The sequence below is a fragment of the Sorex araneus genome, chromosome 3, assembly GCF_027595985.1.
Source record: "Sorex araneus isolate mSorAra2 chromosome 3, mSorAra2.pri, whole genome shotgun sequence".
Classification (NCBI taxonomy): domain Eukaryota; kingdom Metazoa; phylum Chordata; class Mammalia; order Eulipotyphla; family Soricidae; genus Sorex; species Sorex araneus.
This window is the reverse complement of record NC_073304.1, coordinates 185,539,634-185,661,808: the sequence shown is the minus strand read 5'-3', so window position 1 is coordinate 185,661,808 and position 122,175 is coordinate 185,539,634. Positions and strand designations below refer to the sequence as shown.

Genomic DNA, 122,175 nt, shown 5'->3' with positions numbered 1-122,175 from the left:
ACCTTCCAAGGGACAGATGTCTTGCGTGTGGCACCCGCCCAAACTACCCCCTCTAAAGATAAAATTGAAGTTAGAGCAGATTCTGTTTTTAGTTGGCCATTTCATTTTTAATTAGTATCTGTTTTCTGTAGCCTCTGCAAGTTGGGTTTTAACTTTTGGGGGGGTGTGTGGCCACACTCAGCAATGCTCAGGGATTAGTCCTGACTCTGCACTCAGGAATGACCCCTGGCAGTGCTCAGGGAAATACATGGGGCCAGCAATTGAGCCACAGCCTCCTACATGTAAGGCAAGTGTACAGCCTGTTGGGCTTTCTGACCTTTCATGTCATTTTGACCAATGGCTTAGTTCTGAATTCCTGGGAAGTCTTTGTTTTCTTCCTCCCCTCATGCCTCCTTCCTAGCTTGTGACAAATAGTGATCAGACACTTCCACCAAAAGTGGTATTACCTTTTATGTAGGACCCTGCTTATAAGGGGGAGATTGAAAGGGAGGAACAAGAATTTTTTTAGAAATTTATTTTTAAGCTGATTTAACTATGTCATTCCATAAGTACACTGAACTTCTCCCAAGGGGTGGAAACCCATCCCGGACTGCAAACAAGAACAATGTGCTAGGGTCCTAAAGGGATATGGTTAAAGATGACTGATTGCTCTGTGTACTCTTGCTATAACCATTTTTTCTCGCTTCTGTAACTGCTTGCTCTGCTGTGCTTGATAGCTTTCTGGGCACCAGGATGTGGAACCTAATGGGTAAAAGTTTTGCTATGGAAGTGCTCAGGACATCAAGATGAGATTTTTCTTAATAAAAGGCCAGTGTTGGGGCCAGAGTGATAGCACAGCGAATAGGGTGTTTGCCTTGTGCACAGCTGGCCTGGGTTCGATTCCCAGCATCCCATATGGTCCCCTGTGACCCCCTCAAAAAAAAGCAAAAAACAAACAAAAAAAAAGGCCCGTGTTTCTACTGTGAAGCTGCTGCTCCTACTTAGCAGGACGGCCTGCCAGCTGGTGTCAATAAAGATAATTTGGTGTCTTTCAAATTCTATTTTTTGAGCTCTGATTTTTTTTTAACTGAATCACTGTGGGATAGACACTTAACAAAGCTGTTCAGGATTAGGTTTCAGTCATACAGTGTTCCAACACACATCTCTCCTCCAGTGTACATTTCCCAGCACCAATGTCCCCAGTTTCCCTCCCATCCCCTCCAGCCCCCACCCCAGCCTCTGATTCGCTATTCTATCTGGTATATCCCTTTACCTACTTTCTTTTTTTTTTTTTTTTGCTTTTTGGGTCATACCCAGTGATGCACAGGGGTTACTCCTGGCTCTGCACTCAGGAATTACTCCTGGCAGTGCTCAGGGGACCATATGGGATGCTGGGAATCGAACCTGTAAGGCCACGTGTAAGGAAACACCCTATCCGCTGTGCTATTGTTCCAGCCCCCCTTTACCTATTTTTAACACTCAGATCTTGTCCAGCTTGATCATTTCCAGCTATTACTGTCATACTGTCCTTTCTCTACCCACCCTCTGCCTCACACACACTTCTGGTTGATTCCAACTATTTGGTCTTTTGATTGCAACCCCACGACAGTGCTTCCTTACTTTCAGTTGTAATACCCAGGGCTGCAACTTCAGTTGAAGTGCAACATGCAAGGCAAGTGCCTTAACACTAAGCATATTATCTCTGCAGCCCTCAGGCACTTACCTTTTTTTTTTTCCCCTGAGCACCACTCAGGGGATCATAGGATATGCTAGAATCAAACCCAGGTTGGCCACGTGCAAGGAAAACGCCCTATCCGCTGTACTATCACTCCAGACCCAGCACATACCTTTTATAGGGGACCCTGGTTTAATCCCCAGCACCACACTTTAACATAGAGTCAGAAATGAACCTCAAGAGCTTTTGTGTGTGGCCCAAAACAGCTCTCCCAAACAAAAAACCCCCAAACAGGTAAATTCCATTTTGAAATCTGCATCCTAAGGTGGGAGGAAGGGAGGAATAATCCTTTGTTTTGTTTTGTTTTGGGTCACACCACGAGCACTTAAGGGTTGATCCTGGCAGAGTTTCAGGGACCATGCAGTGGCCAGGATGGAGCTCAGGCCTCCTCTATGCAAAACATATGCCTATATGCATGCATAGTTCCTTGAGCTGTCCTTCAGCCTGTAGAAGTTCTCTCTTCTAGTTCATGGGGTTCCCTCTTCTCTTTCTCCTCTCTCTCATACTTGCTAAATAAAACTATTTTACTTCAAAACAGACAAAATGTGAATTTCTTGTTTTATCTCTCCACCACTACCCCAGTCTGACAGTCTTCCTTACTGGCTGAGACCTGAGCAAGGACACAGTGCACAGGCCCACTGTGTAGTGGAGGACAGTCCTAGTGACTTAAATTTATGAGGACTGCAGGTTGTCACTGCAAGAGAGAACCTAACCTGGTAACTGTCAAGAAAGGATATATCTGAAAATACGAGCAAAGGCTATGTAAGAGTCTACAAAGATTGAAAAGAGAGACCAAGGGGCCAGAGAGATAGTACAGTGGGAAGGGCATTGGCCTTGCACTGTACTATATGATCTAGCTCTTTTTTTTTTCAGTCCCTCCAACCTTATTTTTTTGGACCATTTATCTTCTTTTCTAAATTAAGATAACCTTATAGTTAAGGGACTTAATCCTCTCTCTTCAGCCCAAGATATATATATATATAATTTATATATATAACTTTTTATATATTTATATATATAACTTTATATATATATATATATATATATAACTTTTTTCCCCCTTTATGATGATGTGTCCATAATCATTCCTGGGCTGGGTCCCTTGGGGCGGGAGTCTAGGAATATGTTCACTCGTGTGAGGCTCAGCCTGAGCATGTGAAAAGTGGCCTGGAGCATTGTGGCGGTTGGGTAGTAGAGGTCAGCTGCTGGGGCTGGGTTCCTTGGGGTGGGGAGGCTCTCACCCACCCCGCTCTGGGATGGGTGTGGAGTCGGTGGTATGGTTATGGGGGCCTCATTTTATGCTCCCTTATGGGAGAAGCAGCCGTGAATTCTGAAGGGTGGCTGATGAGGAGATTATCTGTCCTGGCAGGAGGTGGCTTATGGGTGTGACCCTGGGTCGCTGGAGATTGGGGGAAGCAGGCAGAGGATCTCTGCTCCCAGGTCCCGTTGAGCCCAGAGTCCAAGATTACCTGGGTTCTGTGGGACTTCGTTCATGTGTGAGGCTCTGCCCAAGCATGTGGAAAGTGGCCTGGAGCATGGCAGTGGTTGGGTAGTGGAGGTGAGCTGCCAGGACTGGGTCTCTTGGGGCGGGGAGGGCTCTCACCCGCCCCCCTCTGGGACACCCTTGGTGTGGGGGTAATACCTGTCAATGCTTAGGGTTACTTCTGGCTCTACACTCAGGAATTACTCCTGGCAGTACTTGGAACTCTATGGGATGCCAGGGATTGAATCCAAATTGGCCGTGTGCACGGCAAGAGCCCTACCCAATACACTATCCAGCCCCACTTGCTCCATTCTTTCATAGTGTCATGTTGTGCTTGTTGGTTTTATAATTTTAGATTGTGAACTGTTCTTTTATCTTGGAACTTTGTCTGTGGGGGAACTTTGAGGCCTTGTTTGAAGTGCATACATCTAGAGAATATCAGTATTTTCGTTAGCTGGGGACCTGGGTACACTACCACTAGGAAAGTATTTGAATTCGGTTTTCTTGAACTATTCAGACTGAGAATTTAAGAAAAAGCAATTGGCAGACTGTATTGTAGGGCTAGGTTTTGTGTGTGTGTGTGTTTGTTTTGTTTTGGAGCCACACCCAGTTATGCTCAGGGTTTTACCTTTCCTTTTTTTTTTTTCTTTTTGGTTTGAAGCCACTCTTGGAAGTACTGGGGTTACACCCAACAGTGCTGGGGATGAGATTTCAGAAAGGATATTTCTGTATGCAAAGCATGAGCGTGACCATTCTGGCCAAAAAAAAAAAAAAAAACAACAATCATTTTTTTCCCATAGCAGTAACACCAGTGGTGCGTGGGTAGAGCCAGCAAGTGCCAAGAACTGAGCAAGAGCAAGGTATAAGGTATACGCTCCACCACTTGAGTCATCTGTTGATATTTCCTTTTCTCTAAATTCTGTAAGCATTGCTTATTTTTTATATTAGTCTGGATTCTCAAAGAGCCTGTTGGATACATAATGAAAGTTACTGGGGCTAGGGAGATCATTTAAAGGGCTGGAGGACATGCTTTGCATGCAGAGACTCTGGGGTTCAATTCCCAGAACCTCATGGCTCCCCAAGCACTGCCAGGATGAATGCAGAGTCAGGAGTAAGCCCTAAGCACCAGGTGTGGCCCAAAAACTGTAGCACTATAGCACTGTAGCACTGTCGTCCTGCTGTTCATCGATTTGCTCGAGCAGGCACCCAGTAACGTCTCCATTGTGAGACTTGTTGTTACTGTTTTTGGCATATTGAATACACCATGGGTGGCTTGCCAGGCTCTGCCCTGTGGGCGGGATACTCTCGGTAGCTTGCCGGGCTCTCCGAGAGGGATGGAGGGTACAGTTGATTTACTGGCAGCATTGCACTCCTTTTCTTTAAAAAAAAAAAAAAAAGAAAAAAATTGGGGGCCACACCCAGAGATGCTCAGGGGTTATTCCTGACTTGGAATCCAGGAATCACTCCTGGTAGTGCTTGGGGGACCAGAGGGGATGCCAGGGATTGAATCTGGATCTACCTCATGCAAGTGTCTTACCTGCTGTACTAGTGCTCAGGCCCCCCAGGACAAGCATTTTAATTCTAGCTGTGTGCTCAGAGAAACTCTTATAACTGAGCATAAGGAGATGTATATGAACAAGTTCATAACAGCAGTGTTTTTTTCTTTTGCATGGGCACATTTGACAATACTCCTGCTATTGCAGAGAGATGTTTGGGGCCTGTTCTTGCATATCCTGGAGAATCATGCAGTATCAGGAATTGAACTGGAACCTCTGGCATGCAACGTATAGATGCTTACCATTTCAGTCACCTCCCTAGTCCTGAACAGAGATTTGAACTGGAATCAGCAGGATGCAAGGCAAGCACTGTATCCCCTATAATATAATATCCCTTATAATAAATTAAGTAATATAGGGGCTGGAGTGGTAGTACAGTGGGAAGTTTGCTTGCTTTGCATGCAGCCAACCCAGGTCTGATCTCTGGCATCCCATATGGTCCCCCGAGCTCCGCAGGAGTAATACCTGATGCAGAGACAGGAGTGACCCTGAGCACTGGCCAGATGTGGCTCAAAAAACAAACAACAAAAGAACTTAAGTAATACACATATATTATGTATGTATACATTATACATTACATACTTATTACTTATATATAAATAATGTTGTTATATATTGTAATAATGTATATTATACATACATAACATATGTATGTATAATGGACTTTGTTTTGGGGTCACACCTGGCGGTGCTCCAGGTTACTCCTGGCTCTGCACTCAGGGATCATTTCTAGCAGTGCTCAGGAAACTGTGTGGGTCCCTCCTGTCCAGCAGGTAGGACCCTTTGTGGGGCTGAGGAGGAGACACAGCCGAATGAACAGACGCAGAGACAGAAGGAGGAGGAGAGAAAGAGAGAGAGAGAGAGAGAGAGAGAGAGAGAGAGAGAGAGAGAGAGAGAGAGAGAGAGAGAGAGAGTGAGAGAGAGCTTTATTCACCGACAGCTACAGCATTTATACTAGCCTGCTGGGAGGCAGGCAGTGGTATGCGTGCCCGGACCCTGTACAAGCAGTAGTCAATCACAGATCGTGACACTATTCATCTATCATGTCAGGCACAGGTGTCGGCTAGTGGAATGGTAAGGTCAGTAAGGTCAGTAACAGCAACCTTGTTACAGAAATTTTAATTAGGCCCCTGTTTGAGAAGTGCCAGGCTCTACCTTACTTGAAGGTAAGAGCCAGGATTGAAATATGGCTTCCTACATCTGGCTTCCTACATCTGGCTTCCTACAGGAAACCATATGGGATGCCAGGGATCAAACTGTTGGTAAGCAGTTTTCCCCAACGGGTGCTCGGTCACATTGCACAGTGGGTCTGGGCACACGTGGGGCGAAGGATGATGAGTATGCGGAGAAAACACCCTCCAGAAGCAGCTGATGGCTGTTCACTTTATTGCCAAATACATACACTTTTTTTTTTCTCCTTGGGTCACACCTGGCGATGCACAGGGGTTACTCCTGGCTCTGCACTCAGGAATTACTCCTGGCAATGCTCGGGGGACCATATGGGATCTGGGAATCGAACCCGGGTCGGCCGCGTGCAAGGCAAACAAACGCCCTACCCTCTGTGCTATTGCTCCAGCCCCACATACACATTTTATAGAGAGTCTCAGCTTTACAGCAAGGTCCAATCACATAAAGTTTAACATTATTGGCCTATTACCTTTCCTACTCTGCTTTGCTCCGGTTCAATCCCAATCAAGGCTAGATGCTGCAGTTAGGATGACATACGTGACAGTTTCTGTGTCTTGGGTTCATGTGACTAGGAGGTCGAGTAAGGCTCAAGGCCAGACACCTGGTGCTGATACCCTGTTCTTGCCAATTTTGCCCAGATACTCCCTTCTGCAGAGCCTCCCTCAGGGCTGCTTTTCAAGGTCAGGTCTTATCTGCTCCAGTGCCTGTAGCCATGTCCTTTATCAAACTTGTGTTGGCTGGCTGCAAGGCAGATTCCCTACCCATTGAATTATAGCTCCAGTCCCTGAATAACTAATTTTTAAAAACAAGGAAATCCTGGACTGGAAAAAGAGTCCAGCGGGTAGGGTGCTTTCCTTATACAGGACCAACCTGAGTTCAACCCCTGGCACCACATATGGTCCCTTGAGCACAGAGAGGAATAATTCCTGAGTGCAGAGCCAGGAGTCAGCCCTGCATATCGCCAGATGTGTCCCTCCCTCACAAAAGAAAAAAATCCTGCCATTTTAAACAACATAGATGATAAAGTCTGAAAGCTATGCTAAGTGAAACAAGCCAAGAACAAAATGGAGGGGAAAACATGATCATACTGGTAGGTAGTCTTGAAAAATTAAACTCATAGAAACAGAGAAGAAAATTGGTTACCAGGAGCTCCAGAGAGGGGATTCTGGGAAGATGTTTATCAAAAATACTTTTAGGCTGGAGAGACTGTACAGAAAGCAAGGTTCCTTCCTTCCCTCCTTCCTTCCTTCCTTCCTTCCTTCCTTCCTTCCTTCCTTCCTTCCTTCCTTCCTTCCTTCCTTCCTTCCTTCCTTCCTTCCTTCCTTCCTTCCTCTCTCTCTTTCTTTTCTTTCTTTCTCTCTCTCTTTCCTTCCTTCTTTCTCTCTTTTTCCTTTCTTTCCTTCATTCTTCTTTCTTTCTCTCTTTCTCTCTCTCTTTCTTTTTTTTTCTTTTTGCTTTTTGGGTCATACCCGGCGATGCACAAGGGTTACTCCTGGCTTTGCACTCAGGAATTACTCCTGGCGGTGCTCAGGGGACCATATGGGATGCTGGGAATTGAACCCAGGTTGGCTGCATGCGAGGCAAACGCCCTACCCGCTGTACTATTGCTCCAGCCCCTCTTTCTTTCTTTCTCTCTTTCTCTCTTTCTTTCTTTCTTTCTTTCTTTCTTTCTTTCTTTCTTTCTTTCTTTCTTTCTTTCTTTCTTTCTTTCTTTCTTTCTTTCTTTCTTTCTTTCTTTCTTTCTTTCTTTCTTTCTTTCCTTCCTTCCTTCCTTCCTTCTTTTCTTCCTTCCTTCCTTCCTTCCTTCCTTCCTTCCTTCCTTCCTTCCTTCCTTCCTTCCTTTCTTTCTTTCTTTCTTTTTTTTTTTTTTTGCTTTTTGGGTCACACCTGGCGATGCACAGGGGTTACTCCTGGCTCTGCACTCAGGAATTACCCCTGGCGGTGCTCAGGGGACCATATGGGATGCTGGGATTCGAACCCGGGTTGGCTGCGTGCAAGGCAAACGCCCTACCCGCTGTGCTATTGCTCCAGCCCCTCTTTCTTTCTTTCTCTCTTTCTCTCTTTATCTCTTTCTTTCTTTCTTTCTTTCTTTCTTTCTTTCTTTCTTTCTTTCTTTCTTTCTTTCTTTCTTTCTTTCTTTCTTTCTTTCTTTCTTTCTTTCTTTCTTTCTTTTTCTTCCTTCCTTCCTTCCTTCCTTCCTTCCTTTCTTTCTTCCTTCCTTCCTTTCTTTCTTTCTTTCCTTCCTTCCTTCCTTCTTTCCTTCCTTCCTTCCTTCCTTCATTCTTTTCTTCCTTCCTTCCTTCCTTCCTTCCTTCCTTTCTTTCTTTCTTTCTTTCTTTCTTTCTTTCTTTCTTTCTTTCTTTCTTTCTTTCTTTCTTTCCTTCCTTCCTTCCTTCCTTCCTTCCTTCCTTCCTTCCTTCCTTCCTTCCTTCCTTCCTTCCTTCTTTTCTTCCTTCCTTTCTTTCTTTCTTTCTTTCTTTCTTTCTTTCTTTCTTTCTTTCTTCTTCTTTCTTTCTTTCTTTCTTTCTTTCTTTCTTTCTTTCTTCCTTTATTTCCTTCCTTCTTTCTTTTTTATTGGTTTTTGGGCCACACTCAGGAGTCACTCCTGAGTCAGTGCTTGGGAACCATATGCGATGCTGAGGATCAATCGAGGGTTGGCTGCCTGAAGGCAACCACCCTACCCACTGTATTATTGCTCTAGTCTTGGTAAAATGCCTTCCTTTCTTTCAACCAATCCTGGTTTGAATCCCCAACATCACATATGGTCCCCCCCAAACATCATCAGTAACACAGAGCCAGGAGTAAACCCTGAGCATAGCATAGTTTGAGAGCGACTCAAACTAATAATAATGAATTAATTAAAATTAGAGATTCTGTAAGATTTATTTTTTTCTTGCTGGTCTAGTATCTCTCCTTGAACTTTATTTCTCCTGGGACCTTTTATTTAAGAACATATTTCTGGACTAGAGAGAGATAATATAGGGAGAAGGACACTGGCCTTTCATATGGCTGACTCCAGTTCTACTCCATTATCAATTATGGTCCCCCAGACACCATCAAGAGTAACCCCCGGCTCACAGAGCAAGGAGTAGTAGTCTCTGAGCACTGCTGGATGTGACCCAAAATCCACCTCCCACATCAAAAATGGAAATAGATCTCTGAAAACATCCTTGTTGGTGCTCATTTGTTCAAAGGGTTATATACAGGGGCTGTAAGGAACTCAATAGATTGGGGCACTTGTTTTGCAGGCTGGAGACCTGGGTTTGATTCCTGGCACTGCATGGACCACTCAGCACAGAGTTTGAAGCAGCTCCTTCACAGTGAAGGGCATGTCCCCCCATCCAAAACAAGGAAGGGGATACAATAAAAGGGGGTATATGCAGAGTGACTTGTACAACAGATGATCATGGTTTTAAACTCTCACAAAAATTTTGATTTTTTTTTTTTGCTTTTTGGGTCACACCTGGCAATGCACAGGGGTTGCTCCTGGCTCTACACTCAGGAATTACCCCTGACGGTGCTCAGGGGACCATATGGGATGCTGGGAATCCAACCAGGGTTGGCCGCATACAAAGCAAACGCCCTACCTGTTGTGCAATCGCTCCAGCCCCCAAAATCTTGATCTTTAACTTTTTTTTTTACTTTTTGGGGTCACATTCAGCAATGCTCAGGGGTTATTCCTGGCTCTTCACTCCAGAATTTCTCCTGACAGTGCTCAGGGGACATATAGGATGCGGAGGATTGAACCTGGGTCAGCTTCATACAAGGAAAATGCTCTGCCCACTGGCCCCAATCTTTGTGGGTTTTTGTTTGTTTGTTTGTGTGTTTTTTTTCTTTTTTGGGTCACACCTGGTACTGCACAGGGCTTACTTCTGACTCTGCACTCAGGAATTAGGTGCTCAGGGGACCATATGGGATGCTGGGAATCAAACCTGGGTCAGCCGCGTGCAAAATAAGCACCCTACCCGCTGTGCTATTGCTCCAGCCCCTGGCCCCAATCTTTAACTTTTTAAGATTGTCTACTTGCCCTAGGCAGTTATCATTCTATGGGGATGCAGTCAGTTACATGCTCCAGGTCTGGTACAGTCTAAGATGTCAGTCTAAGGTACCAGCAACAATGTTTATCAATCAGGAGTGAGTCTAGCAACAGCACCACCTTCTGTCTTGGTTGCATGAAGTTGCCTATTTAGATAACAACCACTTTGTCCTACACAGAAGGTTTTTATTTTTCTTTCTTTCCAGGGCTGCGGTGGGGCCACACCTATGGGTGCTCAAGAGATATTCCTGCCTCTATGTTTAAGAATGACCCCAGTCATGCTCAGAGGGCCATTTGTGATGCTAGGGATTCAAACCAGGGTTGTAGCCCACGAGGCCACCACACGCAAGGCAGGTGCCTCATATTCTGTTCTATATCTCCAGTCCTGAGCAGAATTTTTTTAATTCTTGGTTTGTTTATGGGTTCCATAAACCATACTGTCCTCAGAGGCTACCACCATCACAGCATTTGAGGGATAATACGGCGCTTGGATTAAACCCACGCATCCTATATATCTGCAAGTAAAGTTAGCACTCAACTTCTTGAGGTATGTCCCCAGTTCGTAATTTTAAATTTTAAAGTTTAGTTTAGCCTAATTTACTCTTTTTTAAGTTTTATTGCCTTTAGTTTAGTTTTTGTGTTATAATTGAGAAATCGCTGCCAAATCCAATGTCTTTAAAGATTTCCTTCTAAGAATTTTATAGTTATAGAGGCTGGAGCGATAGCACAGCAGTTAGGGTTTCTACCTTGCACATGGCCGACCTGAGTTCGATTCCCAGCATCCCATATGGTCCCCCAAGTACCACCAGGAGTAATTCCTGAGTGCAGAGCCATGAGTAACCCCTGAGCACTACCGGTGTGACCCAAAAAGCAGAAAAGCAAACAAACAAATAAAAAACAATTTTATAGTTATAGCCAGAATTGTCATAAACTCTCTCCCTAACCTTACTGCACTCCTTTTTAAGGATGCCTTATCAAATCCTTTCTGTATACTCACTCCTGGTCCATGAGTATAACTTATCCATTGTGATCTATTCCACAAGTGTAACGAGTTCTTTATTTTGTGGTCATTCATCATCTGGAAGACAGGAGCAACACCCAGCTTAGCACTTAGTGCCTAGTGAGCAGATGAATGAGGGATTGATCAAGTATATGGAATAGACAGTGAGCAGAGAGATTAAATATTGGATGGTTGGGGCCAAAAAGATAATACAGTGAGTAGAGTGAATAGAGCGTTGCCTTGCACATGGCAAACCCAGGTTTGATTCCCGGCATCCCATACGGTCCCCGAGCACTGCCAGGAATAATTCCTGGAATAACCTCTAAGCATCGCTGGGTATCACCCGTGATTTTACAAACAAAAATATAAATAAATAAATAAACCACAGGGGCTGGAGCAATAGCACAGAAACTGTTTCTGTGCTCAGGGAATCACTCCTGGTGGTACTGTCCCAAGACTGTCTCATGCAAAGCGCCTTATCTGCTGTTTTTCTTTCAATGTTATTTTCATAAAGTTGTTCAAAGTCATTGATTACATTCAATATTTCAACACCAATCCCACCACCATTACCACTTCCCTCCACCATTATTTCAAATTTTCTCACCACCACTAAAGCCTGCTACACAGGCAGATGCTAAATAATTTATTTTGTATTGCTTGTTATGAATAGTATAGGATGTCTAAAACTTTAAATAATTGGGTCCTGAGGGCTGGAGCAATAGCACAGCGGGTAGGGCATTTGCCTTGCATGCGGCTGACCCGGGTTTGATTCCCAGCATCCCATATGGTCCCCTGAGCACTGCCAGGGGTGATTCCTGAGTGCAGAGCCAGGAGTAACCCCTGTGTATCACCAGGTGTGACCAAAAAAGCAAAATAAATAAATAAATAAAAATAATTGGGGTCTGGAGACATCTCTGTGGTGAGCTGTCATCTCCCAAGATTCATTTGTGGGACTGGAGCAATAGCACAGCAGGTAGGGCATTTGCCTTGCAAGCGGCCGAACTGGGTTCGAATCCCAACATCCCATAAGGTCCCCCAAGCACTACCAGGAGTAATTCCTGAGTGCATGAGTCAGGAGTAACCCCTGTGCATTGCCGGCTGTGACCCAAAAAGCAAAAAAAAAAAATAAAAAGCCAAGATTCATTTGTGAGTCTCTGGATCTTGGCCATTAATGCACTTAAATGGCACCCAGAGGCAGTTCATGAGCATGACAATCAGGACCCAGGAGGAATTACTCCTGGCTGTGCTTGGGGGACCATATGGGATGCCCAGGATTGAACCTGTCAGCCACATGCAAGGCAAACACCTTATCTACTGTACTATCACTCTGGCCCCTGAAATATTTTCTAAAACAAATATTTCATTTGACATAATGCAAAATAGGGTTTTTGTATTCAGCTACAATTTCCTCGTTGTATAATGGAAATTGCCTTACTCTTGAATGCAAGTGAAGACTCAATAAACATTTTTTATCTTTAAATAGACTTGTTTGAATGTGACTTAAAAAAAAAAAACAGATAATGGGGGGGCTCGAGCGAGAGGAACAGAGGGTAGGATGCTTACCTTGCAGGTGGCCAACCCAGATTTGATCTCTAGCGTCCCTTGAGCCCACCAGGAGTGATCCCTGAAAACAGAGTCAGGATTAAGCCTTAAGCACAGAGAAGTGTGGCTCCAAAATAAAAACAAAAATCGTAGATAATGTGAGGTGGGGAGAAAGCTCAAAAGGCTGATAGACATGATTTGCATTCAGGAGCTTTTGGGCTCAATTACTGATACCACACGGTCCCCCACCCCCAAATACTGAGCCAGGAGTGATCCCTACATGCCCCCGTCATTGGGTATGGTCCCCATCCCCAGAAAAGAAAAGAACACACAGAAGTAAACAAAGCCTTGGTATTCACCAAAAGGCCAGGGAGGGATGAAGCTGCATAAGAGTAAGAATTTGGTTTTATTTCACTGGTTGGGATTTGATCTTCATGTGTGGGGAGTTTCATCTCAATCATACACTGTGCTGTTGGTAGAGTTCCCCAAACTTGGAGGTTCACTTTCCCAGCATCCTTTGCAACTAATGAGAATCACTCGGACCAGGGAGACCATTGCCCCCTCAGTCTTTAGTCTGAGGGGTTGGGAAGCATCCATCCTGGGGCTCACAGTGGCCTCCAGTGTCCAGCCTGTGTCTGTGTCTTACAGGGCATGCAGTAGAGATGTCCTCTTGATTTGGAAGGAGCTTCGGTCCCTGTAGTTTCCTTGAAATAACCTTTCATTGAGGGGCTGAAGCAATAGTGCAGCCGGGAGGTACATCACGTGGCCGACCCGGGTTAGATCCCCAGCATCCTATATTGTCCCTTGAGCACCACCAGGAGTAATTCCTGAGTGCAAAACCAGGAGTAATCCCTAAGCATAACTGGGTGTGACCAAAAAAAGCAAAAATGATAATAAAAATAATAATCTGTTTACTGAGCCTGTTTATCTGTCTTTCCTGGTGATGCTGAAACATATGTAGGTGTTTCGATAAAGTTTCCTGCTTACAAAATACCATGAGGGGCTGGAGCAATAGTACAGCGGGTAGGGCGTTTGCCTTGCACTCGGCTGACCAGGTTCGATTCCCAGAATCCCATATGGTCCTCCTAGCACCGCCAGGAATAATTCCTGAGTGTAAAGCCAGGAGTGACCCTGTGCATTGCCAGGTGTGACCCAAAAAGCAAAAAACAACAACAAAAATACCAGGAATGGCTTTTATTACTTTCAAGTAAAAATCCTAATAGCTCAATCACAGGCATGTTTTGTTCGTTTTTTGTTTGCTTTTTGGATCACACCCACACCTGGCGATGCACAGGGGTCACTCCTGGCTCATGCACTTAGAAATTACTCCTGGTGGTGCTTGGGGGACCATATGGGATGCTGGGAATCAAACCCGGGTAAGCAAATGCTCTCTCGCTGTGCTATCGCTCCAGCCTCACAGGCATGTTTCTATGCTTCCTTTTGTATTGTTTTTGGGCCATACCTGGCAGTGCTTGGGGACTACTCCCATCTCAGTGATCAGGTGTAGGGCATGGTAGTGCCTGGGGAGCCAGACAATGCCAGGGATTGAGCCTTGGGTTCTACACACAAATTACATGCTCCACCCTGGAGCATGTAATTGCTCAGGGCCCCTCACAGACAATTCTTGGGTGATGGTCTTAAATTCAGTTCTAAGGGCCTGTGTGTCAGCTCTACCCAGGAAAACTTGTTTCTGCAGAGCCTGGACAAGGCCTTAGGTAGAGGGAACTGAGGCTGAGAATGTCCTTTCTAGAGAAAAGATCATGGATCAAGTGAAGGCATTATCTGAAATGTAGATTCTCCACATCTATAGAATCAGACATTCTGGGATGGGCCTTGCAACCAGGCTCTTAACAAACTCCCTAAGTGATTCAAGTTTACTCTGGCACTTTGAGGAGAAGCCACAGGAAAGGGACGTCGAAGGTCCAGTTCTAGTCCCTGAGTCATCACAGGGTTTGACAACACCCCCCACCCAAAAAAAAAAAAAAAACAACACTTGTAGTTAAATCTCTTCTGAGTGCATAGCTGTGCAAATTTGGTCACAGCCTCTAGTTTCTGGGCCTCATTTTTTTCTTCATAAGGAGCAATAGCACAGCAATAGGGCCTTGCATGCGGCCGACCCGCGTTCGATTCCTCCGCCCCTCTCGGAGAGCCCAGCAAGCTATCGAGAGTATCCTGCCCACAAGGCAGAGCCTGGCAAGCTACCCTTGGCATATTCCATATGCCAAAAACAGTAACAACAAGTCTCAAACAGGAGATGTTACTGGTGCCTGCTTGAGCAAATCGATGAGCAATGGGATGACAGTGACAGTGACAGATAACATTCAAGTAACACGTAACCTTTATATCCCAGACTTGTTTGGAGAATAAAGAAAGATAGAGCAGTATTTTATCTGAGATAAAACATGAATCGACATGGTCCAGGGTGATAGCTTACAGGGTGGGGGGTGTGCCCTACACCCCGTGGATGCTCCATCAACCAGCACAGCTGGACCAGGCAACCCTCATCACTGAAGCAGCACGCTCTTGGCCAAATACCCCTGCCCATGAGCCCCCAATACCGCTAGAGAGGTTCGTATATTTAAAAAATTAAAATGAATGGGACCAGAGCAATATTACAGTGGGTAGAGTATTTGCCTTGCACATGGCAGACCAGAATGTCCCCTGAGTGCAGAACCGAGGAAGACCTGAGAATTACTGGTTGTGGTCCCAAAACAAAATCACTGTATCACTGTCATCCCATTGCTCATCAATTTTCTCGAGCGGGCACCAGTAATGTCTCCATTGTGAGACTTGTTACTGTTTTTGGCATATTGAATACGCCATGGGTAGCTTGCCCTGCTCTGCCATGCGGGCAAGCTACTCTCAGTAGCTTGCCGGGCTCTCCGAGAGGGGTGGAGGAATTGAACCCGGGCCAGCTGCCTGCAAGGTGAACACCTTACCCGCTGCTCTATCACTCCAGCGCTCCAGCCCAAAACAAAATAAGAAATAAAATGATAGGACTAGGGAGCTAGCTCAGTGAGCTGTAGTTAGTGCTCTGCACACAGGAGGCTGGGTTTGATCCTCACCACCGCATGGCACTCCTAACACTGCCTTGGAGTGAAACCTTGACAAGCTGGAAGAAACCTGACCACTGACAGGTGGTGGCTCCCCCAACCAAAATAAATATATGAACTTTACTCTATTTCTTAGAGTTTGCTCTTTTTTTAATTTTTTGCTTTTTGGGTCACACCCAGCGATGCACAGGGGTTACACCTGGCTCTGCACTCAGGAATTACCCCTGGAAGTGCTCAGGGGACCATATGGGATGCCGGATGCCGGGGATCTAACCCGGGTCGGCGGCGTGCAAGGCAAACGCCCTACCTGCTGTGCTATCACTCTGGCCCTAGAGTTTGCTCTTTAAATGATTGCATGAGTGCCTTAGGTTTGTTTTTTGTTTTTGTTTTGTGTTTTCTTTGAGGGGAGTGTTGAAGGAATGCCATCCCCTAGCACCCCGTAATCTGGGACAGCAGTTCAATGCAAGGGCCCGAGGACATGCCCCATAGAGCTGGGATTCCCCAGGCCACCTGGGTGATGCTCAGGGGACCTCCAAGAGCTGCACATAGCAATTGGGGGGCTTTAGCATTTGTCCCTGTTGTAGAATGCCCTGCTTTCAAATGTGCCATGATGTGACCCCAGTTCTCACTTAGCAAGTCTCTACTGCCACACCTCATTTCTTTGCAGTTTGTTTTTCCATTTAGGACTTGTGGGTGGCTCAGCCAAGGCTTTAACAAAGGTCAGAAGCCAGCTGAGGTTGCAGTCCAGGTCCTCTTTTCCCATCCACCTCTGTTCATGGGATAATGATATTGACAAGCATAATTATTTTTAATTTGTGCATGTATTTATTTTTCTTTTTGAGTCACACCCATCAGTGCTCAGGGAGCCACTCCCATTGATGCCACTGGAGATACATATTTATAGCCACTCTGGAGGACCATATGGTGCTAGGAGTTTAACCCAGGGCTCCACATGTAGTGCATGTACTCCAACCCTTTGAGTCATACCTCTTGTGCCTGATTTGAAATTTACATGGTCATCCTCAAAGACAGTTGGGGTGACTGTCACTAAGGTACTCATATTTACTCTGACCACATTCTCATTTACTAATAGATCAGATTGGCAGCCCATCAGAGCCAAGCCAGAACTGAGTCAAGCTGTGGTTGAGGCAGATACCAAGGGTTAGGGGACCAAATTAGATGGATATGTTAGCAATCAGGCCAGACTCCATGAGGTCAAGAACCAATTCTGGGCTCTAGGCCAAAGTGCTTGGCCAAGTGTGTCTGTTGGGGCTGTGGTGAGGGGTGCACAATCCCCATTCTAGTCTGATCGCTTCTGGGCATCTTATAGCTGTCTGAGTTGAGCCTTTTGTTTGTTTGTGGGGGAGGGCAAGACCCAGCAGTGCTCAGGAATAACTCTTGGCTCTGTACTCAGGGATCACTCTGTGCTGGGCTCTGAGGACCCATATGTGATACTGGGGATCAACAATGACAACAAAAGTAGGTATGCAATGAGTGCATGATTGCATTAAAAATTACACAAAAATGGGCCAGTAGTGAAAAACAAAAAAAAAAACCCCAAACAAACCTAAGGCAGTAGGTTTGTTTTTTAATAAAGCAAACATATGCAATCATTTAAAGAGCAAACTCTAAGATATAGCATTATTTTTTATTGATTTATTTCGGTTTGGGGGCCACACCCATCAGGTAATGGGTAATTACAGCAGGCAATGCTTTCACTTGCACAAGGCCGACTCAGGTTCAATCCCTGGCATCCTACATGGTTCCTGGAGCCCTCCAGAAGTGACTTCTTTTTTTTTTCTAATTTTTAATTTTTTTTTATTTTATTGAATCACCATATGGAAAGTTACAAAGTTCTCAGGCTTATGTCTCAGTTATACAATATTCAAACACCCATCCCTTCACCAGTGCCCATATTCCATCACCAAAAACCCCAGTATACCTCCCGCCCCCTCCCCCCCACCCCCAACTGCGTAACTGATGAATTTCACTTCATTTTCTCTTTACCTTGATTATATTCCATATTTCAATACAAAACTCACTATTGTTGTTGGAGTTTCCCCCCAAGAAAGACAGCCCTACTACCAAGGAAGCCTTTGATAATTAGTTTTCCATTGCTTAGAATGAAGAGATATGTAGTCCCACTGCTCCAAGTACATAGCTCATTTTTTTCTTTTTCCTTTTCCTTTTTTTCCCCCTCATTTCCCCTTACCGCACCTCATAGTATAGTGGACGCCGTGTTTCTCCCCGAAAATGGGAAACAACCAGGAAAGAGGGATATTTCCTTTTCTCAGCAGGCGTGGGGCTATGGCTTAGTTCACAGTCTAGAGAAATGGCTGCTACTTTGATTACCTTCAATATTTCAACAAAAAAACTCACTGTTATTGTTTGGAGTTTCCCCCCAAAGTCAGACCTGCTAAAAAGGAACCGTTTCACATTGCTGACATTTAAGAGATGTTAAGTCGCGTGGCCACTGCCGCGGCCTTGTGGTTTTGGATTTCTGTATAAAGTCCAGGGAAAAATTCTGCCAGAAATTACATAGCCCAGCTCACAGTCCCAGTGCGTTGCTGTAGGAAGCCGCTCTGGATGCCAAAATGGGTTAGAAGACCTCTGGAATCAAAGTCTTTAGGAGAAGAGGGTCCGCTTCGCTCTCAGCAGCTCCAGATTTATCTGGGTCAAGGGCGTGCCAGTAATGCCCACTTCCCATGGTTGCCTATGAGCCACAAACTGTAAAAACCATATACCTCTGGGTTAGGAGTCTTAGAAAGTGGCTCTCGCCATGTGGATACTGCTGCCGCCGCCATTTTCCGTGCAGAAAAACAGGGTGGAAAGGAAAAATCCATCTCCAGGCAGCTTTGAGTTGTAGCCCAGCTCACAGTCCCAGTGCATTGCTGTAGTAAGCCGTTCTGCATGCCAAAATGGGTTGGAAGACCTCTGGAATCAAAGTCTTTAGGAGCAGAGGGTCCCCAGAAGTGACTTCTGATCAAAGAGCCATAAGTAAGCCCTGAACACTACTTATGTCCAAAGTATGGTCCAAACCCCACCCTCAATTAAATAAATAAATAAATAAATAATAAAATAGCAAATAATAAATGAGGAAGAAAGGAAATGACAATAGAATGCAGCTAATGTAGATAGAATATGAATCTAGGAACCTGTATTTTGAAACCAGCATAGTAAAAATTGATCAGGCAATCAGTGGAGCTTAAAATTTTCAGGTGAGCGGCTGGAGCAATATTACATCAGGTAGGGCATTTGCCTTGCACGCAGCCGACCCAGGTTCTATCCTGGGTATCCCATATCATCCCCCTACCACCGCCAGAAGTAACTCTTGAGTGCAGAGCCAGGAGTAACCCCTGAGCATCGCTGGGTATGACCCAAAAAGCAAAATAAATAAGTAAGTAAGTAAATAAATAAGTAGCAACTTGAAGTGGGGGAGGTTGAATTTCCCTCCCCAATCTCAACATCTCCCAAGTTTACCAGTAGCTTGGCAGCCACATCCACAAACTGTCCCCTGGCGCCGTATAATCTTATCAACGACCATGATCCAGAGACTCAGAAATAAAGCTCCTGGAAGAGAGCAACATAGGCCTCACACATGAGTAATTTTCTGTATAATTGTATTCTAAATTTTAGAATTCCTGGACCTCTCATACTCTATACCACTGGTGTACCAAACTGTGGGGGCATGGCTTGGGATTTTGGGTGGAAACATTCAAAATATGGTGGTGGGAAGGTGCAATGGTGATGGGATTGGCATTTGAATATTAAATATAATGAATTATTGTGAACAACTTTATAAAAATAAAATAAAGTTTAGAAAAAAATAAAATTTTCAGGTGAAGTTTATTTAATAATATATATATTACACTTTATATATTATATATCTATAATATATATAGAAAGACTATGTATATGTAGTCTCAAATGTCTTTCTGAAGACTACTCACTGCAAAGATAGAAATGGCAACTTTCAGGCCAGAGGGAGATGTAGGATGAAATACACTCTTTGCATGCAGGAAACCTGGACTTGATTCCCAATATCACCTGGTCTCCTGAGTACTTGTTAGAAATGACTCCCAAGCACTGGTCAGGGAGTAATCCCTGAATCCTACCAGTTGTAGTCCAAAACAAAACAAACAAACAAAAAGAAAACTTTAGAGTAGAGAAGACTGACATACACACCCTTAAGGAACAAAATTAATATCAGAAATGAAATGAATCAAGATCCATGACAGAACAATGTTTTGATGGCTTTCTTGCCAATAAAATAAGACATGTCAATTTAATCATGAGGAAAGATAGAGAACATTCTATGATATTGTGATTTACAATAAAAATATTTATTTTATCTTCATTCCCACTTCTGGAACAGAACTACTAAAATCCTTGGAATTTCCCAAGCTATTAGAGCAATGAGAACCACTTTTTTTTTCCTTTGCTTTTTGGGCCACACCCAGTGATGCTCAGGGGTTACTCCTGGTTCTGCACTCAGGAATCACTTCTGCCGTGCTTGGGGGACCGTATGGGATGTTGGGGATCGAACCCGGGTTGGACGAGTGCAAGGCAAACACCCTACCCTCTGTACTATCTTTCCGGCCCCTGAAAACCACTTTTGTTATAATATTTGGCCTTTTGGATGGTCCTTGGTTCCTAAAATAATTTCAGATATTAATAGTTTTTGGGTCTTTACAACAGAGCTTGGGAGGCCTGCAAACCCTTCCTGATGATTCTTGGCCAAATGAGTTGGAAGTTTAATGCAGGGCCTAAGGAAGCGGTGCTGCTCACGGCCCAAGAAGCCTGAGGTTACCTGGGCCATCCCAGCGGTGCTCTGTGCCTCCAGGGACACACTCAGCAGTGCTCAGGGGACCATGTGGTACCAGAAATCAAACTGGGGTCAGCCACAAGCAAGGCCTGTACCTTAACTCCTGTCTTATCTCTCCAGCCCACACATAATCTTCTGAATTGACTCCTTCAAGGTAGTAAGAGAATCTTGTGCCATGACAAGTACTAAAACAAGCTCACTTCAAGTACACCTGAGCTTATAGTACTTAGGTGACTTTTGGAAACCCCTTAAAGATAGTAACTGGTTGCCAGGGGAACCAGCCATGTGAGAAATGGGGTTGGAATTTTCAGCCCCACCCCCTGACTTCTGATTGAGTTAATCACAGTGACAAATAATTCAGTTAGTCATGCCTATGTAAGGAAATTTACATTTAAACCCAAGGCAGGTTGGGAGAGCTTGCAGACTGATGAAGACATGAAGGTACTGGGAGGTGCTCAGGAAAGACAGCGAAGCTCCAGGACTGCTCCCACAAAATATATCCTATACAATCTTTTCTTTCTTTCTTTCTTTCTTTCTTTCTTTCTTTCTTTCTTTCTTTCTTTCTTTCTTTCTTTCTTTCTTTCTTTCTTTCTTTCTTTCTTTCTTTCTTTCTTTCTTTCTTTCTTCCTTCCTTCCTTTCTTTCTTTCTCTCTCTCTCTCTCTCTCTCTCTCTTTCTTTCTTTCTTTCTTTCTTTCTTTCTTTCTTTCTTTCTTTCTTTCTTTTTTTTTTTCTTTTTGGGTCACACCTGGCACTGCACAGGGGTTACTCCTGGCTCTGCACTCAGGAATTACCTCCTGGCAGTGCTCAGGGGACCATATGGGATGCTGGGAATCGAACCCAGGTTGACTGCATGCGAGGCAAACGCCCTACCCACTGTGCTCTTGCTCCAGCCCTTCTTTCTTTCTTTCTTTCTTTCTTTCTTTCTTTCTTTCTTTCTTTCTTTCTTTCTTTCTTTCTTTCTCTCTTTCTTTCTTTCTTTCTTTCTTTCTTTCTTTCTTTCTTTCTCTCTTTCTTTCTTTCTCTCTTTCTCTCTTTCTTTCTTTCTTTCTTTCTTTCTTTCTTTCTTTCTTTCTTTCTTCTTTCTTTCTTTCTTTCTTTCTTTCTTTCTTTCTTTCTTTCTTTCTTTCTCTCTCTCTCTCTCTCTTTCTTTCTTTCTTTCTTTCTTTCTTTCTTTCTTTCTTTCTTTCTTTCTTTCTTTCTTTCTTTCTTTCTTTCTTTCTTTCTTTCTTTCTTTCTATTTAAGCACTGTGAAATTTGTTTGTGTTTTTGGGCCATGCCAGGAGATGCTTAGGGGTTACCCCTGGTTCTGCACTCAAGAATTACTTCTGGGGCTGGAGTGATAGCACAGCAGGTAGGGCGTTTGCCTTGCACTCGGCCAACCTGGGTTTGATTCCCAGCATCCCATTTGATCTTTGAGCACCATCAGGGGTAATTCCTGAGTGCAGAGCCAGGAGTGACCCCTGTGCATCGCCGGGTGTGACCCAAAAAGCAATCAATCAATCAATCAATCACTCAATCAATAAATAAGGGCTGGAGAGATAGAACATTGGGAGTAAGGGGGCTGTTTGCCTTGCACATGGCTGACCCAGGTTCAAACTCTGGCATCCCATATAGTCTCCCAAGCACAGCCAGGAGTAATTCCTGAGCTCAGAGCCAGGAGTAACCCCTGAGCATTGCCAGGCGTGACCCAAAAAGTTAAAGGAAAAAAAATACTCTTAATAATAGGGTTCCACATATACAACATTCCACCACCCCACCCTCCACCAGAGTGGCCCTCCAAAACCTACTCTTATAAATTGTTTTCTTAAGTTCTGTGAGTGGCTCTAGCAAAGAACAAACAAACTTGAGAAGGGAGTTGTGGGACGCTCTGCCAGATACAGGAAGCACAATCCTTGAATTGCAACTAAAGTGTGAGGAGGGGACAGTCTCAGAGAATAATGCTTACCTGTGGGATGTAAGGATTGGAGTGAGAGCACAGCAGGTAGGGCATTTGCCTTGCATGTGGCCAACCCATGGAGGGTTCAATTCCTCCGTCCCTCTCGGAGAGCCCAGCAAGCTACTGAGAGTATCCCACCGGCATGGCAGAGCCTGGCAAACTACCCATGACGTATTCGATATGCCAAAAACAGAGTAACGACAAGTCTCACAATGGAGACATTACTGGTGCCCGCTCTAGCAAATCGATGAACAATGGGAAGACAGTGCTACAGTGTTACAGTGCTACAGTGGAATGTAAAGGTTACTTCCAGATGAATAGAACTTGAAGTACTCTCTCCTTCCAGATAGAGAGAACTGCAGGTGAGTGGAGACACATGGTGCCACAGAACTGCTTGATGCGTGGAAAACCCACATGTCTGATGTCAGAAGTAAAATAGTACAGTAGGGTGTTGAGAAGAGAGGAGATAGACAAGAAGTAAGCTTTTCATTTTTATTTATTTACTGAGGTTTTTGGGCCACACCAGCAGTGCTCAGGATTTACTCCCGGCTCTGCACTCAGGGATCACTTCTGGCAGGCTGGGCAGTCAGCGAACAGGGCTGGAAAGGGACCCAGGACAGGGTTTTGGAGAATGCTATTATTTTATTATTATTATTATTATTATTATTTTGCTTTTTGGGTCACACCCAGTGATGCACAGGGGTTATTCCTGGCTCTGCACTCAGGCATTACCCCTGGCAGTGCTCAGGGGACCATATGGGATGCTGGGAATCGAACTCGGGTCGGCCACGTGCAAGGCGGGTGGGCCGCGTGCAAGGCCCTACCCGCTGTGCTATCACTCCAGCCCCTATTTTATTAATTGATTGAGACGAATAGAACGTAGCAATTTTGTTTTGTTTTGGCTCTTGGGTCACATCTAGCAGTGCTCAAGGACCACTAGCACCTGTCCTGAGAGATCACTTCCCCTAGCGGTACTCGGAGACCACGCAGGGCAGGGGATTGATCTGAGCCTTTCACATGCAAGGCACGTGCACAGTTCATTGAGCTCTCTCTCTCTGGCCTCTAGAACTTAAGAATTTTTACCCTTTTCCTGGGAGGAGGGCATGGGGGGGGTTCAGGGGTCACACCTGGTTGTGCTCAGAGTTTGCTCCTTGCTCTGCTCAGAGATCACTCCTGGTGGGCTCAGGGGACCATGTGAGGTGCTGGGGATCGAACCTGTTTTGTTTGTTTGTTTGTTTGTTTGTTTTGGCTTGGTTTTATTTGCTTCTTGGGTCATACCTGGAGATGCACAGGGGTCACTCCTGGCTCTGCACTCAGGAATCACCCCTGGTCAGGGGACCATATGGGATGCTGGGAATCGAACCCGGGTCGGCCGAGTGCAAGGCAAACGCCCTACCCGCTGTGCTATTGCTCCAGCCCCCTGGGCATCAAACCTGAATCGGCTAATATACTATTACTCTGGCCCTTCCCACCAGTGAAAATTCTTGAGTCATTACAGGCCTAGAAAATTTCATTCTAGGTCCTGGAGAGATAGTACAGGAATTAAAGCAAAATACATGCCTTGTATGCAGCCGACCCCAGCAAGACACTTAGAGCACCTCTTTCATGGACCCTGGGGTCCTCTCAATGAATCCTTAGCTCTATTGTATGAGAATCCCCAGGGTTCCCCCGGCTAAAAAAAATGAAAAAGGACTTATATTTTACTAATTTACTCAGAAACTTTTGCTAACACTGGAAATATGCTGACTAGCAAAACCTACACAGTCTCCAACTGTGAAATCCCTAGGTAATATTAACTGAAGCAAGCCTCTGGAAAGTAAAAACCTTGAAAAAGCAGGGGAAAGTATACTGGAAGATTTCCTTTCGGTAATTTTCCTACACATTTCCAAATCACTCCTGATTGGAGTCCAAGTCAAAATACAAGTTAATTTTAATTTTGGCCATAAGTCAAGAACAAAAAGGCATTGAATTAATTTTTCAAGCTAAAGATATAAAGGATGGAGAGATAGTGCAGGGGTAAGGCATTTGCCTTGCTGTGGCCAACCCTGAGGTTTGGCCCCTGGCACCACAGGGTTCTGTGAACATCACAAGTGGCCTAGCCTGAGCATAGATCCAGGGGGGCTCCTGAGCATCTCTGGGTGTGTCCCTAATACTCTTCCACTTGTCACTTGTCACTTGTCATCGAGTTATTCATCGATTTGCTGGAGCAGGCATCAGTAATGTCTCCTTTCGTCCCTGTTGCGTGCTAGTGTAGCCCAATGGCGTCTGCTCACTCCAGGAACATGAAGAGCCTCAAACTGTTTATTCAGGGTTTTGGTGAAGATATCTGACCATCTTGTAGGTGGGCGGCCATGCAGTCTTTTGACATCCCGTGGAATCCAGTCGGTAATAGCTCTGGTCCAGCAGTCATCTCTGAATCTCATTACGTGTCTGGCCCATCTGATTTTTGACGCCTTGGCAAATGAGACAGCATCCCTGATTCTTGATTGTCGATGGAGGTCGGAACTCTGGATTACTTCTCTCACTTGGGTGGAACGCGATACTCAAAGCATAGCTCTTTCGATTTCTCTTTGGGATACCCAAATAGTGTTTTCATCCTGTTTTCATAGGGCCCAAGTCTCTGAGGCATATGTTAGTGCAGGGAGAATGGTGGAGTCAAAAAGATGTGCCCAGAGCCAGAGGTTCTTAGTCCTCTTAACAACTTCTTTGACATTCTTGAAGGTGTTCCACGCTGCTCTCTTCCTCCTTCGAAGTTCTGGCGCCAAGTCATTTCTCATGTTGAGTTCTCGACCCAGGTACACATAGCTGCTACATTTGGAGATGTTCGTTCCGTTGATAATACTCTCCCAATAATAAAAAAATTTAAAGTTAGGGGACCCAAGAAATAACACAGAGAATAAGTCACTTGCCTTGTACATGGCTGACCTTAGTTTAATCACTGTATAAGGCCCCCAAGAGCACATACAGGAATGACCTATGAGGAAAGAGCCAGGACAAAGTCCTGAGCACTGCTTGGTATGGTCTAAAAACCAAAACATTAATTAGTTGGTGTTTTTTTGTTTTTTGTTTTTTGTTTTTTTTTGCTTTTTGGGTCACACCTGGCGATGCACAGGGGTTACTCCTGGCTCTGCGCTCAGGAATTACTCCTGGTGTTGCTCAGGGGACCATATGGGATGCTGGGAATCGAACCTGGGTTGGCCGCATGTAAGGAAAACGCTCTACCTGCTGTGCTATTGCTCCAGCCCCAGTTGTTTTTTTTTTACAGTTAAAGGTTTTGAGGATGAGCAGCATCTCCAAGAGTCTAATCCTGTTTCTTTCATTAGCAGAGGTCATCACAAGTGATAATGACTTTTTAAAAGCAGAAAAATGAGAGGCAGAGGTGAAAAATTATAATCAGGACCTTTGAGTGACCAGTTCTAGGAACTGGGCAAAGTATGAATAGCACAGAAATCACAACATACAAGAGTAAAGCAAGAGAGCAAGTCTGATGAGGTGGCTTGAGCAGGATCTGGACCTGTCGCAGAAACAATTTTAAAAGGTCTATATTTACTTTGAACTTAGAAGCTAATTGTATTAATCACTGACTGTGCCAGATTGGACCAACTACATATGTGTCAGCAATTATGTTAGAAACCTTTGTGATGGTGCTGGAGGTAGGGCACAGCAGGTAAGGCACTTATCTTGCACACAGCCAACCCAGGTTCAATCCCCTGTATCCCATATGGTCACCCATGCATGTCAGGAGTTGATTCCTGAGTGCAGAGGCAGGAGTAAACCCTGAGAATAGCCAGGTGTGGTCCCAAACAAAACAAAGACACAAGAAGACAAAAATAATCCCTGAGCAACACCAGGTGTGGCCCCCAAACCTAAAGAAATAAAAATATTGGAACACAGTGAATTGTACTTACATTATTGTGGACATGTGAACATTGGTCAAATTCAGGTCAAGCAGTGATTAGAAATATACTCTTTTTTTTTTTTAAACAGCAGTCTGGTTTATTTTATTTCATTTTATTTTTTGCGTTTTGGGTCATACCCGGCAATGCACAGGGGTTACTCCTGGCTCTGCACTCAGGAATTACTCCTGGCGGTGCTCAGGAGACCAATATGGGATGCTGGGAATTGAACCTGGGTTGGCCGTGTGCAAGGCAAACGCCCTACCTGCTGTGCTATTGCTCCAACCTCAGAAATATACTCTTTCATTTTCCTGGGTGGTACCAGATATTGAACCCACACAGGTAAACACTCAGACGCTACTACTGAGCAATCCTCTTCCTAGGCTTATACGTTCTTCTCCATGCATTCATACTTCAAGGCCAGAAACTGGTAAATCTAATTATGCCAAGTTATGCCTGGCTTCTTTCCTTACTTTGTGGTTCTAGGATTGAATCCAGGGCCTCATACATGTGAAGCACATATGTGAGCCACATTCCCACCCTTGCCTTTCATGTAAATGCATACTTCTTCAGTTTTGGAATTTTCCTAGGAGATTCTAGATGGTTTGCTTTTTTTTGTAATCTTTACCTCACGAATCACGAATCACGAAATCCCGTTGATCATCAAATTTCTCAAGCGGTCTCAGTAACCTCTCCATTCGTCCTGGCCCTGAGATTTTAGAAGCCTCTCTCTACTTGGCCTTCCCAATGATGCCGCATTGGAGGCTTTTTCAGGGTCAGGGGAATGAGATCCAGCTTGTTACTGGCTTTGGCACATGAATACACCATGGGAAGCTTTCGAGGCTCTCCCATGTGGGCAGGAAATGCTCAGTAGGTTGCTAGTTTCTCCCAGAGGGAGAAGAAGGTTATAAGATATCGCTTCGCGGCCGTGCACTTCTGGGAGCTTGCTTTTAAGTCTCTGGATATTGGCCGTTGATGGGATTACACACACCTGAGTTCCTCTGCCAGTACCTTCATGCATGAGGCTTGTCTGAATGTTGTGGAGAGGGGCCTTGAGCATGGCTTCGGCTAGGTCCCAGAGGTCTTTGGCCGCTGGGAGCTCTGCTTGGGGCGGGGAGGGAAGCTGGAGCCCATCCCCTCCGAGGGGCCCCAGGAAAGACAGCCAGGCGTGTGGGCAAGAGACTCTCTGCCTAGCTATATTTATCTCTTTACCTAGCTATATTTATTTTTATCATTAATACCATTTACTTATTCAAGCACAATTTTGCTCCTTCTTTCAATTAGTACTCATGACTAATTGGAGATTGGCTCCCTATTTGTCATCACAGCTCTACCTTTTGTTTGTTTGTTTTGGTCACACCTAGTGATGCTCAGGGGTTATTCCTGACTCTGCACTCAGGAATTACTCCTGGCGGTGCTCAGATACCATATAGGATATCAGGGATCAAACCCTGATCAGCCATGTGCAAGGCCCCAGTTCTGTTCTTCTTGCTATCTTCTATCCACTAATTTTCTTCTTTCCTTCCTTCCCTTCCCTTCTCTTTCCCTCCTTTTCTTCCTCTATCCCTCCCTCCCTCCCTTCCTTCCTTTTTGAATCAGGCCCAGTGGTATGAGAGCTTATTCCTGGTTCTGCACTCAGGGATCATTTCTGGTGGAATTTGGGAGACTTCATATGTGGTACTAGGGATTGAACCTGGGCTGGCTGCGTGGGAAGCAAGCACCCTACTCTATGGACTATCACTTTGGTCCCCATTCATTGGTTTTCTGACTTAGACTTACTGTTTCCTACAGATGATTTTGTCCTTAGTTTTGCTCCCAGATTTTGCTCCCACAATTTTTTTTGAAAAAGGAGAGAGCTGGGGCTGGAGAGATAGCACAGCGGGTAGGGCGTTTGCCTTGCACGCGGCCGACCCGGGTTCAAATCCCAGCATCCCATATGGTCCCCTGAGCACGGCCAGGGGTGATTCCTGAGTGCATAGCCAGGAGTAACCCCTGTGCATCGCCAGGTGTGACCCAAAAAGCAAAAAAAAAAAAAAAAAAAAAAAAAAAAGAAAAAGGAGAGAGCTGGAACTGGAGAGATAGCTCAACAGGCTAAGCACATGCATTGCATGGAAGAAGTTCAGTTTAATTCCTGGAAGTGCATGGTTCCCTGAACACCGCCAGGGGCAACCTGTAAGGACAGAGCAAGAGTAGTCCCTGAGCATTGCCAGATGTGGGCCACCCAAAACAATCTGGAAAATGGAAAGGGGGTGGAGAGATAAGATAGGACAGAAGTTAAGGCACTTGTTCAGCATACCAATGAGTTTGGTTTGATCCCGGCAAGGTATATGACTCTCTGAGCACTTCCAGGAATGATCCCTGAGCACAGAGCCAGGAGTAGACTCTAAGCATTGCCAGGTATGGAGATAATAGCCAAAAAATTTCAGATTATGTATACATATACATATATATAATTTTACATATATATTTTATATATATATATATATATACACACACATACATGCCTGCTCAGATTGGGACTGAGTCTGTTCCGCCCAGATCCCCCATTTTACAGTAGCTAGACGGTCACACCCACCAATGGCATCAATGGCCAACATCCAGAGACTATAAAACCAAGCTCCTGGAAGCAATATGTTATAGCCTAGTTCTCCCTCTCGGAGAACCTGGCAAGCTACTGAGAGTTTACTGCCCTCATGGGAGAGCCTGGCAAACAACCCGTGGCATATTCATATGCCAAAACCAGTAACAATGATGGATCTCATTCTCCTGACCCTGAAAGAGCCTCCAATGCGGCACCGTTGGGAAGGACGAGTAAAGAGAGGCTTCTAAAATCTCAGGGCTAGGATGAATGGAGACGTTACTGAGACCGCTCAAGAAAATCAACGATCAATGGGATGATGATGATATATATATATATGTACATATATATAAAAGAGAGAGATTACCGGAATAGAAAAAGAGGACAGTTGGAATTCTAATTAGAAAAGATCTGAAAAACTCTCTGCAATGACTTAAAATGGGAGGCTGGGTGAGGGAGGATGGATGTTCCAAGGAAGAAGTATTCAGTTAGCAGATTTCAGCACCCTAGAAAAGCAGCAAGAAGATTGGAGAGGGCGTCGCTGGGAGGCAGAAGTTTGTCCACATACTTCCCTTCATGGAACCACAGCTTGTTTCACTGTGATACTTGCAGCCCACTGCAAACATCTAGCAAAGACCATTACAAATTAGGGGCCCTGAGCTATAGCACAGTGGGTAGGGTGCCAACCTGGGTTGGATTCTCAGCACTCCCTGTGGTCTCCCAAGCCCACTAGGAGTGATCCCCCAGGTCAGAGCCAGGACTAAGCCCTGACTACCGCCAGTGTGGCCCCCAAAACAAAAATAAGAACAAAAATCATTACAACGTGGACGAACTTTTTGAGAGTCTGTTTACAAAAGTCTTCACGGCAAGAGCTTTTACCAACCTCATCTGTTGCTCCGTTAGGGGATTCCTTAAACCCATTATTAGTTGAAGGGGTGCGGAAGGAGTACTATGAGCCTTCAGGGAAGGCCACACCACCTGGAGGGGCCTGTTCTGCCCAAGTGCTGGGAGGGTTCCCCGGGCGAAGCGGGGCGGCTTGCAGGAGTCCGGGCGCCAGCAGAGGTTCGCCGCTCTCGCGCCTCGGCAGGTTCAAGTTGAAACCAACCGTCAGAGAGAAGTGGAACCCATGCCCCGTGTGAGAAGTTCTCACAGTCTTTTTCAGTGACTAGCAGCAAAGTCGCGTCCGTGGCTGCAGCGGACGAAACTCAAAGCCGCTGCGGAGCGCTGGGCCCAGGCGCGCGGGCCCGGGAGGGGGTCAGCACGGCCGAGCCTCGGTGCACGGAGCTGGAGCACCGGACCGGGCAGCAGGGTCCCGGGCTCTGGGCTCTGCTCTCCCGCACGCAGGCCTGAGGCAGGTTCTGCCCTCTCTGATTTTGCTCCCCCTGTCCAGTGCTCGCTCGGCTGGCCCCCGGCTGCACCCGATCTCGGCCGGTGTTACACACACACACACACACACACACACACGCATACGTCACACACACACACACACACACACACACACACACACACACACACACACGTCGCCCCGTTTTCACACGCCCGGGAGAAGCGAGCTGGGCGCTGGGGCGCTGCGGGTGGAAAGGCACAAACAGTGTCCGGTTTCCTGTCCGCACCCTCCCGCGCTCCTGGCCACTCCCTCGGCCCGCGCGCTCCGCCCGCCGCTCCCCCTCCCCGATCCCTCGGGTCCCGGGATGGGGGGGCGGTGAGGCAGGCACAGCCCCCCGCCCCCATGGCCGCCCGTCGGAGCCAGAGGCGGAGGGGGCGCCGGGGGGCGCCGGGCACCGCCCTGCTGGCCCCACTCGTGCTGGGCCTGGGCCTGGCTCTGGCCTGCCTGGGCCTCCTGCTGGTGGTGGTCAGCCTGGGGAGCTGGGCATCGCTGTCTGGCCAGGTGAGGCCCCTGTTTCACACCCCTCCCTGGGCACCACCCTCCCTCAGCAGCCTGGCTGGAGCGGTGTCGGCAGGAGCCGCTGATGGGGCTGGGAGGGCTGAGGGCAAGGGCCCAGGAAGATGGGTGGAGGGTGAGCTGTCAGGTGGAGGACTGGGTGACCACTGCCTCCTTCCCAGCAGGAGCCTTCCCAGGGGGAGCTGGTGGCAGAGGAATTCCAGAACTCGGCGGTGAGTGGGTGTGGGTGCTGTCAGCACAGGCTGGTGGACATGGGAGCTGTGTGTTAGCTGAGGGTGCAGGGTGTGCCCTAGGCTGTGGGGAGAGGGTGTCACGTGAAAGGAAGAGTTGCTGGGCTGTGAATGAGGGGGAGGTCCATGAAGCTGCTCTGGAACAGGTTGCTGGTCGTGTTTCCACCTTGCAAGCTGACAGTGTGGGCCTGTGCCGTGGCCGCCGGGAGGGCTGGTGTTAGTTCTGTGTGCCGGGGCAGTGGGAGTCTAGGCTCCTGGTGGAGGTGAGGATTGGGACCAAACCCCACGACCTTGCCTCCCTTCAGCCACTTATGATCAAGAGGTTCAGTCCCTCCCTGTGGCTTCTGTGTCTGTTGCTGACCGATCAATCCACTGCTAGCCTGCTGCTTTAGCCCTCCTCTAATTCTCCTAGGATCTGAGTCGCCAGCCAGAGGAAGGCCAGGATCCTGCATCTTTTCCCAAAAGACTAGTTCGGACTCGCAGAAGTGGTGAGTGTCTCTTTCTTCAAGGCCCAAGAGTAATCACTAAATCTGGTGGCCTCTGGTTGCATTCTTCCTGCTCATCACAGTAGTCCCGAGAGACAAACACCTTAATCTTCACTTAGGATGGGAGAAGACGAGGCACAGAGAGTGGAGGGATTCAGGCTCAGGCAGCTTAGTCAAAATTGGTCTTAGGACTCTGAATCTCCCTCCACCTGGGAAAACTTCCCGCTTCAGGCCTAACCCAAAATATGAAAGGATGGCTGGGAGTTAGGAGAATCCCCAGGTTCTGACGGAAACATGGGGTGGGAGTCAGAAGTTGGCCCCAGTAAGCAGAAACTTATCATGGGATGACCATTGCCATTTCCAGGCTTGTACCGGTATCTTTCAGTGTGACTAATAATGGCACTCCTTTTGCCCTCAGAATTTTCCCAGTTTGGAGGATAATTTATTGTCACATATAGAGGAAGATAAAGCCCAAAGTCTCTAAACTTGGGAATCTGTATAAGGATTCTGAGAGGGAAAGGCGGCTGAGGAAATAACTCCTGCACCCTCAGCTGCTCTGGCTGTCTGCATCTTTCTTGCCTTTTATTGTTGTGATGGGCACCACACACAGTGGTGAGGGGGCCCACAAGGCACTGGAGGTGAAAACCGGAGTGTTATACAGTCAAGGCACGAACTATGAACTATGCTACTTCAACCACATCCCTTCCCCCCAATCTGTTACTCTTTTAATTCTCAGCACCTAAAAGCCAGAAAAGACGAACTCGAAAAGCAATTGCTGCCCACTATGAAGGTGAGTGATGTGCCATGCCCGGGGGAAGGGTGGGGGAGCAGCTGGTTACTATTTGCTCATTAGTCTTTATATCTCACAGTTCACTCACGACCCGGACAGGATGATGCACAGGCAGGTGAGATGCCCCTCCCCCCACTTCTGAGCAATGACCCTATCCCTCACCCCTATACCCCAATAGCACTGGTTTCCTAGAGAAGGGGCTCCTCCAGACCTTAGCCTTTCATCTCCCTCCTTTATCAGACTGACTCTCTCTGCCTTCAACCTTGGAACCCCAGAAGCTAGTTCATGAAAGTCCTCAGGACTCGCTTTGCTTAGCGCCCAGCCCTGACTTGGCCTGCAATCCAGGCACGGACCCAGGCTGAAATCCACACCTCCTCAGAGGCCAAGCCAACTCTCCTGCAAAACTGCTAGCCCGCACTCTGCCCCTTGGGTTCTTGCTTCCTCCTGCCCTTACTATTCCCTGAGGCTTCATTGCTCTGGACATTTTTTCTCAAATTGTTTCTAGTCTTGGGGCTGGAGCCATAGTCCGGCAGGAAGGTGTTTGCCTTGCACACAGTCAACCCAGGTTCAATCCCCAGCAGGCCCCTGAGCACCACCAAGAGTGATTCCTGAGTGCAGAGCCAGGAGTAACCCGAGTATTGCCAGGTGTGCCCTGGCCACTACACCAAAAAAAAAAAAAAAAAAGTCTGTAAACTGCTTTTCTGTCTCTACCCCACCTACTTCCTCAGTATTTGTGACCTCAGCACTTCAGACCCAGACTCTAGACCAGTGTTTCTCAAAGTGGGTGATACTGCCCCCTTGGGGGTGCTGGGGGACTCTTTTCACTTAAAGAAGGTAGATTTTCAGAGGGCGCTGAATAATTTTTTTTTTCTTTGTGGATCACACCCAGCAATGCACAGGGGTCACTTCTGGCTCATGCACTCAGGAATCACCCCTGGCGGTGCTCAGGGGAACATATGGGATGCTGGGATTCGAACCCGGGTCGGCCGCGTGCAAGGCAAACGCCCTACCCTCTGTGCTATCACTCCAGCCCCTGAATAATTTTTTTTTCTTTTTTTGCGAAGGGGTCAGTAGGCCAAATAAATTTGGGAACTTATGTCACCTGCCCTCTTGTAGAAGTGCTGTGGGAATGAACACAGTGGGAATTATGTTTCTATAATAAGCTCCTCTAGAGAGTAGGAGAGATAGTACAGCTGCCTACAGGGGGTTCAACCCAGATTTGATCCCTGGCCATCCCATTTAATACCCTAAGTGCAGAGTCAGGAGTCAGCCCTGAATGCAGCTGGGTATGTTTTTTTTTTTTTTTTTTTGGGTCACACCTGGCGATGCACAGGGGTTACTCCTGGCTCATGCACTCAGGAATTACTCTCCTGGTGGTGCTCAGCGGACCATATGGGATGCTGGGAATCAAACCTGGGTCGGCTGCGTGCAAGTCAAACGCCCTCCCTGCTATGTTATCGCTCCAGCCCCAGTGCAGCTGGGTATGACCTCCCAACAAAACCAGAACTATCTGAATAAATAAATAAGCTCCCACTAGCTTTCATTTTTCTGTTGTTTCTCTGCATGACTTCCAGTGTTCTCACTGTTTTCTTTCAGCTTCTTTCCCCTGCATTCCTTGTTCATTCTTTATGTCTTTGGGGCTAATACTCTTGTTCACCTCTTCTGGGATTTGCACATACTATTTCCTTCTATGTGAAAAGAAAGGTCAGGACACAAAATGTAAGAGTGGTTTGGTCGAGGGGATTAACAATGGATTTTTGCATGTGGCTTGGGGTCAGTCAGGATTTGCCTGTGGCTTGAATATATGAGATAGAGGAAATGAAGGAATCAGAATGAATTTAGTGATTTTTAATTGGGCATCTTTGGGAATAGCGATGACATTTATTAAAGTGAGGTTGCCAGGAAAGAAATAGCTTGGAAGGTATGTAAATTGATCATTAGATATAGATTTAATAATAAAAAGTGAGTAAATAATAAACAAATGAGTCCCATAGGTGGCTAAGTCAACAGTATTCTAGCTCAAGCTACATCAGGATATATAAAGTCAAGCATCAGTGTCATTATATGAATGATGTTTAAAGTTATTATAGGATCAAAACCAGTAATGATAGGTCTCATTCCCCTGACACTGAAAGAGCCTCCAATTGTTGGGAAAGACGAGTAAGGAGAGGCTGCTAAAATCTCAGGGCTGGGAGGACTAGAGATGTTATTGGTGACCGCTCGAGTAAATTGACGAACAATGGGATGACAGTGATACAATGATAGGATCAGAAGAGACACCAGGGAAAAGAAGGGCCTAAAGAGTGAAGCCCTGGGGTCTGGAGCAATAGCACAGTGAGTAGGGTGTTTGCCTTATACGCAGCCAACCCGGGTTCGATTCCCAGCATCCCAGTTGGTCCCCTGAGCACCGCCAAGGGCAATTCCTGAGTGCAGAACCAGGAGTGACCCCTGTGCATCGCTGGGTGTGACCCAAAGAGCAAAAAAAAAAAAAACAAAAAAAACAGAGTGAAGCCCTGAGGCTGTTGGACAAGTGGGGCAAAAAAGGAGAACCCAGCAGACACTGGGAAACAGCGAGGGGAAGAGATCCCGGAAGGGTAGGGTAGTGTCCCGGGGTCTAATGAAGGAGGAGGTGGTGACTGTTTCTGTTGAGCTGAGCAGCTGAGAGGTCACATGAAATGAGAACAGGGAAATGATCACTGGATTTGGAAACAGAAGTCAACTGGTGATGGTGACAAGGAGAGTTATGGTGACATAGGATTGGAGACAGCGTAGACTGGGTTAAGAGAAAATGGGAAACAGAAGAGAATGACAGTGCATTCCGTAGTTTCCCTGTTTTGGATTATGAGTGGGGGAGGGGCACTGATAAGGATAATTTTAGTTCCCTTAATGGTCAGGTAATCTGTTTTTTCTTCTTTTCTTGTTTTTTGAGCCACACCTAATGGTGCTCAGGGCTTACTCTTGGCTCTGCACTCAAGAATCACTCCTGGTGAGGCTCATTATGGGGTGCCCAGAATTCAACCCAGGTCGACCATGTACAAAGCAAGAACCCTCCCCTCCCCTAGGTTGGTCATATGTTCTGGTCATCTCCATGTTACAGATTGGAGTAACTTGTTTGAGGTTTAATTTTAATTTTTTTTTTTTTTTTTTGCTTTTTGGGTCACACCCGGCAATGCACAGGGGTTACTCCTGGCTTTGCACTCAGGAATTACTCCTGGAGGTGCTTGGGGGACCATATGGGATGCTGGAAATCGAACCCAGGTCGGCCCCGTGCAAGGCAAACACCCTACCCGCTGTGCTATCATTCCAGCCCCTTGTGGTTTTAGACAGAACTAAACGGTGGAGTCAGGATTTGAACCAGGCAAAAAATGTGCTTATATATTGAACCCCACCAGTGAATGGGAGAACTAATGCAGATATTGGGGGAGCTTTCAAGGTCAAGTCCAAGAAGATGGGAGGGGATGGTTTCCAGAGTGGGAGAACTGGTGCAGGTATAGAAGGGGAGCTTGCAAGGTAAGGTCCAAGAAGGTGGGAGGGGATGGTTTCCAGAATGTAGAGAGGGACACATCATCCTATCATTGCAAGTGGTTCAAAAAAATGTTAAGAAGGGTTTGGTTTGTAGATTTGGTGGGGGGTTAAGAGGGAGTCATACTTAGGCTTGAACCTTGGGGACACATGGCTTGAAGATAGAAGGGATGAAATAGTTTTTCTTGCTGAGTGCAAATCAAGTTTTGTAGGAGCAAGGATTTTCAAGCAGTAATAAATGCCCACTTGAAGTTTGTGGTTATGAAACTTAGTGGTATCAGGTCCCTGGCACACCATGCCCTTTGGCCACAACTGGCCTTTGCTCAAGCTGGAAGCAAGAAATAATCTTTCTTTTTCTCTCTCCTACTCTTCATGCCTCCAGACCAGCTTCCTCTCTTCTGTTGGGACCACTAAAGGCAAAGCATATTGCACTGAGTGATCTCGCTGGCTCCTGAGTTTTTCTTTTTATGGCTAGATAGTGTCCTATTGTGTGGATTCATGGCACTTGTTTTTATCCAGTTATTAGCTGGACATTTGAGTACTAGTTTCATGTATTATTACTATCATTTTGGGGTTTTGAGTCAGATCCAGCAATGCTCAGGGGTTACAGGTGGTGTGTGTGTGTGTGTATGTGGTGCCGGGAATTCGAATAACAGTTTTGGCTGATGCAGCTTCATGCAAAGCAAGCGCCTTACCTCCCGTACCATCTCTTTGGCTCCCTCCCTGGGTACTATTTATAATTTTATTTTCCCCCTCAATTTTTTGATTTTGGGCCTCACCCGTTGGTGCTCATATCATATTCTTGGCTCTGCACTCTCACTCGATGATGCCAGGGATTGAAACCATGTCAGTTGCATACAAGGGAAGTGCCTTACCTGCTATACTATCACTTCGGCCCCTATTTTTAATTTTAATAATTTAAGTAATGTATTGATTCAAGTACTATTTGTTTACATTCTCAGGGCAGAAGGCAAACAACTCAGACTCAAAATGTACACACTCCCATGCGTCTTCAAGCCTGCTCTTGTCCTAAAATAACTGCTGACAATTTGCTCTGCTGCCATCTGGTCATGTGTGACCAATGGAAGGCGGGGGAGTGGGGGTGGGGGTTTGGGGAGCCCAGACCAGGGTGCTCACAGGACTTAATCCAGTGTAGCAGTTCAGAATCTTCACCTGAGAATCTTGGGTTCAGGTACCAGTCCCAAAATACCCCACAAAAAATAAAATGACCCACACTTGTCAAAAATGTGGCTCTGTGACATGATGGCTCAAGCCCCAACTGTTGCATATCTCTTCCCTTTACACTCAGGACTACAAAAATGGGGTTTCTCCCTAGCCTTGACCACCTATTTTCAGGGAAGGTGGGTTCCAAAGGTTTAAAAACAGTAACAACAAATCTTACAATGGAGATGTTACTGGTGCCCGCTCAGCAAATCGATGAGCAATGGGATGACAGTGATACAGTGATTTTTGGGGGTCACACCCAAGGATACTCAGGGGTTACTCCTGGCTCTGCACTCAGGAATTACTCCTAGCGGTGCTTGGGGAACCATGTGGGATACCATGGATCGAATCCAGGTCAGCCGAGTGCAAGGCAAATGCCCTATCTGCTGTGCTATCACTCCAGCCCCCCAAAGGTTTATTAACTCAAGGAAGGTTTATTAATTCCAGGAAGCATGAGGAAATGGTCTGAAAGCACCTTGTCCCCTCTCTGAAAATCCCCATTCAGGTGTGGACGGGACGGTGAGTGGCTGGGAGGAAGCCAGAATCAACAGTACCAACCCACTGCGCTATGACCGCCACAGCGGGGGATTTGTAGTCACCCGGGCCGGGCTCTACTACCTGTACTGTCAGGTAAGCCCTGCATGGCTGCATCGGTGTAGCAGGTGCTGAAAGGCTTCGACTACGGCTGAGGGCAAAGTAAACACTGGGGAGAGGGAGCTTGAGAGCTTGGGGACTGAGCAGGATAGATTGGACGCTGGGTCCCTAAGGAAATTTTAATTTGACTGGAGGGGTAGCTGGAGGCACGAGCTTTACTTTCCCTTTCTCCTGCCCATAGGTGCACTTTGACGAGGGTAAAGCTGTCTACCTGAAGCTGGACTTGCTGGTGGATAACAAGCTGGCCCTCCGCTGCCTCGAGGAGTTCTCAGCCACCGCTGCCAGTTCCCCAGGGCCCCAACTCCGGCTCTGTCAAGTGTCTGGGTTGCTGCCCTTGCGCTCAGGGTCCTCTTTGAGGATCCGCACCCTTCCCCGGGCCCATCTCAAGGCGGCCCCTTTTCTCACCTACTTTGGACTGTTCCAAGTTCACTGAGGGGCCCTGGCTGCACGCGGCTCTCCCTGGTGGACAGCTCCCCACAACAGCTCTCTGAGCTCGCTCTGGGCTCCCAGCTGGCACCTCTGCCCCACCTCAGCTGCTCCTCCCTGGCCCTACCCCCTTTCTCTGGGGCTCTCACTTGTCTCACGTGTTTCCCTGCCACATCAATATTCCCCTTCTCGGCAACTCTCCCCACCTCTGCCTCCCACCTTGTTAGCCCCCAACGCCTCATCTCTCAATACCCATTACCTCCTAATTCTTCCCCCTCTGGCCATCGCCCCCCAGGACACTGTGTTTACTGTATTGTGGGTGAAGATGGATCTGCCTCTTTGGGCACTGTGGGGCTGGATGCCTGAGAGACTGGGACTAAGCCAGGAGTTCCCAGATGTGAGGGTGAGAGAAAGACAGACTCTTCCTCAGATAATTCCCTGTGGATTTTAAAAAGATATTATTTTTATTATTGTGACAAAATGTTGCTAAGTGAATATTAAAGAGAATAAATAATAGTCTCTGTCTTTATCGGCCTGAGGGTCATGGGATGGGACTGGGTATTGTTGGGGAGTGAGGTACGGGACTGGAATTCCAGGGCTACCAACACATTTGGAACCTACATGTCTCCAACCCCCAAGTCCTGAGCAGAACTGCCAGGAAAAACAAATCAAAGGGGGCTGGAGTGATAGCACAGCGCATAGGGCATTTGCCTTGCACTCGGCCAACCCGGGTTCAATTCCCAGCATCCCATATGGTCCCCCAAGCACCGCCAGGAGTAATTCCCGAGTGCATGAGCCAGGAATAATCCCTGTGCATCACCAGATGTGACCCCAAAAGAAAAAAACAAATAAACAAACAAAAAAGCAAAGCAGTTCTCTGCCCTAAGTCCAGCCAGAGCATCTCATTTACCTAGGAGGCTGCTTCCTCCTGCGGGGAATCCCTGAACAAAGCTTCCTCTTGGCAGCTTCGAGACATTGGGCAGGTGTTGGCAGAACACCTGACTGGGATGTGGGGGGAATAGGCCCAGAAAGGGCCTGGGGGCCAGCAGGAGGGGCACTGGGACCCAGAACCAGAGGAACATTTTCCCCTGGATCCAGGGGAAGGATACTACGGGGAGTAGGGTGCTTGGGACTGTCTCGCTCTTTGTCCAGAGACTTATGTAAGAGCCTTTCTCGGGAAACAGGAAGTCCTGCTTGCCAAGTTCAGCACAGGGAGTAGTACAGGCCTTATTCCAACACGCCCGGACTGGCCTTAACCCCAGAACTCAGCTGCTTTCTTGCTTCCTTGACCCAGCCCTGATTTTCCTCTCTATCGTCCCTCTCCTGACTTTTCCACCCTCAACTACTCTTTGAAATTTTCCCTAGGTCCCTCAGATGCAGGAGCCAGAGGGCCTTCCAGCCTCACCCCTTGACTCTCAACAACTAGCCCGTCTGTCTCTCCATTCTCGAGCCTGGCACTATGCCCCACAGCCGGTCTACCTCCCCTCCCCCACCTTTGGGGCCGCCCCAGGGCTCCTGGGCTCTGGCCGCTCCTCCTGGGTGTCACTGGCCGCCCAACTCTGTCCTTCTGAGAGAGACTGACACCCAATTCAGCTGAAGCCAGAGGAGGCTGGGGTGGGAGGTCTCAAGATAACACTGTCCCCACACGTGGGGTGCCAGGAGCAGCACCCCACGGTGCCCCTGGCTTGCTTTCCTCCTCCCGCTTTACTTTTCCCTTGTGTAACGCCCTTCTTACCTTCTGCACCACTGCCTGCACCTTCACTGTTCCTGCGACCTCCTTGCCACCCCACTCCTGAGGCCGCTGCTATTGGCAGGATTTCCAGCTGATGCCAAGCTCATCTCCTTCCTTGCTAACTCCCAAGGGGTCCCCGGGAGACATGGGGGGCATGGTTCGAGAACCGGCACTCTCAGTTGCCCTCTGGTTGAGTTGGGGGGCAGTGCTGGGGGCTGTGGCTTGTGCCATGGCTGTGATGATCCAACAAACAGAGCTACAAACCCTCAGGAGAGAGGTGAGCCATCTTCAGAGGACCGAGGGCACCTCCGCGAAGGGGGAAGGGCACCCATGGTCAGGCCTTCGGGAGCAGGTGAGTGACGGAGAAGGTGTCTGGGAGACAAGAATGGGTGGCAGGGTCATCTCTGGGCCTCCTGGCTCCTGGTCTGTAAAGTTATGTGTAGGTTAGAAGAGAAGGTCCCAGGTTTGGAGGTCAAGGGAGCAGCCATTCCAGGCAAGGAAACTGTTAAAGATTAATACTTCTTGTGCCTAGCAGACCTGGAGTAGCGCCAGCACTGGGTCTCAGGCTGCTGGGGAGAGATGTGAGGCATTCCCGGGGCAGGTGGGGGGCTGGGAAGAAAGGCTGTGCAGGACCCTTGCATCTACATCTAGCGCTGACCCTCTTCCTGTGAGCAGAGCCCTGACACACTGGAAGCCCGGAAGAACGAAGAGAGAGTGCGAAGGAGGAGATCAGAGCTCACCCATAAACAGAAGAGTGAGGCCCCGATGCTGCAGGGGTGGCACTGATCGGGCAGCAAGGGCAATGTGGAGATTGCTTCCCCAGAGCCAGGGCGGGGGACGGAGGTGGGGAGACTGGCAAGAGGGCAACCGCAGCAGATGGGCACTGCTGAGATTTCTTCCGTCTCTCCTCAGAGCAGCGCTCACTTCTGCACCTTGTTCCCATTAATGTCACCTCCAAGGGTGAGCGCTACTTAACATATTTTTGGTGGGGGCAGGGGAGGGTCAGGACCTGGGCTCTTTGGGGCTGGCACCTGAAGCCAAGACTCTCAGGTTAAGATCCTGAACTGCCACACTCACCTCCAGAGGACTCTGATGTGACAGAGGTGATGTGGCAACCGGTTCTCAAGCGTGGGAGAGGACTGGAGGCCCACGGACAAGTTGTTCGAGTCTTGGAGACTGGAATTTATCTGCTGTACAGCCAGGTAACCACAAGTACCCACCGAGCCTCACCCGAGGACCTGGAGGCCTGTTCTTCCAAACCCTGTATGCCCTTCTGTTCATTCTGAACTTAGAAGACCATTCTTTTTTCCTCTGTTCCCTTACCTGTGCTCCCGAGACCTTCCCAAACTGGTATGCCATTCCCTTCCTTCAGTATCTCCTCTCTTCCCTGCCAGGTCCTGTTTCACGATGTGACTTTCACCATGGGTCAGGTGGTGTCCCGGGAGAGCCGGGGAAGGCAGGAGACTCTATTCAGATGTATCCGAAGTATGCCTTCCGACCCAGATTGGGCCTACAATACCTGCTACAGTAGCGGTGAGTGACATGGGCAGTGGAGGATGGATGTGAGCAGAGCAGGGCGTCTCTGATGCAGTAAAGTGGGTGAAGAGAGGGTGAGGTATCAGGTTGCCCTCATTGCTGTGCTGCACTGAGCATCTATTTTCTCCCTTTTCTCAGGTGTCTTCCATTTACACCAAGGGGATATTCTGAGTGTTGTAATCCCCCGTGCAAGGGCAAATCTGAGCCTCTCTCCACATGGAACCTTCCTGGGGTTTGTGAAACTGTGATTGTGCTATAAAAGAAAAAAAGAAAGAAAGAAAAAAGAAAAAGGGGAAAAAAGGTGGTTCTGCGCTTGAAGATCAGGGCGGGTACATGTTGAAAACATTCAGGAGCTAACTAGACAAAGGATTGAGAAGGGGCAGAAACAGGTTTGAAAGCTCATTACTCTTTGCTCTTCCTCCTATCCCATCCCTATCTCCCCGCACCCAGTCTGATTTCATGGACATAAAAGAGGTAGAGTATCTCACTTCTATTCCCCACCCATCCACAGATTCTTTTGTTGTTTTTCTTTTGGTGCCAGATAGAAAGGCTCTCATAAATGCTATGCTGTGTCCTACCAGTGAGTTACAACTCCAGGCCAGTTCCTGGAGGGGTGAGGAAGGAGGGATAGTACAGCGTGTAGGGTGTTTGCCTTGGCTAACCTGGGTTCGATCTCTGCACCCCATATGGTTCCCCCAGTTCTGCTAAAAATGATTCCTGAGCACAGAGCCAACAGTAATTCCTGAGCATCGCCGGTGTGACAAAAACAAACAAACTCCAAATCCCACCAATTCCTGGGGGTGAGACAGGGAGGTGAGGAGAGAATGCCAGGTATGGTTCTGCTTTGGAACTCACTGGAATGCTTCCAGAACAGCATCACCATCTAGTGGCAATTTGAGAGAATCACGCTGCTTGTGGGAGGAAGTTCATCAGCCTCCCGCTTCAACCAGGAAACAACTCTGGTTCCCTCTGCCACACCTTTTCATCTTTAGCGCACCAGAGTCATCCTTACTTCCTTCTCTTCGGCTTTTGAACTCCAGGTTACTCCCCTATCTCCAGAGGTGTATATTTATTATATGTCCCCCTGAAGGGGGTGACCGATTACGACGGTCCGTTTGCAGTCACAGGACTCTGCGGGTTCCATTTCTGGCTGCGCTCAGGTTCACTCCTGGCGAGCTCGGGGGGCCATATAGGATGCCAGCGATCGAACCCGGCTGGGCCTCCCCCCATGCAAGTGCACTACCCTTTATAATATCGCTCTGGCCCCATTGGGTCCAATGGGATGAGACTCGAAAACCCTCTGGGTTGGGAGCCTGGGAGGAATCCTACGCCTTGAATCCTCCGCTAGTCTACCTCACACGTCTGAACACTTCCCGTTTAAGCCCTGCTTTAGTGAACTAAAGGAGAACAACCAATACTTCGGGCCTACTACCCCTACTGCCTGGCCTCAGCTCCGGCCCCGTACTGGATATTCTTGCTCTCCCAGGTCTCGTCGGATGCGCCCTAAGCCCAGGGGACCCCGACCCCAGTTTGAGATCCCCTAAGAGGCGAAGAGCGCAGCAGCACAGGACACGCAGGCGCAAAGGGGCGCGTGGTGAGGCAGCGGCGCACGAGCTAGGTCGGCGGATGTGCGCAGGCGCGGTCTCGCGCGGCGCTCAGGGGCGGGACGTTGCTTGGCTTAGGACCCCCGGTGGGCGGGACTAGGCGCGCGCTGGCTGTGCGGCGCTGTTCGCCGGGTGTGACGTACTAATTGTGCGACGCCATCGCCGGTGGGCCTGGGGCTCGCGGGAGGGGAAGGAGGAGGAGGTGGTGGTAGTGGGGGAGGTGGCGGAGGTGGAGGCTGAAGCAGCGCAAAAGGCGGCCGCGGCTGGGCGGCGCGGCGCGCGGCCCAGGAGCGTTGGAATCCTGAATTGAGACGGCTGCGCCCGAGGACAGCAGGAGTGGCGGGGCCGCCACCGTCGCCGGAGAGATGAGCCGGGAAGCCTAAGGCCGGAGACGCCCGCCCTCGGGCCCGTCTGCCCGGCTTCCCTGCCCCGGGTGAGGACGCCCCCTCCCCTCCCCCAGCCCGGCCCCGGCTTCTTCCGTTCCCGGACCTCGCTCCCCCGTAACCCGGGGCCGGGAGACCTTCGAAAGGGCTTCTTAAGACTCCTGCGCGCTGAGACGGCCGAGCCTGAAGGACCATATCGGCATTCTGGTCCCCGGGGACGGAGCCTGAGTGGGGCCGAACCCCAGACAGGTTCGCGGGGAACAATTTCGCACCAGCCCTTTGATTTAGCAGCCTCATCCGGATTCGCTTTCCTTTAAAACCCGCCCCCTTTCATCAGTCTTAGCTGAACCCTAGCCATGGTATCCCCATTCCCTCGTGAGCCGACCTGAACACGTCCACCGTCCCCATTCATCCCAGGGGGGTTGGGAACTCTCTTCCCACTTTAGCCCACGGTTTCCCGGTTGAAGTTCTGTTCGTTTCCGGGCACGCCAGTATTCGCATGCTGAGCCATTTCGTTTAGCCGTTTCTGGATTAGATCTCTGATGGTATTAAAAAAGTAGCACGTGGGCCGGAGCGATATTACAGCCGGAGGGCGTTTGCCTTGCAGGCAGCTGACCCGAGTTCGATCCTTAGCATCCCATATGGTCCCCCGAGCACCGCCAAGAGTAATACCTGAGTGCAGAGCCAGGAATGATCCCTGAGCATTGCCGGGTGTGACCCCAAAAGCCAGAAAAATAAAAAATGAAAACCTTTAAAAAATAATAGGTTACAGGTCTGGTCTCATGCCCGGGGTACACAGATTCCCAGAAGCCGCTTGTCTAGCCATTCTCCGTGACCTCAGGGCAGTAGACAGGCAGGGACATCTAAAGGGGCACCAACCAACCATGTCAATCCAGAACCAGAAGTCCAAAGTTATGCGTTTATTTCCTCGCAGTTTTTCATTTGATTCCAGAGGGGATGTGCTGAGAAAGACTGTAGGATTTGGGGCTACAAGATGTTTGGATTCTGACCCTAACCTCTGTTTCACAGGCTTCTGGAAGATGAAAGAGACTATACAGGGGACTGGGTCTTGGGGGCCTGAGCCTCCTGGACCTGGCATAGCTCCAGCTTATGCAAGCCCCAGGCAGGAGCGGCTTCGTTGGCCCCCTCCCCCCAAGCCCCGACTCAAATCTGGTGGAGGGTTTGGGCCAGATCCTGGGTCAGGGACTGCAGTGCCAGCCAGACGCCTCCCTGTCCCTCGGCCCTCTTTTGATGCCTCTGCTAGTGAAGAGGAAGAGGAAGAAGAGGAGGAGGAGGATGAAGATGAGGAAGTGTCAGCTTGGAGGCTACCCCCCAGATGGGGTCATCTGGGAGCGACCCAGAGGTCTCGCCCAGCCCGCTCTACTCATCGAAAAACCTGCTCACAGCGCCGCCGCCGAGCTATGCGAGCCTTCAGGATGCTGCTCTACTCAAAAAGCACCTCGCTGACATTCCACTGGAAGCTTTGGGGGCGCCACCGGGGCCGGCGGCGGGGCTTTGCACACCCCAAGAACCATCTTTCACCCCAGGAAGGGGGTGTGACACCACAGGTGCCATCCCCCTGCTGTCGTTTTGACTCCCCCCGTGGGCCACCGCCACCCCGGCTGGGTCTGCTAGGTGCTCTCATGGCTGAGGATGGGGTGAGAGGGTCTCCACCAGTGCCCTCTGGGCCCCCCGTGGAAGAAGATGGATTAAGGTGGACTTCAAAGTCTCTGGACCCTGATTCTGGTAAGGAAGGGGGGAGGGAGGGCTAGATCCTGGAGCACCAGAGCCTCTTGCTGAGGTGAGGACTGGGCCAAAGAAATATATATATTTGTAGGGGGCAGGGGGGCAGAATTGCTGTGAATAAATTGCTTAGAATGGGGTGCATCCTCTCTAAGTAGGTGTCCTCCGCATAGATGACATCTAGTTTAGAAAAAGCAAGTCTTGTCCTCTTGAAATCTTGACAGCTCAACAGATTGGAGTGTATGTAGGAGCCCCGACTTTGAGTCCCTGAGCACAGCATGGTTTCCCAAGTATCACTGCATGTACTCCCAAACGCAAGAGAAATCTCTCATTCACTTCTTAGGATAAGGGCCTGCAAGGATCTCTACCCTGTGCATAACCCTCCAGTGGTGCTGTTTCAGAGTAGTAGGGTGGGTTCTCTGAATATAGGAGTGTATCAGCTGAAACGTTGGGACATTCTCGAGCTGTTTCAGAGAGCCCAGCTGATATCAGGTGGGGAATAGGTTTTTGTGTTTGGTTTATTTGGGAATTGGATCACATCGAGTGGTTCTCAGAGCTTACCTGGCTGTGCACAGGGGCCATATGAGGTGCCAGGGATCAAGTGCCTTACCCACGGTACCGTCTGTCCAGCCCCTAATTTATTTCTTTCAATGACTGTATTGTTTAAATTTTTTTTTTTTTTTTTTTTGCTTTTTGGGTCACACCCCGTGATGCACAGGGGTTACTCCTGGCTCTTAACTCAGGAATTACCCCTGGCAGTGCTCAGGGGACCATATGGGATGCTGGGATTTGAACCCGGGTCGGTCGCGTGCAAAGCAAACGCCCTACCCACTGTGCTATCGCTCCAGTCCCTGTATTGTTTAAATATTTATTGGTCATTGCTATATGCTGGGCATGCCAGGTGCTATGTCTTAAAATGAATTGTTTTTGCTTTCTTGTATTAGTCCCTTTATACAGTTTTACATGTGTTTATGGTTTGGGATCTCTATTCCTTTTCATTCATATTGGTAGAGGGACAGGGCATATAGTACAGTGGGTACAGTGCTTGCTTTGCATGTAGCCAGACCCCCATCTGATCCCTGGCACCACATACAGTCCTCTGAGCCCCAAACAGGATTGATCCCTGAACATAGAGCCAGGAGCAGGCCAAGTCTGCATTTTGTTAGTCCCAAAATAAAAATCAAAACTTAAAAATCCCAAGAAGTTTATATTGGTAGATTCTGTTTCAGTTCATCTTGTGGTCTTTGTCATTCGTGTGCATCATTTGATTCTTCTATTATCCTTTGATCAATTTCTCATCCCCTTTTCTCCCCCCATTTATAGGCCTCCTTTCCTGTACTCTGCCCAATGGCTTTGGGGGACCACCTGGGCCAGAAGGGGAGTGCAATCTGGCACCCCCTGATGCCAGCATTCTCATCAGCAATGTGTGTAGCATCGGGGACCATGTAGCCCAGGAGCTTTTTCAGGGCTCAGAAGTGGGCGCTGCAGAAGAGGCAGAACAGACGGGGGAGAAAGCCGGACAACACAGTCCACTCCAGGAGGAGCATGTGACCTGTGTGCAGAGTAAGGAGCCCTGGAGACTGATCTTTCAGCGCTTAGAGTCTGGAGGCCTCATCTCACTCCTCCCTCCCTCTTTCACTCAGGCATCTTGGATGAATTCCTTCAGACTTACGGCAGCCTTATTCCCCTCAGCACTGATGAAGTAGTAGAGAAATTAGAGGACATTTTCCAGCAAGAGTTTTCTACACCTTCCAGGTGAGGCATGAAAGAGATGCACTTCCGAAGAGGGCTGAAGCCTGGGGATGGGGAGAGAATGCTATTGCCTTTTCTTACATAGGGATGTACTTGGGGAGAAGGAAGAAGCTAGAGCTGAAGGGGAGGAGTCTGCAGACAAGGTGCCAAGTCCTCTGTAAACTGATGGGTTGGGTCTTTACCTGGGATCCTGAGATACTATGTTTGCCTGAGATTAGCAATTCCTCAGAAGGACATGTCAAAAAACACACTTAAAAAGGTGTCAGGTCAGACTCTTTTAGGCAGTAGAAGATGCTTCTGTGTGCCCTAGCCCCTTCATCTCTTGTATGACTCCATCCTTGGCCTACTCAGGAAGGGCCTGGTGCTGCAGTTAATCCAATCATACCAGCGGATGCCAGGCAATGCCATGGTGAGAGGCTTCCGAGTGGCCTATAAGCGGCATGTGCTGACGATGGATGACTTGGGAACCTTGTATGGACAGAATTGGCTCAATGACCAGGTGAGATGAGGAGAGAGACGGGTCCTAAGTGGGATTCAGGGAACAGGGTGTCTGGGGCCCTCTGCATGGGGGAGCCCTGTACCCATGCTGCACCCTCCATGGCAAGTTGTCTCTCATCTTTTCCCCAGGTGATGAACATGTATGGAGACCTGGTCATGGATACAGTTCCTGAAAAGGTAAGCCTCCTTCTTTCATTTTACACAGAGGGTTATGTGTGTGTGTATGTATGTACTTATGTATTTTGTGTTTGGGCCACACCTAGCAGTGCTCAGGGCTTATTCCTGGCTTCAGGGATCACTCCTGGCAGGCTGGGGGAACCATATGGGGTGCGGGGGATCAAACCCAGGTCAGCTGTGTGCAAGACTAATGCCCACTGTACTATCCCTCTGACCCTTTGAGGATCTTTCTTGCAGGAAGAAAAGGTGGATGGTAATGTGTAATGTTAGTCCTGTGTTTATGGATTATATTCCTTTACCCAGTCTTTAATGCATAACCCCCAAGATCAGGGTGGAATGCTATAAGATTAAAGAAAGTTCTTTTTCAGTCCTCATTAAATTGAAGTATGAGGTTGTTGAAATCAGTTCTTAAAAACATAGTGAATGAGGGGCTGGAGCAATAGCACAGCGGGTGGGGCGTTTGCCTTGCACGCGGCCGACCCGGGTTCGATTCCCAGCATCCCATATGGTCCCCTGAGCACCGCCAGGGGTGATTCCTGAGTGCAGAGCCAGGAGTAACCTCTGTGCATTGCCGGGTGTGACCCAAAAAGGAAAAAAAAAAAAAAAAACATAGTGAATGATGGGGCCAGAACAATAATACAGAACAATAATACAGTGGGTAGGGTGCTTGTCTTGCACACTACTGACCCAGTTTCAATCTCCAGCATCTCATATGGTCCCCCAAGCACCACCAGGAATGATTCCCGAGCGCAGAGCCAAGAATAACCCTAGAGCAGCTGGGTGTGGTCCAAAAACCAAACTCAAACTACATAACAAAATAAGAAATATAATGAAATGAAGGGTATGGGTGACATAGCAGGAAGACCTGAGATCTTTTCATTCCACCCAGCTCTTTTGTGTCATTGGTACAGGTGCATTTCTTCAACAGTTTCTTCTATGATAAACTCCGCACCAAGGGTTATGATGGGGTGAAAAGGTGGACCAAAAATGTGAGTTGTGTTTTGTGTGATACCTTCATGAAGAATTTGTTTTCTTTAAGTGCTTTCTTCAACAGTTCAGTCTTTCAACTGTCACTGTCACTGTCATCCGGTTGCTCATCGATTTGCTTGTGCGGGCACCAGTAACATCTCCATTGTAAGACTTGTTACTGTTTCTGGCATATCGATTATGCCACAGGTAGCTTGCCAGGCTCTGCTATGCAGGCGAGATACTCTCAGTAGCTTATCAGCTCTCTGAGGGGGCGGAGGAATCGAACCTGAGTTGGTGCATGCAAGGCAAACGCCCTACATGTCTTTCAAATATTTAGTAAGTGTCTCTTGTTTTGAGAAGTATTGTATAGGCACTAAGGATATAGTTTTTTAAAAAAAAGATTGATTGTGCTCACTTTTGCTTTGAACTTTAATGTTTTTCTGGGGGAACAAGGGGGACATACCTGATGGTGCTCAAGGGTTGCTCCTGGCTCTGTGCTCGCATTTGCGTGATGCCAGGGATCTAGCTAAGATGGGCCCCATGCAAGGCAATGCCTTAACCTCTGCACTCTTACTGCCCGACAGTACAATATTAAATAAAGTTGGGGTGAGAAGGGGGTGTCGGGAGGGAAACTGGAAACATTGGTGGTGGGAAATGTACACTGATGTTGGATTAAAACCAAATCATAAACAAAATTGTATAACTATCTCATGACGATTCAATTTAAAAATAAATTTCAAATAAGTTAAACTTCTTACAGAGTGAGAATAGAAAAATGAGCAAGTCAAATATTAGTTGATGGTAAGTGCTCTGAACAAGAGAGAACAGTATTGGGGGGCCAGAGTTATAGTATCGCAGGTAGGGTGTTTGCCTTGCTCACAATGCAACTGACCCTGGTTCAGTTCCCAGCATCCCATATGGCCCTTCAAGCACCTCCAGGAGTAATAATGAGAGCCAGGAGCAACCCCAGAGCATGGCAGGATGTGACCCAGAAAGGGGGAGGGGGGCAGTAATATTGTAGCATGAGAAGAAGGTACTTTAGATTGAGTGGCCTGGGAAAATCTCTTGCTGAGACTTGAATGGTGAGGAGCCAGCTATTTGCAGATCTAGGGAAATAGTGTTCTAGGCAAAAGGAACAGCATGTATTTGACACAGAAACAATGTTTGAGGGCCAGAGCGATAGCACAGCGGGTAGGGCATTTGCCTTGCACTCGGCCGACCCGGGTTCGATCCCCAGCATCCCATATGATCCCCCAAGCACCGCCAGGAGTAATTCCTGAGTGAAAAGCCAGGAGTAACCCCTGTGCATAGCTGGGTGTGACCCAAAAAGCAAAAAAAAAAAAAAAAAAAAGAAACAATGTTTGAGCAACAGAGGACCAGTGTGTGTGCATGCTTCCTTAGAGCATAGTGAGCAAAAGGGAAATGGTATAAAATTTGGTCAGATCATATAAGACAAAGGGTAGCCCTGGGAGGGGCCAGAGTGATAATCCAGAGTGATAATCCAGACTTGCCTTGCAGGAGGCCAATCTGGGTTTTGGTCCCTGGCATCCCGTATGGTTCCCTAAGCACTGCCAGGTATGCCCCCACCCACTCAAAAAAAAAAGGGTAGCCTGAGGAGAGTCGATCTCTTTGTCTGAGAAGCTGTTGATGATTTCTAAGCAAGCTGGGGAAGTGCCTCATGTTTTGTTTTGGTTTGGGGGCTGCACCTAGCGGTGCTCAAGGGTTACTCCTGGCTCTGGCCTCAAGGAGCACTCCTGGCAGTGCTCAGTGAATCATATAGGATGCTGGAATCAAACCCAGGTTGACTGTGTGTAAGACAAGAGCCCTTCCTGCTGTAGTGTTTTGTTTTGGGTCCAAACAGCGTATCCACGGGTTAGTCTTGGGATGCAGGAAATCAAACCAGGGTTGACTGCATGCAAGGCATGCCCTACCAGCTATACTATTTATTTACCCATACCACATGCTTTAAATGCCGTATTTCAGTAAGAAGCTGAGGGAGTGTAAAGAATGAAAATAGGCTAGGAGTAGCATAGAAGTTTAGATACGAAACTTTGGTCCCAAGGCTAGAGACCCCCACCTACCACCAGGAGTCAAAGCACAAGGGGTAGTCCCTAAGCAACATGGAAGTATGTCCTAAAAACCAAAAGCTGGGGAGAGAGGTGTGTGTGTGTGTGTGTGTGTGTGTGTGTGTGTGTGTGTGTGTGTGTGTCTGTCTGTCTGTCTGTCTTGGATCTTAATGGTAAAGGTGCAAATAGTAGTTTTAAGTTTTGCTGGTAAAATCATTAGGACTTTCTGTGACCAGAGCTGTTGGGTTGGGTTCTTGCCTTGCATATGACTGACTTAAATTAAATTCAATCCCTGGCACCCATGTGGTCTCATAAGCCCGTCAGGACTGATCCCTGAGTGCAACACCAAGGGTAAACCCTGAGTACTGCTAGATGTACAAGGGCAAAAAAATTAAGACTTTCTACCTATGGGAAATGAGGAAAAGATAGGAACTGAGGGTGGTGAGTTCATTTTGTCTTTAGAGGTTTTGCTTTGGTTTAGGTGCCACAACTGGTGGTGTTTGCAGGCTAATTTGGGCTTGGTGTTTTGGGAGTCTCACTCCAGGAGGTTCTTGGGGGAGATGCAGTGCTAGTGATTAAATCTGGGCCTCTTGCATGCATAGCACACACTCCAGACCTCAGGGCCATCTTGAGTGTAATTTTTTTTATTTTGTTATTAGAGAAAATAAATGGGTGGGGGAATGGATTAGAGTAGGTTTGGTGAGAGTGAAAAGCTCCCATCAGGGCAGGAGTCATAATATAGCAAGTAGGGCGTGTCCCTTGCAGGCAACCAGCCCAGGTTCAATCCCCCACACCTCATATGGTTCTCCAAGCACAGCCAGGAGTAACCCTTGAGCATCCGCAGGTGTGACCCAAGGATTAAAACAGTTCTTTTTCTTCCCTTCAATCAGTTTAGTTTCTTATCCTCAAAATCAAAGCCAAGAAATAGCTACCTTTAGTAGGGCTTTTAGCTCGAATATAAATGAATTTTTCAGGTTCTGTAGTTTACCCTTTGAAGAACCTTCCAACCTTGTTGCTTTTCCCAGTAGAGGCAGGGTCACATCTAGGGAAAAGAACTGGGCTATGCTTTGTGTTCAGATTGTGGCACCAACCCCAAGCTCCATCAGGTGTGGCTCAGAAAGAAAGGGGGGGAATAAAGATCTTAGACTACTGTAAACCTATTTACTTTGTTAATTGTTGTTTGGAGGCCACACCTGGTATTTTCAAAGGCTAATCCCAGCTCTGCTAGGTGGTGCTAGGGTGGGCGTGAGGGTAGTTTATTTTGGTTTGGGGGCCACACCTGGTAGTGTTGAAGGGCTAATTCGAGCGCTGTGCTAGGATGGGAGTGAGGGTCAATTAGTGCCTTCATTGATCCTGGGCCTCCTACATTCTCAGTCTTTCAATTTCTTTGACCCTGTATACCTGTGTTTGAAACCAACTTTGCCAGTTTTTCTTTTTTGACTTTGGTCAAACTACTTTTCCAGCCCACTGTTACCTCATAGAATTGAACAGAACTTTCCTTTTGTGATTATTACATTAAGGGACTGAGCCTTTATTTGGGGCTATGTGTTGCTCTGTTTTGTGGATGTTAACTAGTTTAATTCTCATAACAAATGGAAAGACTGGAACTTTATTTTCATCCTCTTAGGGGTGAAGGTCCTGAGGGGAATCGGGAAGTTTTTTTGTAATTTGCCCCTTGATCGAACAAGTATTTGAACTGCTGCATTTGAACCATGGCCTCTGGCTCTGGAATCCTGAGCTTGTGTTTCTAAGCACTTCTTTCATGTGAAAATATCTGGCCCATCATGGCCTTTGGAGTATTTGTTCTCCCACCTCCTCTGCTGACTGTCCTGCCCTGTTTATCCCTTCTGTGTTTTCTCGTTGCCTCCTTTCATGGTAGTAGATAAGACTCTTGTGCTTCCTTGCCTGACCTCTGGCACTGCTTCCTTAGGTGGACATCTTCAATAAGGAGCTACTGCTCATCCCCATCCACCTGGAGGTGCATTGGTCCCTCATTTCTGTTGATGTGAGGAGACGCACCATCACCTATTTTGACTCGCAGCGCACCCTAAACCGCCGTTGCCCTAAGGTTTGAGAGGGAAAGGGAAGAAAGAGAGGCAGAATGTGGGGAGGGGATCCAGTGGCAAGGTATTCTAGGCAGAAGGGTGGGTTTGGTCTCTGAGGAACAACCTGGGGTAGTGCCTGTGTCCAGTACACCTCAGGACCAGTTGGGAGACATGGGCACCACTTGCTTTTTTTTTTTTTTTTTTTCTGTGTAGCATATTGCCAAGTATCTACAGGCAGAGGCAGTGAAGAAAAATCGGCTGGATTTCCATCAGGGCTGGAAAGGTTACTTTAAAATGGTGAGTTTACAGAGGCCAGGGACGGAGCTCAGGGGTAGAGTGCATGTTTGGCATATGTGAGGCCCTGGCACTGCAATAAATAAATAAATAAATAAATAAATAAATAAATAAATATTTTTAAAATTTAAAATAGTTTAAATGAGTTAAGAGAAGGTGATGGGTGGGGAATGGGAGTGCTAGAAAGCAAAAGTTGAAGCCAGTATTGATAGGAGATTCCAAGTGAATTTTGTTTGTTTGTTATCTAGAATGTGGCCAGGCAGAATAATGACAGTGACTGTGGCGCCTTTGTCTTACAGGTAAGCAGATGTCACTTAGGTTAAAGAGTGGAGGGGGGGAGTTGGAGGGAGGCAGGTTGTTCTGCATCCCTCATCAGCTCAGTCACGCAGAGTAGGCAGTAATCTTTGTTAGAACATAGAAACCAGTTCAGTTCAGTGGTCCTGGCCTGACTTCCCCCATGCTACATCAGCACTGTTTCTCTTGTCCTTGGTTTCTGAGTTTGATAAAAGCTGCCCTTTGAACTTCCACCTAAAATATTCCAAAAAATACGCCCTTTCAACAATGAGCATTTCTTGTATAAGGGAAAAACCCTGATTTTACTCAGACTTTGTGTTGTTTTGATGTTGTTTTGGGAGGGCAAGAGAGCCATACCCAGCAGTGCTCAGGGCTTACTCCTGCCTCCACTCAAGGTTTTACTCCTGGTGGTACTCAAGAGAACCATTCGTTGGGCGGAGTGATAGCATGGGCGGGTAGGGCGTTGCCTTGCACACGCCCGACCCCAGTTCGGTTCCCAGCATCCCATGTGGTCCCCTGAGCATGGCCAGGAGTAATTCCTATGTGCAAAGTCAGGAGTAACCCCTGTGCATTGCTGGATGTGACCTAAAAAATAAAAAAAAAAGGAAATCAGGAAAACCATTTGTGGTGTGTGACTGGAGCGATAGTACAGTGGGTAGGGTACTTGCCTTGCATGTGGCCATCTTGGCATCCTATATGGTCCCCTGAGCATAGCCAGTAGTGATATCGAGTGCGGAGCCAGGAGTAAGCCCTAGTACTGCCAGGTGTGGCCCCCAAATGCAAAAAAAAAAAACCTTTATATGTGGTGCTGGGTATCAAACTGTGGGCAGCCACATATAAGGCAGCTCTTAATTTATCTTTTTTTTTTTTTTTTTTTTGGTCACACCTGGTGATGCGAAAGGGTCACCCCTGGCGGTGCTCAGGGGACCATATGGGATGCTGGGAATCAAACCCAGGTCGGCCACGTGCAAGGCAAACGCCCTACCCGCTGTGCTATCACTCCAACCGCCTTAATTTATCTCTTGCCTCATACTATTTCTGGGGAATGCAGGCTGTTGGAGGGTTGGTTCCCAACATTTATGAAAGTGCTCAAAAACATGGAACAAGGGACTAGAGCGATAGTATAGCAGATAGTGGGTGCTTACCTTGCACCCGGCTAACCCAGGTTCTATCCCTGGCACCCCATACAGTCCTCTGAGCCTGCCAGGAATGATCCCTGAGTGCCCAGCCAGGTGTAAGCCCTGCTGGGTGTGTCCCAAAAATCAAAAAAAGATGGAACAAGATAAAACTAATGAAATCTGTAGGCGAGGACCTGGCTTGGTGGGGGGTTGCTCAGTAGGTGGTTCTCATGGCCTGCTTTGTTAACATCTAGTACTGCAAGCACCTGGCCCTGTCTCAGCCATTCAGCTTCACCCAGCAGGACATGCCCAAACTTCGACGGCAGATCTACAAGGAGCTGTGTCACTGCAAACTCACTGTGTGAGCCTCAAATCCCAGGCCTCAAGCCCATTCTTTACTGGGCAGAGGACATGGGAAATCCCTCCCAGAAACTCCAGTTCCTTTCCTCTTACGCCTCTCCCTGCCCAGTTCCCTTGTTTTTTCATATTTAAATGTTTAAATTGATTTCTGTATTTTTTTGTTTCTTTGAGAGAATTGTTGATTTCTAATGTTCAGGGGTGGCAATGGAAAAGCCCCTTTCTCTCTGTGGAAGGAGAGACTGGCCTTGTAACCTGAGTGGGGCAGTCATACCCCTTCTGTGTTCAAGGGGGGGTGGGCAGGAAAATCTGCTGGGGGTGTTGGGCGGGCAAAGGGATTACTGCCTGCCAGATCTTGAAACTTTTTTTTATATATATATATGTAGATATATATATATAAATGCCACGGTCCTGCTCTGGTCAATAAAGGATCCTTTGGAGATACATAGTGGTGGTCTTCCTTAAGGGGCTTCATACTAGTGAATACACATACACACACAATCACAGGCTTTCCTCCTGCTGCTACAGTTAGCCACTATTTGGGGGGCCTTCCAGACTTTGGGGCCACCTTTCTGTCCCCTACTGCAGTGTGGACACTAAACCTTCATTACCTTCTTAAAAAATTCTTCCAGACCTGGAAGCCCAGAGAGAGAATAGGTAATCTCTAAAGGAGTGTAAGATGCTTTAAAAAAAAAAAAAAAAAAAGGAATACAAAGAGCTGACAGTTCCAGATGCACCCAGAAGTAGATTATTCCATCCTTCGACTCAGAATGAATTCTCCTAGGCCCTGGGATAGAACTGCTGGTGCAGTCATCCCTGGTACATTTGAAACATGTCGGGGTTTGGTCCTTATCCTTGCAGCAGCTGCAGAGAATAAAATAAAATGTGGATCCTGTGGAGACCTGGAACAGAGGTAAGAGCAAAGTGGCAATTCCGGGATCCCGGAAGTCCCTGAATGCTGAAACCTCGCCCCCTTTGCGTGATAGGGCCTACTAGGACACATGACTAGGGCTCCAGCGCCTCCGCACGTGTGGGGTACAGAGCCCCAAGATGGCTGCCAGGCGTCGAGGCCTGACTCTTGTATGTCACTTCCGTGCCGGCGAGAAAGGCGGGCCCTGTAGCCAATGAGGATACGGGGCGGGTCTTCGCTGTGATAGGCGTTAGTGTTGTCCAGTGGTTACGGCGTGCTGGAGTTCCTACGAGCCAACGTCACGTCTAGTTGCAGCGCGTCGGCAGGCGGGGCCGAGGCGCCCAAGCCAATGCGATGGCTGGGGCGGGGTCGGGCCCTCTATAAGTTGTCGATAGGCGGGCACTCCGCCCTAGTTTCGAAGGATCATGTCTGCGAGTCAGGATTCCCGGTAAGAAAAGCATTTGCAAGAGGTAGTAGCTACCGACTCTGCCGCTCCCATCCGCGAGCCCCGCTTGGGTGGGGGTGGGGGCAGCCGAAGCCCCCACTTCAGGCCTACAGGCGGTGACCAAAAAACCAAGACGGGAGAACCGAACTGGGAAAGGGAGCGGGTAGATCTATGACGCTAGTACCAGCGCCTGGGCAGAGGCCAAGGGGAGCCCAATCTCGGGGCCTTGCGTGGAAGTTCGTTAGTAGGCCCCGATGCGGTCTGTGAGGCCCAGGCTGAATGGCAAGATGAAGTCGCAGTCCCGCGTGGGAAGGAAAGCTTAGGGGGCCCCTAACAGGGGGCCCGGAGCCGGCAGGTCTGGTTGCCTCACTGCCGGAAGAGGGGCTCGGCGCGCGCTCGGGATTCCGGAGGATTCTGGCGCTACCATTCGCCGCGGGGGGGACAGGGTGCTTAGGTCCTTAGGTCCAGTTGAGGGAGGAGAAACCGGCCGGTTTTCTTGACGGCCAGGATACAGGCTAACCCTGAGCAGAGCCCGCCGGGCGGGCGGGTCCATTTTGCCGCACAAGCCGGGCAATTGATAAACTGCGGATGGGCTGGTCCACTTTCTGTCGGGGGTGAGCGGCCTGAGATACTGGAGGGCGACGCCATTTCGCGATGGGGTGGGCGGGATGTGGATTGTTCGATGAGGTGGGGGCGCCGCTGGGTGGTCGAGGGAGTGAGCACATGGCGGCCGGAGATTTTTTTCCCCTCCCCCAGTCCGCTTCTCTTCTAAGTGTTGTGCAATCTCCCCCTTTGCTATTGCGGCTGGGGCTCATTGTGCGCGAGGCCGCCACCGCCCGCGGCCTCCCACATCCGGGCTCTGCGAGGGGGGGAGATCGGCTAGGGGGGTGGGGGAGGGCAGTGGCGGAATGACGTGGGGGGAAGGGGATGTCCTACCCTCGGATCTGGGAGGTGAAGGGCGGGACTTCCGGCGATTTCGGGCCGCGGTGGGAGGTGCATGTGCTCTGGCTTGCAGCGGCCAGCAGGCCGGGACACGTGGGCCCAGTGGTAGGGATTGTACTCGGGCTGGCAGCACTCTGCCGGCCTTCGGATCTTCTAGGAGAGCTCGTTTGCGGTGGCTGGATTGAGTTGCTGCCGATAGCGAGCAGCGGCGTGTCCAGGTGTTTTGGTAGAGGTGGGAGTGGGGGAGATTGGCAGCCAAGGCTGGGTGCTGGAAGGATGGATTGGGCTTATATTTCTAATAGCGTGCTGATACCTTAAATCAACAGATCCAGAGACAATGGCCCCGATGGGATGGAGCCCGAAGGTGTCATCGAGGTGAGATTCGACCAATCCTATTGCCATTACTTTTTGGGAAGGGCACTATTTCCAGGTTTCTAGAATGTTAATTTATTGCTTTGAGTTAACAGAAATTTGAGCTGAGTTGCAAAGCAAACTGAAACTTATTACCCTTTCTACAAGATTCACTCCTGAGTAACTTTTCCCGTATTAATTCTGCAGCAACTTGAACTGCTAAAAATCACCTAGGCATTGGTGCTTGGCCCCTTAGAGTGACAGATAAACAGCTGACCTGGAGGGAGAATGAACTCGACTTTCGGTATATTTGCTTTGGTCTGGAATCAGCTTTATCTCTTGAAATTTCTTTGCACCCTTACAGAGTAATTGGAACGAAATTGTTGACAGCTTTGATGACATGAACCTCTCTGAATCCCTCCTCCGTGGCATCTACGCCTACGGTTTTGAGAAACCCTCTGCCATCCAGCAGCGAGCCATTCTTCCTTGTATCAAGGGTGAGGTCAATCAGCCATCAACCCTGGGGCTTATTTTTGGACTGTGCCTGTTGATAGGCATTTGGTCAGTGGTATACATCTCCTAGCCAGGGACAAAACAATTCCTTGTTTGTCCCACTTCATTTTCCCTATCTTCATGTAATTTGAGCCTTCTGGATCTGTTTTCAGTGTCATCTGTGTTGTGGCAAAATGAAAATCTTGTTAACTATAACCTGTTAGCTACCTTGAATGTACTCTGATCCCAAAATATATGCTCTTTATCATACCGAATTTCTCCCAATTTGCTTAGGTTATGATGTGATCGCTCAAGCCCAATCTGGGACTGGGAAAACGGCCACTTTTGCCATATCAATTCTGCAGCAAATTGAACTGGATTTAAAAGCCACCCAGGCCTTGGTGCTGGCACCAACTAGAGAGTTGGCGCAGCAGGTGAGTGGCTCCCAAAGGACTGATGGCACAGATTACCACATTATGAGGGGTATGCTCCAGAAAGGGCAAAATCAATTGATGACTTTAAAATCTGTAGATTTCTAGGTTAATTATTATTACAAGTTGTCTTCCCCAACAGAACACATAGTTTCCACAACCCATTTCTGACTTGTGTCAGATAGAAAGCTGGGTGGGAACCTGGCTGCTTGAACAACTTTCTCTTTTTTTTTTTTAATAGTAGATGCCTAAACCCCCTGGCAATGGGCAAAGAGACATCTCATTGGTGGTGTTGCTCTTATATCTGTCAGGGGCAAAGCAGTTGTCCTTTGTTCATCCTAGCTTGATGCCTGTGTTGGTGGCCAGAGCTGTTTCATGCTTGGGGCACATAAATTTCTAACACTGAATTATATTTTGTTTCGTTAAAGGAGAAAAGGTAAAATCAGATGTCTCTAATAGAGTATGCCTCAGTGGGTGTGCTTTTTAAATGTTTTCTGAAGGTGGTCTCTTTCTGAAAAGTGTGCGTTCTACCTACTAAAGGTCTTTGGCAAGAACAGGACAGGCTTAGGTCATCTACATGAAGCTGGTTGTTATACCAAATAAATGGTCATGCATAGCTTGGGGAAAGTTAAGTGTGTGTCTATTAAAATATTTCGGATGCTGTCACTGTGGAATTAGTATGAAGATCAGGAGTCTTAACTGCATTCCAGTCTTAAGTCTGCCACTTACAGGAAGTGTAATCTAAAAATAGCTTGGATGCTTGACCTGGATCTCTAAAATCACTAAAAGTGATTCTTAGTGATTTTTTTTTTTTAATGTAGCTGGGGCTATGACTGGAGACTTTCCTTGCATATGTGAGTTGCCCTGGGTTTGGTGGCTATCACCAAGAGAATAATGGTGGTATCAGAGTTGTAAAGTGTATATAAAAGAGTGTATAGCATAAAAAATGGACTTGATACAGTACCAGCTGATAGAAGAGCATTTCTTTTCCTCTGGATTCAGATACAAAAGGTGGTCATGGCATTAGGAGATTACATGGGTGCCTCCTGCCACGCCTGCATTGGGGGTACCAACGTGCGTGCTGAGGTGCAGAAGCTGCAGATGGAAGCGCCCCACATCATTGTGGGTACCCCAGGCCGTGTGTTTGACATGCTTAACCGGAGATACCTGTGTGAGTATCTCAATTTTCTCATCTGCATCTTCTCCCTTTTCTATACTTTACCAGTCATTCTATTTGACCACCCTATCACAATGATGCTAGTTAATCTTGCTCTGTGATGAATCCCATGCGTGTCATCTGAGCCTGAAATCCCTGAGGTCTCTGCCCGGGTAGTGTTCTACTTCCTAGGGTTAGTGTCTAACCTTGCAAGGGGTCTTCAGGCAGAGGATCAGTCTTTGTATTCTGAGAGCAGAAAACTTGGTGTTCTACCTTGTTGACTGCATTTCCTACATTTTTCTGATCACTAATTTTTTTCCCCTATAGCTCCCAAATACATCAAGATGTTTGTGCTGGATGAAGCTGATGAAATGTTGAGTCGAGGATTCAAGGATCAGATTTATGATATATTTCAAAAGCTTAATAGCAACACCCAGGTGAGGAAGCTATTTCGATGATCCCTACAGTGAATTATGGTTTATTTGTATTAATAGTGGGATGTCCATGTTCTTGGGAACCCAAAATCTGGAATTGTGGGACTCTAGCAAAAGGACCTGGCTTAAGATGCATGTGGCTGCAAATTTGATCCGTTGTGCCCACCTACACAATGATTCCCATAGTACGCATCAGAGTCAAGTGTGTACAACTCCTGTCCCACTGTTTGGGAGGATTCTGGTGGAATTTTACCCTAGGTCCATGCATTATGCATTTTGCTTTAGGTGTGATATGGGAAAGTCTATACCAGGAAATACCTCTCACCTTGATTTTTCTCTCCAGGTGGTTTTGCTGTCTGCTACAATGCCTTCTGATGTCCTTGAGGTGACCAAGAAGTTCATGAGGGACCCTATTCGAATTCTGGTCAAGAAAGAAGAGTTGACTTTGGAGGGTATTCGCCAGTTCTACATCAATGTGGAGCGAGAGGTGGGGCCTGGTGCAGGAGGCGGGCCTTGGTAGTTAAATGTTGGGTATAGCCCAACTGATTTTTCTTCCCCAACCCTACATCCAGGAGTGGAAGCTGGACACACTGTGTGACTTATATGAAACCTTGACCATCACCCAAGCAGTCATTTTCATCAACACCCGAAGGAAGGTTGATTGGCTCACCGAGAAGATGCATGCCCGAGATTTCACCGTGTCTGCCATGGTGAGTTTGCCCACTCCCTTTGATTCCCACAGAGTTGGGGATAGAACTCAGCTTAACACTGACTTAACTACCCTACCCGGCTTTAACTAAATCTGTTTCCTCTTCTAGCATGGAGATATGGACCAAAAGGAACGAGATGTAATCATGAGGGAATTCCGCTCTGGTTCCAGTAGAGTATTGATTACCACTGACCTGCTGGTGAGTGGAGGGAAAGTGGGGAGAATTTTAAGGGGGAATCCAAGGTGATTCCCTCTCCTAGGGGCTTGTTTGTGCTCCTCCTTAGGAACGTAGCAACTTGGAATAAAATCTGGCAAGCCTCAGGTCTTTGTGGGAGAGGGGATGTTTATTTCCTCTACCTGCCTTTGGCTGCCTACATGCCTATGGAAGTCTTTTGTTAGATTATCCTTTTAACATACTGGTGTCTTCTCTCTTTCACCATAGGCCAGAGGCATCGATGTACAACAGGTTTCTTTAGTCATCAACTATGACCTTCCCACTAACAGGGAAAACTATATTCACAGGTAAGTGAGATCTCATCTACTTACCTGGTAATTGGGCCCAAATAGTCCCAGGCCAAAACTTTTCCTGTTCCTGTTTGGGTGGAGAGGAGCACACAACCTTATTTAGGGCAGAAAACCAAATCTGGATCAGGTACACATAAGGCAAGCATCTTAACCTCTGTAGGATCTGGCCGTGATTTCCCCATTTTCTATTCTTGTTTTCCAGAATTGGTCGTGGTGGACGATTTGGGCGTAAGGGTGTGGCTATCAACATGGTGACAGAAGAAGACAAGAGAACTCTTCGAGATATCGAGACCTTCTACAATACCTCCATTGAGGAGATGCCTCTCAATGTTGCCGACCTCATCTGAGAGGGCTGTCCTGCTCTGAGCTCTCGCCAGGGCTCTGTCCTGGGAGGACCTGAGAAGAGCAGGAGGGGGGAGGGGAGGGAGCCAAGGGATGGACATCTTGTCTTTTTTTTTTTTTTTTGTCTTTTTTTTTTCTTCCTTTGAATAAATGTCACTTTTTGAGGCAAAAGAAGGAACCGTGAACATTTTAGAAACCCTTTTCTTTGGGGTAGGCTCTTGCCCCAGGCGCCGTCTCCTCCAAAAACACTAATACGTGTCCCTAACCTAGTCAACCTCCAACCCCCAGAGGCTCCCCACCCTAGCCAAATTCCTCTGAAACGAACAAGGGGCTATAATCTTCTATAATCGACGCAACCTCATTTGCCGGACCAAATCTGAAGGGAGAACCCCTGAGCTAGGTGGCCCAGAGGATTGTCCTCAGGTGTGGGGGGAGCAGGGGAGAGAAAATGGTAGCCATTTTTACATTGTTTTGTATAGTATTTATTGATCCAGGAAACAGACACAAAATTCTGAATAAAATGACTTGGAAACTGCCTGTTTGGGCTTTTCATTTCTTTCCTGCCCTCTCCCACCTGCCACTGGACAGATCTTTGTTCCCTCTTCAGCTACTAATGGCATGTTGCCACCTAAAATGGGTGGAGCAATAGTGCAGGGGGTGTGGTTCTTTCCTGGTACATGGTCAATCCTAGTTGGATCCCCAGTACCCCAGGTGATTTCCCAAGCTCCACCAAGAGTGAGTGCAGAGCTAAAGTATACCCTAATAGGGTCACCTTTCCCCCCTGAGAAGTTAACTGGTAAATACATGGTTGTGTAATACTGAAAGGGCTTGTTTTTGAGCACCATCATAAGTTACCTTCAAGACTCAGGAAGTGATGGGCATGGGGGGGCAAGAATGATCTGTTAGCATTTACCTAGTATTTCTCAAGATCACCTTTAATGGCCTATGGCTATGTAATCATACTCTTTTTTTTTTTTTTTGCTTTTTGGGGTCACACCTCCTGATGCACAAGGGTTACTCCTGGCTCTGCACTCAGGAATCACCCCTGGCGGTGCACAGGGCACCACACAGGATGCTGGGAATCAAACCCAGGTCAGCCACATGCAAGGCAAACACCCTACCTGCTGTGCTATCACTCCATCCCCAATTATACTCTAACTTTGGAGCAAAATTTCTAGCAAAAGTTCCCAAGGACCAACTGCGGGTGTGTGTGGGGGGGAGATAGGGAGGATACGTCTTACTGTGCTCAGGAGCTGCACAGGCTGTGAGATCACTCCTGGCTGTTCTGGGATCAAACTGGGCCTCCCTCCAACTTGCAAAGTGCTGGGCCACTGAACTATCTCAGCCTCTTGTAATAATCATTGCAAGTTTTGGGGTCACACCCTGCAGTGTTATATGCTTTCCTTCTGGGGTTATTCCTGATGGTGTGGTGCCTAAACCCTTGCTAATCCCTTTATTATTTCTTTCTTTTTTTTTTTTTTTTTGCTTTCTGGGTCACACCCGGCGATGCACAGGGGTTACTCCTGGTTCTACACTCAGGAATTACTCCTGGCAGTGCTCAGGGGACCATATGGGATGCTGGGATTAGAACCCTTTATTATTTCTGGCCCAATATTTTTTGTTTGGTTTTGGGGGTGATTCAGGCTCCTGTGATTATCCCTGGTTCTGTTCTTACGGGTGACTCCTAACAGTGCTCAGAGGCCAGATGGGTGGTGGGAATTGAATCTGGATTAGCTGAATGCAAATCAAGCACCTTAGCTGCTGTGCCATGGCCCTGATCATTATTGACTCTTAGAATTCTCACTGTGAAGCCAGTGTCAATCTTTGTTTTTATTTTGTCTGCGGGCCTCACCTGTGATGCTCAGGGATTCCTGGCTGTGCTTGAACTGGAGCGATAGCACAGCAGGTAGGGTTTGCCTTGCATGCGGCCGACCTGGGTTCGATTCTTCTGTCCCTCTCAGAGAGCCAGGCATGCTACTGAGAGTATCCCGCCCTCACGGTAGAGCCTGGCAAGCTGCCCATGGTGTATTTGATATACCAAAAACAGTAACAAGTCTCAATGGAGACGTTACTGGTGCCCGCTCGAGCAACTCGAACAACGGGATGACAGTGTTATCGTAGGGGGAACCGTTGGATGCCAGGGATAGAACCTGGTCGGCTGCATGCAAGGTAAGTGCCCTATCTGCTGTACTACTGTCCCCTGTTTTTTTGTCTTTTCTTGGGGGTTTGGGCCACACCTGGTGATGCTTGGAATTTCTGGTTATGCTTAGATGTCACTACTGACATTCATGTGTGTGGAACTGGAGCTAGAATGGGCCAAGCGCTGTCTATTTCCCTGTACTATTTCACTGGCTCCAGGGTCAATCATCTTGAATGACAAATACGGGATTACTAAGAGATTGGTGGCAAGATATGATGTGTCTGAGTCAGGTTGGGGGTTGGGATTGTCTCAATTATAGGAAGTCAAGAAGACTTTCGTTTCCTCCTTCTCCAAAAGCAGGCAGGGGGAGAGGATTGATTTATTAAGCAGTGCTTACAACTGAGGTTCAGACTGTTCTGCCATGAGGTTAACTGTGCTTTTCTTGGCTTTTCTAGGGTTACTAACAGGTAAGGAGAAAGCGGGTGGGGTGGGAGTGGAGGTGGGAGGGCGAAAGGGAGGGGAGTTCTAGGAAGGAGCCTGATTCTCCCTAAACCTAACCAGTTTTCTTTCTCTGCTGAAAAGCCCAGGAGATAGATGACTGTCCTCATAAGAAATCAGCCACTCTGCTTCCATCATTCACTATGACACCTGCGACAGAAAGTCCAGCAAGCCTTGGAACAACCAGCCACGGTACTACCAAGAGCCACACTACTACTGGGAGCCACGGTACTACCAAGAGCCACACTACTACTGGGAGCCACGGTACTACCAAGAGCCACAGTACTACTGGGAGCCACGGTACTACCAAGAGCCACAGAACTACCACCACAGGCACTACTAGCCAAGAACCCAGGACAACCACTCACCATCCTACTACCACCAGTCACAGAAATACCACAGTTCACCCAACAACAGGCAACAGCACTACCACCAACCCAGGACCTTCTACCAGTTCCCCCCACCCAGGACCCCCTCCGCCCTCTCCGAGCCCGAGCACCAAGGAGGCTGTCGGAGACTACGTGTGGACCAATGGCTCCCAGCCCTGTGCCCGGCTCCAAGCCCAGATACAAATGCGAGTTCTGTACCCAACCCAGGGTGGAGGAGAGGTAAAAAGCGAAGACCATGGGAGAAACGAGGGGAGGGAAGCGAGTCCCGCTCAGAAAGGAGGAAGAGGTAGAAGAGACAGATAAAGGGCGGGGGTGAAGGAAACAGGGAACTTGGTGTTTTTTTTTGTTTTCTTGTTTTTGCTTTTTGGGTCACACCCAGCAATGCACAAGGGTTACTCCTGGCTCATGCACTCAGGAATTACTCCTGGAAGTGCTCGGGGGACCATATGGGATGCTGGGAATCGAACCCGGGTCGGCCGCGTATAAAGCAAACGCCCTACCCACTGTGCTATCGCTCCAGCCCTGGAACAGGGAACTTGGGAGAACCCAGCTATGTTGTCTTGTGACCATCTCATGTTTAACTTCCGCAGACCTGGGGCATCTCTGTACTGAACCCCAACAAAACCAAGGCTCAGGGAAGCTGTGAGGGTGCCCACCCCCAGTTACTTCTCTCATTCCCCTATGGGAAGCTCAGCTTTCAAATCCAGCAGGTAACTTCACTTGTTTCCTTTCACTCCTTGTCTGCCCTGTCCCTATTCCATGTTCTGTTCCTGGTGGACATGAATGTCACTCTTTCCTTCTGCCCTTCTCCTCAGGAACTACCGAAGAACACGGTCTATGTGAACTATATGGCTGTGGAGTACAACGTGTCCTTCCCATATGCAGCACGTAAGTAACTTTTCTATACCCTTCCCTTTCTCAAGTCTGGCCTCTGAAGGGAGTAAACTAAGCTGCAGGGTAAGTGCATGGATTCCATGCTTCCTTATTCTACTTATTTATTGGGGAAGGGTGCACTAGGCCATACCCAGCTATGCTCAAGGATTACTCCTGACTCTTCACTCAGAAATTACTCCTGGAGGTGCTGGGGGATCATGTGGGGTGTCGGGGATTGAACCCAGGTCGGCCATATGCCAGCTGAGTGCCTTACCCACTATACTATGTCCCCGGCCCCTCCCTTCTTCTTTTAGAGTGGACATTCTCGGTCCAAAATTCATCCCTTCAAGAACTCCAAACCCCTCTGGGCCAGAGTTTCAGTTGTAGAAATGCGAGCATCACTCTTGCAAGAACTTTCCACCTTGACTTGCTTTACCTGAAGATGCAAGCTGCTCAGCTGCCCCACACAGGAGACTTTGGGCCAAGTAAGACCATTTCCCTTCCTCCTGAGACTCTCATACTGCACTGGAGGCTGCTACCCATTCCTCCACCGACAGTTTCTTCCTTCTCAAGTTGGGCAACTGTCCACCACTCTTTGAATGAACTCTGCCCCTCCTCCCCTTTTAATTATTCTGTGTAATCTTGATGAGCTCCTTACGAATTTACTTTCCTACACCCCCATACCCTTCCTCCTCACCCCACTTTTATCCCAGGTACCAAATTTGCCCTATTTGCCAGGTTTCTCTTGTCCAAGTGACCACTCCATCCTGCTGCCTCTCATCATTGGCCTGATCCTCCTTGGTCTCCTGACCCTGGTGCTTGTGACCTTCTGCATCGTCCAGAGACGCCAATCCACCTACCAGCCCCTCTGAGCACTTGCCCCAACACCTGGGGCAAGAGGGGTCCCTCACCACTCACCTGATCAGTTATCTTCCTTCTCTCCGTCTTGAAGAGCAAAGAGAAAGAGGGATGTAGAGAAAGATTTTTTATTAATTATGACAGACTGCCGCTTCCCACTGAAGAGTAGTAAAACCTATTAAAATCTTTGTCCCTGTTTTTTCATGTCCTTCCTGCTGGGAATAAAGTTTGTTTCATGTCTTTTGGTGCATTCTATGGTTAATTTCTTATTTTTTAAATTTTTTTGGTGCATGCCAGGAGTAATTCCTGAGTGCAGAGCCAGGGGTAACCCCTGTGCATCGCCATGTGTGACCCAAAAACCAAAATAAATAAATAAATAAATAAATATTTAAAAAAATAAATTTTTTTGGTGCAATACCTGGTGATGCTCAGGGTTTACTCTTGGCTTTGCATTCAGGGATCATGCTTGTGGGAACAGATGGGTTGCCAGGGATTGAACCCAGTTTGGCTGCATGCAAGACAAGCGCCCCCACCTGCTGCACTATCATTCTAGTCCCTCTATGATTTTAAGGGAGCCAGAAACTCCTGGTAAGAAGGGATGGAAAATATCAAGTTGAGTGTAAGCAAGTGTCCTCTTTGGTTCATCCCCCCCAAATAGACAGATAGCCTTGAATGGTCTCTGCTCACTAACTTCTTCTTCTAGGACCTCTGGTTGTGAGTCCCTGTCCCTACCCAGTGGTTCCTTCCCTCCCACAGACTTCATCTGTAACTAGAGGTGAAACACATAGAGCAGCAATGCGTGTGGATGTCATTTCCTTTCCAAAGGCTTTTCCAGTGGCTCCTTAGCGACAAAAATGTCCTACCCTGCCCACTGTCAGGAGCTGGCTGATCCTGGAATGCTGCTGTCATTTGCAAATTTGCGAAGTATTTCAGTGAACATGGAAGAAAAGGTTCCTGACTTCCAGAACAATCACCATGTGTGCACCTGAGCACATCATTTTCTAGCCGAGGCCATGGCTTGGCCAAACCTAATGTCCCCAGTTTCGATATATAAAGTCCTGACCTTCACTTTACCCAACCTCTGGGAGTCAGTATAGTGCCCTTCTAGTTAGAGGAGCCTAACAGACTTCAGAAAAAAGCTCCCTGGAAGGGCTGGAGTGACAGCACAGCGGGTAGGGCGTTTGCCTTGCACGCATCTGACCCGAGTTCAATTGCCAGCATTGCATATGGTCCCCTGAGCACCGCCAGGAATAGTTCCTGAGTGCAGAGCCAGGAGTAACCCCTGTGTGCCACAGGGTGTGACACAAAAAGTAAAAAAAAAAAAAAAAACCAGCTCCCAGGAGAGACCCACTTGCCTTGGCAGCAGCCCTCAGACTACCATCTGGTGAACATTTCACATGACCTTGAGCACTGGTACAGGAGTCAGCAAAGAAGGCCTAACGGTGGAGTACAGGCAGCAGGTGCCAGATAACCTCTACTCAGATGTGGAAGGCTGGGAAGTCCAATGTGCCTTTCTGAAGAAGAGCTGCAGGGCCTTTCCAAGGTCTTACCACACAATAAAGAAGAGGATGCTGGCCCCTGGATGGGAGGGAACCTGCAGATGTCCTCTGTAAGGATGCCACCCTACTTTGCAAGACTGACCAGGCCTGGTCTGGGAAAATTCCCCAAACTGGGCTCTCCTTCGAACATCTTCTTCCCTGCCCCAGGCCCTACATGCTGACAACAGTCCTCCAAGGTCTGGGCACAACAGAAGCGGAAGAAGTAGTAGTCACAGTTCATGGATGAATGCTTGGTGCACTGTCCAATTCCCACCAGCCTATTTTCCTCTGTGCTAGAATAGTTACAGCACCCCCATCCAAGTCTCTATTTTGAATGGATTCTCCGCAGGGACCCGCTATGGAATGGGGATCAACCCCTGGGCCTCGCGTCTGGATAGGTAATAATGCTTGCCTTGCATGCAGCTGACCCCGGTATGATTCCAGGGGAATTCACATATATGGTACCCTGAGCACTGCTAGAAGTGATCCTAAGCCCCACCATATATGGCTCAAAAACAAAACAAATCCAGGGTCTCATACATGAAAGTATGCCGCTGAGCCACACTGATGGCCCATTCTTCCTTCTGTTCCTCGTTCTTTCTCTGTTCTTTCTTTCCTGCGGCGCTGGGGACTGAACCCAGGGCCTTGCACATGTAGGCAAATGCTTTACTGGAAAGCTACACCGCTGGCCCCACCTGTCCATTTTGGCGATTCACACTCCTTCTAGAACCCTCAACTACAAACAATGAATAATTGTCTGGGAGAAAGCAAGATGGCGTCGAGCCGAAGGAACGCGACCAGGGAGGAAGATAAAATCTTCCTTCCGAACTGGAAGCGTAAACAAAGGCTCAAAGATAGAATTGCGCAGGCGTTAGGATCCGGCACGAGCCAGAATTCGAGCAGCCGCCAGCGCGTCCGGAATCGTGGTCCCGGGACAGACCACGGGGCAAAGACGGGGCGGGGCAAGAAGGGGAATGGGGGCGGGGCGACCTGATCGCGGGAAAAGGTCAGAGGCGAGCTCCTGGAGTGCGCATGCGCGCCGCCGCTCAATGGCGCGCTGAAGAGACTGGCGGAAGTCACTTTTGCAACATGGCGGCCGAGGCAGACGGGCCTTTCAGACAGTTGCTGGTGCCGACTCTTTTACCCGAAAGATGTTACGACCAGATTTTCGTCCAGTGGGACTTGCTTCACGGTGAGATTTATTCAGCCCCGCCCCCCCGCTGAAAATTCTGTACGAGCGGCCTCAGGCTACCTTGTAGCTGAGAGCCAGCGGACTGCCGCCACGCCGCGTTGAGCGGAAGTCACTTCCGAAGAGTGGCGGAAGCACCTGGGGCTCGAGGGAGGAAGAACGCCATATTTGAGCAAGGAGGGGAGTTCCGCGGGGGAGGGAGGCGGTGGTGAGGTTCGTGAGCTGCTGCAATGAAAGACGCCAAGACCCGAGATTTACAAAGCTAAAAATCTGTTCAAAGTCGTCCCACTTTGATTTTATAATAGCCCTACGTTCAGGAGCAAATTTGATTCTGTGTTTGAGATAAACCGGATTTTCAGCGGCACCCCAGTGGGTTCTGCCCGCCCTGTGGCTTTCCCTCCGGCCTCCACATTGCTCCTAGCGGAGTTACTGGGCGCCTGCCTGTCTGTCTTTCCCTACTAACCCGTTACGGCAACGGTAGACTCCCTGGCAAATCTTCCTACTCCTTTTCTTCCAGCCCATGGCATCTCCCTGCGCTCCTGGAACACGATTTAGCTACATTCAGGCCCCGGTGGGGAAATAACTCCCTCTCGGCCAAGCTCTTTGGGGGGGATGGGGGGGGTTGTAGCTTCAAAACTACAAAAGATATCGATGACCATTATCGAACCCCCTGACTAGGGGTCAGCGCCACAGGGATCAGGAGGGAGTGATAAGGACTAGGCCCACTCTTGGAGAGGGAGGACACGTGAGGTGAGTTGCCCAAGTGTGTCGAAGGGGAGTTAAAGATTAGAAGCCTTGGACACTGACTCAGTGAAAGGACACAGATCTGAGTAGGTCCTGGAATAGCATGTTTTTTTTTTTTTTTTTTTTTTTTTGCTTTTTGGGTCACACCTGGCGATGCACAGGGGTTACTCCTGGCTTTGCACTCAGGAATTACCCCTGGCCATGCTCAGGGGACCATATGGGATGCTGGGATTTGAACCCGGGTTGGCCGCGTGCAAGGCAAACGCCCTACCCGCTGTGCTATCGCTCCAGCCCCGGAATAGCATGTTTTGTTCAGCCAAGATGCTCCTCCACCCCTCTACACTGGACATTTTTGAGACCTGGCAAAAATCAATGGAGAGCCTTGGAAATCAGGACCAAGAGATTGGGGAGGGAGCTACTGAGGAGATTTTGAAGTTACCCCCAAGCAAACCAAGGCTGCAATGTGTAGGCCTAGCAGTCTTCCAAAGGTCACTGTGATTCCCAACCCAGGGCTGCCTCCTAGTCGCCTTGATCTGGTTCACAGAGGACCCTACTTATTCTTCTTTCCCTTCTCAGTCCCCTGCCTCAAGATTCTCCTCAGCAAAGGCCTTGGGCTTGGCATTGTGGCTGGGTCACTTCTGGGTATGTATGATTTCCTCCTTGCTGTTTTTGCTTGGGTGTTTGGGGACCACACCCCAGGAGTCCTCAGGGAACCGAAAGTAATACCGGGGATGCAGCTGGGTTACCCTCATACACAGCAAGTGCCCTTACTCCTATACAATCTCTGTGGCCCCTTTGCTGCTCTTTGGGGGTGGAGTGCTAAGATGCTACAAATTGAATGGGTACCTTAATGACCAGAGTTAACATGCTACCCATTCCACATTGTAGCTTCCAAGTCCCTCAATCCTTCCCTTTTCATCCTTTTTCCAGTAAAACTCCCTCAGGTGTTTAAAGTGCTGGGCGCCAAGAGTGGCGAAGGGCTGAGTCTTCAATCTATAATGCTGGAACTAGTAGCATTGACCGGGACCATGGCCTACAGCGTTACTAACAACTTCCCCTTCAGGTGAGGGGGACAGCCCTTTAGGTTCCCCGGCGTACATACAACTCTTGGGGATCAGAGTGAGGGAGTTAAAAGTGTAGAGTGAAGGTACGCTTTCACAGGTATGAACTGCTAGTAGCAAAATAAAGGTAAGAAACCAGGAGGCAGGTGGGGGGATAAAAAAGGTAATCAACGCAATTCTGCAGCCAGTGGATGGGTTTGGGGCTTTCTTTGCCTCCCGAACCTGCGCTTTTCTCTCCCAACCTTTGCTTTGCAGCTCTTGGGGTGAAGCCTTGTTCCTGATGCTCCAGACAGTCATCCTCGGCTTCCTGGTCCTGCACTACAGAGGACAGACTGTGAAAGGTGCTGGGGATTTTCCCAAGAGCTGCCTGTGATTCTTGGGGGCCGTGCTGGGAACTCAGCTCTGGAGACTCGGAGCACTCCCGAGGCTGATGGATTTCTTGTCTCCCCGGCCCTCAGGTGCTGCTTTCCTCTCCTGCTATGCCCTGGTCCTGCTGGTGCTGCTTTCGCCACTGACACCCCTGGCTGTCGTCACCCTGCTCCAAGCCTCCAACGTTCCAGCCGTGGTGGTGGGGAGGGTGGGTACTGGGCATTGGGAAAGGATATTGGGAGGCAGGGAAGAATTGGAACCCCAAGGTAACGAATATTGGATTAAGGGAAATGGGACGATTTCAGATGACAGGTGAAGGGGTTTGATTCCTTTCGTAGCTGCTCCAGGCAGTGACCAACTACCGCAACGGACACACGGGCCAGCTCTCAGCCATTACCGTGTTTCTGCTCTTTGGGGGCTCCCTCGCCCGAATCTTTACCTCCATTCAGGTGAGCAACACCCGCTTTCCTGTAGAGGGCACTAGAACCTTAGCTGACTTCTCGGCTGAAAACTAAGTTGTCGCCTTTGGAACCTTTCTGGCTGTGCCAGTGACCCTATACTTCTGTCTCTCTTGCACCCAGGAAACTGGAGACCCCCTTATGGCTGGAACTTTTGTGGTCTCTTCCCTTTGCAACGGTCTCATTGCTACCCAGCTCCTTTACTACTGGAATGTAAAAGTTCCCCAGAAGAAGAAAAAGCAACAGTAGGGTTGAGCAGCCGCAGAATTGGCTGTGGGAGTTCGTTCATCCACATTCAGACCAGTCTGCCATGTGACTTCTAATAATTTTTCATACTTCTGTAATCACAATTTCTTGAACCAGGATTTTTGGTGGAAACACTATTGGTGAGGCCGAATCATAGAAAAGATGGGAGATTTCCAAGTAACATTTTGGTGTTCTGTCATATGCTCATAACTTATTTAATCATTTGCCTAAGACCGTGTTAGTTGCAGTTCCACCTACTGGCAGGTACTTTGTTAATCTTCCACCTTCCCTCTGACCCTCAAAGACTGTGGGCTTTTCTGTAAGTCCTTCTGCCCAACCTGGCTGGGACTGTCTCCTGGACCCTTAGGTGGGGGGCTGGGGGTGGGGTGGAGAAGGAAACGGAGACTGACTCACAGAGCCCCGGGGTGGGGCGAGGAGGCTCCTGCTGTGGCAGGCCCAGGCAGAGAAGGGGAGCTGATTCCTGCTGGGGAGGCGAGGTGGCGGGCAATAAAGACATGGTTTATTAGTACATGGTTTAATAAGTACAAAACTGTTCAGACTACAAAAGTGTTTCCCTGGGCCTACCCACAGGCTTCCTCTGAACTTGGGTGCAACACAGGTCTACAGAAAGGCTTGAGAGCTGGGAGAGGAAGTATGTTTCTGGGTGAAAAAGGCGAGAGCCTTTCTTTCCTCCGTGGTCCATGTCCGTGAAGGTTAAAGGTGGGTTAGGGGCACGGGAGCCCCTGAGAGTGGAGAATTGTAAGGAGTGGGAGAGGTTGGGGTCAGGTAGGTACTGTAAGGGGGAAGCAGCTCCTCCGGGAGCCTGGGGTTACTCGGAGAGAAGGAGCACAGCGAAGGAGCCTCTGGCTTACAGCGAGAACTGCAAAGAAAGACGCAGAATTAGAGGGCCCTTCCTGGTCTGGTGGTGTAGCAGGGGTCTCAGCTTGTATCGGGGGGCTGGTCTGAAGTTCTGGGCAGAGGAAGCAGAATGTCTCCCACCTCACCATCCCGGCTCCCAGACCTAGGATGGCTTAAGAACAGCATGGCCAGGCTTAAGAACAGCATGGCCATGTTTGGGCACGCTCAAGAGTTTGCGTGCTACCTGCCTGTTTTCTTCCTCTGGGGCAGCAGGCCAAGAAGGGGCAGAGTTGAATTTAGCCTCTCCTTGCCCTAGGGGCTAGGAGAGGAAGCTGGGTCATCAGGGGGCCAGGGGGGGAACAGGAAATCCAGATAACCAAACGTGGTCACATCTTGGGGGCTGTGCGTAGACTGAGAAGCAATTCGGAAAACGCTTGGTCATCACAGAATACAGGGAGTGGTACTCCCAGACCTCAGTGAAGACCCCATGCTAGGGTGGCATCTAACTAGGGGTACTTCAAGCCCCTCCCAACTAGACAGAGTAGGTACCAAGCAACTCCCTAGCAAGTCCCAGATTAAATTCCCAGTATTACAGGTTTCCCCAAAATCGCAGGATGTGGCCTGGGAATACTTAGCACTATGGGGCTCAAAGACTGGAACATCCTTGGGTCCTTGCCCTTTTGAGGGGGAAGGGGGTGTTTCTGGGCAAAACCTGTTTATTTTCGGGGCTTACTTCTGGCTCTGTGCTCAGGGATCACTCCAGGCAGTACTCGGGACCATATGGGGTGCTGAGGGCTGAACCTGGATCAGCAGCGTACAAGGCAAGAGCCCTACCCGCAGTACTATCTTTGGCCCCTCAGCCCTTTTGGAACTGAAAGTCCAGTTAGCCAATCACCCGGGTGGGGCCTCCCTGATCCTCCTGAGCACGGCTTGGAGGCACCCTTCCCCCCAAAAAAGTTTCCACCCAGTCTAGTGTTACCCCCTCCCCCAGACAGGGTATTAATTCTCCCGCTCCCCAGGCACTCACCCGTAACCGCTAGGCAGGTAGGTTGTTGTATAGTTGGGGGGCTGGTACCCAAAGCCTCTGCTTCCCTGGGTTGTTGGGTAGCCAGACCCCCAGATTCGCCTGCCACCAGCCACCCCAGCACTTCCTTGGCCAAGGTGGGGCGGCCCAGTGTTTGAACTCTTGGTCTTGCGCCGAGGCCGGTACTTGTAGTCAGGGTAGTCACGGAGGTGCAGGGCCCGGAGTCGCTTTGCCTCTTCCACAAAGGGCCGCTTCTCGTCCTCCCCCAGCAGCTTCCACTGCGCACCCAGGCGCTTGGAGATCTCGGAGTTGTGCATCTTTGGGTTCTGCTGCGCCATCTGGCGGCGTTGAGCAGAGCTCCACACCATGAACGCATTCATGGGCCGCTTAACTTTTTCCAAGGGGAGCCCCCCTGAGACTACTGGACTCCCAGAATTCTCCCCATCCTGGGAGTTGGAGGAAGAGGAGGAGGAGGAGGAGGAAGAGGAGGAGGTAGGGGCCATAGGATCGCGAGGTACCAGGCTCCAGGCTTGGTCCGGCAAAGATCTGGATAGCGCCATGGAGGGAAAGGAAGTTCTAAGAGGGCAACCTACACGCCCTCCCCTCCAAGTAAAATGTTGAACCCCAAACCTGGTGTCTAAATGGAGCTTGTCTTCTTCCTCTGAAGCTGTTTGAGAGAAACCTATGTCCTTCAAAAGGATCTACTGTCCCCAGTTCAGAGTCCGTAATATCGAAGCCCTCGATCCTACCAGTCCAACACTTTGAAGCCTGCAGTGCAGAATCCTGTCTGGTACCGGCACAGGATAGTTGGGCTCTTCTTGTTTCTGCAGGATCACACAGCCCTGCTCGCCCTACCTGATTCGATGGTGGCGGTAAATCAGTCCCTGGAGTCCCACTGCTCAGCAGCCAAAGCCCGCTCACCTGGTCTCAGTGTCTGTGGCTGGCGGGTGAACCAAACCCAGAACTGCTTTTAATGACTAACTCCTCCCCACTATCTCCCAGGAGACTGCGCCTCCTTAAGGGCGCCAACATCCCCCTCCTTAGGCAAACCCAGGTGTCCCATTCTTCCCAGCCCCCAAGACCCCTCAGGGCACCACACCCCTTCCTCTCCCCTCCCCCTGCCAAGACCCAGATTTCAGGCTTCCCACCCTGATTAAATCCTGTCTCTTAAGCACTGGCAATTTACAAGTCAACTCTTTTGCACCAAGGGACTGAGCACAGGGGCATCAAAAGCCCTCAGGGTCATAGTTGTGCTACCAGGAATTTGGGAGTTCCCCCGCCCCCCCACTCAAAATCCTTTTCTTGTGCCTAATGCCCCTCAAGCCCCTGATTTGTCCCTCGGGCAACAAAGTCAAGCAGACAGAGGTAGGTCTTTTTTTTTTTTCCTGAGTCATCCCAGCAGGTGCTAGAGTGGTGATTCAACCTCTCCAGGTGAGAAAATTTGGGGCTAGAGCGACAGTACGCAGGTACAGCGGAGTTTGCATGTGGCTCTAAACCTTAAATTTAAGACAATTCCCTGAACTAGGGGACGAGCCTGGACCCAGAAAACCAGGAGTGAGCAATGAGACCTAGACCTCAGACCTGGGTCCCAGAAGCCACAGAGGGGAACTCTGCTCCCCAGCTCTACTCAGAGCCCAACCCAAGCTTCAGGCCTCAAATAATCCGGATTAAGCAGCCAGTTTTGGCTCTGCACCCAGCAGCCTGGAGCAGCCCTACCTAGCTCAGTCCCACCTAGCCACCTAGTGACTCAGGATGTAGGAGTGGCCCAGCCTATTCAAGCCATTCTGGGGCAGGGTAAAAGCCATGGTCTTCAGGAGCTGCTGGGTACTTAGGCCTGGGGAAATGGAATACAGGAGTTCCCAAAAGAGACTACTTTTGGAACACTGGCCAACCCAGATTCAATCCCAGGAACCTCATAAAGTCCCCCAAGCACTGCCACGAGTAATTCCCAAGTGCAGAGCCAGTGCAAAGCCGGTAGTATCACCGGTGTGGCCCCAAAACAAAGGAACTGGCCAGACACCAGGGCGGGTGAGTCCTAGAGAAACAGATGGACCAAGAAACCACAGGAACAGAAAGCCATTTGGATTTTTTATTCTCTTTTTTAAATACTGTACAGTGAAAAATAAATACGCCTTCTCATCCACCAGACAAGGTGATGGGTCTCCCCAGCCCTGGGGGACCTTTCACCCCCTCTTCATACATACCCCTGGTTCTACTCCAAAACCTTCCCCATGCCTCCCACCCACTTATATACCCTTACTATCCCCGTCTTCCACAGTGATGAGGCCCCAGAAATGGGGGGTACAGGATGGGAGGAGGGATAGCAGGGGAGCCCCCCTGAACTGTCAAATCTGGGTGGGTCAAGGGGCATCCCCCCACCAAGTGGAGAATGGGGGTGTTCAGAGAGATTGGGGCATTAGAGGATAAAGGCACATCCAGTCTGATGGGGAAGGAGAGAGGCTCCCTCACCCTGGGGGTAGGTTGGACAAGAGGGAGGTCGGTATGACCCTGTTACACACCCCTCCACTATCTCCAGGAGGTTGGGGGGTACCCAAGCTGCTGTGCCACCCCCCTCCCCCCTAGATAAGAGCAGCTCCAGCGCAGGTCAGTTGGGCCTGTGAGGGCCATGGTGTTGGGCAGCAAGCGATATGGAGAAGGGAGGGATGTGGGATGGAGGTTTTATGAAACCCCATTCACCAAACTACCCAACTCCAGAGGGGCAGAGAGCTCCCCATTCTCTGAGGGGCCCTTAGGAAGCTTGCTGACAGAGTCACCCTAGGAGAGAAAAAGAATAGAGGGAGAAAGTCAGTAGTAATTCCTGTAGTAACTAACATTCCCTAACCCACAGGTGCCCTCCCCTCTCCTGGCAGGATTACAAGGATCTAGAGAACAAGCAAATTTTCCTCCTCTTTTTTTGGCTTTTTGGGTCACACCCAGTGATGCACAGGGGTTACTCCTGGCTCTGCACTGATGAATTACCCCTGGCGGTACTCAGGGGACCATATGGGATGCTGGGAATCGAAACCCGGGTTGGCAAACACCCTACCCACTGTTATTACTCCAGCCCCTCCTCTTTTTTTTTTTTCTTTTTGGGTCACAGCTGGCGATGCAGAGGGGTTACTACTGGCTCTGCACTCAGGAGTCACCCCTGGCAGTGCTCAGGGGACCACAAGGGATGCTGAAATTGAACCTGGGTCAGCTGCGTGCAAGGCAAATGCCCTACCCGCTGTGCTATTGCTCCAGCCCCCCTCCTCCTCCTTTTTTTTTTTTTTTTTTTGGTTTTTGGGTCACACCCGGCGATGCACAGGGGTTACTCCTGGCTCTTCACTCAGGAATTACCCCTGGCGGTGCTCAGGGGACCATATGGGATGCTGGGATTAGAACCCTGGTGGGCTCGTGCAAGGCAAATGCCCTACCCGCTGTGCTATCGCTCCAGCCCCCTCCCCCTCCTCTTTTTTATGCAAACATTCCACTAGTCTTAAAAACAGTCCAGACTATCACAGACTTCTCTGCAATTTAATAAAACTTTTTTTTTGAGTGGGGGCATGGAGTGGGTGGGCAGCAGTACACCTGGCAGTGCTCAGGGCTTACTCCCTGGTGGGGGCTGGGGGACCATACAGGGTGTCAAGATTGAACCTGGGTCAGTCATGTGCAAGGCAAACCCCTACCAGCTATTTTATCACTGAGGCCCCTCCATAAAATCTGGGAATTTTGCATCTGTTCCAGAAGAACAAAGGCAAGGCAGTGAGGTGAAGCTCTATCTTCTTGTTGCTTACCTTCTGTCCTGAAAGAGAATCCTCTGAGGGTTTAGTGCGTTCCAGGGGAGGCCGCTGGCGGCTCTGAGACTCTGCCCGGGAGATATAGTCAGCCACTGTCACTGGGGGAGGTAGAAGAGCAAAAGTTTTAAAAACAACTCAGACAACTAGAAAGCCCTGTTTTTCACAGGGTAGGAGCCATCCTATTTTTTCGGCTGAGGAAGTATTTCGGCCCCCAGTGTTAGCTGACCTGGCTGCCGATCTCCACTGACAGAACCATCAGTCCGATTACCACGATTACGGCGACGGCGACTTCGGTTACGGCGCTGGGGTTTTGACTCATCTTCTATGGGGCAGGAAAAGAGAAGTCACCCATCTGCTCTCTCACTTTCCATTCCTGTCCAACTCTAAGTTTTGAAATCCCAGACCAACCTCTTACCCAGGCCATTCTCTGTCATGCTGGGCCCTTCCAATTCCAAGCCTCCATCCATGACAGTTCTATCTTCATCGGTGCGGCGGCGACGGGAGCGGCGTCGCCTTGCACTTGCTGGTGGGGGTTCCCCTGGCTCTGAGTCAACTGGGGGCTCTGGTTCAGAGGTGTCCAGTAGGCTGTAGGGGTTACTATCTGGATCCTTTAGCACTGGGTAAAGGAAAAGGATTAGAGAGTCAGATGAGTATCTTTCCTTTGGCAAATGGTCGTGAACCTGGAACCCCGATACTGGCACCTGAGCTGATGGATGAAGAGTTGTATCTCGAGGAGGGCCGGGAGGCCGGTGGTGGGCCCCTGCCCCGGCCCACAATAGGCCGCCTCCTGCTTTCTTCTCCCCTCGTTGGGGGATCGCGGTCACCCAGCCCAGCTCGGTTGGGTTCCTCCCTCTTCTCTGACTCAGTCTCAGAAGCTGTAGATTGGTCTGAGCTGGGACCTAAAGAACAGAGTAGTGTTCATCAAGCCAGTGCCCTCTCCTGGGCATCTATTACAGCCCCCAAACTCAAAGACCTCCTCCATTCCATCTGGCCTCCACCACTGGCTGCCTCCTTTTTCCAAGGCTGTCTCACCATAGGAAGGACCACCTGTCCTGCGGCCTCGGCCACGGCCCCCATAGCTGCCACCATATGTTCGCGTGGTGTGGAGAGAGGAGGAGGAGCTTTCATCAGTGGTATATCCAGCTCTGTCACTGCCACTGCTGCCCCGCCCACTTCCTGGAGGGCGAAAGCCAAGCCCAATCTGCCGAAGCTGTTCATCAATTTGTAGCCTCTCCAAGCGAAGCTGCTCCACTTCCTGAGTAGGTAAAAGATGAAAGATACAGTACAATCAAAGAGTATTGTTCCTTTCAAGCTTCTCCACCCAGATCATTCTTATATATTTAATACTCTGAGTATCAAAAACAAGGAAAATTCTGAATCAAGTTCACAGTGCCAAATCTCCACCAACAATTCCTGTTCCTACTGAGAACAAGTGGGCAAGACAACTCCCAACTTTTCCACCAGCAATCTTCGTCCCCTTGCTATGCCCAGCTGTCCCCTGCTTAGGTTTCTGGCTTGTATACCTGTAGGTAGGAGAGATGATATTCCAGCAGAGCCTGAGCATTGCTGATATTCTCTCGGGTGCCAACAAATATGAAGGGAACCATTCCCTAGAGAGCAGAGAAAAGGAAAGATGGGTCACAAGAGTCATATGAAAGACTTTTTACCCCTTCCCTTTGTTAGTGCAGGGAGGAGCAGCTCCGTACACTTGGTTGTGCTGCTGAGATGCTTTTCTTCCTTTGGCTGCATTACTCCCACGCTTACATGATTCATGGGCAAGCAATCACATATTTTTGTTTTTGTTTTGTGCCATGCCTGGTGAAACTTCGTTTACTCCTGGTTCTGCACTCAGGGATCATGCCTGGTAGACTCAGGGGACTATATGGGGTTCTGTGGATCAAACCTGGGTTGGCTGTGTGCAAGGCAAGCAAGCACTCTACCCACTTTACTATCATTCAGGCCCTACAATTGCATACTTTATTGGATGACAGGAATCTCAAATGGCAGTGCCTATGGGGTGTTTCCAGGAATTTAATTCATGGCCTACAAGATACTAAGCTATCCCAAGTCCCCTCAAATGAAACCACTAAAACCCATCCTCTGAGAGTAGTCCAGCCAGTGGGATCTTTCTGACTCCACTGCTAAGCGAAAACCAAAATGTATGCTCTTTCTCCTGGAACCCCAGCCCTCAAATGGCTTTCAGAACAATCCCACCTATTTCTAGAAATCACTATTAGATGAAGCTGCTCCATACCTCCTCTCTGGGGTTCCTCTTGTCATTATCACCTTCCACTCGAACCCTCACCACACCAGATTTATCCACAATCTCCTGGATCACTTTCCCGTTCTTTCCAATCACTTTGCCTGTATGAGTAAAGGAGGATTAGGACTTTTGGAAAATAAACAAGGGCAAGGGTGATGACACAGAGAGCTGGAGTGCATGATTTACTAGAGGAGCCCTAGGTTTAATCCTCAGTCTTCTGAGCACGCCATCAAAATGGCCCTAGCACTGCAGTGAGAGTAGCTACCAGCACCTCTAGGTAAACAATCTTTCCATTTCTATATATGGATTCTGGTTTTTTTTGGGGGAGATGGGAAGGCACATCCAGCAATGCTCACAGCTTACTCCTAGCTCTGTGCTCAGAGATCACTCCTGGCAGGGATTGGGGGGAACATATGGAGTGCTGGGGATCAAACCTGGGTTGGCCAATGCAAGGCCCTACACACTGCACTATTGCTCCGGGCTCTGATTCTGCTTAATTTATTCTGCTACCAGGTTTCTAGTCTTCAAAAGACAAAATATAAAATCCCTAAAAATTGGCTTTTCCATTTTTGTCAATTCAACTGCTACACTTGTAAAACTAGAATTATGCCTGAAGTGCCAAGTCCAGAATCACTTGAGAGAATTTCACATCTGCCCTCTAGATACACACACCTCACCACACACATCCTCACCCCACCTCCAACTCACCAACCAGGTTCCTGGGTACTTGAACAGAGTCCTCAGAAAATTCAAGGTAGCTTCGGGCCTGTCGGCAGGCCTCAGGAGTCTTAGGGGGAAAGGATTATGCAGCTTTTACTAAAACAGAGGCTACCGATCGCAAACAATATTTTTACTGCTATACTGTCTTTGGGAAATGTGCTGGCACCAAAGACAGGGATGGGGGATCATGGCCCCTGACTCAGGTTTCCTTTCTACCACACCCTTTCCTCTCTCTCTCTATGCCCTAAGGAACCCAGATGACATATTTTTACTGACCTCCCCATAGATGCGGAAAGTACAGGTTTCTTCACCCAACTCGATTGCAGTCACTCCAGGTACTTTTCGGGCCTGCTGGATATTGGCTCCATGAGTCCCGATTGCTAGGCCCATTAGGTCCTCTCGCACTGTGAATTCCTCCTGGAATGCTGCTGCCAATTGCTTACTTGTCTGAAAGAAAAAAAGCACTGTAGGAATTCTAGTGGCGGAATCTCAGAACACCTGCCCATGTGTCCGGTGTTTTGCATAATTTCAAAGAAAAGTGTATGAAAAAAAGCCAGAATGACCCTAAACAACACTGACCATCATGTGGAGTTGCATTAAGAGTTCAGTAACTTTCGGGGCTGGAGAGATAGCACAGCGGGTAGGGCGTTTGCCTTGCACGCGGCCGACCCGGGTTCAATTCCCAGCATCCCATATGGTCCCCCGAGCAATGCCAGGAGTAATTCCTGAGTGCAGAGCCAGGAGTAACCCCTGAGTATCACCGGGTGTGACCCAGAAAGAAAAAAAAAAAAAGAGTTCAGTAACTTTCATTCTATTTCCATTTTTCAAATACCACTGTCTTAGTGGAGAAGACACAATGTGGATACTTTGGGCCAAAGTTCCAAATCTAGTTTTGAGATGCTAAATAAACCACTATTTGCCCCTTGGTCAATTACATTTGACCTACTTCTTTCCCAAACTGCTCGAAAAGATTAGTAAGGTTGGTGGGAAAATTTCACCAAGTATTTCACAAGTATAGGAACTATTACTTGACCAAACTAATGCCAACTTCCAAAATAAAACCTGGAGGGGGCTGCAGCAATAGCACATCGGGTAGGGTGTTTTGCCTTGCATGCAGCTGACCCAGGTTCTATTCCCAGCATCCCATATAGTCCCCTGAGCACTGCCAGGGGTAATTCCTGAGTGCATGAGCCAGGAGTAACCCCTGTGATCGCCGGGTGTGACCCCCCCCCAAAAAAAAGAAGCAAAATCAAACCTGGAGTACAATAGAAAGTATGAAGCTAGGAATAGGGGATGGAGAGATAGTTTAGCAAGTAGGGCATTTGCCTTGCACACAGAAGAGAAAGGTTCCATCCCCATACATTCTGCCGCCAAGAGTGATCCCTGAGTAGAGCCAGGAGTAAGCCCTAAATACCCTCTACCACGCCCCCGAAAAAAAGGTGTCAAAAATTATTTAGGGGGCCAGCGAGATAGTATAGCTGTTAAGGCACTTGCCTAACACATGGCTGACTTAGGTTCAATCCTTGGCACCCCATATGGCCCCCTCAAATCCAGCCAAGAATGGATTTGGATCCAGAACTCAGGAGTGATCCCTGAGTACAGCCACAAATGAGCCCTAAGCATAGTCGGGTATGGCTCAAATACCCTTGTCCCCCCCCTCCAAAAAAAATTACTCATTTAGGGCCAGGGAAATATCTCATTGGGCTGAGCACATGGTTTATATGCTAGAAGCCAAAGTTTAACACCCAGCACCATATAGTTCCCTAGGATACCTGGGAATAACCTCTGGATGGGAGTAGTTTGGGTGTGGCCCCGAATAAAATCACTGATTTAAGAAAAAAGGGGGGGTTGACCAGATAATACAGTGGGTAGGGCACCTGCCTACTTTGATCCCTGGTACACTATATGGTCCCCTATATGTCCCCTGAGCCCCACCAGTAGTGATTTCTGACCACTGATACAGGAGTAATCCCTGAGCACAGTCAGGTGTGACCCAAAACAAAAAGAAAAAAGAAGAAATTCTGAGAGTGCAGCAGTAAAATGCTTGCCTTGCAACAGCCAATCCAGGATTTGCTGGTCACTGCATGTAGTTCCCTCCATACCACCAAGAGTGATCCCTGAAAGTATGCACAGCCAGCTATGGCCTCAAACTAGCCACCCCCCACAAAAAAAAAAAAAAAAAAAAAGAAAAAGGAAAAAGGAAAAGCTACAGTGATTTACAGACTTAAAATGTCTATTTCTTTTTATTTTTTTTAAAGGTTTTTTTTTTTTTTTTGCTTTTTGGGTCACACCCGGCGATGCACAGGGGTTACCCCTGGCTCTGCACTCAGGAATTACCCCTGGCCGTGCTCAGGGGACCATATGGGATGCGGGGATTTGAACCCGGGTCGGCCGCGTGCAAGGCAAACGCCCTCCCCGCTGTGCTATCTCTCCAGCCCCATCTTTTAATTTTTTTTAATGTCTATTTTTTTAATAGCTTGGAGGCACAGGAGTCTTTAGAGTGTTGTTTCTTTTTTTATCCTTTATATAAAATAAACGTTTTTTGGAAACAAAACAATTTTATTAAAAAAAATTTATTTAGAAAAAAGTGAGGGAGAGAAGAAAGGTATGTGTACAAAAGAGAATCCAAGCTTCTTGCAGAGTGAAAAAATTCTCAATGTAATTTTGAAAATTACATTTTTTTTTCTTTTTGGGTCACACCTGGGTTACTCCTGGCTCTGCACTCAGGAATCACCTCCGGCAGTGCTCAGGGGACCATATGGGATGCTGGGAATGGAACCCGGGTCGGCCGCGTGCAAGGCAAATGCCCTTCCCACTGTGCTATTGCTCCAGCCCCTAAAATTACATTTTAAATGGGGGAGGAAGAGAGAGGGAGGGACAGAGAGAGAGAGAGAAAGAGAGAGAGAGGTGCCTGCAATAGAGACAGGCTGGGGGAGGGAGTGGCAGGAAAGAAACTGCGGACAATGGTGGTGGGAAATGTACACTAGTGATGAAAGGGGTATTAGAACACTGCATGACTGAAACTCAATCAAAAACAACTTTATAACTGTGTGTCTCACAGTGATTCAATCAAAAGAAAGAGAGAGAGGCTAGGGAGATAACAGAGGAATAGGGTGCTTGCTTTGCACATGACTGGCCCAAGTTTAACACCTACTACCACATACAGTCCTGAGCCTAACCAGGAGGGATCCCTGAGCACAGTAAGAAGAAAGCCCTGAGCAAGTCTGGCCCCAAATTCAAATCAAACAAAATGTTTCAGGGCTGGGAAGATAGCTGACAGGATGGGGAGAATGCTTTGCATGCAGAAGTCCCAGGTTTGGACTAAGTCAGGTATGGCCCCAAAACAAAAAAAGTCTGTTTTGTTTTTTTGTGGGTGGGTAGGGAGAGAATCATACCCAGAAATGCTCAGGGCTTACTTCAGGGCTCTTGGCTCAGGGATCACTACTGGCAGGGCTCCCAGGACCATATGGATGCCCCAGAGACTGACCCTAGATGCAAGACAAATCAGTCCAGCCCCTAAACTCCTATTTTTCAGATCTTGAAACTAAATTTGTATACTTTACCACAAAGGTAAAGAACTCTCAGGTCCTAGAAAAGTTGAACAGGCTACGTTACAACCATGAAAAAGATCTGCTTATTGGAAAACAGGACAGGTATAGTTGTACTATATGAGGGTAATGATGATTTTTAAATTACCAGTGTCAGGCTGGAGAGATGGTGCAGTCAACAGAACTTGATGCCCCTACTGCACCACCACAGCATTGTGGGTATGACCCCAAAACCAAATAAATAAACTGTTAGTGTCAGGGCCAGACTAGTACAAATAGTTGCCTTACTTGCGACTGACCGAAGTTCAATCCCTATCACCCCATATGCTCCCCCCAGACCCTTCTGGAGTGATTCCTGAGGAGTAAGCCCTGAGCACTGCTGGAAATGGGTCCAAAACAGAACAAAAAAGATCAATTCTGGGGTGTTTGTTTGCGCACAGCCAACTCAGGTATCCCATATGGTTCCCAGAGCACAGAGTACTGCCAGGACTAATTCCTACGTGCAGAACCAGAAGTAACCCTTGAGCACCGCTGGGTAATGTCCCACAGGGGAGACACCCCCCCAGCCCCATACTTGGTCCCTCAAAAAGGTTCCTACGTGCAGAACCAGAAACAACACACACACACACACACACACACACACACACACACACACACACACACACACACACACACACACACACACACACCCCACCCCCCTTGGCTGGGTAATGTCCCACAGGGGAGACACCCCCCCACCCCCATACTTGGTCCCTCAAAAAGGTTCCTACGTGCAGAACCAGAAACCACACACACACACACACACACACACCACCCCCCTTGGCTGGGTAATGTCCCACAGGACAGACACACACACGCACACCCCCCCCCACACACACACACCCACTCCCACTTGGCTGGGTAATGTCCCACAGGATGGACACACCCCCCCACCCCCCCACTTGGCTGGGTAATGTTCCACAGGACGGACACACACACACACACACACACACACACCCCCGTACTTGGTTCTCTCAAAAAGGTAACCAACAACTATCAAGATGTCAGAACTTAAAAGACCCGTATATGGTCAAAAAAAATTTTTTTTTCCTTTTTGGGTCAGACCCCATGATGCTCAGGAGTTACTCCTGGCTCTGCACTCAGGAATTACTCCTGGCGGTGCTCGGGGATCATATAAGATGCTGGAGATCAAATCTGGCAAGGACTTGAAAGGCCCTATAGAAATACTCATTGTCACAGATGAAGCTAGAACCCAGAAACACCAGAAGATTTGCAAGAAGTCAATTATTTGACAGAACAAGTCTCAGGATTCCATATTCAATGGTATTTTCAGTATACAAATGATTCTTAAACATAATCTGCTTGGGGTTTTGGGGAGATAACCAAAGGGGGTGGAGTGTATGCCTAGCATGCTTAGGCCTGAGGTTCATCCCCAGCATTATATGGTTCCTCTGACTACCACCAGGAGCAACACTCCCTACACAGCCCAGCACTGAGCTAGAGGTAGCCCCAAAGCAACACCAGGAGTGACTCCAAAAAAATGGGTAACCAAGTAACAGGGGACACGATTGGCTATTGATAGAGGCTACTATTCATAGTAGTAGATAAGTACTACTATATAGTACTACTCAGCTCAGAAGCTGCTGCATGCTGTGCTTAGGGATCATATGGTGCCAGGGATCAAACTGGGATCAGTCACTTTCAAGACAACTCCTTACCCCTGTACCATCTCTCCAGTCTCCACAACTTGTTTTATTTTGATTTTCAGACCACACCTGTCAATGCTCAGGGCTTACTCCTGGCCCTGTACTCAGGAATTACTCCTGACAGTGCTTGGGTGACAATATGGGATGCCAGGGATTGAAAATGGGCTGGCTGCATCAAGACAAGTGCCCTACTGCTTTACTATCTCTCCAGCCCATTTTAATTTTGTTTTACTTTGTTTTTAGGCTATACCTGGTGATGTGCAGGAGTTACTCCTGGTTCTACAATCAGGAATTACTCCTGGTGGTGCTTGGGAATGTGATGCTGGAATTGAACATGGGTCCACCATGTGCAGGGCATGCGCCTACCCACTATACTATCACTCCAAGCCCTATGCACCACTTGGGAGGCCTGACCCCAAAATGAAATTTCACTTGATCAAAGTGTTCCACTGCTGAAAGATGCTTGGGAAAACTCTACTATAATCTAACAGAGCTCTTCTTTCTTCTTTTTTTTTTTTTTTTCCGCTTTTTGGGTCACACCCAGCGATGCTCAGGGGTTACTCCTGGCTTTGCACTCAGGAATTACTTCTGGCGGTGCTTGGGGGACCATATGGGATGCCGGGGATCGAACCCGGGTCGGCCGCATGCAAGGCAAACGCCCTACCCGCTGTGCTATCGCTCCAGCCCCAGAGAGCTCTTCTTTTTAAAGGAGTCGGGGGCAAAATACGCAAGCTAGGTTTAATGGCCCAGAAAGTACCTAATCTTGGTCCTGTAATACAAGAAGATGGGGTAAAAAAGAGATAAAGGCCAATACCATTCAGCAATAAGAAGTAGAGCCAAGGCCGGAGAGACTGGACATGGGTTAAGACCCTTGCTGCCTTGCATGTGGCCAACCCCGATTTGATAACCGGCAGCCCAGAACCTCCCAAACACAGCAAGGAGCAACCCCAGAACAACACTCAATGTGGCCCCAGAGCCCACCTCCCCAGCCCCAGTACTAGAGCCAATACTGCAACTAAAACTTACTTCAAGGTGCTTGGTAGCTTCTTCGTTCCGAGACATGAGTAGCAGCTTGGTACGTAAGCTTCGGAAATGCATGTCACCTAGCAGGGATGCCCGCTTCACAGGGGCTTCTGTGGTAGACTAGGGGGGAAAAAAAGCAATAAAAAAGTCATTAAAATGCACTACTTGGAAGGGCTGGAGAGAGTGTATAGTTTGCCTTGCATGTAGCCAGCTTGGGTTAAATTCCTAGCACCACATATGGTCCCCTGAGTCCCACCAGGCATGATCTGTAGCACAGCAGGCTGTGGCCCAAAAATAAAAAGACTGACTTTGAGCTGGCAAAGTCAAAAGACTATTTGCCTATAGGAGGTCCAAAACTTCACATGGTCTCGAGCACCATCAGGAGAGACTCCATAGCAGCACTCAAAGTAGCCCTCGGGGGTTATAGTGCTCAGCACTGACAAGTAAAGCCCCAGAATTCCATAAAACAATCCAAGACCGACTTTATATGCTAGGCACGCGCCAAAGACTTGCCAAATCAGAATGTCTGAGTCTCTGAAAAATGTGGAAGGTAAGAAATCAAGTTAGCAGGGTTGGAGCGATAGTACAGCAGATAGGGCAATTAGCCTTGCACACAGCTGACCTGTTTTTGATCTCTGGCATCCCATATAGCCCTCTAACACTATCAGGACTAATTCCTGAGTACAGAGACAGGAGTAACCCCTGAGCACCACCACGCAAAAGCAATCAATCAATCAATCAATCAATCATCAACTTAGGGACAGGAAAATAACTCAAAGGACTGGAATATGTGTTTGCATGTTGGAGTCCAAGGTTCAAACCTGGTACCATACTGGCACCGCCAGAGGGACCCCGCTCCCAGCCCACCCCCAGCAATACTGGGTGTAGGAAAATAAGTAAGATACAAAATGAAATAACTCTAGAAAAGACAAAACTCACTGTCAGTCTCACAAGGGACTAGCAACTATCTGCATATGGGAATGATTTTAGATAGAAAGAACAGACCAAGTATAGATAGGAACTGCATCTAAAAAAATCCAAACATGTAAGGAAGAATCCCCTGTATACAACTACTGGTTAAAACAAAATTTAGGCACAAGAGTCCAAGAACAGATAACTGGATAAACAAACTATGGTGCGTATACTCAGTAGATTACAACTCAGCTATAAGAAAAGATGAATTCATGCAATTCACTACTACTTGGATTGATCTGGAGAGTACAGTGCTGAGTAAAGTTAGGAGAGGGGACAGACACAGTATGACCTCTCTAGTCATGGAGTAGAAAGAAACAAAGTAAGGGAATAACAAATGCCCAAACGCAACAGGAACTGAGAACTGGTCTTCAGTAGGAAGCTTGCCATGGAGGTTAAGGGGGATTATGATGACATTGGAGGACAGACATTGGAACAGTGGTAGAGGGAAGTAGACTCTCCAGGGTGGGGAGTGGGGCTATACAGTGTACTATATAGCAGTAGTGCTATATACCATAGTGCCTAAAATTGTAAAAAGAAAAAAAAATTAAGCAGTTAGAGAGCTAGCATAGCGGTTAAGGTGCTTGCCTTGAACTCAGCCAACCCCAGTTCAATACCCAGTACTGTATATAGTATCCTGAGCAATGCCAGGAAGTGGCAAGGGCCAAGGGCCATACCCAATGGTGCTAAGGATCGTAGGGTATAACCCTCACATCCCCAAAACCAACTAACCAAACAAAATAAAAGAAGAAAGGCTAAGGAAAGATGGAGTCAGAAGTAACAAAAGTCCTGACAAATAAGCATATTTTAGCTTCTCCCTTTCTGCATAGGGGCTGAAAGGAGAGCTGGAGAGATCGTACAGGGGTTAAGGCACTTGCCTTGCATGTGGTGGATCTGAGTTTGAGACCTTGCATCACATACGGTTCTCAAGACACAGTCAGGAGAGCCCCCACCTCCCAAAAAAGGGGAGGAGAAAAAACACTTGTTGGAACAACTTATGTGAAATTTGACAAAATAAACTCACCAGAATGAAGAGTTCACTATTTGTGATGTTGAGAAAGATACAGTTCGCTCCCAATGCTTTCTTGAACTCTTTATGGACACTTTCGTTAGAGCAGCTGCAGAAAAATGGTAAAGTGCTCAGAGGACTGCGTATAGAATGCAGTCTATGGTTTGGGGAAAGAGAGGGACCAAGGAAAACAAGAAAAGAGAAAGAACCGCAACAGAGGAAATGGGATAAGGAAATAAAGGAACTAAGAACATACTTAACGAGGGGATCAAGAGGGACCCAGAGAGTACAGCGGGTAAGGCATGTGGCCAACCAGTATTCAATCCCTGGTTATCACCAGAAGTGATCACTGAGCACAAAGCCAGGAATCAACCCCGAGCACCCCCAGTTATAGCCTTCCCTTCTCTCCCCTCCAGAAACAGGGGCTCAGGGCCTGAACAATAGTAAAATAGTACAGCAGGTAGGTCATTTGCCTTGTACGTGGCTGACCTGGGTTCAATTCCCAGCATCCCATATGGTCCCGAGGAACCACCAGGAGTAACCCCTGAGCATTGCTGGGTGTTACGGAGGAAAAAAAAAAAATGAGGGGCTCAAGAAGTTTTCAACTGCTAGTGTATGGACCAGAACCAGCGTGCAGAAATTTCTGGCTGCTTCACAAAACAGTTATTGCTGCTTAACTTTGTTTTGTTAATTACCAGTACAATGACCAGTGCTGGCTCACAGGTATAAGAAAGGCTGAAAACCAGAGACCGGGGAGATGGCTCAGAGGGACAGAGTACACATTTTGTATGCTGAAGCTTATGTTCAATTCCCAGCACTACATGGTTCCCTGGTACCACCAGCAGCAACCCCCAACCACAAGAGTTGGGAGGAGCCCCTGTGCACTGCTAGATGTGGTCCTAAAACAAACAAAAAGGATTAAAACACACTAGAGGGGCCAATAAAACAACAGAGAAAACTAAAACTGGGACTGGGAAAAACAGGACAGAGGAGAGCTGCAAAGAGGGCCCTCTATTCCCAACATCCATAAAACTCACGCCTCTCTCAGATCCTCAGGCACAGCCATGGTAACCTTGAAGAAGCTGCCTTTGGTTGCAAGGGGATTGGGATTAACTGGCCGAAGCCGTTCCAAGGTGACAATCTCATTGTAAGTAGCATCACAGGCAGCATATTCTATGACATAGAACTAGAAAAAGAAAGAAAAGTTGTTTCCCACCTATCCAGGATTAGAGCATGAATTTTAGCATTTCTCCCAAAGGCCTCCACCATCACTCACATCTCCCTTCATCATCCGCACCCGGGCCAGCCACCAACCACAAGGTTCTTGCTCATTGGCTCGAGAATAAACCTGAAGAGAAATAAAAAATAAAGGAGATATTGAGAACCTTCCCAAAACAAAAAATAGAACCAGAGAGTCTGGTACAAGAATTAAGAACTTACATGCAGCAGATCCCAGTTCATGCACCACAAGGTGCCCCAGCACCAACAAAAGCAGTCCCCGAGCACTGCCAGTGTGACCCCAAAACAAATAATGAAATAAAAAACACCAAAAATGGAATGAACATTAAAACACCTCAGGGGCCGGAGAGAAAGTACAGCGAGTAAGGCAAATTGCCTTGTAACCTGGATTCAATTTCGGTCAACCTGAATTCGGTCCCTGGCACCCCATATGATCCCTTGTACCCCGCCAGGAGTGATTCCTGAGCACAAAGCCAAGAATAAACACTGAGCACTGCCAGGTGTGGTCCAAACTACCTATCTCCTCCCCAAATCACACACAAAAGGACACTTCATAAGTATCCCTAGACAAAGAAAAAGGAAACCAAAAAGGAGATACTAATTAAAAATTAGAGGATAGGGTCAAGTAAGGTGCATGCCTTGTACTCCACTGAACATAGTTTGATCCACAGCACCATACAGTGTCCTAAGTATCACTCGCTCAGGCCTTAGCACTGTATCTCTTGTGCAATTGGCTCAGTATCAAAAAAATCAAGAATACTGGATTTTAGACATTATAAATGGAAGAAAAGTGAATCCCCAGAAACTCGAAAGCTCCATGAGAATTTTACTGACAACAACAGTCATGAACTGCTGCAATTCACCTTTTGTTTTTGATTTTTGGGTAAACTCCGGCAGAACTCAGGGTAGTACTATGTGTCCCAAAACATAAAAAACAGAACCAGAGAGAGTCTAGTAAAAGAGTTAAGACCTTACATGCAGCAGATCCCAGTACCATGCTGGGACTAAACCCAGGATACCACATGCAGAGTATGCACTCTGGCCCTTTGAGCTATTCCAACCAGCCCACACAATTCACTCTGCTCCCCCAAGCCCCACGACTTTTCTATAAACCATCTGGCTGGAGTAGAAGCTTAAGTTTGGGAAGAAAGGAGAGAGAACCAACCAGTAAGGAGTCTAGGATAATCATCGGGGCAAAGGAGATGGAGAATTCTGATTAAGGGGACATTTAGAAAAGGTGGTCTCCATGGCCCTTACCTCCACCTCATCCCCTTCTGTGATCTCCTTATTATAGTCAGCTGGAGGTGGAAGCCGGACATCCCCAAAAGGAATTTGTCTTTCACTCTGCCAGCTGCAAGGAAAACAGTGATATGAAAGCTAATCAGGCTGATATGATTGCCCATTTCTTCAGGAAAGGCTTACTGCTTCCACTGGGCAATGGCTACCTTCCTTAGTGACTAAAGGCTAAAACCCAGGCCTTGCTCCGTACTGGTGGCTTCCATCTCTTGCTAGAATCTAAATACTAGATCAAACAGCCCCTGCCCTCACCAAATTTCATCCCTTTCCACTCTTGAGATTCATTTAAGTTGTGTAACCCCTTTCCCCAAACCCTCAGCTCTCCCCTACCCATTACATGCCTCAAGGGATTCAGCTGCCCCCTCTTTTGCACTCTCCTTTTAGAACCTATAATGCTGGATTCTATTCCCAAAGTCTTACTTGTTTTCAAAGAAGATGGTGACAGAGTCTTCATGGACATCCTTCACAAAGCCCTAAAATGAATTTTAGAAGAAAGTAAAAAGAAAATGACATTTATCATCACCTCAGCCAATATGGGAACAGAGATATTTGGAAGCCCTTACACTAACTTTGGAAGGGACATGAGCAATCCAAAGACAGGGTCAAGAGAGCTGTAATGGGAAGAATACAAAGGCAGAGAGAGGCAGGAAACTACACTGGCAAGGTCAGAGATAAAGCAAAAGCAAGAAATCAAGTAGAAGGGAAACCAAAACTTTAAAAAAGTGTGTGTGGGTGAAGGGGAGAGGGAGTGCAGGCTGGAAGGAGAATACAGGGGTAAGGTGCTTGCGTGACATGCACCAGACCCAGGTTCAGTTCCTGGCATCCTATATGGTCCCCCAGGGATAATTCCTGCGTGCAGAGGCACAGATGTAACCCAAAAACAAAAACCAAAACCAAAATTAAGTAGAAGGGAAATACCTGAATCAAAACTGCTTGGGTGTAGGAGAGAGAACTCAAAGGGCTGAGAACATCCTTTGCATGTAGAAGCCCAGGTTAGATCCCAGGCACCACATGGTACCCGAGGACCATGGGGAGTGACCCTCCCATACAGTGCCCAGAATGGCCCTCTAGCACTGCAAGGTGTAACCCCAAAACAAAGACAAACAAAAAACCCTGCTTGGAAAATACAGGCTTACTGTGGTCCTGACAGAGGCCTCCTATTATGCTAAATCTCTTGCCAGAGTTCAATTAAAATACCCACAACATTCAGTAAGGCTAAGAATATTCCATGAGACAATGGGAAGCTGACCTGGAACACTCAGAGCACAACAGGACTTGCCCAGAGCAGAACCACAAGACAGAGGGAAAGGTGTTTACCTTGCATGTGGCCAAGACCCAGGTTCCATCCTTGCTACCCCATATAGTCCCCCAAACCTGCAAGGATTGATCCCTGAGTGATCACTGTCAGGTGTGGCCCCAAAAAACCGAACAAACAAACAAAAAAAATAGGAACTGCCAAGAGAGGAGGTCAAGCTCTCAAGTGAAGAGACCTAAGCAAATTTGGTGTCTTGATGCTTGAGTACTAAGAGGATAATGAAAACAAAATGTTTATAGTTTACAGAAACAAGTTTTAGACTTAGCAGATGTGAGATTTCTTTGTATGGTACAGAGTACTGTGATGTATAAAGCATAAACTTTACCACCGAGCCATGTACATGGTCCAACAGATACGGAGAGTTCTGAATATTATACTATGACCACTAAGAATAAAAAAAAAAAGGGAGAAATAGTGGAGCTGAAGAAATAGAACAGCAAGTAGGGCAATGCCTTGCACAAAGTCGACCCGGATTTGATCTCCAGCACCTATGTGGTCCCGAGTGCCACCAGTAGTAATTTCTGAGTGTAGAGCAGGAGTAACCCTGGGCATTGCCAGGTATGTCCCAAAACATAAAAAAACAAAAAACAAAAAAAGGGGGTGAGGGTTGGAGAAGAGTGGAGCAACTTAGGTGCTTGCCTTGCACGTGGCCAAACTGGGTTTGATCCCCAGCTCCCCATATGGTCTCCTGAGCAGTGCCAAATGTGACCCCTGAGCAGTTGGATTTGGCCCAACCCCCCCAAAGAGTATGAAAATATAACATTCGTATAAGTGCCTGACCTTGGTCTTTGTTATAATCTTAACAAAGGTGAAAAACGTCCAGAGAGATAGTATAGCAAGTAAGGTGCTTGCCTTGCACATGGCCAACCGAGGTTCAATCCTTGGCATCCCATATGGTCCCCCAAGACCAAAAGTGATTCCTGAATGCAGAATCAGGAATTATCTGAGCATTGCTGGGTGGTTAAAAACAACAAAACAAAAAAACTAACAAACAAACCAAAAAATCCAACTCCCACAAAGGTAAGAACAGGTATTTGTCCACTTGTTTCCTCTGTGCTCACTGAGGAAGCTAAAGTTGTCTTCTCTGATCCCAATTTCTCCATCTTCTCTACTTTTAACACTTAAAATTAGATTGCAATTTTGATAAAGTACGATTTATCAACTTGGTTTTTTTGTGTGATCTTTTAAGAATTATACCTTATCCAAGGCCACAAAGATTTTACAGCTAACAGAGTAAAAGCAGTGGTAGCAAAAAGTGAAAACTGCCTGCTTATAAAGAAAAATAAGGCAGGGCTGAAGTAATAAAAAATTTGTTTGAGTTAGAACGATAGTACTAGTACGGCGGGTAGGGCTTCGATTTCCGGCATCCCATATGGTTGCCCAAGCACTGACAAGAGTAATTCGAGTGCAGAGCCAGGAGTAATCCCTAAACATTGCCAGGTGTGACCCAAAAAGCCAAAAAACAAACAAACAAACAAACACCCAATTGCAGAAGTCCCTAACCTTGACTGTGACCTTTGTTATGATCTTAACAAAGACAGGCCAGGGCATAGTACAATGAGTAAGATGCTTGCCTTGCATGCAGCCAACCCAGGCTCAATCACTGGCATTTATTTCATATGGTCCCCCAAGAACTGCCAGGAGTGATTTCTGAGTGCAGTCAGGAGTGACCCCAGAGCATCTCCATGTGTGGTCAAATAAATAAATGAGGGGCTGGGGCAATAGCACAGCAGGTAGGGCATTTGCCTTGCACGCGGCCGACCCGGGTTCGAATCCCAGCATCCCATATGGTCCCCTGAGCACCGCCAGGGATAATTCCTGAGTGCAAAGCCAGGAGTAACCCCTGTGCATCGCCAGGCGTGACCCCCCCAAAAAAAAGCAATAAATAAATAAATGAATGAATGAATGAATGAATGAATGAAACACAAGGAGGCCAGAAAGTGCAGAGAACAGGGCACTTGCCTTGCACATGGCCAACCTAGGTTCGATCCCCATCACCCCACATAATCCCCAAAGAACTGCCAGGAGTGGTCCCAGAGCAGAGCCAGGAGTAAATTCTGAGCACTACTGGATGTGGCCCAAACACCAAAATTAATTTGGGGAATGACAGCGGACCCACACACATGTAAGGCATTCGCTGTCCCTGAGCCACCTCCTGCTTTATTTTGTATGTGGAGGGGCCACTCACAACAATGATCTGGAACTATCCTGGCTTTGTATTCAGGGCTTGCTCCCAGTGGTGTTCAGGGGACCATGTATGCATGAATGCAGCGAACAGGAGCCTCCTGTATGTAAAGCATGCACTTCAGCCTTTTATCTCCCAAGCCCTAATATTCTTTCTGCCAACAGATAGGAGCCTCATACAGCAATGGGAAAAGCGTTGTGGGGCTTGGAAACTCCTCTATTTGGCCTGAAAGTTCAATGGCAGTGTCAGGTATGAAGGCTAGAAGTGGATACATGTGCAGGGGGCCATGTGGTCCCCAGTGTTGAACTCAGGGTCTCTTGTTAAGCATGAGTTATCTCCAACTCTTTTAGGAATTTTTCTGGAGCTCAGAAGCTATCCATGGCTCTGTGCTCAGGAGAGACCTTTGGTGGTGTTCAGGGGATGATAAGTGGTGCTGGAGATCTGAATAGGGTTACAGCTGCTGCAACTGCATGCAAGACCTTACATTCTGTGCCATCTCTTCAGCCCACCCCCAATTTTGCTATATTTAAGCCTATTATCCATTTTGATAAAATATTATATAGTTTTGGGGCTGGAGTGATAGCACAGCGGGTAGGGCATTTGCCTTGCACATGGCCGATCTGGGTTCGATTCTCAGCATCCCATATGGTCCCCCTGAGCACCGCCAGGAGTAATTTCTGAGTGCATGAGTCAGGAGTAACCCCTGTGCATCACTGGATGTGACCCCAAAACCAAAACAAAAAAACCCAAAATAAATATTATGCAGTTTGTAAGCTATGGACCAAAATTTGGGGTTTCTTTTGGGGCCACAATGATCAGTGCTCAAATGTTACTCTTAGCATGGCAGTCCAGGATTGTTCCTAGTAGTGCTGGGGAACTATGTAGTACCAGGGACAGAACTTCAGCCTTCAGCTTGCTGCTCCAGTCCCCCAAATTATCTCCCCAGCTCCACAGGGAGTCCCCATCTTATTCCCCCTCAGAATTGGTGATAGACTGCAGAGCTTCACACACACAAGGGAGGTTTTCTACCACTGTTATAGCCTCAGCCCCCACAGTTAAATTTTTGTTTTTTGAGTCACACCAGCTCTAAACTCCTGGTTCTGAGCTCAGGGATCACTCCTAGCAAGCTGAGGGGGTGGGGAAAATGACTCTAAGTGTTGCCAGGGATCAAACCAAGGCAAGCACCTTATCTGTTGATACTATTCTTCTGGGACATCCCACAACTAAGTTTTAACTTATGGATACCCAGGTATTTGAGCACTATTTGCTGGAAAGACTACCCATTTTTGTTTTTCGGCCACACTCGGTAATACTGAGGAGTTATTCCTGGCTGTGCCTGGGGGACTATATGGGATGCTGGGGTTTGAACACAGATGAGCTGCATGCAAGGCAAGCACCCTTTCAGCTGTACTACCTCTCTGGCCCCAAGATTATCCTTTCTCTGCTGATTTTCACTTAATTGTGGTGATGGAGGCCAGCTACCAATACCAGTTCTTACTATTCTCCACTCAAGTCTTCTGAGGCATGGGGCTGGAGCGATAGCACAGTGGGTAGGGCGTTTGCCTTGCATGCAGCCAACCCGGGTTCAATTCCCAGCATCCCATATGGTCCCCTGAGCACCACCAGGGGTAAATCCTGAGTGCAGAGCCAGGAGTCACCCCTGAGCATAGCCAGGTGTGACCCAAAAAGAAAAAAAAAATATCAAGTCTTCTGAGGCAATTTTACCCTCTCCCCTTCTGGGTGCTTCTCTTAATTCATTAAAGTATCCCTTTCCTTTTTCACCCTCCAATAAAAGTATGGATTTCTAGGATCACTTCTACCAGCCTCTTCAGCAGTCTATTGAAATTTTTTTCTGAAACATCGCCGGGTGTGACCCAAGAAGCAAAGAAAAATAATTTTTTTTAAATTAAAAAAATTAAAGTTTCTTAACGCAGGAACACTGGGCACCATATGCACCTCATGATCCTCCAACCATACTCAACACAGACACAGAGAACAAGAGTATGATCCTTACCACCTAAAACAAATTATAAAAAAGTTCTGTCTCAAAACATTTTAAGGATAAGATAAAAGGAGTGGAAGAGAGCAGAAAATCAACTGCCAGTCTTTTTTGAAGACATTTCTATTCCTGGACATCACATTCACAGAGAATACATTTAACTTTTTTTTTTTTCTCCTTTTTGGGTCATACCCAGCAATGCTCAGGGGTTACTACCCACTGTACTATCGCTCCAGCCCAGAATACAGTTAAATCTAATTCTAAGTGTCAGGGTTGAGCCTCAAGTGGCGGTAGCAAATATCACCCTTTTTTTCCCACTCATCTGTGGGAAGGGGTAAAAATGCAGAGTTTTGGGGTTGGGAGAGAGTTGCACTATATTCCCTAGCACAAAGTAGCTACCAGCCCAGCTTGTAATGGCTCTAAAAACCAAACAAAAAATAAACAAGAAAAGCAGAGTTTTAATGAAGTTATACTTTGCAATGTTCAGTACTGTTTTATTTGGCGGCTGCACCCAGCAGAACTTAGGTCTTACTCCTGGCCATGCACCCAAGAATCACTCCTGGTGGTGCTCAGGGGACCATACCTAGCTCAGCCCCATACAAGGAAAATGTACTACCCTCTGTACTTCCTCTCCAGTCCCTAATTATTTTCTGTGACTTATCTAATGGCATGCCAGACTTACTCCTGGCTTTGCACTTAAGGGATTATATGCAGTGCCAGGGACTGAACCAAGGTGGACTATACACAAGGCAAGAGTCTTTTTTTTTTTTAAAGGCAAGAGTCTTGATCTCTGGATTCTCTCTGGTCCCTAGTCACTCACTGTTCAAGATTTCCAGTATTCTTTTCCATCAAATAGAGAATAACAAAAGTTTTCTCAACTTCCTATCACACTCAGTCTATCCTTAATTCTACCATTATCACCCTCTTCTTTTCCTCCAGTGGGGGAGATCTCAGTCGGGGGAAAGCAAGCGCTAAATTCTTCTCTGCCCATGCTTACTGACTTACTGACACAGATGAGAACATTCACAGATAAGTGAATCCCTAGGAAGTCAGAGCCAGAGAATGACTTGATTCAGTGGCCTAAGCATATCTCAATTTGACCTAACAGTGCCTCCTAATAAGAGCCTAAGAGTAAGGGTTGGAGCAATAGTACAGCGGGCAGGGCATTTGCCTTGCACGCAGCCGACCCAGGTTTGATTCCCAGCATCCCTTGTGGTCCCCTGAGCACCACCAGGAGTAATTCCTCAGTGCATCACCAGGTGTGGCCCCCCCTCAAAAAAAAAAGAGCCTCGGAATAGGCTGAGGAGAGAACAGGCGTTACAATAGAACCCTGCATGTAGCCAACTAGTCCCATCTCTGGAACTACCAGGAACAACTTCCAAGCACAGAGTCAAGCGTAGCCCCTAAGCACGGCTGGGTATAACCACAAAACTCTACACCATCTTCTGCTTGTTTCTAAGCAGAAGAGATTCCCAAGTTCCTAGGAACATCAGTTTCCTCAAATTAGGACATAGAAATAATTCTCAACTTTCAGTTCATCTGGAAATCCTGGACTCTCATAAGACAGGAGAATTAGAAGAAAACAAAAAGCCTCATTAAAAACTACATGTTGAGGGGCTGGAGTGATAGCACAGCGGGTAGGGCGTTTGCCTTGCACGCAGCCAACCCGGGTTCGAGCACCGCCAGGTCCTCTGAGCACCGCCAGGGGTGATTCCTGAGTGCAGAGCCAGGAGTAAGCCCTGTGCATTGCCAGGTGTGACCCAAAAAGCAAAAAACAAACAAACAAACAAAAAAACAAAACAAAAAAAACAAACTACATGTTGAGACTAAGGATGATGTACATTCCTTAAGATAAAAAAGAAAAGGGCGGGGGTTAGAATATAAAAGATGTGAAAAATCTGGTGACTGCCTTACAAGCTGAACAGATACTTCACCTGGGAGAGTACAACCTAAGAAATAAACTTATGAGGCAAAGAGATAGCTCAATAAGCCAGAGCACATGCGAGGGATGGCTCAATTATTGGCAATCACATGGACCCCCACCATGGTTAGAAGCAACCCCCAAATAATGACCTGAGAGCAACCACTGTGCACTGCCAGGTATTGCCCACCCCTCAAAAAAAAGAATACTTTTAAGGTTAGAGTGATATTCAGCAAGTAGGGTGTTTACCTTGCATGTAGCTGACCAGGGTTCAAATCAGGCACTCCATATGGTCCCCCTAAACCACACAGGTATAATCCTTGAATGCAGAGTCAGGAGTTAAGTCCTAAGCACTGCTAACTGTTAAGTATGCCCCCCTCAAAAAAAAAAAAAAAAAACCCTTTAAATTCTGACAGAAAAAGAAAAGTTGATGGGATAACTGCAAAATAATTTAGGTCCCAGCTAACAGTTATAGTTTCATCCTGTAAGATTAACAACAGGACTTAATTCTGTAAGATGGGGGAAAAAAGGCATTTTCTTAAATTTATAGCTCTAGAAACAATATAAACATTCCATGATCTATATTGAAGTTTGCTGAGTCATAAAAGCTGTAGTGGGCTGGGGATAGAGTTCAACAGAACAGCACTTGTCTTGTATGTGAGGTCTTGAGTTTGATCCCCAGAACCACACACACAAATAAGTATAAAGTACAAAACAGTTTAGTACCTATATGGCTTTCTGAAATCTTAAGAAAGACTAATCTGGGACTGTAGATAGTTCAGTGAGTAGGGTGTTTCCCTTGCACATAGGCAACCCAGGTTCAGTCCCCAGCACCACATACGGCCCCCTGCCCCTAGCCCCTAGCCCCGCCAGGAATGAGCCCTGAGTGCAGAACCAGGAATAAACACTGAACAGAGCCAGGTATGCCCCCAAAACAAAAACAGAAAGATTAATCTGATTTTAGCTATATACTGTTGTCTTTAACTGGAGTGTGGGGCAACAAATGCTAAAGTGACCCACTTTAAGCATTCTGTCCCCAACTTACTCATGATCAGAGCTTTTCTGCTGGACTCTTTTATGTAGAAAAGGAAACATCTCCCTTCCCAGCCATTTCACATAGTTAAATTGAACTGGATACCAATGTTTCCCAACTGTTCTTGGTTCCCATGTTTTTATATATATATATATATATATATATATATGTATATATATATATATTTTTTTTTTTGCTTTTTTTGGGGGGGGTCAAACCCAGCAATGCTCAGGGGTTACTAATAACTCTGCACTCGGGAATCACTCCTGGCGGTGTCTGGGTGACCATATGGGATGCCAGGAATTGAACTTGGATTGGCCACGTGCAAGGCCCTACTCGATTTACTACCACTCCAGCCCTGGTTTCCATGCTCTATGGAACACACTAAAAAACTAACTTGATCTCAAACTCATCTTATGAATCACTAAGGGGCCCGATAGGTAGTACAAAGGGTAGGGCATTTGCTTTACATATGACTGATCCCATTTGATCTTCCACACTGCATTTGGACCCCTAGCACCTCCAAGAGTGATCCTTGAACAGAGAACCAGGAGTAAACTCTGACCATAGCTATGTATGTGGCCCACTTCTCAAAAAGGAGCACTTTTCCTCAACCCAAGAGATGGTATAAGAGGTGGGGACTTGCCTTGCATGTGGCTAAGGCTGCCATGACCTTATTCAAATCACTGGCATTACAAATGGTGCCCAGAGTATTAACTGGGGTCACTCCTAAGCAAAGAGCCAGGAACAGCCTCTGAGCATTGCCAGGGATGCCATTCCTCACCAAAAATGAAAAAAATCCACAAAAAAAAGAAAAAACAAAGAATCACTTTTCTTGGGACTCAGATTTTGGGTGTTGGTAGATTCAGATGAAGAACAAGATACCTGGGAAAACTCATAATTATGAGGAACGATAACAAAGGTAATTCAAGCTTGGAAGAATCAGAAATTAAAGGGAAAAACAAGGAAAACAAAAGTTCTACTGGGATCAGACTAACAGAGAAAGTGCAACATTAAGAAAATATGCAAGCTGGTTAAAATAGACAGTTTAAAGGGTTGAGTGCATACTCTGTATGCAGGCAGGTCCAGGTTCAATCCCTACAATGCACTTCATGGTCCCTGAAGTACTACTGGGACCAGCAAAAGACCTGAAACACTTCTGGGTATCCCCCCTTCCCCCCTCCAGCAAAAAAAAAAAAAAAAACTTTGCAGAAAAAAATAGAGAAAAACTCAATCTGAAGCTTTTGTCAGGCATGGAAAAAGGTGGTTCCTGGAGAGGAATCATACAGGGAAAGAGAAAAATTAGGATATAAAGCCAAAGATCTATATTGTGAGAGTAAGTTAATATAGATTTATGTATCTATAGGTATGGAATATAAAGATAAAGAAATCTGGTAAGGGAAATAAGGCAAAAATAGAGAGGCATGAGAGCCCGGGAGAAAGTAGGTAATGTGCTTGCCTTGCACACAGCTGACCCCAGTTCAATCCCCAGCATCACAGGACTAGGAGTTAAGCCCTGAGCACTGATGGGTGTGGTTCCCCCCAAAAAAAGGATATATATAAAATGGATAAGAACTGCCTATACTGAATTTTATCAATTGAAACTAGTGTAGAAATCTTCTGTTCCAAAAGCAAGTACAAGCCCCTTTTCAGTTACAGTAAGATATGACTTCATAGGGAAGAACTCAGAGAATGTCATTTCCAAGGCTTTGAAAGAGAAAAAGGTTGAGGGGAAAGAGGGGGGCATTTCACACAAGTGATGTAAGGAGTACAAAGATTTATGCTCCTCCATTTAAAAAATTAATAAAAGGGGGGAATCAGAAAAGATTCTGATAATTGAAGTCATAAAGCCTAAAGGAATTTAAAATAACAAATTATGGGGCTGGAGCGATAGCACAGCGGGGAGGGCGTTTGCCTTGCACGCGGCTGACCCGGGTTCTAATCCCAGCATCCCATATGGTCCCCTGAGCACCGCCAGGAGTAATTCCTGAGTGAAGAGCCAGGAGTAACCCCTGTGCATCGCTGGGTGTGACCCCCCCAAAAAATAATAAAATAAAATAAAATAACAAATTACACAAGAAAACACTTGTGACAGTCAAGAGGCTTTTGACTGTCAAAATTCTAAGCCAGTTAAAATTCTGGCTTAATTTAAATGATGGAAGGGGAACGTCCTACAAGAGTCAGAACAGGCAAATGAGATAAAACAAATACAAGGAGTTCTTTTTTTTTTTTTTTTGCTTTTTGGGTCACACCCAGCGATGCTCAGGCGTTACTCCTGGCTTTGCACTCAGGAATTACTCCTGGCGGTGCTTGGGGGACCATATGGGATGCCGGGGATCGAACCCGGGTCGGCCGCGTGCAAGGCAAACGCCCTACCCGCTGTGCTATCGCTCCGGCCCCACAAATACAAGGAGTTCTAAGGATCAAACCTGTGGAAGGGAGGATCAGAATTACTTCTGAAAGGTAGTCCCCTTCTTCAAACTGATTCCCAAATTGGGAGACTTGGTCAAAAGGTAAGTGGAAACCTCAAGAAAAACAGGGAATCCTCATGAAATCCCTCTATTACAAATCATGCATTTCTTGATTTCATGATAGGTACGATCTCAACGTGCTGGACGTCAAAATCAGAAGATACAAATCCATCACTGGGCTGCATGCCTTGGGATAAAGGAGTGAGAGAGAGGAGAAAAGCTGCCACCTTACGGCTAGGAGGCAGCTAGACTGGTACAACCCAGAGTACCTAAGATCAAAGATGCCAAATGTCATAAATGAAATCTGTTTCTCCAAAAAGGTTGGCAACAAAAATGTATGAAGTGGAGGGAGTCTTCCGAATTAGTAGACAAAGCTCTCTCCGAGGAATATTAGAGAATCTAATATGGGATTGCCTTCCCAAGGGGGAACTGGGGAGCATAAAGGATTCTTCATGGGCTTGGACTACGGGGAAGAGATGGTTAAGGTTTAAGATACGTCTTCTAGGTAACAGGAAAAGTCACCACGATGGGTAAATGGAGGTCTCCTGCGGGGAGGGGAGGGACCCTGACCGATGCTGAATGCCCTGGTGTTCATGACTCCGAGATGGAAGGGTAGAAGCAGGCTAACCAAGGGGCTAGGAACACGAGGAAGGAGGGAACTTGCAGCGGTGGGAGGAGGACTGTGGGTGGGAGCGTGGGTCTAAGAGCCTAAGGGTCAGACTTGCCTGCAAACGCTCGATCCCATCCCACTCTTCCCTGCTCTCTCGGGGGAAAGGGAGCTACGCTAAAGACGGATGTCCCCGGTCGGCGCGCCGCCTCACCTTGTAAAAGGCCCCGTTGGAGCCGCGCACCTCGACAGGCAGTCCCGACTCCACATCCCCCCCTGAGGCCAGGCCGCCCATGGCTCCGCCACCGCCTCCGACTCCCCCGGAGGCGGCAGCAGCAGCGGTCTGAGTACGGGCCGGGCCAGGCCCCCGGCGTCTCCCCGGAGGAGGCGCGGGAGGGGGAGCCGCGGGGGGCGGGAGCCGGGCCGGCCCCACGGCGGCCCTGCCACAGCCAACGAGCAGGGGGCCGGGGCCGGGGCGCTCCCCGTCCACCGCCGCCGCCTTGGTCTCCGCCACCGTGAGGGAAACGGCCGCCGCCGCCGCTGCTTTCGTCACCTCAGCTTCCGCCTGCCGCCGCCCCGGCTGCTGCCTCAGTCCCGGGACCCGCTGCTGCTGCCGCCGCCGCCGCCGCTGCCGCTCCACGGCCTCCACCTCCCCCTGTCGCCGCCGCCTACTGCGCAGGCGCACGGAGCACCCGCCCGCCGCGCGCGGAGCCCCGAGGCCCACGGCGCAGGCGTCGAGGCTGCCGACCCAGCTCGCGCTAGCCAGCACATCAGGGCTTCTCCACTCTCGCGCACTCTCTCACGCCCCCTCCTGGTCGCTCACGGCGCTTGCGCACATTGCCAGGAGCCCTCTTTCTTCCCCACCCCACCACTCCACTGAGCCCATCTCTGCCTTTCCCCGCCTCACAACAGTGGAAGCGAACCAATCAGAGGGAGGGAGGGATCGATCGCACCGTGTCGGATTGGATTTCAGCCGCTCCTAGTCGACCTCCCACTTCACCACCGACCTCCACCAGCCTTGGGCAAGTTGGAGATGGGCATGCGCTTAAATGACTGCTTGGTCACTTTCCCCACCTTTGTCTTTCTTGGTGCGCACTCTCCGAAGGAAAAAAAAAAACAACGTAAAAAAAAAATAGAGTCCTGATGCGCATGAGCTGGACTTAGCGCTGCACAGACGTATGGACTCTGGAGCGATTACAGCTCCTTGCTGTAGGTATAAGACTCACGTTTTTGGGCGGGGAAAGATGGCTCAAAGACTAGAGCGATGCGCAGGACCACCGGGTTTGATCCCTGACATCGTATGGCTCTCGGAGCACCGTGAGGAGCGACCCCCGAGTAGCGACCAAGACTAGAGCTCCTCCCCACCCCTCCTCAGCACCTCGGGGCGGGGCGGGGAGAATCACATTCCTGCCTTAATATCAGATTCTTGGGTACATCCAAGCGCTTAAGAATCATTTCAAGAAACAAGGGGGTAATTCAAGGATAAAGCAATTGCCTTGCACGTGGCTAACTCTGGTTAGATCCCTGAGCACCGCCAGGCGTGATCCTTGAACTTGAAAATAGGGATAAGCCCTGAGCATCATTGGTGTGACCCATAAACAAAAACATATCAAGGGTCTCGTAGAGTTAGTACAGGAGTTCTGGAGCTTACCTTGCAAGTATGCAACCAACCCAGGTTCTGATACCCTGAATGCAGCCCAGCCTTTTCCTCTCCCCATAATTTTAAGACAATAATAAAAAGTAAATGCAGGACCCGAGAGATAGTACAAGGCGCTTGCCTTGCACGTGGATGACCAAGGTTTGATCTCCGGAACCAAAGGTAGTCCCCCAGAACACCAAGAAGTGATCTCTGAGCCCAGAGCCAATCCCAACAACAACAACAACAAAAAAGTAAATGCAATTTGATGGGGTCCAACCCCTATAAAAGAAATTGCAGTAAATTAGATTGTGAAGGATTTACAAATGCCAATAAATGAAAACTTCTAGGGGGCCAGAGAGATAGTACAGCGGGTATGACACACTTCCTTTGCAGGCAGCCAACATAGGTTAAATCCCTAGCACCCCAAATAGTTCCCTGAGCCCTGCCAGGAGTGAGCCCTGAGCACCGCCAGGTGTAGCCCCTTCCCCTCAAAAAATAATTTTTTTGGTTTGCTTTTGGGCCACACCTGGCGGTGCTCAGGGATTACTCCTGGCTTTGTGCTCAGGGATCACTCCAGGCAGTAATGTGAGGGACCATGTGTGATGCCAGGATTGAATCTGGGCTGGTCATATGCAAGGTGAGGACTTTATCTACTGTACTCTCTCCCTGGCCCCGCCAACATTTGTTTTTATTTTGGTTTGGATTAGGGCCATACGTGGTGTTTTTTCTGGCTTACTCCTGGTTCTATGCTCAAGGATCACTTCTTTCAGTGCTCAGGAAACCATATGGGACATCAGGGATTGAATCCAGGTTGGCCATGTGCCAAGGCAAGCCCTGCCCACTATGCTATCTCTGACTCCCTCCAACTTTAATTTTTAATTTATTTGGTTTTAAGACCACACACAGTGGTGCTTAGGGCTTATTCCTGGCTCTGCACTCAGGAATCATTCCTAATGGTGCTCAGGAGACCATAATGAGTGCTGGGGATTGAACCTGGGTTAGCCATGTGCAAGGCAAAAACCTTACTGTACTATCACTCTGACCCCCCAACTTTTATTTATTTATTTATTTTGCTTTTTGGGTCACACCTGGTGATGCACAGGGGTTACTCCTGGCTCTTCACTCAGGAATTACCCCTGGCGGTGCTCGGGACCATATGGGATGCTGGAAATCAAACCCGAGTCGGCCGCATGCAAGACAAACGCCCTACCCACTGTGCTATTGATCCAGCCCCTCCACTTTTATTTTTTAAATTGTTACAATATTAGGGGCTGGAGTGATAGCATAGCGGGTAGGGCGTTTGCCTTGCACATGGCCAACCCGGGTTCAAATCCCAGCATCCCATATGGTCCCCTGAGCACCGCCAGGAGTAATTCCTGAGTGCAGAGCCGGGAGTAACCCCTGTGCATCGCCAGGTGTGGCCCCCCCCAAAAAAATTGTTACAATATTAAAATTTGAAGTCTTTTAAATTCTAAATTTTATCAACAGTTCCTACAAATACAGAATGTGTGTGTGTGTTTTTTTCTTTTTTCTTTTTTTTTTTTTGTTTGGACGCCTCACCTGACCAAGCTTGGGAACCATTCCCAGCTAATTGTTTTGGGACCACTCTTGGTGGCTAGGGAGATGGCAAGTTAACTTTCTTGTTGTTGTTGTTTTTTGGACCATACCCAACAATGCTCAGGAGTTACTCCTGGCACTGTACTCAGGAATTATTCCTGGTAGTGCCTGGGAGACCATATGGGGTCCAGGAATTGAATCCGGTCCCCCCAAAATCTTTTTTTTTTGAAGGGCAACACGTGGCAGTGTTCAGGGCTTACTCCTGGCTCTGTGCTCAGAAATCACTCCTAGCAGGGTTCGAGGCACCATATGAGATGCCAGGGATTGAACTGGGTCAGATGCATACAAGGCAAACACCCTATCTATCCACTGTACTATCACTATGACCCTTGCAAGTTAAATTTTGCAAGTATTGTTTCCTACTTTATATGCTTTACTTCTGCATTGTTTAGAGTTTTGTTCATTTTTTTGTTTGTTTGTTTGTTTGTTTTGCTTTTTGGGTCACACCCAGCGATGCTCAGGGGTTACTCCTGGCTTTGCACTCAGGAATTACTCCTGGCAGTGCTTGGGGGACCATATGGGATGCCGGGGATCAAACCCGGGTCAGCCGCGTGCAAGGCAAACGCCCCACCCGCTGTGCTATTGCTCCGGCCCATAGTTTTGTTCATTGTTTTGAAGGATGAACAAGGCAGAAAATTCAGAAGATCAAAGTGAAGTGTGGAATAGTAAGTTATCCAGTTCTTTCTCCAGAGGTAACTATACTCTGCGTGGTTGCTCACCGTTACAAAAACAATCTATTCTACAGTAAGAGTTGAAACCAGAAAGATAGTACAGAGAGGTTAAGGTGCTTGTTTTGTATGTAGCCAATCCTGGTCAATTTTCAGCACCTTATAGTACCCTGGGTACTGCTGGGACCATCCCCTGAACACAGAGCTAGAAGTAGCCTCAGAGCATGCTAGCCCCTGAATTAAGTTTAAATAGTTCCATCACAGGCTGTGGAAATCACTGAAAGGACAGAAGCTCATGCTCATGCAGAAGCCCCAGGCTCATCCTATCACCACATGGTCACCCAAGTATTATCGGGAGCAACCTCTTAACACCAACCCAGTTGTAGCCCCAACAGCCTGGTGAGGCCCCAAACTAAAACAGAACAGAACAAAAACTGCATGAAACCTTATCATTAACAGTACTGTAAACCATAGTGCCAAAAGCAATTTTGTGGGGTTTTTAGGTTTAGGGGTCACACCCAGTGGTGCCCAGGAATCACTCTTGGCACACTGTGGCGGGTCATATGGAAGCTGGGGATCAAACCCAGATTGGCTGTATGCAAGGTAAGTGCCCTATCCACTGTGCTCTCTGGCCCAAGTTTTTTTTTTAAGGGCTTATCACTAAATTATCATATTCAAAGACATTAATCCTGGCCAGATTAGATGTGTCAAGCCATGAGGGTAGATTTAGAATTCTTTTGGTTCCTATACTTGGAAGGGACTGCCCAGTCTCACTATGGAGACATTGAAGGTCCATCTGTAGCAAACTGATCTAAAGGGCAAAAATTCACACCCATCTGGAAAAAATCTGAGCTACTTAAGTTTTCTGGTTGACTAAATTTTTTATTTTGTATTCATTCTTTGATTTGGGAGCTATACTATCAGTGCTCAGGGGCTACTCCCAGTGGCACAGTGTTTGGGATCACTCTGGTGGTGCTCCAGGAACAACTCCTAGCATGTACAGCATGTGCTCAGCACCTGAGCTGTCTTTGATGCCTGTAATTGTCTCTTTTAAATGTTGAGATGAAGGGTTGGAGCGATAGCGGGTAGGGTGTTTGCCTTGCATGCAGCCAGCCTGGGTTCGATTCCCAGCATCCCATATGGTCCCCCTGAGCACGCCAGGAGTAACCCCTGAGCATCGCTGGGTGTGACCCAAAAAGCCAAAAAAAGAAAATGTTGAGATGAGTCTCTTTTTTTTTAATTTAAGGACATAATTGTCAGTGCTCAGGGTTTATTCCAGGCTCTTTGTTCAGGGATCACTATTGGCTGTGCTCAGACCACTTTCAGTGCAGGGGATTGAACCAGGAATTTTTGTTTTGTTTCTGGGTTACACCAGTGATGTAATGCTCAGGGCTGATCTCTGGTTCTGCATTCAGGAATATCCTGGAGGGCTTGGGGGAACTTTATGGAATGCCAGGAATTGAACTAGGGTCAGCCGCATGCAATGAAAGTACCCTACCTGCTATACTATTGCTCCAGCCCTGAATTTCGGATTGAATCCGAATCAATTTCGGATTGATCAGCAAAGCAAATACCTTAACCCTGTACTTTCTCTCCAGCTTAGCTTTTTTTTTTTTGGGGGGGGGGTCACACCTGACATTGTACAGGGGTTACTCCTGGCTCATGCACTCAAGAATTACTCCTGGTGATGCTCGGGGGACCATATGGGATGCTGGATACATAGATACAGCATAGCAGTAGGGCATTTGCCTTGCATGCAGCTGACCCAGGTTCGATTCCTCTGCACCTCTTAGGGAGCCCGGCAAGCTACTGATAGTATCTTGCCCACACGGCAGAGCCTGGCAAGCTACCCGTGGAATATTCAATATGCCAAAAACAGTAACAAGAAGTCTCAAAATGGAGATGTTACTGGTGCCCTCTCGAGCAAATCGATGAGCAACGGGATGATAGTGACAGTGACAGTTGCTATTATTTTAATGACTAGAGTAACATGCATTTTGATTCTGGTATACACATTCGCCTGACTTTGGTGAGTGAGAGATCAAAACTGTTAAATGCTGGGAGTTCCAGAGAGCAGAGGTACTGGGATGGAATTTAGCCCAAATACGGGGGCAAAAAGGATTAAACTCAGGGTCTCATACTTGCAAGGCAGGTGCTTTACCACTGAGCTATCCTCCAGGCCCCAGTAATTTGTGCATTTTTGTTACATGATTGTCCCCTTTAATGTCTAAATTATAGCAATTTAACCAATTGTATGTCTATATAAGGAATATTATGCACCATGTAAAATTATGATAGTCACATGTTTAATGGCATAGGAAGATGGTTCTGAAGAAAATAAGAGGCGATGGGGCTAGAGAGCATCACCACCACTCCACTGGGAATATCTCTACTAGGAAGCACCACTGGGGGGGGGCACCACCCCACCATGTGCAAAAAAGAAAAAAAAAGGGGGGAAGCAATAGTGCAGTGGGTAGAACATTTGCCTTGCATGTGGCCAAACCGGATTTGATCGCCAAAGTCCTATATGGTCCACTGAGTACCACAAGGAGTGAATCTCAAGTGCAGAGTCAGGAGTAACACTTGAACATTGCTGGGTTTGGTCCAAAAACCCAGGTTATATTTAAACGAATAAACATGGGCCAGAGAGATAGTACAGAGGTTAAGGTTATGTGCGTTCCACTCTGGTTGAATCCTGGAGCACTATTGGGAATAATTTCTAAGCACAGAGCATGCAGTTAACCCTGAGCACCACCAAGTGTGGCCCCCAAACAAAATTGAAAAAAATTCAAGGGTAAATAATAATGATATAATCTGTGGATTCTAATTTTATATCTCTTTTTGTTCATTTGTTTGGGGGTCACACCTGGTGATGCTCAAGGGTTACTCCTGACTTGGCATCCAGGAATTACTCCTGGAAGTACTTGAGGTTCCAGAGGGGATGCAGGGGATCAAACCCAGGTCAGTCTCATACAAGGCAAAGGAAATATACTATCACTTATACTATTGCTTTGGTCCCTTATATGCCTGTCTTATGTGACAAAACAACAACCACAGTAACAGCAACAACCTCTCCCCCGCCCCCCCCCAAAAAAACAGGAAAAATGAAAAAAATATTTCCCTCCTCCATGCTACCATGAGCCTTTATTTGCATTGAACTAGAAATAAAAACCTTTGAAAGAAAAAACTCTAGTTGGGCTGGACTGGAGTGATAGCACAGAGGTAGTGTCTGCCTTGCACGTGGCCGACCCGGATTTGATTCCTCTGCCCCTCTCGGAGAGCCTGGCAAGCTACCGAGAGTATCTCACCCGCACAGGAGAGCCTGGCAAGCTACCCGTAGCGTATTCGATATGCCAAAAACAGTGACAAGTCTCAAAAATAGAGACCTTACTGGTGCCTGCTCAAGCAAATCGATGAGCAACGGGATGACAGTGGACAGTAGACAGTAGACAGTGGACAGTGGACTAGTTGGGCTGCTTTTGTTAGGAAGCCACATCTGGGAGTGCTCAGGTACTCTCAGCTTTGTGCTCAGAGTCCCTCCCAGAGGTACTAGGGTCAAACCTTGGTCTATCACAAGTAAACCATGTTGTTGTTGTTGTTTTTAATAACGTAGGAGTACTGCTATTTGTTCAGCCATTGATTAAGCTGACTGAATTGGGCAGGAACTCTACATTACTTCTTTATTTTATTGTATCACAGTGAGATAGTTACAAACCATGTTTCATATTCACTTAGCCAGCTGAGCTATCTTTCCAGCTCTGGAGTGATTTTTTAATTTGAGAAAAAGTGATTCCTTCCAGAATGACATGCCACCAGCAGGTGGCAGCTCCTTCTTTGTTCAGTTCCACAGAAGGTCTGTCTTAGACCCAGTCTGGAAGCAGTCGGGTCTGAAGTACCAAGCTAGTCCTTGCTCTTCTTTTCTCTATATATTTCTCAGGTCACACAATGGGTAGGGCATTTGCCTTGCACATGTTGGACCTGAGTTCGATTCCTCCGCCCCTCTCAGAGAGCCTGGCAAGCTACCTGGCAAGCCACTTAGGGGGTAGCCCAAAACAAAAACAAATATAAAACAACACACACACACACACACACACACACACACACACACAGAGCCTGGCAAGCTCTCCGCGGTGTATTCTATATTCAAAAAAATAGTAACAAGTCTTACAATGGAGACGTTACTCTTGCCCGCTCGAGCAAATCAATGAACATTGGGATGACAGTGATAGTAATTTCTCAGGTCAGAGCTAAGACTCTGGTCCCTTGATGGTGAGTCTTCTTGGGCCAACCTCAACCCACAGAAACAACATTCACTCACTGATCATAATAATAGAAAGTTTTCTTGAAATAGAAAGTGGGCCTTGGAGAGAGTACAGAAGGCAGGGCTACCTACTGATCCCCAGTACTCCAGATGGTCTCCCTTGAACACATATATTCTTTGCTTATCTTTATGTTTCTTTGCTGCTTTTTCTACTTTCTCCTTGAGAAGCCCAGTTGTCTCTTGAACATGTATTTCCTTTTTTTCTCTCTTCTTAACTTCTAAGTTTTATTCAATAAAAATGATCTTTCAGGATCGGAGTGATAGTACAGCGAGTAGGGTGCTTGCCTTTCACACACCTGACCAGGGTTCGATCCCTGGCATCCCATGTTTTCCAAGCCCTTCCAGGAGTGATCCCTGAGCATAGATTTAGGAGTGAGCCCAGAGCACCACCAGACAACAAAAAAACTGTCTTGCCTTAGGCTGGAATGATAGCACAGTGGGTAAGGCATTTCTGAGTGCATGAGCCAGGAGTAACCCCTGTGCATCGTCGGGTATGACCCAAAAAGAAAAAGAAAAACAAAACTGTCTTGCTTTTTGAACTAGAGTGATAGTACAGCAGGTAGGGCACTTAACTTTCCTTGCACACAGCCAACCCAGGTTTGATTCCTGGCATCCTATTTGGTTCCCCAAGTACCACCAGAGTAATTCCTAAGTGCAGAGCCACTTAGGGGGTAGCCCAAAACAAAAACAAATATAAAACAACACACACACTCACACACACACACACACACACAAAACTATCTTGTTTTTAAATAGAAAACTATACCCAGCAGTGCTCAAGGCTTACTCCTGGCTCTGTCTCCTAGAGGGACTCTGGAATCTATATGTAGTGTTGGGGATCAAAACAGGGTCAACTGTGTGCAAAGCAAGCACTCTACCTGCTGTACTCTCTCTCTGGTCTAAAGCTGATCTTTTATCAACACATCAAGACACAGTTATTCTCATTTATTTTTCATCCGCAACAGGGGGATCGAAAAGTTCTCCCTAAATTCTGCTTTCTGTAGTTTTGGGACTATTCACTCACAAACCTTTTCCTTCAGAGAGGTCTCTGTGGGAGATAAGCTTCTGGGAAATGCTTGAATTGGTGGAGAAGTAAAGAGAGGTCCTCAAAGGATGGCATCACTTCTCTGCCAATGCCTTCAACGCTTCTCCTTCAAAGCGAAAGGAATGCCAACCCTCAGCTTCAGTTAGGTCACGGGCTCCTAGGGTCTTATATAAGTCCATGGCCCTCTTGTTCCAGTCCAGGACTGCCAGGCGGAACTGGGAACAGCCCTTGTCGAGAGCCACCTGTGGAATAAGACATCACTGTATTTCAAGGAGTCAAAAAAGTAAAGTATTGGGGCCAGAGTGACAGTACAGCAGATAAGGTGCTTGCCTGCATGCAGCCAGTCCGGATTCAATCTCTGGCATCCCATATGATCCCATCCGAGCCCACCAGGAGTGATCCCTGACCGCAGAGCCAGAAGTAACCCAGAGCATCACTGAGTGTAGGAAGAAGAAGGAGGTGGGAGGAGGAAGAAGAGGGAGGAAAAAGGGGAGGGAGAGGAGGGAACAGGATTAATTCACCCGGATTAATCTCAGGGAGGGGGAAGAACAAGAGGAAGAGGAAGAAGAAGCAGGAAGGAGGAAAAAGAAGGAGGGGGAGGAGAAAGGGAAGAGGAGGAGGAGAAGGAGAGGGAGAAGGAGAAGGAGAAAAAGAAGACTATTCTCATGAGTGCCTCCCATACACCTTCATATATTCAGGGTCCAGCATGACCCTCATCCCTCTTCTCACCTTAGCCACCTTTTTGATTATTTTGGAACCAATTCCTTGACCTGTTGTGAGAAGAAAGAGGCAAAAAAAAAAGGGGTTGTTTGTGGGCCAGATCCAAGGCTAAAGCACATGCAGAGGCACTGAGTTTGATCCCTGGAACCACATGTTCACCACCAGCACCACTGGGCCTAACCCCGCTGAGCACTACCAGAAACTGCCCTCAAAATTAAAGAGGTGAGGATAAAGGGGGCTTGGAAGTCCGCTTTTCCCACGCCTGCTCTGGCCTCTGTGCCATACCCCTATATTCTGGCATCACATAGATGTCTTCCAGGTAAATGTTTCGTCCCTTCCATGTGCTATAGATGAAATAGTATAATCCAAACCCGACCACGCAGGGCCCTGAGAAAAAGGGGGGAAAAAAGAAAAGAAAAGAGATGGGGGGAGGTTAAGGCCGCTGGCCTCCAAGGTAAAAGGCCTCTGAGGATGACCGGGGCAGGGCATGGTTCTTACCCTGTGTGTCACCGGGTGCGGGAAGAAACTCTGCTATCAGACAGTGGTAGAAAGGATTTTCTCCAAAGCCATCGGCTCTCAGAGCTGCAGAGATTGCAATTGTGACCAAGATAGTGAAGGCCTGCGGCGCGAGGTCAGGCTGAAAATAGGCTGGGGAACCCCACCCCTAACCTGCCCCCAGCCTCTTCCTCAAGTCCCCAGGAGCTGGAGCCCACCTTCTTCACTGATCTTCACCTGATCCGAGAGTTTCTCGTATTCAGCTAGTTCCTAGGACGCGTGCACAGTTAGGCTAGGGCAGGTGACCCCGCTGCTTCACGGCTGCGCTTCCCCTTCCCCCTCCCCCACCCCGCAGACCCCGGCTCCGCCGGGTTCCCGCCCGCAGCTTCACCCGGATTAATCTCAGGATATCGCCACAGTCGCGCTCCGTGGCCTCTCGGATCCTCACGGAAGCCATCCTGATGCGGTCTGGGGCCGAAGTCCAGAGCCCCCACTTCCGTTTTGCAGAACCCGGTGAAGGGCAACTGGGAACTTTTAAAGGGCCTACGACACCAGGAGCCCGGCAACCACGCACAGAGGGACAGTTCTGGAGAGTTGAAGTAGCCTCCAGCTACCAACCAGCCGCAAAATAATGGGCGAGGCGGGGGTCGTAATCCTAAAATTCTGCTTCTGCCTACGCACCGACCAACCAATCAGCGTGCCGAGTAACCATGTCTCCGCCCCTTAGCCCAGCCCCTACTACCGGGTCCCGTGAAGGGGCGGGTGGGCAGGGGTCAAGGCGGATTTTCCAGGATCCCTAGCTGTTCCCATCTATACTGGAGAGATACCCTTGGCTCAAATTTCACTGCTTACTTCTTTGAAATATACAGTGATATCTGCTCTGCCATGCACTCCATCTGATCAAGTCCATCCAGACATTAGGTGAGTCAGAAGCAACCAGCACTGACGCTGTTTTCTAACGGTCTTGTGTGGCTCCAAGTGTTACTCCTTTCTCAGGACATTTATATTCAAAAGGGAATCAGGGAGCCAGAGGGATAGTACAGCGGGTAGGGCGTTTTCCTTGCACATAGCCAACCTGAGTTCCAGGCCTCGGCATCTCACATGGCCTCCAGAGCACTGTCGGGAGTAATGCCTCAGTGTAGAGTCATAAGTAACCCCTGATCATCACCAGGTGTAGCCCCAAAACCAAAAAAAATGTGTGTGGGGGAACCAGGAGATGATGATACAACTATTAGTTGATAGCTGAGGCTGGACCTTGCAGTAAATGGTTAAAGGAGGTAATTGAATGGGGGTGGGTCACTTTTTAGCAGCCACTAAATCATACTCCAGAGACAATACATCTCTGTGCTACAGAGCCCAGAGGCCTGGGAAAGTACTGCGGGCAGACCCCAGAGCAGATAGTTGGGCATTTGCTTGCATTATCTTAATTAGTCCTCATTGCCTTCACCCAGCTAATAATAATAAGAGGCTTTTTCACATTTAACAGATAAAGGCACCAGACACAAGGGTGCTGTGACTTACTCACACTCCCTCTCCTCCCTCGTCCCCCGCCCCCAACCCAACTGGGTATGGGGACAGGCAGCTGTGGAAAAGAAGCTGGGCAGGACGCTGGTGAAGGATGCAACGTGGGAAGCAGAGTAAGACTGTATCAAGCCCTCAGTGTCTGCAGGCAGACTCCCTAGCCGGACAGAACACAGGAATTCGGGTCAGATTGTCAAGGAGGAGAAAGGAAATGGGGTTTCTGTTTCCAGCGCCTAGACTTTCTCAGCCACTTGGGAGGGTAGGGGAGAAACTGTCTGTCCTCCCTTTGTCCTCAGGGTGGCCATAGGGTCAGTTCCCCTATCCCCTCCCCCAACCCTTAGTCCCTCTGGGGCAACTTTTAACCTTCCAACAATCATGCTTAAGGGGGCTTACCCCCACATATTCCCCCCAGAACTGTCTGAGCACCAGAGAGAACTGAAGCTGATTATGGAACACAGGGACCCACTAGTCACATCCCAGCTGCAGCTGCGCCTACAACTGTAGCTGTGGATCCTGCTCCTGCTGCTTCATAGCCATGAGGGACAGACCCTATACCACCTATAACAGACCCTATACCACCCAGGTATAGGAACTTGCCAGGATATTTAGTCCTTGTGTGCGTTTAAATGAGTGGCACTTTGACTCTGCCTGCTTCCTTTCTTCCTCCTTCAGGCCTGTAGCAATCCCTCTCCTGTCTCTGCCACGTTCTTATTGCAGCTTATTTTACTTACAGGCATGTCCTTATTCTAGCTTGTTTTATTTTTTCTTTCTGATGGACCCAGGGCCATCCTACTGTACCTCAGCAGTGGTCCAGGACAAGAGCCTGTCACCATCATGACCTTTAACTTTACAGAATCACAAGGTATGGGATTGACCTAAGCCCTTGACTCGGTCCCCTGACCCTATATTTTCTCCATCAAGCCTTGTCCCTTGTGCCTCCCCTTGTCTCTTGTGCCTCCTTCCTCCCAACCTGCACCCAGCCTATGCACAGAAATTCCTTCTATACCCTTCAGAGTCTCTTCCTCCTTTGAAATTGAAACCTGGATCCTGAAGGAGTGATTTTTTTTGGGGGGTCACACCCGGTGATGTTCAGGGGCACTCCTGGCACTGCACTCAGAAATTACTCCCAACAGTGCTCAGGGGACCATATGGGATGCTGGAGACTGAACGGGGTGGGGGGTTGACCGCATGCAAGGTAAACGCTCTATGTGCTGTGCTATTGCTCCAACCCCAGGGGTGGGTGATTTTTAATGGTGACACCAACACAAAAGATGACTGGTTTATTCTAGGATTTTGGGATGGGAGACCTGAGATCCAACTGCACAACCCCTAGGACCAGCTTACAGTGGGCTCTGTACCCCAAGTGAATGATGGGTAGTGGCATCAGGTAGACCTGATCTGATTCTGAGAGAAACAGTGTTATGTCTTGAGCTGATTCAAGGAAGAGGAACAGACAGAAGTTAATGAACATCCTGCGACCACTGCCATTTCACTGAACCTGACAACACCCCCAGAAAGTTATTATTCTTATTTCCACTTTTTGTGTGTGTTTTGGGGCCTTACCTGGCAGTGCTCAGGGCTTACTCCTGGCTCTGCACTCAGGAATCATTCCTGCAGTACTCAGGGAACCATATGGGCTGCTGGGGACCGAACGTGAGTACTTACCCACAGTACTATTGCTCTAGCCCTTTTTGTCTCCACTTTTTTTTTTCTTTTTGGGTCACACCTGGCGATGCACAGGGGTTACTCCTGGCTCTGCACTCAGGAATCACTCCTGGTGGTGCTCAGGGGACCATATGGGATGTTGGGAATCAAACCCGGGTCAGCCGCCTGCAAGGCAAACGCCCTACCTGCTGTGCTATTGCTCCAACCCCTTGTCTCCACTTTTTTAAGAGGGGAATTCTGAGACTCCAGAATTCAGGCCAAAGTGATAGTACAGCAGATTAGGGTGTTTGCCTTGTTTGCAGCTAACCTGGGTTCAATCCCCACTACCACATTTTGTTTCCTGAGCCCCGTCAGGAGTGGTCTCTGAGTACAAAGCCAGGAGTAAGCCTTGAGGACTACCAGATATGGTCCCCCAAATTCAAACAAAAAAAAGTACATAGATGTCAAGAGAGATAGTACAGGGGTTAAGGTGCTTGCCTTGCATAAGGCTGACTGTGTATTCAAAAAATAAAATATGGGGGCTGGAACAATAGCACAGCGGGTAGGGTGTTTGCCTTGCACGCAGCCAACGAGGGTTCGATTCCCAGCATCCCATATGGTCCCCTGAGCACCACCAGGAGTAATTCCTGAGTGCAGAGCCAGGAGTAACCCCTGTGCATTGCTGGGTGTGACCCAAAAAGCAATAAATAAATAAATAAATAAAATACAAAGGGCCACGACCACTTCCCCCACCCTGTGGAGGTCGATGACGATGGGAAGACAAAGGAAGGAATGAGGGCCAGGCTGGCTGGTCTCAGTTGCCATTTATTCCAGTCTCCTCTCCATCCTCCTCTGCTTCTCCCCTTCTGCATCTCCCCAGCCCATTCTTACAGCCTAGTTAAATCCCAAATCATGAAGGGTTGGGGTAATAATTACACATAGGTGTGGTCATACAATCAACAGAGGGAAATCCTTCCCTCAGGGGAAGCTTCTTCTAGGACAGATTCTCATTCAGTAGGACAACCTACTCAAGAGCAGAATCCCATGGGTGTGTTTCTCCTCTCCTTGTCCAATAAACATACATTCATAATATTAATCATTTTATGTGGACACAATAAGAGATACATTAAGCTTATAGGATTGCTCTCCCGGGGCCATCTTGCTATAGATCTCAGACTACAGTGCTCAGGCCAGATTATTCTTTCCTAACCCTAGTAGGGTCCTAATTTCGTTGTTACTTTTTGGATCATGACAGCATTTTTCCGTGATCATGCTCTTAACTTATAGTTAAGTGTTGTGGCACTTTAGCCTGGCCCATTTTGATGCCAGGGTAGCTCATAGCTTGCCCTGGGTCCATTCAGTCCCTCTTCAGGACCCTGCTTTTGGGGTGCTAGGATCTAAGGGCAACTGAGGCTTAAGTCGAGGAAGCAGATGTCTGGGAGTGCTCGGAATCAATTAACTCCCAAGTTACAAATGCATAATATTAACTGTCTTCCTGTGTCCATACAAAAGGGACATTGCTTTAGAGTAAACTGCAAAAGACATAAAGAGAGGAGAAAAGCAATATTTAACTTACAAGTTCAGTGTCCTTAGAAGGATCTGACCTTACAAGTTAACAGCGTCTGATTAGGGGAAAAGGGTGATAGACCAGTTGGGGAAGAGAGCACCAAGAAGTTACAAATAAGCACACGAAGGAATGGGAGTGACTCGGAGCACTGTGGTGGGTATAACCCAATAAACCTAAGCTCCCTGTGGCAAGGGAGAAAGGACAAACCAATGTTATCCTACAGCTGACCTGTGTCATATCCCTGGTCTCACCCCCAAGTTCCACCAGGAGTAATCTCTGAGCATAGAGCCAGGAGTAAGCACTGCAGAGTGTAGGCCCCTCTCCAGCCCCTGTTCCTCACCAAAAAAAAAAAAAAAAAAAGACAAAAAAAGGTATATAAGGGCCGAGGTGTGAGTGAGCAAAGGATGATGGTTTATGCTTCAGGTGAACCATTCGTTGTGCTCAGCTTCCTCCCAAGGAAGGGGTACAGGTAGGCCACAACTTCTGATTCTGCCTCTCTCCTTGCAGACACAAGTGAAAATCCATGGGACTCCTTGGTGCTGGAGGTGGATGAGGAAGATGTGGTCTGCCTGAGACAGGCTTCTGGGCCTCTGACCAGCAAACCCCAAACCACTTTGAGGATTGCATTGGGGGAGATGGCTCTTCCCTGTTTCAACCTCAGGCTGCCAGTAACTTTCATGGGGGAGGATGAGCAGCATGACAAGCAGGTGAAGACCTGCTGACTGGAGGACTTTCACAACTAACATTTTGAGGAGAGGGAATGACATGGAGGAGGTCAAATATGTGCGTTCTGGCTAAGAATAAACCGTGGGTTGGAGACTGGGGCACCAGTATCCTGATTCTGATCTCTCCATCCCCTCTCCCCTTCCCTATACTATTTCCAGATGATCCCTGCGCTGGATGACTGTCTGGTTGGACCAACAAGTCCAGGCCTCAGCCTCTGCACACACTAGCTTCAGGAGCAGTACATTAGAGTCCCAGCCTGGCACTTCCTTCCCACCAGGAACACAAGCAGAATTCAATCTTTAAGGAAAACTCCATTTTTCTTTTCTTTATTTTTTTCAATCTGTTTTATTTTTATTTTTTATTTTTATTATTATTATTTTTTTTGCTTTTTGGGTCACACCTGGTGATGCATTAGGGGTTACTCCTGGCTCATGCATTCAGGAATTACTCCTGGCAGTGCTCGGGGAACCTTATGGGATGCTGGGAATCGAACCCGGGTCGGCCGCGTGCAAGGCAAACGCCCTACCCGCTGTGCTATCACTCCAGCCTCTTATTTTTATTTTTATTTATTTATTTTTTTGCTTTTTGGGTCACACCTGGCGATGCATTAGGGGTTACTCCTGGCTCATGCATTCAGGAATTACTCCTGGCAGTGCTCGGGGAACCTTATGGGATGCTGGGAATCGAACTCGGGTTGGCCGCATGCAAGGCAAACGCCCTACCCACTGTGCTATTGCTCCAGCCCCAAACTCCATTTTTCTTTCCTGGCCAGCTCTGGAGAGCCTTTCTCCCTTCACCATGAGCCCTAGCCTGCTCACTTCTAAATCTCTAGCCTGAGGCCTCCTGAGGTAATTTCTACCTTAGACATTCCAAGGCTTATGGACTTTTTCTCTAGACCTGAGGCTCCAGCTTGCAGCAGACTCAGGCCACCTTCTTGCTCTGGGGACCCTGGAAAACCCTTATTGGCTGAGCCTTCAGTTCGAAGATCCCATAAGAGGAGGGCCACTGCCTGAATTCACTGGGGCCCGGGAGCCTTGGAGTTGGGGGGATTGGAGCTTCAGAATGTCCTTATTTAAAAAACTTAAGGATGAGGCTGGAGGAATAGCACAGCGGGTAGGGCGTTTGCCTTGCACACGGCTGACCCGGGTTCGAATCCCAGTATCTCATATGGTTCCCTGAGCACGGCCAGGGGTGATTCCTGAGTACAGAGCCTGGAGTAACCCCTGTGCATCGCCAGGTGTGACCCAAAAAGAAAAAAAAAACTTAAGGATAGACATGTCAGACCAGAAACATTACATATTTTAAAATTGCTAACAGCAAGCAAACAGCTTTTACTTAGAGTGGGTGTGTACTTGGGTGCAAAGGATTTTAAAAAAGGTCAATTCAGAAGAATTGATGCAGGACCAAGGTGGTGGGGATTAACCAACAGATGAAGGGTGTGGCTCAGAAAGCTATGGTGAGGGCCACGGGAGTCATCTCGGCTCATCTTTTTCTCCTCCCCTTTATTTGTGTCTATATACTCTGTTGAAGGTGATGCTGTCTTCTGGGCGAAGACCCTCATGAAGTCTGCCCCTGATCTTTGGACTTCCTGTTCACCTGAAGCTGAGTGAATCCAGGGTAGTCTTGAGCCAGGGATCACAGCACATCCTTGCTCTGACTCCGTTGGGGCTTGGCTCCTTCCTCAAGGGCCCAGCCTCAGGGGTGCCTGGTCCTCAGGGTGTTATTAGGTAAGAGAGAATCATGCTCCCATTCCACAGTATATCCTGGCAAACAACTAAATGTGGTGGGGTGAGGGGTCGAACTTGGAAAGAGGCACCTTTTTAGAGGAAGGAAATCTCTGGGTGGGAATGGCTATAAAAACTAATGTTGGTATGTAATCAAAGTAAAGAGAAAGTAAAGTGAAATTTATCAGCTACACATGCGGGGTGGGGGGGCTGGGGGCTGGGGGGGGAGGGGAGGTTTACCGTGGTTCTTGGCGGTGGAATATATGCACTGGTGAAGGGATAGGTGTTCGAGCATTATGTAACTGAGACTTAAGCCTGAAAGCTTTGTAACTTTCCACATGGTGATTCAATTAAAAAAAAACTAACGTTGGGGGGCTGGAGCAATAGCACAGCAGGTAGGGCATTTGCCTTACACACGGCCAACCCGGGTTCGATTTCCAACACCCCATATGGTCCCCCGAGCACTGCCAGGAATGATCTCTGGGTGCAGAGCCAGGAGTAACCCTTGAGCATTGCTGGGTGTGACCAAAAAAAAAAAAACAACTAATGTTGGAGAAATGATGAAGTCCCCAGTGCCTCTTGTCTAATGCCCCTTCTAGGAGAAGCCTCTTCTGCTTCCTTTTGCTTGGATGGTCTTTGGGCACAAGGCCAGAAGCTGGATCTGGATTAGAACCTGTGCAGAAGTCATGACATCTGGACTCAACAGCTGTCCTCACAGCCCAGGCAATGATACCAACATTACCTATTAAATTCCCGTCTAATAACCTCCTTTGAGAGTTCTTATTGTCACTCACTAATTAATTAAACAGAGATACTTTTTGTGCACCTGCAATGTACCAGAAAGTTTGTTGAATTTGGGGTCACATCGATGAACTAAATCATTCTCTTGGTGCTCGCAACCTCCTGGGTTGGGGCAGACATCCATCAAAGACATGAATCACTGGCAACTCAGAGAGGACCATAAAGAAGCAGTCAAGTGTGGCCGGAACAATAGTACAGTGGGTAGGGCATTTGCCTTGCAGGCAGTCCACCTGGGTTCAATCTCTGGCATCCCATATGGTCCCCCCAAAGCACCGCCAGGAGTAATTCCCTGAACATTGCTGGGTGTGACCCAAAAAAGCCAAAAAAAAAAAAAAAGCAATCAGGAATAGATGAAGCCCATATTTTGAATGTAGGAGGCCCAGGTTTGATTCCTAACACCTGATTGATGATTCCCTGAGTAGCATCTGGAGGCAACATCCTAGAACCTTTAGGTGTGGTTGGGAAAAAAAAGAATAAGGAGTAGTCAGGGAGTGGAGAAAGCTTGAAGGTCAAGTCTGGGGCCTAGTGTCCCACACCAGGACCAGGCACCCTCTGGGAGGCAGGAGCACATGGCCTTCTGAGCACCTGGATCCGGGCAGCAAAAGAGATGAAGAGGGAGGGAAAGGGAGGATGTCACAGCCCCTCCCCCCCTTATTATTATTATTATTATTTTTTTTTTGCTTTTTGGGTCACATCTGGCCATGCTCAGGGGTTACTCCTGGCTTTGCACTCAGGAATCACTCCTGGTGGTTCTCAGTGGACCACATGGGATGCTGGGAATCAGACCAGAATCGGCTGCGTGCAAGGCAAACGCCCTACCTGCTGAACTATTGGTATAACCCCATCTCAGTTCCTTTAGACTGGCGATTGCTGTCCTAGGAAAAAGCAGCAGGGGGCGTAAGCAGGTCATAGAGAGATGGAGCGGGGTGGGGGGTGGGGTTCTGGGAAAAGGGGTGAATGAAACAGGAAGGGGAAAGGGGAGAATAGAAGGGGGCAAATACCCCTCCCT

At 48.0% G+C, this 122,175-nt stretch overlaps 10 protein-coding genes, 2 non-coding genes and 1 pseudogene across 16 annotated transcripts; 10 read left to right on the top strand and 3 right to left on the bottom strand.

Moving 5' to 3' along the window:
• The first annotated feature begins 30,339 nt into the window (after window positions 1-30,339).
• On the top strand, window positions 30,340-38,569 carry TNFSF12 (TNF superfamily member 12). Of its 2 annotated transcripts, XM_004604868.2 has the most exons (7): window positions 30,340-30,696; window positions 30,876-30,923; window positions 31,354-31,429; window positions 32,163-32,216; window positions 32,296-32,331; window positions 37,468-37,592; window positions 37,798-38,569. In XM_004604868.2, exons 1-7 carry the CDS (start codon window positions 30,538-30,540, stop codon window positions 38,047-38,049), a joined length of 750 nt encoding a protein of 249 aa, XP_004604925.1. In that variant the 5' UTR covers window positions 30,340-30,537; the 3' UTR covers window positions 38,050-38,569. The 2 variants fall into 2 exon arrangements, with proteins under 2 accessions (XP_004604925.1, XP_054986082.1); XM_055130107.1 differs by lacking the exon at window positions 30,876-30,923 and having other exon boundaries at window positions 30,397-30,696.
• Window positions 38,570-39,331: 762 nt separating this feature from the next.
• On the top strand, window positions 39,332-42,899 carry TNFSF13 (TNF superfamily member 13). The gene is made up of 6 exons (XM_004604869.2): window positions 39,332-40,126; window positions 40,450-40,528; window positions 40,687-40,734; window positions 40,858-40,976; window positions 41,169-41,307; window positions 41,449-42,899. Exons 1-6 carry the CDS (start codon window positions 39,869-39,871, stop codon window positions 41,556-41,558), a joined length of 753 nt encoding a protein of 250 aa, XP_004604926.1. The 5' UTR covers window positions 39,332-39,868; the 3' UTR covers window positions 41,559-42,899.
• Window positions 42,900-43,083: 184 nt separating this feature from the next.
• On the top strand, window positions 43,084-55,054 carry SENP3 (SUMO specific peptidase 3). Its single transcript, XM_004604866.3, has 11 exons — window positions 43,084-43,347; window positions 44,327-45,043; window positions 46,364-46,603; window positions 46,684-46,795; window positions 47,144-47,291; window positions 47,420-47,467; window positions 48,379-48,456; window positions 52,433-52,570; window positions 52,761-52,844; window positions 53,090-53,140; window positions 54,508-55,054. The coding sequence occupies exons 2-11, from the start codon at window positions 44,338-44,340 to the stop codon at window positions 54,616-54,618; spliced, it is 1,716 nt and encodes a 571-aa protein (XP_004604923.1). The 5' UTR covers window positions 43,084-43,347; window positions 44,327-44,337; the 3' UTR covers window positions 54,619-55,054.
• An 807-nt stretch (window positions 55,055-55,861) lies between these two features.
• On the top strand, window positions 55,862-61,884 carry EIF4A1 (eukaryotic translation initiation factor 4A1). The gene is made up of 11 exons (XM_004604863.2): window positions 55,862-55,968; window positions 57,234-57,282; window positions 57,623-57,755; window positions 58,045-58,184; window positions 59,184-59,352; window positions 59,665-59,774; window positions 60,115-60,258; window positions 60,344-60,481; window positions 60,590-60,679; window positions 60,923-61,002; window positions 61,208-61,884. The coding sequence occupies exons 1-11, from the start codon at window positions 55,946-55,948 to the stop codon at window positions 61,350-61,352; spliced, it is 1,221 nt and encodes a 406-aa protein (XP_004604920.1). The 5' UTR covers window positions 55,862-55,945; the 3' UTR covers window positions 61,353-61,884.
• LOC129404047 (small nucleolar RNA SNORA48) lies at window positions 58,434-58,573 on the top strand (annotated as a pseudogene).
• LOC129404113 (small nucleolar RNA SNORD10) lies at window positions 59,451-59,591 on the top strand. Its single transcript, XR_008629702.1, has one exon. It is a non-coding gene; the product is annotated as a small nucleolar RNA SNORD10 (small nucleolar RNA).
• On the top strand, window positions 60,717-60,859 carry LOC129403979 (small nucleolar RNA SNORA67). Its single transcript, XR_008629597.1, has one exon. It is a non-coding gene; the product is annotated as a small nucleolar RNA SNORA67 (small nucleolar RNA).
• A 969-nt stretch (window positions 61,885-62,853) lies between the features above and the next one.
• Window positions 62,854-66,345, top strand: CD68 (CD68 molecule). 2 transcript variants are annotated; one of them, XM_055130106.1, is made up of 6 exons: window positions 62,854-63,954; window positions 64,075-64,593; window positions 64,965-65,084; window positions 65,190-65,262; window positions 65,562-65,732; window positions 65,986-66,345. In XM_055130106.1, exons 2-6 carry the CDS (start codon window positions 64,129-64,131, stop codon window positions 66,117-66,119), a joined length of 963 nt encoding a protein of 320 aa, XP_054986081.1. In that variant the 5' UTR covers window positions 62,854-63,954; window positions 64,075-64,128; the 3' UTR covers window positions 66,120-66,345. The 2 variants fall into 2 exon arrangements, with proteins under 2 accessions (XP_054986081.1, XP_054986080.1); XM_055130105.1 differs by having other exon boundaries at window positions 64,070-64,593.
• Window positions 66,346-68,679: 2,334 nt separating this feature from the next.
• On the top strand, window positions 68,680-72,239 carry MPDU1 (mannose-P-dolichol utilization defect 1). Its single transcript, XM_004604862.3, has 7 exons — window positions 68,680-68,835; window positions 70,153-70,218; window positions 70,507-70,639; window positions 70,893-70,978; window positions 71,096-71,214; window positions 71,345-71,455; window positions 71,588-72,239. The coding sequence occupies exons 1-7, from the start codon at window positions 68,733-68,735 to the stop codon at window positions 71,711-71,713; spliced, it is 744 nt and encodes a 247-aa protein (XP_004604919.1). The 5' UTR covers window positions 68,680-68,732; the 3' UTR covers window positions 71,714-72,239.
• A 144-nt stretch (window positions 72,240-72,383) lies between these two features.
• SOX15 (SRY-box transcription factor 15) lies at window positions 72,384-74,379 on the bottom strand. Its single transcript, XM_004605198.3, has 2 exons — window positions 73,596-74,379; window positions 72,384-72,590 (listed from the first exon to the last, which is right to left on the bottom strand). Exons 1-2 carry the CDS (start codon window positions 74,150-74,152, stop codon window positions 72,425-72,427), a joined length of 723 nt encoding a protein of 240 aa, XP_004605255.2. The 5' UTR covers window positions 74,153-74,379; the 3' UTR covers window positions 72,384-72,424.
• Window positions 74,380-75,667: 1,288 nt separating this feature from the next.
• Window positions 75,668-103,397, bottom strand: FXR2 (FMR1 autosomal homolog 2). Of its 2 annotated transcripts, none has more exons than XM_004604861.2 (17): window positions 102,893-103,397; window positions 91,568-91,620; window positions 91,109-91,202; window positions 89,889-89,960; window positions 89,650-89,798; window positions 88,628-88,721; window positions 86,635-86,751; window positions 80,631-80,801; window positions 80,343-80,421; window positions 79,626-79,735; window positions 78,895-78,981; window positions 78,404-78,626; window positions 78,073-78,270; window positions 77,787-77,987; window positions 77,598-77,693; window positions 77,369-77,469; window positions 75,668-76,367 (listed from the first exon to the last, which is right to left on the bottom strand). In XM_004604861.2, the coding sequence occupies exons 1-17, from the start codon at window positions 102,971-102,973 to the stop codon at window positions 76,272-76,274; spliced, it is 2,022 nt and encodes a 673-aa protein (XP_004604918.1). In that variant the 5' UTR covers window positions 102,974-103,397; the 3' UTR covers window positions 75,668-76,271. The 2 variants fall into 2 exon arrangements, with proteins under 2 accessions (XP_004604918.1, XP_054987908.1); XM_055131933.1 differs by having other exon boundaries at window positions 103,232-103,385.
• Window positions 103,398-111,853: 8,456 nt separating this feature from the next.
• SAT2 (spermidine/spermine N1-acetyltransferase family member 2) lies at window positions 111,854-113,826 on the bottom strand. Of its 2 annotated transcripts, XM_004605197.2 has the most exons (6): window positions 113,575-113,826; window positions 113,402-113,453; window positions 113,187-113,270; window positions 112,974-113,075; window positions 112,698-112,738; window positions 111,854-112,210 (listed from the first exon to the last, which is right to left on the bottom strand). In XM_004605197.2, the coding sequence occupies exons 1-6, from the start codon at window positions 113,638-113,640 to the stop codon at window positions 112,043-112,045; spliced, it is 513 nt and encodes a 170-aa protein (XP_004605254.2). In that variant the 5' UTR covers window positions 113,641-113,826; the 3' UTR covers window positions 111,854-112,042. The 2 variants fall into 2 exon arrangements, with proteins under 2 accessions (XP_004605254.2, XP_054987948.1); XM_055131973.1 differs by lacking the exon at window positions 112,974-113,075.
• Window positions 113,827-113,969: 143 nt separating this feature from the next.
• Window positions 113,970-121,114, top strand: SHBG (sex hormone binding globulin). Its single transcript, XM_055132203.1, is given in 12 exon segments — window positions 113,970-114,104; window positions 115,487-115,566; window positions 115,720-115,748; window positions 115,930-116,104; window positions 118,423-118,583; window positions 118,800-118,822; window positions 118,824-118,938; window positions 119,506-119,630; window positions 120,168-120,326; window positions 120,328-120,368; window positions 120,965-121,065; window positions 121,067-121,114. Coding segments are annotated over 11 exon segments (1,005 nt in total). The 5' UTR covers window positions 113,970-114,104; window positions 115,487-115,538.
• Window positions 121,115-122,175: the final 1,061 nt, after the last annotated feature.

What these genes read in the sequence shown, in the direction of transcription:
- TNFSF12 (XM_004604868.2), top strand. Translation starts at nt 30,538, where the DNA reads ATGGCCGCCCGTCGGAGCCAGAGGCGGAGGGGGCGCCGGGGGGCGCCG. An exon ending in ACAGGATGATGCACAGGCAG is followed by an intron (nt 32,332 to 37,467) that starts GTGAGATGCCCC and finishes ATCCCCATTCAG; the next exon opens with GTGTGGACGGGACGGTGAGT. An exon ending in TCTACTACCTGTACTGTCAG is followed by an intron (nt 37,593 to 37,797) that starts GTAAGCCCTGCA and finishes TCCTGCCCATAG; the next exon opens with GTGCACTTTGACGAGGGTAA.
- TNFSF13 (XM_004604869.2), top strand. Translation starts at nt 39,869, where the DNA reads ATGCCAAGCTCATCTCCTTCCTTGCTAACTCCCAAGGGGTCCCCGGGA. An exon ending in GCTCACCCATAAACAGAAGA is followed by an intron (nt 40,529 to 40,686) that starts GTGAGGCCCCGA and finishes GTCTCTCCTCAG; the next exon opens with AGCAGCGCTCACTTCTGCAC. An exon ending in CATTAATGTCACCTCCAAGG is followed by an intron (nt 40,735 to 40,857) that starts GTGAGCGCTACT and finishes ACTCACCTCCAG; the next exon opens with AGGACTCTGATGTGACAGAG.
- SENP3 (XM_004604866.3), top strand. Translation starts at nt 44,338, where the DNA reads ATGAAAGAGACTATACAGGGGACTGGGTCTTGGGGGCCTGAGCCTCCT. An exon ending in GAGTTTTCTACACCTTCCAG is followed by an intron (nt 46,796 to 47,143) that starts GTGAGGCATGAA and finishes TGGCCTACTCAG; the next exon opens with GAAGGGCCTGGTGCTGCAGT. An exon ending in TGGATACAGTTCCTGAAAAG is followed by an intron (nt 47,468 to 48,378) that starts GTAAGCCTCCTT and finishes TCATTGGTACAG; the next exon opens with GTGCATTTCTTCAACAGTTT.
- EIF4A1 (XM_004604863.2), top strand. Translation starts at nt 55,946, where the DNA reads ATGTCTGCGAGTCAGGATTCCCG. An exon ending in TCTGCGAGTCAGGATTCCCG is followed by an intron (nt 55,969 to 57,233) that starts GTAAGAAAAGCA and finishes TTAAATCAACAG; the next exon opens with ATCCAGAGACAATGGCCCCG. An exon ending in TGATTACCACTGACCTGCTG is followed by an intron (nt 60,680 to 60,922) that starts GTGAGTGGAGGG and finishes CTTTCACCATAG; the next exon opens with GCCAGAGGCATCGATGTACA.
- CD68 (XM_055130105.1), top strand. Translation starts at nt 63,909, where the DNA reads ATGAGGTTAACTGTGCTTTTCTTGGCTTTTCTAGGGTTACTAACAG. An exon ending in CAACCCAGGGTGGAGGAGAG is followed by an intron (nt 64,594 to 64,964) that starts GTAAAAAGCGAA and finishes TAACTTCCGCAG; the next exon opens with ACCTGGGGCATCTCTGTACT. An exon ending in CACAGGAGACTTTGGGCCAA is followed by an intron (nt 65,733 to 65,985) that starts GTAAGACCATTT and finishes CCTATTTGCCAG; the next exon opens with GTTTCTCTTGTCCAAGTGAC.
- MPDU1 (XM_004604862.3), top strand. Translation starts at nt 68,733, where the DNA reads ATGGCGGCCGAGGCAGACGGGCCTTTCAGACAGTTGCTGGTGCCGACT. An exon ending in TGTGGCTGGGTCACTTCTGG is followed by an intron (nt 70,219 to 70,506) that starts GTATGTATGATT and finishes TCCTTTTTCCAG; the next exon opens with TAAAACTCCCTCAGGTGTTT. An exon ending in CAGAGGACAGACTGTGAAAG is followed by an intron (nt 70,979 to 71,095) that starts GTGCTGGGGATT and finishes CCCGGCCCTCAG; the next exon opens with GTGCTGCTTTCCTCTCCTGC.
- SOX15 (XM_004605198.3), bottom strand. Translation starts at nt 74,152, where the DNA reads ATGGCGCTATCCAGATCTTTGCCGGACCAAGCCTGGAGCCTGGTACCT. An exon ending in TACCTGCCTAGCGGTTACGG is followed by an intron (nt 72,591 to 73,595) that starts GTGAGTGCCTGG and finishes CTTTCTTTGCAG; the next exon opens with TTCTCGCTGTAAGCCAGAGG.
- FXR2 (XM_004604861.2), bottom strand. Translation starts at nt 102,973, where the DNA reads ATGGGCGGCCTGGCCTCAGGGGGGGATGTGGAGTCGGGACTGCCTGTC. An exon ending in CCAACGGGGCCTTTTACAAG is followed by an intron (nt 91,621 to 102,892) that starts GTGAGGCGGCGC and finishes AATTCATTTTAG; the next exon opens with GGCTTTGTGAAGGATGTCCA. An exon ending in TGCGGATGATGAAGGGAGAT is followed by an intron (nt 89,799 to 89,888) that starts GTGAGTGATGGT and finishes TTCTTTTTCTAG; the next exon opens with TTCTATGTCATAGAATATGC.
- SAT2 (XM_004605197.2), bottom strand. Translation starts at nt 113,640, where the DNA reads ATGGCTTCCGTGAGGATCCGAGAGGCCACGGAGCGCGACTGTGGCGAT. An exon ending in CGCACCCGGTGACACACAGG is followed by an intron (nt 113,076 to 113,186) that starts GTAAGAACCATG and finishes CCTTTTTCTCAG; the next exon opens with GGCCCTGCGTGGTCGGGTTT. An exon ending in TGTGATGCCAGAATATAGGG is followed by an intron (nt 112,739 to 112,973) that starts GTATGGCACAGA and finishes TTCTCACAACAG; the next exon opens with GTCAAGGAATTGGTTCCAAA.